General features: G+C 50.0%; 1 protein-coding gene and 1 non-coding gene across 2 annotated transcripts; both read left to right on the top strand.

The window, feature by feature from the left end:
* The first annotated feature begins 43,907 nt into the window (after positions 1-43,907).
* On the top strand, positions 43,908-116,668 carry LOC140455370 (macrophage mannose receptor 1-like). The gene is made up of 11 exons (XM_072550173.1): positions 43,908-44,094; positions 86,171-86,253; positions 89,278-89,367; positions 91,629-91,994; positions 97,472-97,585; positions 100,338-100,694; positions 101,651-101,779; positions 104,269-104,622; positions 106,356-106,457; positions 106,589-106,954; positions 115,137-116,668. Exons 3-11 carry the CDS (start codon positions 89,328-89,330, stop codon positions 115,169-115,171), a joined length of 1,863 nt encoding a protein of 620 aa, XP_072406274.1. The 5' UTR covers positions 43,908-44,094; positions 86,171-86,253; positions 89,278-89,327; the 3' UTR covers positions 115,172-116,668.
* A 13,288-nt stretch (positions 116,669-129,956) lies between these two features.
* Positions 129,957-130,120, top strand: LOC140455721 (U1 spliceosomal RNA). Its single transcript, XR_011952985.1, has one exon. It is a non-coding gene; the product is annotated as a U1 spliceosomal RNA (small nuclear RNA).
* The last annotated feature ends 14,059 nt before the right edge of the window (positions 130,121-144,179 follow it).

Below are 144,179 nucleotides of genomic sequence, written 5' to 3'. Positions count from 1 at the left end.
ATCAGTCCTTGCCTTTCCAAATACATGTACATCCTGTCCCTCAGGATTCCCTCCAACAACTTGCCCACCACCGACGTGAGGCTCACTGGTCTACAGTTCCCTGGCTTCTCCTTACCACCCTTCTTAAACAGTGGCACCACGTTAGCCAACCTCTATTTTTCCAGTACCTCACCTGTGCCTATCGATGATACAAATATTTTAGCAAGACGCTTGCAATTTCTTGCATTTAATCAGCCCACAGATATCACAACATGTTCTCTTTTTTTGTTATTATCTGTTCACGTCTTTGTGGGTGTATTGCCCCATCTCTAGTTGCCCTTGGGCAGGTGGTTTCGAACTGCTGCCTCAGACCTTGCACACCGAGAATGCTGTCAGGAAGAGAGCTCCGAGGTTTTTTGACCCAGCTGTACTCGAGCTGGTTTCTAACCAAAAAAAGAACCGATAGAACCTCGGACGCTGTCAGAGCAGAAATTGCTGGAGAAGCTCAGCAGGTCTGGCAGGTTCTGAGCAAGGGTCACTGCACTCAAGATACTAACTCTGCTTTCTCTCTACAGAAGCTGCCAGAGCTGCTGAGCTTTTCCAGCAGTTTCTGTTTTTGGTTTATTCCGAGGCAGCTCGGGCGTGCAACCAGAATGGGAAGTTTCAAGTTCTGGCGTTCCTGCGTAATCGCTGCCTTTGTCCTTCGAGGTGGTGTCTTTTGGAAGTTTCAAAGTTGCTGTTGAAGAAGCGCCGGTGAATTTCTGCGGTGCACCTTGTAGATGGTACACGCTGCTGCCTCTGAGCCGTGGGGATGCGGTGCCAATCAAGCGGGGGCTGCTTTGTCCTGGATGGTGTCGAGCTTCTTGAGTGTTGATGGGGCTGCCGAGATTAGAGTCGTGCTGGAAAAGCACAGCAGGTCAGGCAGCATCTGAGGAGCAGGCAAATCAATGTTTTGGGCAAAAGCCCTTCATCAGGAATTGATGGGGCTGCCCCCATCCAGGCAGACGGGGAGTATTCCATCATCCCCCTGACCTGTGCCTTGTAGATGGTGGATAGGCTTTGGGGAGTCAGGAGGTGAGTTACTCACCGCAGTGTTCCTAGCCCTCGACCTGCTCTTGTAGCCACAGTGTTTTTGGGAATGGTCAAGTCTGGATGGTTTCAAGAGACCCAATTCACGTGGCTCTCACGACTGAACATGGTTTGCAAGCAGTTAATAATGTGCCGTCTCTGTGATAATGTGCAAAAACCTATTCAGAGACAAGAAAATTTGGAGGCGCTGAGCTGTAGAATCCCAAAGCGTGGAAGCAGGCCATTCAGCCCATCGAGTCTACAACCACCCTCCAAAGAGTATCCCACCCAGACCCACCGCCTACCCTCTCTTGCATTTCCCACGGCTAACCCACCTAGCCTGCACACCCCTGGACACTGTGAGGCAATTTAGCATGGCCAATCCACCCTAACATCTTTGGATTGTGGGAGGAAACCCACGCAGATACGGGGAGAAATGTGCAAACTCCACACAGACAGTCACCTGAGGCTGGAATCGAACCCGGGTCCTGGGCGCTGTGAGGTAGCAGTGCTAACCACTGAGCCACCATGCCACCTATAACCTAACCTGCTCCACTGTTCAAGAAGATCTTAAGGTCTCATCTTTCAGGAGCCTGTGGCAGGCACTGGATGAGTGTGTGCAATTCTGAGCAGGGAGAACGCGAAGGGGTTGGTGGGTCAGCAGAATGGATTGGCAAGAAGGGTTCCAGGGTGAGGACTGCGGGTAGTTGGAGGAGCTGGGAGGGATGGGGAAGACTTGCTCCTTCAGGAGAAAGAAAAAACACGAAGAGGTGATTGGATGAAGGTGTTTGTAGTGATAAGGGTGGGTGGAGGTAGCTGCCCGATTAGATTCCCTACAGTGTGGAAACAGGCCCTTCAGCCCAACATGTCCACCCACACCAACCCTCAACCATCCAGACCCATTCCCCTACCCTAATATTTAACCCTGACTGTGAGCAATTTAGCATGGCCATTCCACCCTAACCTGCGCATCTTTGGACTGTGGGAGGAAACCGGAGCACCCGGAGGAAACCCACACAGACACGGGGAGAACGTGCAAACTCCACACAGACAGTCGCCCGAGGCTGGAATCGAACCTGGGACCCTGGTGCTGTGAGCCGCCGAGCCAACCCTATTGCGGGAACAGTCGAGAAGCAGTAGGCATCGGTTTAAGGTGTTTGGCGAAGGAAGCGAGAGTTGATGGCCTGGTGGACTAATAATCCAGAGACCCAGACAATGCTCTGAGGAGCCAGGTTCGAATCTCACCCCAGAACCTGAACCTGGAATTAAGAATCTAATGACTACTGTTAATCTATTGCCAATTGTCGGGGGAAAACCCCATTTGGTTCACCAATGTCCATTTAGGGAAGGGAAATCTGCCATCCTTACCCAGTCTGGCCTACATACGACTCCAGACCCACAGCGGGTGTAGTTGACTCTCAACCGCCCTCTAGGCCATGAGGGATAGGCAATAAATGCTGGCCTAACCAGGAACACCCTCATCGCATAAATAGATGGAAAAAAGCAAAAAGAACGTTTTTGACATTTGGAGTGGTTGGGAGCTCCAAGTGGAGACAGAATTGACCACGCTTGGAAAGAGGATTGGATGATTGAAATGAAGAGAAAGGAAAGATTGGGGAAGGGGGCACGATGGGGGAAAAGCTAGGCAGAGAGAGCCAGGGTGACTCCCTCTTGCGGACACACAGGAGGGACAGGAATGGCTTCCTTCCCTGCTGGCACCACCCACGAATTCTATGAAGGGTCTCTCATTCTGATTAGATTCCCTACAGTGTGGAAACAGGCCCTTCAGCCCAACCAGTCCACACTGACCCTCCGAAGAGTAATCCACCCGGACTCATTTCCCTCTGCCTAATGTACCGAACACTACGGGCAATTTAGCACGGCCAGTTCACCTGACCTGCACATCTTTGGATTGTGGGAGGAAACCGGAGCACCCGGAGGAAACCCACGCAGACACGGGGGAGAATGTGCAAACTCCACACAGACAGTCACCCGAGGCTGGAATCGAACCTGGGGACCCCAGTGCTGTGAGGCAGCAGTGCTAACAAAATTAATGGGTGAAGGGTGTTTGAATTTTTCACACAGAGCAACAGATATGGTGGCACACGTTGGAGTCTAACCAAGGAGAGTTTACGTCTGAAGCAGCAATTTACTTTCTGGTACCCCCCTGTTAAGTTGTGATGAGTTCAGCCCGGTTCATGCACACAAGCTGTGGATGTTATCGTGAAGGAGCAGGATGTGTCTGGGAGTCAGCCCCCTGTGACTCGTAAACCTGCTCCAGGATCTGAGTGTGAGGAACAAGGTGAACATTCCAGTGCAGCACAATGACAGTAGCACTCTACTTTCAGGTGAGACATTAACCTGAAGAAGGGTTCGCTGCTGGTATACAGTCGTTAGCAACGTGATCGAATACTGTCCACTCGCCTGGACGAGAGCAGTTCCTACAGAGAAAATCAGACAACGCAGCCAGTTTCTCCGGCCTCACATTCAATCCTTCTGTGAAGGGTGGCAGCAGAGTGTACCAGCCACAAGACGCCCTGCAGCAACACCTCCTTTGATGGCACCTTCCAAACCCGCGGCCTTGACCATCTAGGAGGACCAGGGGCAGCAGATACAGGCCAACGTCAGCCCCTGCAAGTCCCCCTCCAAAGCCACTCGCCATTCCGACTTGGAAATATATCGCCGTTCCTTCCCTCAAGTCGAAATCCCAGAACTCCCCAGGAAACGGGTCCATTTGTAAAAAAGATCGACAACGGTGTTCACAATCGTGTGAGATCAGACGTTCTGGAGCAGGAGTAGGTCCGTCAGCTAATTACAGCCGCTCTAAGGTTAAATATGACCATGGCAGATCTAATGGTGTCCTCAGCTCCACACTTAGCACGTCCCTTCACAGTCAGTGAAGAAGCCTTTCAAACTATATTCCCTGCCGCAATGCAAGAGGTGAAGCAGTCCATCTGTGCACAACAGCCATGCGACAATGTTTAGAGTCATGTGGTTGGTTGAGGGATATATCCTGTACAGAATAGGCTTGATCTTCCTGAGATAAATACCATCAGATTTCCCACCTCCACCCAGTGACAGCTCAATCATAAACTCCTTGTCTGAAAAATGGCACATCTGACCCTCCGAATGTACGGTGCTCCCTCAGGACTGATCCTTCCACAGTGCACCACTCCCTCAGTACTGACGCTCTGACAGTGCGGCACTGGCTCAGTACTGACGCTCTGACAGTGCGGCACTCTCTCAGTACTGACCCTCTGACAGTGCAGCACTCCCTCAGTACTGACCCTCTGACAGTGCGGCACTCTCTCAGCACTGACCCTCTGACAGTGCGGCACTCCCTCAGTACTGACCCTCTGACAGTGCGGCACTCTCTCAGCTATGACCCTCTGACAGTGCGGCACTCCCTCAGTACTGACCCTCTGACAGTGCGTCACTCTCTCAGTACTGACCCTCTGACAGTGCGGCACTCCCTCAGTACTGACCCTCTGACAGTGCGGCACTCCCTCAGTATTGACCCTCTGACAGTGCGGCACTCTCTCAGTACTGACCCTCTGACAGTGCGGCACTCCCTCAGCACTGACACTCTGACAGTGCGGCACTCCCTCAGCACTGACCCTCTGACAGTGCGGCACTCCCTCAGCACTGACCCTCTGACAGTGCGGCACTCTCTCAGCACTGACCCTCTGACAGTGCGGCACTCCCTCAGCACTGACACTCTGACAGGGCGGCACTCCCTCAGTACTGACCCTCTGACAGTGCGGCGCTCCCTCAGTGCTGACCCACGGACAGTGCGGCACTCGCTCAGTAGTGGCCTTCTGACAGTGCGGCACTCCCTCAGTACTGACCCTCCGACAGTGCGGCGCTCCCTCAGAACTGACCCTCTGACAGTGCGGCACTCCCTCAGTACTGACCCACTCACAGTGCAGCACTCCCTCAGCACTGACCCTCTGACAGTGCGGCACTCCCTCAGTACTGACCCTCTGACAGTGCGGCACTCTCTCAGCACTGACCCTCTGACAGTGCGGCACTCCCTCAGTCCTGACCCACTGACAGTGCAGCACTCCCTCAGTACTGACCCTCTGACAGTGCAGCACTCCCTCAGTACTGACCCTCTGACAGTGCAGCACTCCCTCAGCACTGACCCTCTGAAGGTGCGACACTCCCTCAGTCCTGACCCACTGACAGTGCAGCACTCCCTCAGTACTGACCCTCTGACAGTGCAGCACTCCCTCAGTACTGACCCTCTGACAGTGCAGCACTCCCTCAGCACTGACACTCTGACAGTGCGGCACTCCCTCAGTGCTGACCCACCGACAGTGCGGCACTCGCTCAGTACTGACCCTCTGACAGTGCTGAACTCTCTCGGTACTGACCCTCCGACAGTGCGCCACTCGCTCAGTAATGACCCACTGACAGTGCGGAACTCGCTCGGTACTGACCCTCTGACAGTGCGGCACTCGCTCAGTACTGACCCTCTGACAGTGCGGCACTCTCTCAGTACTGACCCTCTGACAGTGCAGCACTCCCTCAGTACTGACCCTCTGACAGTGCGGCACTCCCTCAGTACTGACCCTCTGACAGTGCGGCACTTCCTCAGTACTGACCCACTGACAGTGCGGCACTCCCTCAGTACTGACCCTCTGACAGTGCGGCACTCTCTCAGCACTGACCCTCTGACAGTGCGGCACTCTCTCAGTACTGACCCTCTGACAGTGCGGCACTCCCTCAGTACTGACCCTCTGACAGTGCGGCACTCCCTCAGTCCTGACCCACTGACAGTGCAGCACTCCCTCAGTACTGACCCTCTGACAGTGCAGCACTCCCTCAGCACTGACACTCTGACAGTGCGGCACTCCCTCAGTGCTGACCCACCGACAGTGCGGCACTCGCTCAGTACTGACCCTCTGACAGTGCCGAACTCTCTTAGTACTGACCCTCCGACGGTGCGCCACTCGCTCAGTACTGACCCACTGACAGTGCGGAACTCGCTCGGTACTGACCCTCTGACAGTGCGGCACTCGCTCAGTACTGACCCTCTGACAGTGCGGCACTCCCTCAGTGCTGACATACTGACAGTGCGGCACTTTCTCAGTACTCATCCTCTGACAGAGCGGCACTCTCTCAGCGCTGACCCTCTGACAGTGCGGCACTCTCTCAGCACTGACCCTCTGACAGTGCGGCACTCCCTCAGTACTGACCCTCTGGCAGTGCGACACTGTCTCAGCACTGACCCTCTGACAGTGCGGCACTCCCTCAGTACTGACCCTCTGACAGTGCGGCACTCCCTCAGTGCTGACATACTGACAGTGCGGCACTCTCTCAGTACTGATCCTCTGACAGAGCGGCACTCTCTCAGCACTGACCCTCTGATAGTGCGGCACTCTCTCAGCACTGACCCTCTGACAGTGCGGCACTCCCTCAGTACTGACCCTCTGGCAGTGCGACACTGTCTCAGCACTGACCCTCTGACAGTGCGGCACTCCCTCAGTACTGACCCTCTGACAGTGCGGCACTCCCTCAGTACTGACCCTCTGACAGTGCGGCACTCCCTCAGTGCTGACCCACCGACAGTGCGCCACTCGCTCAGTACTGACCCTCTGACAGTGCCGAACTCTCTCGGTACTGACCCTCTGACAGTGCGGCACTCGCTCAGTACTGACCCTCTGACAGTGCGGCACTCCCTCAGTGCTGACATACTGACAGTGCGGCACTCTCTCAGTACTCATCCTCTGACAGAGCGGCAGTCTCTCAGCGCTGACCCTCTGACAGTGCGGCACTCTCTCAGCACTGACCCTCTGACAGTGCGGCACTCCCTCAGTACTGACCCTCTGGCAGTGCGACACTGTCTCAGCACTGACCCTCTGACAGTGCGGCACTCCCTCAGTACTGACCCTCTGACAGTGCGGCACTCCCTCAGTGCTGACATACTGACAGTGCGGCACTCTCTCAGTACTGACCCTCTGACAGTGCGACACTGTCTCAGCACTGACCCTCTGACAGTGCGGCACTCCCTCAGTACTGACCCTCTGACAGTGCAGCACTCCCTCAGCACTGACACTCTGACAGTGCGGCACTCCCTCAGTGCTGACCCACCGACAGTGCGGCACTCCCTCAGTCCTGACCCACTGACAGTGCAGCACTCCCTCAGTACTGACCCTCTGACAGTGCAGCACTCCCTCAGCACTGACACTCTGACAGTGCGGCACTCCCTCAGTGCTGACCCACCGACAGTGCGCCACTCGCTCAGTACTGACCCTCTGACAGTGCCGAACTCTCTCGGTACTGACCCTCTGACAGTGCGGCACTCGCTCAGTACTGACCCTCTGACAGTGCGGCACTCCCTCAGTGCTGACATACTGACAGTGCGGCACTCTCTCAGTACTCATCCTCTGACAGAGCGGCACTCTCTCAGCGCTGACCCTCTGACAGTGCGGCACTCTCTCAGCACTGACCCTCTGACAGTGCGGCACTCCCTCAGTACTGACCCTCTGGCAGTGCGACACTGTCTCAGCACTGACCCTCTGACAGTGCGGCACTCCCTCAGTACTGACCCTCTGACAGTGCGGCACTCCCTCAGTGCTGACATACTGACAGTGCGGCACTCTCTCAGTACTGACCCTCTGACAGTGCGACACTGTCTCAGCACTGACCCTCTGACAGTGCGGCACTCCCTCAGTACTGACCCTCTGACAGTGCGGCACTCCCTCAGTCCTGACCCACTGACAGTGCAGCACTCCCTCAGTACTGACCCTCTGACAGTGCAGCACTCCCTCAGCACTGACACTCTGACAGTGCGGCACTCCCTCAGTGCTGACCCACCGACAGTGCGGCACTCGCTCAGTACTGACCCTCTGACAGTGCCGAACTCTCTTGGTACTGACCCTCCGACGGTGCGCCACTCGCTCAGTACTGACCCACTGACAGTGCGGAACTCGCTCGGTACTGACCCTCTGACAGTGCGGCACTCGCTCAGTACTGACCCTCTGACAGTGCGGCACTCCCTCAGTGCTGACATACTGACAGTGCGGCACTCTCTCCGTACTGATCCTCTGACAGAGCGGCACTCTCTCAGCACTGACCCTCTGATAGTGCGGCACTCTCTCAGCACTGACCCTCTGACAGTGCGGCACTCCCTCAGTACTGACCCTCTGGCAGTGCGACACTGTCTCAGCACTGACCCTCTGACAGTGCGGCACTCCCTCAGTACTGACCCTCTGACAGTGCGGCACTCCCTCAGTGCTGACCCACCGAAAGTGCGCCACTCGCTCAGTACTGACCCTCTGACAGTGCCGAACTCTCTCGGTACTGACCCTCTGACAGTGCGGCACTCGCTCAGTACTGACCCTCTGACAGTGCGGCACTCCCTCAGTGCTGACATACTGACAGTGCGGCACTCTCTCAGTACTCATCCTCTGACAGAGCGGCACTCTCTCAGCGCTGACCCTCTGACAGTGCGGCACTCTCTCAGCACTGACCCTCTGACAGTGCGGCACTCCCTCAGTACTGACCCTCTGGCAGTGCGACACTGTCTCAGCACTGACCCTCTGACAGTGCGGCACTCCCTCAGTACTGACCCTCTGACAGTGCGGCACTCCCTCAGTGCTGACATACTGACAGTGCGGCACTCTCTCAGTACTGACCCTCTGACAGTGCGACACTGTCTCAGCACTGACCCTCTGACAGTGCGGCACTCCCTCAGTACTGACCCTCTGACAGTGCGGCACTCCCTCAGTCCTGACCCACTGACAGTGCAGCACTCCCTCAGTACTGACCCTCTGACAGTGCAGCACTCCCTCAGCACTGACACTCTGACAGTGCGGCACTCCCTCAGTGCTGACCCACCGACAGTGCGGCACTCGCTCAGTACTGACCCTCTGACAGTGCCGAACTCTCTCGGTACTGACCCTCCGACAGTGCGCCACTCGCTCAGTACTGACCCACTGACAGTGCGGAACTCGCTCGGTACTGACCCTCTGACAGTGCGGCACTCTCTCAGTACTGACCCTCTGACAGTGCAGCACTCCCTCAGTACTGACCCTCTGACAGTGCAGCACTCCCTTAGCACTGACACTCTGACAGTGCGGCACTCCCTCAGTACTGACCCTCCGACAGTGCAGCACTCGCTCAGTACTGACCCTCTGACAGTGCGGCACTCCCTCAGTACTGACCCTCTGACAGTGCGGCACTTCCTCAGTACTGACCCACTGACAGTGCGGCACTCTCTCAGTACTGACCCTCTGACAGTGCGGCACTCCCTCAGTACTGACCCTCTGACAGTGCGGCACTCTCTCAGTACTGACCCTCTGACAGTGCGGCACTCCCTCAGTACTGACCCTCTGACAGTGCGGCACTCCCTCAGCACTGACCCTCTGACAGTGCAGCACTCCCTCAGTACTGACCCTCTGACAGTGCGGCACTCCCTCAGCACTGACCCTCTGACAGTGCGGCACTCCTTCAGTCCTGACCCTCCGACAGTGCGCCACTCGCTCAGTACTGACCCTCCGACAGTGCGGCACTTGCTCAGTAGTGACCCGCCAACAGTGCGGCACTCTCTAAGTACTGACCCTCCGACAGTGCGGCACTCTCTCAGTACTGACCCTCTGACAGTGTGGCACTCCCTCAGTACTGACCCTCTGACAGTGCGGCACTCCCTCAGTACTGACCCTCTGACAGTGCGGCACTCCCTCAGTACTGACCCTCTGACAGTGCGGCACTCCCTCAGCACTGACCCTCTGACAGTGAAGCACTCCCTCAGCACTGACCCTCTGACAGTGCGGCACTCCCTCAGTACTGACCCTCTGACAGTGCGGCACTCCCTCAGTACTGACCCTCTGACAGTGCGACACTGTCTCAGCACTGACCCTCTGACAATGCGGCACTCCCTCAGTACTGACCCTCTGACAGTGCGGCACTCCCTCAGTCCTGACCCACTGACAGTGCGGCACTCCCTCAGTACTGACCCTCTGACAGTGCAGCACTCCCTCAGCACTGACACTCTGACAGTGCGGCACTCCCTCAGTGCTGACCCACCGACAGTGCGGCACTCGCTCAGTACTGACCCTCTGACAGTGCCGAACTCTCTTGGTACTGACCCTCCGACGGTGCGCCACTCGCTCAGTACTGACCCACTGACAGTGCGGAACTCGCTCGGTACTGACCCTCTGACAGTGCGGCACTCGCTCAGTACTGACCCTCTGACAGTGCGACACTCCCTCAGTGCTGACATACTGACAGTGCGGCACTCTCTCAGTACTCATCCTCTGACAGAGCGGCACTCTCTCAGCACTGACCCTCTGATAGTGCGGCACTCTCTCAGCACTGACCCTCTGACAGTGCAGCACTCCCTCAGTACTGACCCTCTGGCAGTGCGACACTGTCTCAGCACTGACCCTCTGACAGTGCGGCACTCCCTCAGCACTGACCCTCTGACAGTGCGGCACTCCCTCAGTGCTGACCCACCGACAGTACGCCACTCGCTCAGTACTGACCCACTGACAGTGCCGAGCTCTCTCGGTACTGACCCTCTGACAGTGCGGCACTCGCGCAGTACTGACCCTCTGACAGTGCGGCACTCCCTCAGTGCTGACATACTGACAGTGCGGCACTCTCTCAGTACTGATCCTCTGACAGAGCGGCACTCTCTCAGCGCTGACCCTCTGACAGTGCGGCACTCTCTCAGCACTGACCCTCTGACAGTGCGGCACTCCCTCAGTACTGACCCTCTGACAGTGCGGCACTCCCTCAGTGCTGACATACTGACAGTGCGGCACTCTCTCAGTACTGACCCTCTGACAGTGCGACACTGTCTCAGCACTGACCCTCTGACAGTGCGGCACTCCCTCAGTACTGACCCTCTGACAGTGCGGCACTCCCTCAGTCCTGACCCACTGACAGTGCAGCACTCCCTCAGTACTGACCCTCTGACAGTGCAGCACTCCCTCAGCACTGACACTCTGACAGTGCGGCACTCCCTCAGTGCTGACCCTCTGACAGTGCGGCACTCCCTCAGTACTGACCCTCTGACAGTGCGGCACTCCCTCAGTCCTGACCCTTTCACAGTGTAGCACTCTCTCAGTACTGACCCTCTGACAGTGCGGCACTCCCTCAGTGCTGACATACTGACAGTGCGGCACTCTCTCAGTACTGATCCTCTGACAGAGCGGCAGTCTCTCAGCACTGACCCTCTGACAGTGCGGCACTCTCTCAGCACTGACCCTCTGACAGTGCGGCACTCCCTCAGTACTGACACTCTGGCAGTGCGACACTGTCTCAGCACTGACCCTCTGACAGTGCGGCACTCCCTCAGTACTGACCCTCTGACAGTGCGGCACTCCCTCAGTGCTGACATACTGACAGTGCGGCACTCTCTCAGTACTGACCCTCTGACAGTGCGACACTGTCTCAGCACTGACCCTCTGACAGTGCGGCACTCCCTCAGTACTGACCCTCTGACAGTGCGGCATTCCCTCAGTCCTGACCCACTGACAGTGCAGCACTCCCTCAGTACTGACCCTCTGACAGTGCAGCACTCCCTCAGCACTGACACTCTGACAGTGCGGCACTCCCTCAGTGCTGACCCACCGACAGTGCGGCACTCGCTCAGTACTGACCCTCTGACAGTGCCGAACTCTCTTGGTACTGACCCTCCGACGGTGCGCCACTCGCTCAGTACTGACCCACTGACAGTGCGGAACTCGCTCGGTACTGACCCTCTGACAGTGCGGCACTCGCTCAGTACTGACCCTCTGACAGTGCGGCACTCCCTCAGTGCTGACATACTGACAGTGCGGCACTCTCTCAGTACTGATCCTCTGACAGAGCGGCACTCTCTCAGCAGTGACCCTCTGATAGTGCGGCACTCTCTCAGCACTGACCCTCTGACAGTGCGGCACTCCCTCAATACTGACCCTCTGGCAGTGCGACACTGTCTCAGCACTGACCCTCTGACAGTGCGGCACTCCCTCAGCACTGACCCTCTGACAGTGCGGCACTCCCTCAGTGCTGACCCACCGACAGTGCGCCACTCGCTCAGTACTGACCCTCTGACAGTGCCGAACTCTCTCGGTACTGACCCTCTGACAGTGCAGCACCCGCTCAGCACTGACCCTCTGATAGTGCGGCACTCTCTCAGCACTGACCCTCTGACAGTGCGGCACTCCCTCAGTACTGACCCTCTGGCAGTGCGACACTGTCTCAGCACTGACCCTCTGACAGTGCGGCACTCCCTCAGCACTGACCCTCTGACAGTGCGGCACTCCCTCAGTGCTGACCCACCGACAGTGCGCCACTCGCTCAGTACTGACCCTCTGACAGTGCCGAACTCTCTCGGTACTGACCCTCTGACAGTGCGGCACTCGCTCAGTACTGACCCTCTGACAGTGCGGCACTCCCTCAGTGCTGACATACTGACAGTGCGGCACTCTCTCAGTACTCATCCTCTGACAGAGCGGCACTCTCTCAGCGCTGACCCTCTGACAGTGCGGCACTCTCTCAGCACTGACCCTCTGACAGTGCGGCACTCCCTCAGTACTGACCCTCTGGCAGTGCGACACTGTCTCAGCACTGACCCTCTGACAGTGCGGCACTCCCTCAGTACTGACCCTCTGACAGTGCGGCACTCCCTCAGTGCTGACATACTGACAGTGCGGCACTCTCTCAGTACTGACCCTCTGACAGTGCGACACTGTCTCAGCACTGACCCTCTGACAGTGCGGCACTCCCTCAGTACTGACCCTCTGACAGTGCGGCACTCCCTCAGTCCTGACCCACTGACAGTGCAGCACTCCCTCAGTACTGACCCTCTGACAGTGCAGCACTCCCTCAGCACTGACACTCTGACAGTGCGGCACTCCCTCAGTGCTGACCCACCGACAGTGCGGCACTGGCTCAGTACTGACCCTCTGACAGTGCCGAACTCTCTCGGTACTGACCCTCCGACAGTGCGCCACTCGCTCAGTACTGACCCACTGACAGTGCGGAACTCGCTCGGTACTGACCCTCTGACAGTGCGGCACTCTCTCAGTACTGACCCTCTGACAGTGCAGCACTCCCTCAGTACTGACCCTCTGACAGTGCAGCACTCCCTTAGCACTGACACTCTGACAGTGCGGCACTCCCTCAGTACTGACCCTCCGTCAGTGCAGCACTCGCTCAGTACTGACCCTCTGACAGTGCGGCACTCCCTCAGTACTGACCCTCTGACAGTGCGGCACTTCCTCAGTACTGACCCACTGACAGTGCGGCACTCTCTCAGTACTGACCCTCTGACAGTGCGGCACTCTCTCAGTACTGACCCTCTGACAGTGCGGCACTCTCTCAGTACTGACCCTCTGACAGTGCGGCACTCCCTCAGTACTGACCCTCTGACAGTGCGGCACTCCCTCAGCACTGACCCTCTGACAGTGCAGCACTCCCTCAGTACTGACCCTCTGACAGTGCGGCACTCCCTCAGCACTGACCCTCTGACAGTGCGGCAGTCCTTCAGTCCTGACCCTCCGACAGTGCGCCACTCGCTCAGTACTGACCCTCCGACAGTGCGGCACTTGCTCAGTAGTGACCCGCCAACAGTGCGGCACTCTCTAAGTACTGACCCTCCGACAGTGCGGCACTCTCTCAGTACTGACCCTCTGACAGTGTGGCACTCCCTCAGTACTGACCCTCTGACAGTGCGGCACTCTCTCAGTACTGACCCTCTGACAGTGCGGCACTCCCTCAGTACTGACCCTCTGACAGTGCGGCACTCCCTCAGCACTGACCCTCTGACAGTGAAGCACTCCCTCAGCACTGACCCTCTGACAGTGCGGCACTCCCTCAGTACTGACCCTCTGACAGTGCGGCACTCCCTCAGTACTGACCCTCTGACAGTGCGGCACTCCCTCAGCACTGACCCTCTGACAGTGTGGCACTCCCTCAGTACTGACCCTCTGACAGTGCGGCACTCCCTCAGTACTGACCCTCTGACAGTGCGGCACTCCCTCAGTCCTGACCCTTTGACAGTGTAGCACTCTCTCAGTACTGACCCTCTGACAGTGCGGCACTCCCTCAGTGCTGACATACTGACAGTGCGGCACTCCCTCAGTACTGATCCTCTGACAGAGCGGCACTCTCTCAGCACTGACCCTCTGACAGTGCGGCACTCTCTCAGCACTGATCCTCTGACAGTGCGGCACTCCCTCAGTACTGACCCTCTGGCAGTGCGACACTGTCTCAGCACTGACCCTCTGACAGTGCGGCACTCCCTCAGTACTGACCCTCTGACAGTGCGGCACTCCCTCAGCACTGACCCTCTGACAGTGTGGCACTCCCTCAGTACTGACCCTCTGACAGTGCGGCACTCCCTCAGTATTGACCCTCTGACAGTGCGGCACTCCCTCAGTGCTGACATTCTGACAGTGCGCCACTCGCTCAGTACTGACCCACTGACAGTGCGGAACTCTCTCGGTACTGACCCTCCGACAGTGCGGCACTCGCTCAGTACTGACCCTCTGACAGTGTGGCACTCTCTCAGTACTGACCCTCTGACAGTGCAGCACTCCCTCAGTACTGACCCTCTGACAGTGCAGCACTCCCTCAGTACTGACCCTCTGACAGTGCGGCACTCTCTCAGCACTGACCCTCTGACAGTGCGGCACTCCCTCAGTACTGACCCTCTGACAGTGCGGCACTCCCTCAGCACTGACCCTCTGACAGTGCAGCACTCCCTCCGTACTGACTCTCTGACAGTGCGGCACTCCCTCAGCACTGACCCTCTGACAGTGCGGCACTCTCTCAGCACTGACCCTCTGACAGTGCGGCACTCCCTCAGTACTGACCCTCTGACAGTGCGGCACTCTCTCAGCACTGACCCTCTGACAGTGCGGCACTCCCTCAGTACTGACCCTCTGACAGTGCGGCACTCCCTCAGCACTGACCCTCTGACAGTGCAGCACTCCCTCCGTACTGACTCTCTGACAGTGCGGCACTCCCTCAGCACTGACCCTCTGACAGTGCAGCACTCCCTCAGTACTGACCCTCTGACAGTGCGACACTGTCTCAGCACTGACCCTCTGACAGTGCGGCACTCCCTCAGTACTGACCCTCTGACAGTGCGGCACTCCCTCAGTACTGACCCTCTGACAGTGCAGCACTCCCTCAGCACTGACACTCTGACAGTGCGGCACTCCCTCAGTGCTGACCCACCGACAGTGCGGCACTCGCTCAGTACTGACCCTCTGACAGTGCCGAACTCTCTCGGTACTGACTCTCCGACAGTGCGCCACTCGCTCAGTACTGACCCACTGACAGTGCGGAACTCTCTCGGTACTGACCCTCCGACAGTGCGGCACTTGCTCAGTACTGACCCTCTGACAGTGTGGCACTCTCTCAGTACTGACCCTCTGACAGTGCAGCACTCCCTCAGTACTGACCCTCTGACAGTGCAGCACTCCCTTAGCACTGACACTCTGACAGTGCGGCACACCCTCAGTACTGACCCTCCGACAGTGCAGCACTTGCTCAGTAGTGACCCTCCAACAGTGCGGCACTCTCTAAGTACTGACCCTCCGACAGTGCGGCACTCTCTCAGTACTGACCCTCTGACAGTGCGGCACTCCCTCAGTACTGACCCTCTGACAGTGCGGCACTCTCTCAGTACTGACCCTCTGACAGTGCTGCACTCCCTCAGTACTGACCCTCTGACAGTGCGGCACTCCCTCAGCACTGACCCTCTGACAGTGAAGCACTCCCTCAGCACTGACCCTCTGACAGTGCGGCACACCCTCAGTACTGACCCTCTGACAGTGCGGCACTCTCAGTACTGACCCTCTGACAGTGCAGCACTCCCTTAGTACTGACCCTCTGACAGTGCGGCACTCCCTCAGTACTGACCCTCTGACAGTGCGGAACTCCCTCAGCACTGACCCTCTGACAGTGCGACACTGTCTCAGTTCTGACATTCTGACAGTGCGGCACTCTCTCAGTACTGATCCTCTGACAGAGCGGCACTCCCTCAGTACTGACCCTCTGACAGTGCGGCTCTCCCTCAGCACTGACCCTCTGACAGTGAAGCACTCCCTCAGCACTGACCCTCTGACAGTGCGGCACTCCCTCAGTCCTGACCCTTTGACAGTGCAGCACTCCCTCAGCACTGACCCTCTGACAGTGCGGCACTCCCTCTGTCCTGACCCTTTGACAGTGTAGCACTCCCTCAGCACTGACCCTCTGACAGAGCGGCACTCCCTCAGTACTGACCCTCTGACAGTGCGGCACTCCCTCAGTACTGACCCTCTGACAGTGCGGCACTCCCTCAGTACTGACCCTCTGACAGTGCGGCACTCCCTCAGCACTGACCCTCTGACAGTGCGGCACTCCCTCAGTACTGACCCTCTGACAGTGCGGCACTCCCTCAGTACTGACCCTCTGACAGTGTTGCACTCCCTCAGTACTGACCCTCTGACAGTGCGGCACTCTCTCAGTACTGATCCTCTGACAGAGCGGCACTCCCTCAGTACTGACCCTCTGACAGTGCGGCACTCCCTCAGTACTGACCCTCTGACAGTGTTGCACTCCCTCAGTACTAACCCTCTGACAGTGCAGCACTCCCTCAGTACTGACCCTCTGAGAATTTAGGCGGTTCACTGCTTTTCCCCCACCCGGCACTTGTAACCTGACTGTCAGTTTAGACTGAGCTGTGTCTCAGGGAAGGATTCCTCCCTGCAAGATAAGTTACTCTATTAGGGTGTCAAGTTGTTCAGGAGAGCAGCCGTAACCACTTACCATTCATATAGCGCCTTCAATACCATCCCAAGGTAATTGACAGGTGAGTTACCCGATAACATTGGAACCAGTGGGATAGGGAGATATTGGGACAGATCCCAATAGCTTGGTTACAATTGCTCGTTTTGTGGAGTATGTTGACATCAGGAAAGGGCGGTAGAGAGACAGAGAGATTCAAGCGATTAAAACCGGAGATGCTCAAGGAGCCAGCATTGTCGATATTTCTCAAAGGCAGAGAGTTGCAGACAACGAGGGAGGTGCAACATTGAGCTGAATTGTACAGTGATCCTTGCAGATATGACAGAGAAGAGAAAGTGGATATGGACATGCAGGAACTTTAGGTTTGGGAGGGGTTTGGGGAATAATGTGAGTCTGCAATCCCACCGCTCCCCCCCCCCCCCACCTCCGCATCTGCTTGTTTTAATCACTGCCCCCTGGGAACTGCCTGGTAACTCACCCTTTCCTGTGTGTGTTGTCTGAGCATGGGGGCAGTGGCCTCCTCTACTTAAACAGAAGGTTCATTAGCTGCAGACTGTGATTACTGTCACTGCTAATAAAAGACTGTTTTCAGCACTCATGGTCCCCTGTGTTTGAGTGGGCACTGCAAATCTCAGACGTCCCCAGACAGCCATGAACTCAGGACACTCTCCTGTATTCCTATAAATGAGTACATGTGACAATAAAATCTAATTTTAATTGTGTTTATATGTGAGAGAGAGACAGAGAGAAAGGCAGAGAGAGACAGAGAAATAGAGAGACAGAGAGAGACACAGACGGACAGAGACGACAGTGACAGAGAGAGAGACAGAGAGAGAAACACAAACATACACACTCACACAGGTAGAGACAGAGACAGAGAGAGACAGACAGTGAAAGAGAGAGAGGGAGAGAAAGAGAGCCAGAGACAGTCACAGAGAGATACAGAGAGAGAGAGACAGACAGAAGAGAGAGAGGCAGAGAGAGAGAGTACACACACACACACACACACAGACAGTGACAGAGAGAGAGAGAGACACACACACCGGGAGACACACACACACACACACACACACAGTGACAGAGAGAGAGAGATGGACAGAGAAAGAGACATGCACACATACACACTCACACAGACAGAGACAGAGGCAGAGAGAGAGCGAGAAACAGACAGTGAAAGAGAGAGAGGGGGAGAGAGAGAGAGAGAAAGAGAGAGAGCCACAGACAGACACAGACACAAGAGAGAGACACTCACACACACAGGGAGACATACACACACACACACACACACAGACAGTGACAGCGAGACAGACAGACAGACACAGACACTAGAGAGAGAGAGAGGCAGAGAGAGAGAGAGAGAGACACACACACAGAGTCACACATATACACACACACACACACACACACAGAGTGACAGTGAGAGAGAGAGAGAGAGAGATAGAGACAGAGACAGAAAAAGAGAGAGAGAGAGACAGAAGAATAGAGACAGAGAGAAGGAAAGAGACAGAGAGACAGAGCGTGTGTTGGTCACTGTCTGGGCTTGAGAGAGGCAGGGGGAATAAACTCACAACGCATTCTCCACTCTCTCAGCAACTACCTTTCTTTCTCTGTTTTTTATAACTCGTTTGTTGGATGTGGGTATCGCTGGCTGGGCCCAGTATTTATTACCCGTCCCTATTTGCCCCCTAGAGAAGCTGGGGGAGGGGGGGGGGTGAGCTGCCTTCTTGAACTGCTGCAATCCACCTGCTGTGGGTTGACCCACAATGCCCTGAGGGAGGGAATTCCAGGATTTTGACCCAACGACAGTGAAGGAACGGCGATATATTCCCAAGTCATGATGGTGAGTGGCCTGGAGGGGAATTTGCAGGGGGTGGTGTTGTCATGTATCTGCTGCCCTTGTCCTTCTAGGTGGAAGTGGTCGTAGGTTTGGGAGGTGCTGAAGATCTTTGATGAATTTCTTTTAAGGAGGATTTTATTTTTAATTTGATTTTGGTATTGTCACATGTACCGAGGCACAGTGAAAAGTTTTGTTTTGCATGCGGAGCGGGCTGATCATACCATCAGGGGGATTGTATTCCTCGCTCTGTTCAATGTCATGGTTACAGAGAAGGTGCACAGAGAGCAAGGTCAACATTGGAATTAAAATCTGAGAGGTCCATTCATGAGACCAGTAACAGCGGGGAAGAAGCTGTTCATGAATCTGTTGGTACACGCGTTTAAGCTTTTGTATCTTCTGCCTGATGGAAGAGGTTGGAAGAGATTATTACCGGGGGTGGGGGGGGGGGGGGGGGGGGGGGGGGTAGGGTGGGAGGGGTCTTTGATGATGCTGGCTGCCGTCCTGAGACAGAGAAGATGAGATGGAAGTCAATGGGTGGAAAGTTGGCTTGCCTGATGGACTGGGTTGTGACCGAGAGAAAAGATTTACCGGGATAGACCCAGAAGTATGAGTTCAAGAGCAAGGACTGGCTGCAAGGAAGGTTTGTTGACTTCCTTTTCAGAAAGGACCAAAAGGATGACTTGATTGGGGTGGTTTCAAACGACGAGGCAGCTCGATGCACAGTGGGCTTGAGAGACGAGGTGTCTCCTCGGGTCTGCGCTGTGACCAGACATCCTGGATTCTCATTCAGTGTCCCCGTGTCCTGCCAATTTCTGGAGAAACCATTTAAAAGGTTTGAAGTGTTAGCCTTGTGTCAGATGTAAAACTGGCTCTGAGCAGGGAGTGTTGTGCAACTGTAGTACTGACCCCCCCCCCCATCTCTTGACCAGGAGGGTGAGGTTCCAGTCCCACCTGGTCCATAGTGTGCCGCAACATCTCTGCGTCAGATTGATCGAAAAAACATCTGAAACTAGCTTGGTGTAGGGGCTCTTACAGCGTTCTGGTAGTGTCCCTACCTCAGTGCCAGGAGACAAGGGGTTCAAGACCTTGTGTACTAACTCCGCTCATACTCAATTTAAAAAAAAAGCAAACCTCCCTGCTCCAGCAGTGTCTCATAACATGCCAGAAAAGGCGCAACTAAAAATTATTTCAAAACTTGGGGATCTGGGAGAGGAAATCCCGTCCTTCCCAACAGCGCCATTGCATCATGTAGTTCTACGCAGCCTCTCTTTCCCGCCCCCTTGACCTCAGTGAAGGGATTGCCACTCTCTGTGACAACACAGAAGCCAGGACCAGGCCTCTCCTTCAGGCCTACTCCATCATTCAAAGCCTGAAACGTGTTGGGACCTCCGGTTGTCCTGGAAGTGAGGACTGGCATACTCCGAGCCGTGCACCACAGGCTGAGTGTTGCACAATGGAATTCAGATACTTTTGGACAGAGTCCAGGCATCCACTTTCGAGGGAGAGAGTTTTATTTCAACCCATTACCCTTTGCCCACAGGAACATAACTCTCCCGGCTCCCCTCTTTATCCACCTTTTACTGCAACTCAGTGTTTAGTTGGCGGCAACTGCTTTACCTCGTCACCTTTAACTCCTGGGCATTTTCGCATCCTATTAACAGAACCTGATACTGAGGGATGTACTGGAGCCTGGAGCAGCTGCTGAGGCTGCAGAGATACAAAGGGGAAAGGTCACCTTTAGCCACAGTTCACCGTGGGGCTGGGAACTGTAGAAGCGCCTTGGGCTTTTTTGGCCACGCACATTGTGGAAATCAACAGCGTGTTAAAATTGTACTGAGGCGCCCCGAGACTGCTACATGCTGCAAGCAGACAAGCTAAATCCGACTGGGCTGCCCACAACATTCAACCTGAAATGGTTGTGACATGTATTCATTTACAAAATTCTGTGTTTAAAAATGTATGCATATTTGGAAAACAAAGACGGTGGGTTCGATTCTCGACTCGAAAAACTTAAGCATGTAAATCCCAGCTGACATGACAGTGAATGAGTACTTATACTGGTGTCTTGATGAGTGATTATTCCAGTGCAAGGTCTGCTCTCCCAAGTAGTTGCAAAATGTACCACCTCCACCTATGAAAGACAACCGCGGCCAGTTTCCCTGTCCTGGCTGAAGTTGATCATTGAACAGGCTGGGGCTGTTTTCCCTGGAGCATCGGAGACTGAGGGGTGACCTCTTGGAGGTTTATAAAATCATGAGGGGGGGAGGGCATGGATAGCGAGTGAAAATTGACTAAGGGCCTTCCCATCTTTCAACAGAGGTAGACACCTCAGGAGTACCTCACGGGCTTTAGGATGCTGTGCTAGGTCTGGAGTTGTGAAAGGTGCTATGCGAATGCACGTCTTTCAGCGTTTCAATCTTATAGAGTCATACAACATGGAAACAGACCCTTCGGTCCAACCAATCCATGCTGACCATAATCCTGAACTAAACCAGTCCCACCTGCCTGCTCCTGTCCCATATCCCTCCAAACATTTCCTGTTCATGTACTTCTCTCAGTGTCATTTAAACGCTGCAATTGTACCCGCAACCATCACTTCCTCAGGAAGTTCATTCCACGCACGAATCACCCTCTACGTAAAAACGTTGCACTTCGTTTCTTCTTTAAATCTCTCTCCTTTCACCTTGAAAATATGACCCCCCTCCCAGTCTCGAAATCCCTCATCCTTGGGAAAAGACACCCACCATTAACTGTATTTCCACCCCTCCCGATTTTGTAAGCCTCTGTAAGTTATCTCCTACACTCCAGTGAAAAAAGTCCCAGCCTATCTTTATAACTCAAACCTTTCGTACCCTGCAACATCCTGGTAAATCTCTTCTGAACCCTCTCTCGTTTACTAATATCCTTTCTACAATAGGGTGACCGGACCTGGATACAGAAGTGGCCTTGCCTCTACATGACTTCGCTCCTTGAAAGTGGAGTCGCAGGTAGATAGGATCGTGAAGAAGGCATTTGGTATGCTTTCCTTTATTGGTCAGAGTATTGAGTACAGGTGTTGGGAGGTCATGTTGCGGCTGTACAGGACATTGGTTTGGCCACCTTTGGAATATTGCGTGCAATTCTGGTCTCCTTCCTATCGGAAAGATGTTGTGAAACTTGAAAGGGTTCAGTGAAGATTTACAAGGATGATGCCAGGGTTGGAGGGTTTGAGCTACAGGGAGAGGCTGAACAGGCTGGGGCTGTTTTCCCTGGAGCATCGGAGGCTGAGGGGTGACCTTATAGAGAGGTTTAGAAAATTATGAGGGGCATGGATCGGATAAAGAGACAAAGTCTTTTCCCTGGGGTCAGAGAGTGCAGAACTAGAGGGCATAGGTTTAGGGTGAGAGGGGAAAGATATAAAAGGGACCTAAGGGGCAACTTTTTCGCCCAGAGGGTGGTATGTGTATGGAATGAGCTGCTGGAGGAAGTGGTGGAGGCTGGTACAATTGCAATATTTAAGAGGCATTTGGATGAGTGTATGAAAAGGAAGGGTTTGGAGGGATATGGGCCGGGTGCTGGCAGGTGGGACTAGATTGGGTTGGGATATCTGGTCGGCATGGACGGGTTGGACCGAAGGGTCTGTTTCCGTGCTGTACATCTCTATGACTGTATGACTTCCCAAACCTTTCTTTCATCGTTTGGGCTCATATGGGCACCTCGTTTTACCTCGGGCTAACACCGGGCACAGACCGAGTCTGAAGTTTCTGCGTTGAAGGGTTAATAACGGGACTATCAGCTTCTTCTGTCCCATGAAACTTTAACTCGCTGTCGGAGACAGACTATTGATCAGCTCCACGTTGCATCGATGGAGAGGATGGCTGGGTGGTGGCAGTGGGGGATGTTGGCGGATAGTTCTGCCCTTCAAGGGAGTGAGTGCTGCACTTTCTTGTCAGCACTTTGCTGACTGGAACCCCAAGGACATCGCCCGACGCAGTGAATACTCACTGTCAGCTCAGTGGAATAAAACAGCATCAGTAATGAAATAAAGCCTCCAGGCATCAAACAGCTCACTGCCAAGGTGGGAAGACTTTCTAGGTTTCATGCGAGAAGGATATTACTCAGCTGGAGTGGGTTCGGGAGAGATTTACCAGGGTGTCGCCGGGTACGGAAGGTTTGAGCTTCAAAGGAAGGCCGGGATTTTTTCACTGGACTGCAGGAGGTTGAGGATTTGACCTTGTACAGGTTTATAAAATCAGGAGGGGTACAGATAGGGTTAACTGCAGGTGTCATTTTTTCCCCAGAATGGGGGATTTCAAAACTAGGGGGCACATTTGTTAAGGTGAGAGAAGAAAGATTTTAAAAAAGGCATGAGGGGTAATTTTTTTTTTAAAAAACACAGAGGGTGGTTTGCATTTGGAAAGATTTACCAGGGTTGGTGGGTTTGAGCGACAGGGAGGGGCTGAACAGGCTTGGGGCTGTTTTCCCTGGAGCGTCGGAGGCTGAGGGGTGACCTCTTCCACATCCCGTGGAAGAATTAAAAAGAAAGTCGACGATTAACCAGAGTGTGATGCATTCCATGATCAACCAGCTGGACAGCTGTCTGCTGTCTCTGACAGGATAGCTATATAACAAGTATGTGGTGGGTACAATGCCCAATCACATAATGTTGCTCAGCATGGAATAGAAATTTGCCACTTCTTCTCAGTTGGCACAATTCAGTCCCGAGTTGAGAGTGTGTTGCTGGAAAAGCACAGCTGGTCAGGCAGCATCCGAGGAGAAGGAGAGTCGCCATTTTGGACAAGAACCCTTCATCAGTTCCCCACAACGCGGATACCATTCCACTTCAGATACCCGAAGATCAATGGTAAATCTAACACCTAGAAGGGCAAGGGGTAGCAGATACATGGGGACACCAAGTTTCCCTCCAAGCCACTCACCACCCTGACTTGGAAATATATCGGCCGTTCCTTCACTGTCGCTGGGGTCAAACTCCTGGATCTTCCTCTGAATCGACGTTGCGGATCTATCTATCTCGACCAAGTGGACTGCAGCAGTTTGAGAAGGCATCTAAGCATCACCTTCTCAGGGGGCAACTAGGGACGGTCAATAACGCTGAGCCCAGCCAGCGACCTCCATGTCCTGAGAATTGCGTTTTCATAAACACTGTGGGAGGACTGAGAGCTTCGGCTGCAGATCAGGTTTTATTAAAAGTGAGAATTAAACTCTAGCAGAAAGTCGATACTGGAGATTTCACTGCGGTTTGAGTTCCCTCTTTGTTGTCAAACAAACCAGAAAGCGTAACTTTTAAAAAACAAGAGCCGTAGTGTTGAGAGAAGATGTGAAGAGAGCAGAGTGGAAGTCTGGAATCATAAAGCTAGGGGTGATGGGAGTTAATTGGAAAATTTCCAGCACTGATATGTCTTTGACAGACAAAAGGTATTGTGGAACACAGGACCCAGGGAAGTAGATGGGCTTGATACAGATCAGCCACAAACTCACTGAACAGGGGGCAGTATGACATTCTCCTATCCCTTGCCAGAGGAAGTGGTGGAGGCTGGTACAATTGCCACATTTAAAAGGCATCTGGATGGGTATATGAATAGGAAGGGTTTGGAGGGATATGGGCAGGTTGCTGGCAGGTGGGACTAGATTGGGTTGGGATATCTGGTCAGCATGGACGGGTTGGACTGAAGGGTCTGTTTCCATGTTGTACATCTCTATGACCTGTGCGCTTACAACAACAATAACATGCACTTCGGACTCCAGGCACCAAGGTGAACGGGAGACGCTGAGATTGCTTTTCCCTGATAACTGGGGGGGCACAGAGGAGAGTTGACCGAGGTTTTCAAATCCTGAAAGAGATCTGGACAAGTGTAGGTGGGCAGGATCTGCCCCCAACCCCTGAAACACACTGACCTGAGGAGTTTGGAGCATGATGCCTGAGAGTGGGTGAGAGGCAGGGTGGTTGGCATGCTTGCAATGTACCATGGGTTCAATCCCCACACTGGCTGAGGTTACCATGAAGAACTCTCCTTCTCAACCTCTCACCCCTCATCCTCAGTTTAAACCAACTCCAGCCATCTCTCTACTGAGAGAGCAGACTCATGTCTCATAGAACTATGGAGACATAAGTTTAAAGGTTGCTTCAATTGAAGCATTTGATTGAATCCCCCACTGTCAACATCCTGGGGGTTGCCATTGAACAGAAACTCAACTGGATTCACTACATAAACACAGTGGCTACAAGAGCAGGTCAGAGGTCAGCAAGTAACATACCTCCTGACTCCCCAAAGCCTGTCCACCATCTACAAGGCACAAGTCAGGGGGGTGATGGAATACTCCCCACTTGCCTGGATGGGTGCAGCTCCAACAACACTCAAGAAGCTCGACACCATCCAGGACAAAGCAGCCCCCACTGATTGGCACCACACCCACAAGTATCCACACCCTCCATCCCCAGCACTCAGTAGAAGCAGTGTGTACCACCTACAAAATGCACTGCAGAAATTCACCAATAATCCTTAGACAGCACCTTCCAAACATACCACCACTTCCATCTAGAAGGACAAAGGCAGCAGATACATGGGTACGCCACCCCCTGCAAGTTCCCCTCCAAGCCACTCACCACCCTGATTTGAAAATATATCGGCCGTTCTTTCACTGGGGTCCAAAACCCTGGAATCCCCTCCCTAAGGGCATTGTGGGTCAACCCACAGCAGGTGGACTGCGGCGATTCAAGATGGCAGCTCACCCCCCCACCTTCTCAAGGGGCAATAAGGGAACGGGTAATAAATGCTAGCCTGGCCAGAGACACAACTGAATTTTTAAAAATGGAACCAGACTGTAATCTGAAAAGGAAGAATGTGCAGGGTTAAAGGGGGAGAATGGCATCGAGTGAACTTCTCATTGGGTGGGTTGGTGCACACACGCGTGCACACATACACATGTGCACGCACACACATAAACACAGGGGCTGAATGGCCTCCAACTACAATTCTCTGACTCTCTGCAAAGCATTTCCGACGAAGTAAAAAAGTGCCTTGAGATGCCTGGCGGGAGCAAACTGAACAACATTTAACACCCAGCCAACTTGGGAAGGGCGATCAGGAGAGTGGCCTAAGAAGCAGGTCTGAAGGGAGTGCGTTAAAACAGAAGAGACGGAGAGAGGCAATTGCACTGTTGATGGATGCAAGTGGGCTGCTGGCGCTGGTGGACCGTGGGCTGGGAAGGGAAGGACTGTATAAATCTCAACGGGGGCTGGAAGTGGTCAGGGAAGGCAGAGCTGTTGACAGATCGGGGGAAACGGCACTGACAGGACACAGCCAGTACCCAGAACAGCCCAGCGCTGCTTGTTATCGCAAGACCCCGGAGAGACGGAGGCCCAGATTTATGATAACGCAATTGGAACGATTCAGTTCCCATCACCTTCAGCCCGGCCGTGAATAGTGATGAATCAGCGGCCATTACAAAAGCAATCTTGGCCGTGCAGATGAGCGTATTATTGATTCCCTTCCTCACCCTGGGGAAACCTTGTGAGGCTTGGAGCAGCCTCATCAGGCCTAATTTGAGAATGAATGCATGCCCTGGAGTTAACCCATTCACCACCCAAGCAATGCTCCAATTGTGCCAAATTTCCCTTTTACCCCTCCCCCCCCCCCTCCCCCAGCCCAACTCTAAACCCAGTTTCTGCAGCCCCTTCCACACAACTCAGGTCAAATATTCCAATAAGCCTGGTCTCCTGACCTGAGAAGGAACGTCAACTCTGCTCTGAGACCTGCTGAGTTTCTCCAGCAGTTTCTGCTTTTGCTGCCTGGGGTCAGTACCGCTCTCCTGTGGGTACTGGTGGGGACTGAAGGGGAGGATTCAGCTCATTCGCAGAGTTGTTGCTGGCGCAGAAAGAGGCCGTTTGTACGATCGTGCCGTGGTATTCCCCCACTGCCAATCTCTTGCTTTGCTTCCCCATATTCCTGCACACCGTTTAGAGTCAGACAACAGAGAAACAGACCCTTTAGTCCAACCCGTCCAGGCTGATCAGACATCCTACCCTAATCCAGTCCCATTTGCCAGCACCTGGCCCATATCCCTCTAACCCCTTCCTATTCATACACCCATCCAGATGCCTTTTAAGTGTTGTAATTGTACCAGCCTCCATCACTTCCTCTGACAGCTCATTCCATACATGCACCACCCTCTGCGTGAAAACGTTGCCCCTTAGCTCCCTTTAAGTCTTTCACCTCTCACCCAAAACCTATGCCCCTCTAGTTCTGGTCTCCCCCGCCCCAGTGAAATGGCTTTGTCTATTTACCCTATCCATGTCCCTCATGATTTTATAAACCTCGATAGGGTCACCCCTTCAGCCTCTGACGTTCCAGGGAAAAAAGCCCCAGCCTGTTCAGCCTCTCCCTATAGCTCAAACCCTCCAACCCTGGCAACATCCTTGTCAATCTTTTCTGAACTCTTTCAAGTTTCACAATCTTTCCTCTGGCAGGGAGACCAGAATACTTTTTCTAAATAACCATCCAATGCCCCTCCTGAATGCCTCATTTGAACCTATCTCTACCTCATGTATTGGCAGTGATTTCCAGACCCTAATTACCCCTCGTGCAAATTTTAATTTTTCCTTCCGTTACTTTGATATGTTTGCCCGTCAACTTTAAACCTACCCCCTCTTATTTGTGCTTCTTTTCCAAGCGGATACAGCTTCTCCTGTCTTACAAAACCTCTTGGCTGCTGCAGCTACCTCTACGCCTCACAGAGTCCCTAGAGTGTAGAAACAGGCCAATTGGCCCAATCGAGTCCGAAGGGCAGGCCACCCAGACCCATCCCATTACCCCATTTCCCATGGCTAACCCACCCAGCCTGCACAATGTGGGGGTAATTTAGCACGGCCAATCCACCCTAACCATCCACGGAAACGGGAGCACCCGCAGGATAACCCCACGCTGACGCAGGGACAAACACCACACGGACTGCCTCCCGAGGCTGGGATTGAACCCGGGCACCCGTCGCCGTGAGTCAGCGGTGCCAACCACTGAGCCGACGTGCCGCCCCTTCCATTCCATTTGCCCTGTTTCTCCGTCCCCTTTGCTGATGCAATGCTTCTGGATTAGCCTTTGACCCCTTTCCAAAGACACCATCAAGGTGTCTGAGGAGAAAGCAGGAACATGCCGTTGAGACTGAGGATCAGCCATGATCGTATTGAATGGCAGAGAGCCCCCCCCCCCCCCCCAACAAAGGGGACACATTGCCTGCCCCCTACTCCCAGTTTCGGTGTTACGATCACCTCCTCATTGTGTTTGAACCGGGTTTCCCGACTTCTACAATCTTCTGCGCTGAACATGGAGTTCACCAATTTCAGACTGTGAACTCTGTCCCCATTCTGATTCTGCTTTGAAGCTTGGAGGCAGACAGCACGGAAACAGGCCACCTGGCCCATCCCGGCCATGCCGACCAGGTTTCCTAAACTAAAACTAGTACCTTTTGGCCCATATCCCTCTGAACCCTTTCCGTCGACATACCTGTCCAAATGTTGTACCTGCCTCGACCACTTTCTCTGGCAGCTCGTGTGCGTGAGTAAGCTGCCTGGTCATAGGCCTCCAGTCTGAAAAATGACCTCGGTCACCACCCTGTGTCTCCCACCGTCAAGTTAGCCAACTTTGTATCCAACTGACTCGCCCTCCCTGGGTCCCTTGGCCCGTCACAGTAAAAGGAACGTGCCAACTCGGAGCTCGTTATCTTGCTTTTAGAAGCCTCCCACATGCCAGATGTCCCTTTACCTGCTTCCCCAACCCTCCCAGTCATGTGACAATCTAAATCTTCTTTTGCGATTGCTTCTTTTGGGTAGAGGTGTTCATTTTTCGCCCCACCCCGCCCCGCACCACTGTCTGAAAAAAAAATGCTTGGCCACTTTTCCAGAACTGTCCCCTTTGCCTTGGTCTGTAAAGTCTCTGTCATTTTTATATCTCTCCCACCTTTGACCCCATCCTTGACCTTTCCTTTTGTACTTCCCCCTCCTACCCCCCCATCTTGCATAAAACCCACCTCGTTCACATTTGACTCTGAACAGTTCCCGTTCCGCAGATGCTGCCATGTGGGTGGCATGGTGGCACAGTGGTTAGCACTGCTGCCTCACAGCACTAGAGACCCGGGTTCAATTCCCACCTCAGGCGACTGACTGTGTGGAGTTTGCACGTTCTCCCCGTGTCTGCGTGGGTTTCCTCCGGGTGCTCCGGTTTCCTCCCACAGTCCAAAGATGTGCACTTCAGGTGAATTGGCCATGCTAAATTGCCCGTAGTGTTAGGTAAAGGGGTAAATGTAGGGGAATGGGTGTGTTACACTTCGGCGTGTCGGTATGGACTTGTTGGGCCGAAGGGCCTGTTTCCACACTGTAAGTAATCTAATCTAACCTACTGAGTACTTCAAGCCTTTCCAAGGCCATCTGCCTAATTAATTCATGCTGGTCTATAAGTTGTGCGTGAATCTCCTCCCACTTCTCACCCTGACCTTCATTCGTTTCCACCTTGTATGCTTACTCAACTTTCCCTTTAATGCACTTCAAATATTTGCCTCAACTACTCTTTGTGCTTGTGTTCCATGTCCTCAACCACCTTTGGGTGATTTCCTATACGAGGCGTTAGTGACTAGCTTAGGCCAATAGGCCTTAGCTTTGGACTAACTCACAATTAGAAACATCTCTTCCTATTTACCCTACCAAAACCATCCACATTTTCAAAAGAAAGAAAACTTTGCCGTTATTCAGCATTTCCCATGACCAATGGATGCCATTGGATCAAAACATCAGATTTCCCTTTCCAACATCACTCTGGGTGGAGCTTCAGCACATGAATTGCAATGGAGTTTGACACAATTCAAAGGGTATGGGGAGAAAGTGAGAGCAGGATACTGTGTTGGATGATCAAACCTAACCAGAGAACAGACTCAAAGGACAGAATGGCCTCCACACCTGCTCCCATTCTCTACATTTTTGGGGTGGGGGGGGGGAGCGGTTGAAGAAAAATGGCGCCTTCTCTGGGACAACTTGTGCATTACATTCTGGCTTAACCAATGATACCTACAACCCGTGAAATATTTTTTCAAGAATGTCTCCAGGAATGTTTTAGTCAACACATTGAACTGCACAACCATCTTACTCATAGCACGTTCCCGGGTACAACAAGCGACAGGTAAGCAGGGCAGTGAAGAAGGCGTTCGGTGTGCTCAGCCCATTGAGTACAGGAATTGGGACGTGATGTTGCAACTGTATACTGTCCTCGTTTCCCTGCTAGAGCAGGGATATGATTACATTGGGAAAGGGTGCAGGTTGGATTTACAAGAGTTTGGAAGGTTTGGCTTATAAGGCTGGGACTTATTTTCCACTGAAGCATAGCAGATTAAGCAGTGACTCCACAGACATGATTTGGAGATGCCGGTGTTGGACTGCGGTGTACAAAGTTAAAAATCACACAATATCAGGTTATAGTCCAACAGGTTTAACTACCTGGTGAAGGAGCAGCACTCCAAAAGCTAGTGCTTCCAAATAAACCTGCTGGACTATAACCTTCCGTTGTGTGATTTTGAACTTTATTGACCGTATAGAGGTTTATAAAATCATGAGGAGCGTGAATAGGGTGAACATTAAATGTCTTTTCCCTAAGGTAGGGGAGTCTAAAGGCTAGAGGGCATGGGTTTTAGGTGGGAGGGGAAAGAGTTAAAAGGGACCTGAGTGGCAGCATTTTCATCCAGAGGCTGGTTCGTCGGCTGACTAAACTGCCAGAGACAGAAAAAAACTGCAGATGCTGGAATCCAAGGTAGACAAGCAGGAGGCTGGGAGAACACAGCAAGTCAGGCAGTGTCAGGAGGTGGGGATGTCAATGTTTCAGGAGTAACCCTTCTTCAGGACTGGGGGTGGGGGCGAGGGGGAGCTGCAGATAAAGGCGGTGGTGGGGGCAGGGTGGTGAAGTAGGGGATAAGTGAAGACAGGTAGAGGGTACCACCTGGTTGGTCAATGGAAGGAGTGAATCTGGTTGGTGGCAGGGAGCAGTGGAAGGGATGGGGGAGGGGCTGGGAAGGGAGTCGAGGGATGGGGAGGGAGGTTATTTGAAATTGGAGAACCCGATGTTGAGTCCTCCAGGCAGGAGGCAGCCCAGGCGGAAGATGAGGTGTTGTTCCTCCAACGTTTTGGCAATGGAGGAGGCCAAGGATGGTCATGTTAGAAAGGGCGTGGTTGGGGGAATTGAAATGGGCACTGACTGGGAGGTCCAGTCAGCCCCAGAGGCAGCAGTAACTTCAGGTACAGGTACAATATTTCAAAGACATTTGGATGGGTACATGAATAGGAAAGGTTTAGAGGGATATGGGCCAAACGCTGGCAAACAGGATTAGTTTAGGTTGGGAAACCTGATCGGCATGGACGAGTTGGACCGAAGGGTCTGTTTCTGCACTGTCTGACTCCCATGTTACATTGCAATGTGGATTGAAGGATAAATATCTGTCAGATACTGGGATACATCACACCCCTTCACAAAACAAATCTCTCTGAATCTTCCAGACCTTGCAAGCTCATTTTCCAGTTGAAATGACAATGCCTTCTCTGACAGTACAGTAAATCCTTTGGCACTGCCGCTGGCCCAGAAACCCAGATGTTCAAGTCCAATTCTTGAAGTGGGAACTCAGAACCTCAACACCCTGAGAGCACATGCTATCAATTGAGCTGATATTGAAACGCAGTGGGATCACGCCTCAGTCTTCCAGGGACAAAGAGGCCAGCCCTCCCCCTGTCCCATCTTTTCCTGCAATTGAGAGTCTGCTAACAGCACTGTCAGTCTTTTCTGGCACATTCTCCAGGGCTTCAGTATCCTCTTAATAACACAGAGCTCAGAGCAGTTCACGAGACTCTGAGAGTGGTTTAACTGTGTGGTTCTACAGTGAGTAAGTTCAACAAACCTCCGCTGTGAAAGCTCAACGCTGCTCAGAGCCAAGTGAGACAGACCTCACCTCCAGGATAATTAAGCATTCTCCTTTTCTTTGCTCTGCTAAGTCTTACAGAGACAGGATCTGTCAGCTACATGTTCCTGATTTTGACAGTAAATTTGCCCAGTCAGTGTGAGAAGGAGAGAGAGAGAGAGAGACAGCGAGACAGAGAGAGAGAGAGAGAGAGAGACAGCGAGACAGAGAGAGAGAGAGAGAGAGAGAGACAGGATCTGTCAGCTACATATTCCCCCCTTTTGACAGTAAATTTGCCCAGTCAGTGTGAGAAGGAGAGAGAGAGAGAGAGAGAGACAGGATCTGTCAGCTACATGTTCCTGCTTTGGACAATAAATTTACCCAATCAATGTGAGAAGGGGGAGAGAGAGAGAGAGTTGGAAATTGGGGGAGGGGAAACAGGGGAGGCTAATGTGCTGCGACTGAGCTTTCCTTTTTTAACCTCGCGTTTGTTGCAGTTGTAAGATTTGGGAATGTCGAGACAATGACAAAATAAAACTTGGACCAGAGCGATACTGGGGACAGAAGGGTTAACCGAGCAGGGGCTGTGTTTGCACAGACCAGTTTTTGGAATTCTCACGAGTTCGGAGCTGCTGGGAGGCGGTGATCTCAGCGAGGTGAATTTGGACGATTAAAAGATTCGACAGGGTAGGATAAGAGAGAAAATATTTCATCTGCGTGGGAGGGTCCAGAACTAAAAGCAATGCAAGAACCTGACAATTAGAGCTGGGCAGTCCACTCAGCCAGGATGTGTCTCCTAGCCCCACCATGGCGGAGGTGGGGGTGGGGGGGAAGGTAGTGACTGGTACTTACTCCCTCAAATAAGGCTGGGGACACCATTGACAATGCCCATGCGTTGAGAGATTGACTGCACTCAGCAATGGGGATAGATAGGGGGCAACACTAACCGTAGCTGGTAGGATTAGATTCCTTACAGTGTGGGAACAGGCCCTTCGGCCCAACAAGTCCACACTGACCTTCCGAAGACTAACCCATCCAGACCCATTCCCCATATTTACCCCTGACTAATGCACCTAACTCTATGGACAATTTAGCATGGCCATACAACCCTAACCTTCAGGTCTTTGGATTGTGGGAGGAAACTGGAGCAAACGCATGTAGACACGGGGAGAATGTGCAAACTCCACACAGACAGTCAACCGAGGCTGGAATCGACCCCAGGTCCCTGATGCTGCAGGATACGTGGAAGAGGTTGGAGAGGCACCCAATGACCTTTTGATTATGCTCCCACCTCCAGGGATGTTCCTGTGACCTGGAGGTAGGCTCAAGTGCAGGGCCTGCATAGAGTCAGACCACACAGAAGTAGACCCTTCAGCCCAACCAGTCCATGCTGTCCAGAATCCCAAACTAAACTAGTCCCACCCACCTGTGCGTTTGGTATGCTTGCCTTTATTGGTCAGCGTATGGTCTATAGGAGTTGGGAGGTCGTATTGTGGCTGTACAGGACATTGGTTAGGCCACTGTTGGAATTTTGTGTGTAATTCTGGTCTCCCTGTTGTGAAACTTGAAAGGGTTCAGAAAAGATTTACAAGGATGTTGCCAGGGTTGGAGGGTTTGAGCTACAGGGAGAGGCTGAACAGGCTGGGGCTGTTTTTCCCTGGAGCGTCGGAGGCTGAGGGGTGGCCTTATAGAGGTTTACAAAATCATGAGGGACATAGATGGGGTGAACGGCCAAGGTCTTTTCCCAGGTTGTGGGAGTCGAAAACTAGAGGTTTATGGTGAGAGGGGAAGATTTAAAAAGGACCTAAGGGACAACTTTTTCACGCGAAGGGTGGTGTGTGTGTGTGTGTGTGTGTGTGTGTGCGTGTGTGTGTTTGACATGGACAAGTTGGGCTGAAGGGTCTTTTTCCCTGCTGTATATCTCAATGACACTATGCAGTGTTGAATGGAGGTGTCCATTCAGTACGCAGGCAAAAGTAATCTGATGCCTGAAACTCGATGGAAGAGCAGAGGGCGTTCCCACTGATGATGCCCTGACCACCTTCCCTCAGCATTTCCCCACATAAAGAAACCACGTGGTCATTATTGTCTTGCCATTTGAAGGGAGCGTTCTGTGCACATATTAGCCATGGACTTTCCCGTGTTAAATTAGTGACAGAATTTAACAAACAAAAAGTACTTCATTGGCTGCAGAGTGTTTTCAGTTCCCCTGAGATTGTGGGTGGGGTGGGGTGGGGGGTGGCACGCTATATGAACGCAATCTTTTGTTTTTGTATTGGAAACACCTTAGTCAGTGTGTGACACTGTACTGAAACGTATGACAGTGTAAGTGAACTGAAAATCTTTAACTTTTGCATCGGCCCACCAAGACATCGATAATCTCTATCTGCAGCCAGACTGCTCACTCAGAAACTGTAAGAGAAGGCCAAAGGAAGATTGTATCCTTTCTTTTTCACTGCTCATTATCTTATAGTTTCCTTTCCTTTCTTAAACTGAATGTCAGTAGCAAATGTTTTAGCATCCCGTTTAGGCATAGGAATGGCTCCACTTTGTTGTGCAGTGAGGACAATTATAACATAAGAAGCAGCAGCAGGAGTAGGCCTCAAGCCTGCTCCGCCGATAAGGTCAACATCAAATCTGCTTTCCTTCACTATCCCCCATACCCTTGATGTTTTTTAAAAAATTCATTCACGGGATGAGAGCGTCACTGGCTAGGACAGCATTCCAGTCCATCCCAGAGGGTAGTTACAGTGGGCTTTTTATTATCCATCTCTAATTACCCAGAGGGCAATTGGAGCCACATGTAGGCCAAACCAGGTAAGGATGGCAGTTTCCTTCCCTAAAGGGAATTGGTGAGCCAGATGGGTTTTTCCAACAACGAATTCATGGTCATCATTGATTCCAGATGTTCATTGAATTTAAATTCCAGAATTTGCTATGACAGGATTTGAATCCGTGTCCCCTAGAAATTTACCTGGGCCTCTGGGTTAACAGTCCAGTGATAACAGTACTAGGCCATCGCCTCCTCTCTAATCAGTCTCACTGTAGAATTTACTCAATGATGGAGACTCTGCAGGAACATAGATTTCCAAAGATGCACCACCCTGTGAGTGAAGGAGTTCCTCCTCATCTCAGTCCTGTCTGTTGTGATGGCTGCTCCCTCCCGCAGCCACGGCCAAGTGGTCCGTCACGCTTATGGGAGTTAATCGTTTCCATTCGCACACCAAAAACGTGGCTCTGCGCTCCGCGGGTTATCTTGACTCACCACTGAAAGGGGGAAACAATGAAGGCCGTGGAGCTCGTCCAAACCCCCAAAGGCTACCTGGGCGTGAAAAACCTGTCGCAGAGCATTCTCAGCCTGTACAGGAGTTTCAAACTGTCCCGGGATTTAAGCTTCAGATTTTATGACGCTCTCCAAAAGAAAATGAAATTGAGTTCCAAGATGTGGTGCAAATTCCTTTTGCCGCCCGCTATGGGACATCCCGAGGGGAGGGGGGGTTGGGGGGGGGTGGGGGGGTGGCGGGGAGGGGGTTGTGGAGGGCATAGGCTTTCTCTCCCGCGGCATGATGGGCCCGTTCTGGGCGGCACAGTGCTCAGTGGTTAGCACTGCTGCCTCACTGCACCAGGGACCCAGGTTCGATTCCACCTTTGGGTGACTTACTGTCGGCGTGGGGTTTGCGCGTGATATTTCTTCCGGGTTTCCAGAGGATCTGCAGGTTAGGATGGATTGACCCATGCTAAATTATCCATAGTGTCCAGAGATGTGCAGGCTGGGTGGGTTAGCCGTGGGAAATGCAGGGATGGTGGGGGGGTTGTGTTTGGGTCTGGGTGGGATGTTTTCTGCTGGGTCGGTGTAGACTCGACGGGGCTGAAAGGCCCGTTTCCGGACTTGGGGGACTCTGAGGTTGTCTTCTTTAGCTGCCGTCCCAACATCTGTGTTTTCTCTCCCCTCCCCTCCCCCCTCCACCCCCTCCCCCCCCACTTTTAAGGAAATTCTCCGTGCCTCACGTTCCCACGAGTTGGAGGCAGCCTTGGGGGTGGTGGCGGAAAATCAAGAACACTGCACGGCGAATTGTGGAATTAGGAAGAGTGGGCCAATGGAAAGTTGGCCGGCTATTCAGATGGAAAGGGACCCTTTGCTCCCCGTACCAACTGTGCAGTATAGCCGAGCTAGGATACTTTATCCCAGTGTTATCGAGCACTCAACGCCCTCTTTCCTCCTGCCAGTTCCCCTCCTCCTCACTGCTGCTGAAGGTCTTTTTTTTTAATTCATTCACAGGATGAGGGTGTCGCTGGCTAGGCCCAGCATTTATTGCCCATCCCTAATTGCCCCAGAGGGCAGTTAGGAGTCAACCACATCGCTGTGGGTCTGGAGTCACAAGTAGGCCAGACCAGGTAAGGATGGCAGTTTCCTTCCCTGAAGGACATTAATGAACCAGATGGGGTTTTCCAACAATCGACAATGGTTTTACGGTCATCGTTAGACTCTTAATTCCAGATTTTTATTGAATTCAAATTCCACCATCTACCATGACAGGATTCAAGTTTGGACCTTGGGTGTCTGGATTAACACTCCAGCGATACTACCACTAGGCCATCACTAGGCCCTTATGAGTGTGTGCGGGGGAGTTATGGGTGTGTGTGTGTGTGTGTGTGTGTGTGAGAGTGTCACTGCATGTGAGATTGTGTGTGGCGATGAACATATTGTGCTCCATTCGTTTGGGACAACACTTCCACTCCCTCAGGAGGCTAAGGAAACTGGGCACGTCCAACATGACCCTCAGCAACTTTTACAGATGCACCACAGAAAGCATCCTATGTGGGTGATTTACAGGTTGGCATGGCAACTGCTCTGCCCAGGACTGTAAGAACCTACAGAGTTGCGAACACAGCCCAGTCCATCAGGCAAGCCAACCTTCCATCCGTTGACTCCACCTCCACTTCTCACTGTCACGGGAAGGCAGCCAGCATCATCAAAGACATGTCCCATCACCTCCCCGACACCCCCGCCACCCCCCCCCCCCCCCCCAGTTATAATCTCTTCCAATCTGTTCCGTCAGGTAGAAGGCACAAACGCTTCACACATGCCAACAGATACGATGACACCTTCTTTCTCACAGTTATAGAGTCATAGAGATGTACAGCACAGAAACAGACCCTTCAGTCCAACTTGTCCGTGCCCACCAGATATCCCAACCCAATCTAGTCCCATTTGCCAGCACCTGGCCCATATCCTTCTCAACCCTTCCTATTCATACACCCATCCAGATTCCGCTTCCTCTGGCAGCTTACTCCATACGCGTACCACCTTCTGCATGGAAAATGTTGCCCCTTAAGTTTCTCTTATATCTTTCCCCTCTCACCCTAAACCTATGCCCTCTAGTTCTGGACTCCCCCACCCCAGGGAAAAGTCCTTGTCTATCTGCCCTCATGATTTTATAAACCTCTATAAGATCACCCCTCAGCCTCCGACGCTCCAGGGAAAACAGCCCCAGCCTGTTCAGCCTCTCCCTGTAGCTCAAACCCTCCAACCCTGGCAACATCCTTGTAAATCTTTTCTGAACCAGTTCGAGTTTCACAACATCTTTCCGATAGGAAGGAGACCGGAATTGGACACAATATTCCAACGGTGGCCTAACCAATGTCCTGTACAGCCGCAACATGACCTCCCAACTCCTGTACTCAATACTCTGACCAATAACGGAAAGCATACCAAACGCCTTCTTCACGATCCTATCTACCTGCGACTCCACTTTCAAGGAGCTGCATTCCAAGGTCTCTTTGTTCAGTTATGTGAATGGACCTAACTAATTTTAAATCTAATGTTGATCTCATCCTTTGTGCACCTTCTCTGCAACTGTAACATCGTATTCTCCCCTGCTCTGTTCTTTTACCCTGATGCAGTTTGTATGGTGTGATCTGCCTGTATGGTGCACAAAACAAAACTTCTCACTGTACGCAGGTACATGGGACAACAAGAAATCAAATCAGAATGGTTTCCGGGGAGCAGGACGAATGGGGAAATGTTACATCAAGGTTTGGCTCCAACTGGCTGTGGCTGGGCAACATCTTTCTGAGGGGCTCAGCATCAGCGCCCCTCCTTTCCCTACAACCACTCCCCTTCCCAACCCGGACTATTACCTGGGTTGAGTGGATTGCTCTAGTGTGGAGGAGTCGGAGGTGACTGACCTGTTCCCCATCACTCACTGTCAATGAGGGATACATTTCAGGCCACTGCATCTTGGGATTGCGTGCCTCTCGGCTACACTGGCAATGCCACCTTTGCAAAGGCAGTCTCATGGTCCAGTGTTCTCTGCCGCTCCCAAATGAGTGGCACCCCAGACGTATTTTTTTCGTGAATTACCCCTTCGCTGGCGACAAAGGAGTGGGTTAACTCCTACGTCCTGTTGGTTCGGTTCAGGTCGCGTGGAGTTTTTCGTTTGGAGGGTTTGGTCACCACAAAGCCCGGTCAGGTTTTCTCAACCCATCTTCCCAAACCCCCCCCCCCTCCTCAGTAACCAACCCCGCCCTCCCAACATGGCGCCTCCCACGATTCCCGCCGCACCGTGCCGTTCCCGGAACGTCTCATCGGCTCGCTGGATATTCGCTGGATCCCTGGCGTTCCCTGGCACTGCTCCACCTCGTTCGTAGCCTCAGGACAAGCGCCGTCTCTCCGGAGCTGGGCTGCATGGATGCGAGATCTGGGGGATATCAGTGCCCCACGGCACCAACAGTGAAGGCCACTTAGGTTTACCTTGTGTGTGACCTACCCAACCCCGCCTCCCCCCTCACCTCCCCCCAACCCCACCAGCACCCCCCCCCCATTCAAAGAGGGAGGTAGCCCTACAATATGAGGAGAGCATCCTTTGTCTGATCCTAACTGATTCAACATTGCCTCATAAGCCTGCCCTGCCATCCCAGGATGATGTCTGTTGAACGTTTGTTGCACTCCCTACATAGCAACAGCTCTCTCCCTCAGATAAGGAGACTAAAACCGTAAACAGTGTTCCAGCTATGCTCTCACCAAGGCCTCATACGATTGCAGAAGACATTTGTTCTCCTGGACTTGAATCCTCTCGCTAAGAAGGCCAACATGCCATTTGCCTTGTTGACCATCTGTTGCACCTCCATGATTACGTAGAGTCCTACAGATGGTCTAGAGACCCTTCGGCCCAACTTGTCCATACTGGCCAGATATCCTAACATAATCCACTTCCATTTGCCAGCACACGGCCCATATCCCTCTCAATCTTTCCTATTCATATACCCATCCAGATGCCTTTTAAATGCTGTTATTGTACCAGCCTCCACCACTTCCTCTGGCAGCTCATTCCGTACACGCACCACCCTCTGACAACACTCAGACCTCATTAGGCTCTACCCAACGGAACTGCCACTGTCCTAATGTTAGATATTGCTGGCTGCTGACAGACACACACAGAGACACAAACACAGACACAGGCACACACACACAGACACACACATACACACACACAGACACACACACACATATATACACACACATACACACACAGACACACACACACACCAACGCACACATAGACACACAGACCAACACAAACAGACACACACACGCATGTGCGCACACACACGCACGTGCGTGCACACACACAGCAAAAATGAGATACTGAACAGATAATTTAGTCGCATGCTGTTAGAGGGACAAACATTTGCATAAACGCAGGGGAGAATCATCAGAATGGGGCAATAGGGTCTTTTAGAGATGTACAGCACGGAAATAGACCCTTCGCTCCAACTCATCCATGCTGACCAATATCCCAAGTTAATCTAGTCCCATTTGGCCCAAATCCCTCTAAACCCTTCCTATTCATATACCCATCCAGATGCCTTTTAAATGTTGCAATTGTACCAACCTCCACCACTTCCTCTGTCAGCTCATTCCATACACGTACCACCCTCTGGGTTAAAAAGTTGCCGCTAGGATCCCTTTTAAATCTTTCCCCTCTCACCTTAAACCTGTTTCCTTTAGTGTTGGATTCCCCCTCCCCTGGGGAAAAGACCTTGGCTATTCTCCCCACCCACGCCTCCTTTAGGTACATTTGACAGGATATGGTTTAACATCACAGTCAAAAGATAGCACCCTCAACCCATGTGACCTCAACTTGTTGGAGGTCGCCAATTGTCAGTCAGACAGAGCATGATACCTACCATGACAGCAACCCTGCACCTCCCCCCACCCCTCGTTCAATTGGGAGAACAGAGGACAAATAATCTAATGGTTATGGGGGGGGGGGTAGGCGGAAAGCTGAGTTGAGACCATAACCTTATTGCAGAGTGGAACAAGCTACAGCACCTCGAATGGTCTAATCCTGCATTTAATTCTTGTGTATGTAAGTACGTCAGCAGAAGCACTTCTGACTTGTTCACTGACCACCAGTGTAAAGCGTTGACCCTGACTGAGTGTCGCAGTCTGACCCATCCCGAGGTCCAGGACTATGCGCTGAGGGAAGCACTGAAGCTTGGGGCAGCTGCCGCCAAGGGGCAGTGGGGAAAGACCACCGTCTGAGGTCTGTCTGAAGGTAAATGGGGGTCTGTTCGGTTATCACATCCCCCTGGTGTCTCAATTGCATGCACATATAGAGTTGAAGACTGTGGTGCTGGAAAAGCACAGACGGTCAGGCAGCATCCGAGGAGCAGGAGAATCGACGTTTCGGGGCATACGTTCTTCATCCTAATAGAGTCATAGAGACGCACAGCACGGAAACAGACACTTCGGTCCAACCTGTCCATGCCGACCAGATATCCCAACCCAATCTAGTCCCACCTGCCAGCACCCGGCCCATATCCCTCCAAACCCTTCCTATTCATATACCCATCCAAATGCCTCTTAAATGTTGCAATTGTACCAGCCTCCAACACATCATCTGGCAGCTCATTCCATACACGCACCACCCTCTGTGTGAAAAAGTTGCTCCTTAGGTATCTTTTATATCTTTCCCCTCTCACCTATGCCCTCTAGATCTGGACTCCCCGACCCCAGGGAAAAGACTTTGCCTATTTACCCTAACCATGCCCCTCATAATTTTGTAAACCTCGATAAGATCACCTCTCAGCCTCCGACACTCCAGGGAAAACAGCCCCAGCCTGTTCAACCTCTCTTTATAGCTCAAATCCTCCAACACTGGCAACATCCCCGTAAATCTTTTTTGAACCCTTTCAGGTTTCACAACATCTTTCGTATAGGAAGGAGACCAGAATTGCATGTAATATTCCAACAGTGGCGTAACCAATGTCCTGTACAGCCGCAACATGACCTCCCAACTCCTGTACTCAATACACTGACCAATAAAGGAAAGCATACCAAACGCCTCCTTCACTATCCCATCTACCTGTGACTCTACTTTCAAGGAGCTATGAACCTGCACTCCAAGGTCTCTTTGTTCAGCAACACTCCCTAGGACCTGACCATTAAGTGTATAAGTTCTGCTAATATTTGCTTTCCCAAAATGCAGCACCTCGCATTTATCTGAATTAAACTCCATCTGCCACTTCTCAGCCCATTGGCCCATCTAGTCCAGATCCTGATGTAACCTGAGGTAACCTTCTTCGCTGTCCACTACACCTCCAATTTTGGTGTCATCTGCAAACTTACTAACTGTACCCCTTATGCTCGCGTCCAATTCATTTATATAAATGACAAAAAGTAGAGGACCCAGCACCGATCCTTGTGGCACTCCACGGGTCACAGGCCTCCAGTCTGAAAAACAACCCTCCACCACCACCCTCTGTCTTCTACCTTTGAGCCAGTTCTGTATCCGAATGGCTAGTTCTCCCTGTATTCTATGAGACCTACCCTTGCTAATCAGTCTCCCATGGGGAACCTTGTCGAACGCCTTACTGAAGTCATATAGATCACATCTACTGCTCTGCCCTCATCAACCTTCTTTGTTACTTCTTCAAAAAACTCAATCAAGTTTGTGAGACATGATTTCCCACGCACAAAGCCATGTTGACTATCCCGAATCAGTCCTTGCCTTTCCAAATACATGTACGTCCTGTCCCTCAGGATTCCCTCCAACAACTTGCCCACCACTGAGGTCAGGCTCACCGGTCTATAGTTCCCTGACTTGTCTTTACTGCCCTTCTTAAACAGTGGCACTACATTTGCCAACCTCCAGTCTTCCAGCACCTCACCTGTGACGATCGATGATACAAATATCTCAGCAAGGGGCCCAGCAATCACTTCTCTAGCTTCCCACAGAGCTCTCGGGTACACCTGATCAGGTCCTGGGGATTTATCCACCTTCAACCGTTTCAAGACATCCAGCACTTCCTCTGTAACCTGGACATTTTGCAAGATGTGACCATCTGTTTCCCTACAATCTATATCTTCCATATCCTTTTCCACAGTAAATACTGATGCAAAATATTCATGTAGTATCTCCCCCATTTTCTGTGGCTCCACACAAAGGGCTTATGTTCGAAACGTCGATTCTCCTGCCCCTTGGATGCTGCCTGACCTGTTGTGCTTTTCCAGCACCTCATTCTCGTCTCTGATCTTGAATGTCTGCAGTCCTCACTTTCTCCTGCACATAAATATAACCTTGGACAAGTAAGAAATGCTTTTGGTTTGTTTGTTAGATAGAATCTAACACCAACGTTTGTTTCTCCATACACTACTCTACTGAACCGACCAGTTTTAGTGATGATGTATATAAAGATTTTTTTTTGAATACCATATATATTTAACTTAAAAAAAAACTTGTCTCCCCTAAACAGGAGAGGCTGCAGAAAGACTTGGACAGGCGAGGAGTGTGGGCAAAGAAGTGGCAGATGGAGTACCAAGTGGGAAAGTGTGAGATTATGCCCACTTTGGAAGGAAGAATAGAGGTGTCGGCTATTTTCTAAAGGGTGAAAAGCTTCAGAAATCTGAAGCACAGAGGGACATGGGAGTCCTAGTTCAGGATTCTCTTCAGGGTAACATGCAGGTTAGTTAGCAGTTAGGACAGCAAATGCGATGTTGGCATTCATTTCGAGAGGGCTAGAATACAAGAGCAGGGATGTACTGCTGAGGCTGTATAAGGCTTTGGCCAGACCACAGTTGGAATATTGTGAGCAGTTTTAGGCCCCCTATCTAAGGATGGATGCGCTGGCATGGGACGGGGTCCACAGGTGGTTTCCAACAATGATCCCAGGGATGAAGAGCTTGTCATGTGAGGAGTGGTTGAGGAGTCTGGGTCTGAATTCAATGGAGTTTAGAAGGATTACAGAATACCTGGAGATGTCTGGAGAAGATGAATCTACTAGTGGGAGAGGCTAGGACCTGAGGGCATAGCCTCAGAGTGAAGGGACAACCCTTTAGAACATAGAACATTCCAGCGCAGTACAGGTCCTTCTGCCTATGATGTTGCATTGCCATGTGGAACTAATTTGAAGCCCATCTAACCTATACTAATCCATTCTTGTCCGTATGCCAATCCAATGACCATTTAAATTCCCTAAAGTTGGTGAGTCTACTACTGTTGCAGGCTGTACATTCCACACCCTTACTACTCTCTGAGTAAAGAACCGACCTCTGACATCTGTCCTATATCTATCACCCCTCCATTTAAAGCTATGTCCCCTCGTACTAGCCATCACCATCCGAGGAAAAAGACTCTCACTCTCCACCCTATCTAACGCTCCGATTATCTTATAGATCTCAATTAAGTCACCTCTCAACCTTCTTCACTCTAACGAAAACAGCCTCAAGTCTCTCAGCCTTTCCTCATAAGACCTTCCCTCTAAACCAGGCAACATCCCAGTAAATCTCCTCTGAACCTTTTCCAAAGCTCCCACATCCTTCCTATAATGCGGTGACCAGAACTGTACGCAGCACCCCAAGTGTGGCCGCACCAGAGTTTTGTACAGCTGCAGCATGATCTCGTGGCTCCGAAACTCAATCCCTCTCCCAATAAAAGCGAACACGCCGAACACCTTTAGAATGGAGATGAGGGGGAATTTCTTCAGCTGGGTGGGGGTGGGGGGGGGGGGGGGGGGGGTGAATCTGTGGAACTAATTGCCATAGAAGGCTGTGGAGGCCAAGTCATTGAGTGTCTTTAAGACAGAGATAGGTAGTTTCTTGATTGGTCAAGGGGTCAAAGGTTGTGGTGAGAAGGCAGGAGAATGGGATTGAGAAACATATCAGCCATGATGGGCAGCCAGAACAGACTGGATGGGCCAAATGGCCTAATTCTGCTCCTTTGTCTATGGCTTTTATACTTCCGAGCGGGGAGGTTAAAGGGAGGTTTAAATACAGGTTCAAAAATAATGAGGGGTTTGACGAGATGTAATAAGCGGAAACTGTTTCTGCTGACAACAGACAAAGCGGGAGAATAAGGGGACTCAGACTGAAGACGACCTGAGGCAATTATGACTCAGTGAGCTGTTACCAAGTGCAAATTCAACAGTCACTCTCTCTGTGGGCACCAGGTCATGGCAGAGGGGTGAACGCACTGGAGAGAGCGTGCAGAGGCATTCACCCGAGTGGTTCCAGGTATCTGACACTTCAGCGAAGAGGAGAGATTGAAGAGGTTGGTACTGTTCTCCCTGGGGAGAAGGCAGCTGGGAGAGGAGCTGACTGAGGTTTTCAAAACCACGAGGGAGCTGAATGGAGTGGATTGGGGTTGGAGGGTGGGGTGGGGGTGGAGGGGGAGGTTGGGGGGGGAGCTGATGTTGTTCCCGCTCAGAAAAGGAATGAGAAAGTGAAACAGCGTGGACTTAAAGTAACGTGCAAATGAAGTAACACAGCAAGTGGGTGACCAATGGAGTGCATGGCCTGGCAATGTGACCGAGGCAAGGCCAAGTGAGGCATTGGATAGTAATTGGGATGGGAATGGTATAGGGTAAGGGCAGGAGATTGTCGCTAGGCCAGGGAACCAGCGCAGACACAGTAACAATTTTGGAAATCTGAAAAGCATCCTAAACAGGAATGTTTTACAGGTCCTTGGGAGGGGGGGTGGGGCGGTTTTGTTGTTTGCCCCCTGTCACACAGGGGACGTACTCTGGACACACAGACCCACGAAGAAAAGCAAGGCTGACATTCAGGTTTAGCCCTGGGGGAGGCACTGTGCTGTGCTGATGGGAGCATGAACACTCAAGGCCCTGAATAAGCCAGAAGCCTCCCACAGCCACCATGGTCAGGCTGGTCCTGTCTCATGTTGACAGGTCCCCTCCCCCCCCCCCCTTCATCATGTCCCTGAAAGCCGGGTGGAACCATCTGCATTGCTGATGGACTCTTGCTGTGCAGAGCTGAAACAGTGGCAAAGGTAACTGCACCCTGCAGAGTGCCCCCCCAGGCTATGAGAGCCCATGCAGGGCAGGCAACCACTAGAGGGGCCAAATGGCCTACACCTCTGTCAAATGTGACCAGTGGGGGCAGAGCAAGTCACCCACCTACAACTCCCCAACCTCACCTCCTGGCTCTCTGACCCCATGGACGGTCAAACCCCGGTTCGATCATGTTACCCTTCATTTTTTACTCCTGTTCAGGTTCTTTTTCTTTTAAAAAATCCCCAACAATAGTGCCTATGTTTACCCTTTATTGAGGGGAGGGGGGAACCGATTAACAAACCCTTTAAAAACGCTCTTTCTCAAGGCAACTTTCAAACAAATGTCGATTAGGACGAGTTAACGCTGGAAGTAATGACCCTCCCACCCCCATCACCTCCAAAAAGGACACTGTCAAATTCCGATTTGGAAGGTGGCTTTGAGTTTGCGGGGGGGGTGGTGGCTGGTCTGGGAGGAACTTCTAACGTCTGCAAAACCTGGGGTTTAGAGGGGATCCCCCCCCCCCCCCCTTTCCCCATACTCTGTGACAGCTTGAAGATTGACAGTTCCCGCACTTGGCAGGCAGACACACTGAGAGGCAAGGCACTGACTGACCTGGACGGATCGGCTCAGGAACCGGCCACAGCCTCTTCCTTTCTCTCCTTTAATTTCTTTTTTTGTTTGTTTTCAAACAAAATCGCGACGATTCCAACTCTCAGCGACTGCCAACCTTCTGCCCATCTCCCTTGATGTCCGGGAGAGACAGCTCAAACACGGTCCTTCGCTTCCAGGGCGAGTTCATCAAATGCTTGGGGGAAGGAGAGAGGAGGATTCCAGTTCACAAAGAGAAAGGGGGATAGATTGCATAGGTTTCCAGGAAGAGAGAGAGAGAGAAGGCAGGCACGGTTAATTCACACGTCTCTGTATTCTTCGGTGCAATGCATATTTCCCCCCTTTTGTCTGTGTGCTGGCTGGTATTGGGTATCAACTGAACGGACAAGCAAAACAACAAAATTATATCGACACTCAGGTGCTGGGCAGCAACTCAGTGCTGGCGTTTACTGCTTTTTATATTTGTCCTTTGTCTCTCTCTCTCTCTCTCTCTCTCTCTCTATCTGAGGCTGAACAAATGCATTGCTTGGTTGCTCCCATGGGCATAACTGGGAATGGATTAATGTGCTATTTACTACACTCATCAGCACCAGCCACTACCCCACCCCCTCTCCCCTCCCCTCCCTCATTAAGACGCCTCTTGGTTCCATCAATCAGGAGACTTTTGCAAACGCTGACCTCATCCCTCCCCACCCCCATCCCACCAACCCACACCCCCCCCCCCCCCCCCCCCCCCCCACCCCCGCCGTCCTATTCCCAGTCAGCCAGACGTTTCTATGCAACCAAGGGACACCGGTGTCCTGGTTATAGCAGCAAGAAGAACCCAGACTCTTCCTCCCACCCCCCCCCACTGCCCACCCGGTGCTAGGGAAGGACTGGAAATAGACATCTTCCCCAAACCCCCCTGACCCCCCCCCCAGGGTCCATTGAAGGTACAGCTGGAACCTCTAGCCCAAAGGGGGAGGGTGGGGAAGCAGAGTTAAGGTGATGAGCCACAAAGGCAAAGTTCCAATTAAAGGGTGGAGGGGAAACAGGAGGCCGCTCAGCCCTTCGCCTCCCTGCTGTTCCATGGAATCCTGAGGCCGTGGGAGCAGGCCATTCAGCCCACGCCAGAGAGCATCCCACCTGCTTCATCCCCGTGCGCCCTGTGTTTCCCCACCTAGCCTGCACCTCCCTGGGTAAAGTCAAAAACCGCACAACACCAGGTTATACTCCCAACAGGTTTATTTGGAAGCACTAGCTTTCGGAGCGCCACTCCTTTCAACACCAGCACTTCCAAGTCACGGCATCCCTGGACAATTTAGCATGGCTCACCTACCTCGCCTGTATATAGAGTCATAGAGGCAAAAGTGAGGACTGCAGATGCTGGAAACCAGAGTCAAGATTAGAGTGGCGCTGGAAAAACACAGCAGGTCAGACAGCATCCGAGGAGCAGGAAAACATTCCTGATGAAGGGCTTTTGCCCGAAACGTCGATTTTTCCTGCTCCTCAGATGCTGCCTGAACTGCTGTGCTTTTCCAGCACCACTCTAATCTAGACTATAGAGTCATCGAGCACAGCAGGTCAGACCCAGCATCCGAGGAGCAGGAAAAATCGACGTTTTGTGCAAAAGCCCTTCATCAGGAATGTTTTCCTGCTCCTCGGATGCTGTCTGACCTGCTGTGTTTTTCCAGCGCCACTCTAATCTTGACTCTGATCTCCAGCATCTGCAGCACCCACTTCCGCCTTATAGAGTATTAGAGTCCTAGGGCCCAAACTGGTCCACCCCGACCAAAATGTCCGTCCATCTAACCTACACTATTCCATCTTGTCCATGTGCCGATCCAATGACCATTTAAATGCCCTTAAAGTTGGCGGGTCTACTACTGTTGCAGGCAGTGCGTTCCATGCCTCTACTACTACTCTGAGTGAAGACACAATTTCTGACACCTGTCCTGTATCTATCAGCCCTCAGTTTAAAGCTACATCCCCTTGTGCTAGCCATCACCATCTGAGGAAAAAGGCTCTCACTCTCCACCCTATCTAACTCTCTGATTATCTTATATGACTCATTTAAGTCACCTCTCCACCTTCTTCTCTCTAATGAAAACAGCCTCAAGTCTCTCAGTCTTTCCTCATTAGACTCTCCCTCCATACCAACCTCCTAGTAAATCTCCTCTGAACCCTTTCCAAAACATCCACCTCCTTCCTATAATGCAGTGACCAGAACTGTACACAATACTCCAAGTGCGGCCGCTCCAGAGTTTTGTACAACTGCAGCATGACCATGTGGCTCTGAAACTCCATCCCTTTACCAATAAAAGCTAACACACCATGCACCTTCTTAACAACCCTATCAACCTGGGTGGCAACTTTCAGGGATCTATGTACATGGACACCGAGATCTCTCTGCTCATCTACACTACCAAGAATCTTACCATTAGCACCGTACCCTGCATTCCTGTTGCTCCTTCCAAAGTGAATCGCCTCACACTTTTCCACATTAAACTTCATTTGCCACCTCTCAGCCCAGCTCTGCAGCTTATCTATGTCGCTCTGTAACCTGCAACATCCTTCAGCACTATCCACAACTCCACCAACCTTAGTGTCATCCACAAATTTACTAACACATCCTTCTATGCCCTCATCTAGATCATTATTAAAAGTGATGAACAGCAGTGTATACCTTTTCTTTAGAATCTTCCCAAGTAACTGACCCACCACAGATATTAAGCTGACCAGTCTATAGTTCCCAGGCTTTTCTTTGCAAACCTTCTTGAATAACGACACAACATTCACTACCCTCCAGTCTTCTGGGACCTCACCGTGTCTAATGATGATGCAAAAATGTCAGCCAGGGCCGCTGCAATTTCTTCTCTAGTAGTTTTCTCAGATATAGCTGGTCAAGACTAGGGGGATTTATCCACCTTCATACTTTCTAATACATCAACGGACTGTGGGAGGAAACCCACTCAGCCTGAGAGTAGAATTGATCCCAAGTCTCCGGTGTTGTGAGACAGCAGTGCAGATCACTGAGCCAGAATACTTGCATACTCCCCTTTAACAAACATCAAATACATGTTGTACTGGGGGAGCAGGGAGCAATCCCTGGTTTCCCCTTCCAAAAATGCACCACAGCATTTTAATTATTGCTCAAAAGATTGACAAGGATGTTGCCAGGGTTGGAGGATCTGAGCTACAGGGAGAGGCTGAACAGGCTGGGGCTGTTTTCCCTGGAGTGTCGGAGGCTGAGGGGGTGACCATATAGAGGTTTATAAAATCATGAGGGGCATGGATAGGGTAAATAGTCAAGGTATTTTACCTGGGGTAGGTGAGCCCAGAACTAGAGGGCATAGGTTTAGGGTGAGAGGGGAAAGTCAAAGAAGAGGCCTAAGGGACAACTTTTTCACACAGAGGGTGGTGTGTGTATGGAACGAGCTGCCAGAGGAAGTGATGGAGGTTGGGACAACTGCAACATTTAAAAGGTACCTGGATGGGTAAATGAGTGGGAATGCTCTGGAGGGATATGGGACGATTACAACATTTAAAAGGGTATATGAATAGGAAGGGTTTGGAGGGATATGGGCCGGGTGCTGGCAGGTGGGACTAGATTGGGTTGGGAATATCTGGTCGGCATGGACGGGTTGGGCCAAAGGCTCTGTTTCCGTGCTGTACATCTCTATGAGTCTATGATTCGCCACTGTCTACTGTCACCGGTGACTGGGAGCAGTACGTAGCCTCTTGCCCTGAATCGAGCCCAGAAGAGGTTACCCTGGATCTGACGAGCATTGCCAACCTCTTACCTGTTGGGGGATCCTGCCCCAAGCCAGAAACAGATCCTTCTGCGAAGGAACCCTGTTAATTCTGGCTCTTCGTTCAGCCTGTCGACCCCTTCCCAGGTATCGCTATCCACTTCAGAGTGAAAGGTGGACCTCTCCAATCGAAACTTACGCTGAGCCACACGCTCACAGGAGCCCAAGATCCTGATGCCCAACTCTCTCGCCTATTTTTGGAGGAAGTTGAGCGTTGTTTTCTGAGACAGACCAAAGTCCAAACTCCTTAAGGATGTGGATCGGATGTTATCAGCAGCTATCCGCCCCCGCCCCACCCCCACCCCGGTCTATTTTAAGTTTGCACATTCCACGTAAGGTGATAGCCTCATCTATTTTGACACGTACAATCTTTTTTCCGTTAGCACTGCAACTCCTTGTCACCGGATGTTTATCATGGAATGACAGGCTGCAGCAGGAGGCCATTTGGCCCATCGTGTCTCTGATAGCCCTTTGAGAGAGCTGTGCACTTACTCTCAGGCCTGCATTCCCCCCTCCCCCTCCCCGCCCTGCCAAATCTTGACTTTTCTTGGAATGAGATTGTCCAATTTCCTTTTGAAAGTAACCATCAAATCTGCTTCCCACCATCCTCGGAATGTATGCTTTGGGCCGTAGTCACTTGCTGCCTAAAATACTTAATAATCATAGAGTCATAGAGACGTACAGCATGGAAACAGAGCCTATGGTCCAACCTGTCTATGCCAACCAGATATCCCAACCTAATCTAGTCCGATTTGCCAGCACTTAGCCCATATCCCTCTAAACCCGTCCTATTCATATACCCATCCAGATGCCTTTTAAATATTGCAATTGTACCAGCCTCCACCACTTCCTCTGGCAGCTCATTCCATACACACACCGCCCTCTGTGTGAAAAGGTCTCTTTTATATCTTTCCTCGCTCACCCTAAACTTATGCCCTCTAGTTCTGGACTCACCCACCCCAGGGAAAAGACTTTGTCTATTTACCCTATCCATGCCCCTCATGATTTTATAAACCTCTATAAGGTCACCCCTCAGCCTCCGACGCTCCAGGGAAAACAGCCCCAGCCTGTTCAGCCTCTCCCTGTAGCTCAAATCCTCCAAACCTGGCAACATCCTTGTAAGTCTTTCCTGACCAATGTCCTGGATAGCCACAACAATGACCTCCCAATTCCAATACACAATACCCTGACCAATAAAGGCAAGCATACCAAATGCCTTCTTCACAACCCTAATTACCTGCGACTCTAGTTTCAAGGAGCTCTGAACCTGTACTCCAAGGTCTCTTTGTACTTCTGCTCTATTCATCTCTCAGAGCTTTGAATATCAGAGTTGGGATGTCATCTTGAGGCTGTACAGGGCATTGGTGAGGCCTTGTCTGGAGTGCTGTGTCCAGTTCTGGTCAGCCCTGTCATGGGAAGGATATTATTCAGCTGGAATGGGCTCAGATGAGGTTTACCAGGATGTTCCAAGGATGGAGGGTTTGAGTTAACACAATAAGTTGGGACTTTTCTCACTGGTGGGTAGGAGGTTGAAGGGTGACCTTATAGAGGTTTATAAAATCATGAGGGAGATAGTTAAGGTGAATGCCAGGTGTGTTTTCCCTCGGATGGGTGATTTCAAGACTAGGGGGCATTTTTTGAGGAGAGAGGGGGGAGATTTTAAAAAGACATGAGAGACAATTTTTTTTTTACACAGAGGATGGATCACGTGTGGAATGAACTTCCTGAGGAAGTGGTGGATGCAGGGACAGTTACATAATTTAAAAGACATTTGGCTAAGGACCTGATTGGAAAGGTTTGAAGGAATCCAGGCCAGGAGCAGGCAGTTGGGGCTAGTTTAGTTTGGGATTATGTTTGGCATGGACTGGTCGGACCGAAGGGTCTCCATGCTGTATGACTCTATAACTCTGTCCACAACACTTTTTATTTCATAAGGACGATGTACAGTTGACTTTTAAAAGGTGATGTGACTATTTTCCAAGAACAGCCGGATGTTTTTAATCTGTAGCAGGGAGATCAAACTGAAGAAATTGTATTTGACAAATTTACCAGAGTTCATTGAAGATGTAACAAACAGGTTGGTTAAAGGTTATGCAGTGGATGGAATGTATTTAGCTTTACAAAAGGCATTATGTAAGGTCTCATATAAAATATTCCCATACAAAATAATGATTTGGAGATGCTGGCGTTGGACTGGGGTGGACAAAGTTAAAAATCACACAACATCAGTTTATTGTCCAACAGGTTTATTTGGAAGCACTAGCTTTCAGAGTGCTGCTCCTTCATCAGGTGGTTGTGGAGTATAAGATTGTAGGACACAGAATTTATAGAATTACATTTTATTTTGCTCAAAAGCGGCATGAATCCATGTAAGATTCTGTAAATCCCTTTTTAGATGAGAATCAGTCTGAACATTGAGGCACAGCCAGCCTCACACAGAGCACCTCACATCTTCAATACATTATCTGAGCTGACATGACACCAATTGTTAAAGTTCACTTGAGAATGTAGCTTTAAAAATGTTTTGTGATTTACATATGAAAGAACTGAAACCAACATGGCCATTCTAAAAGATGAGAGACTTAACAAACAATCCAGGTCTTTTTCAGTATATAATTTCAGTTGCATCACACTGTAAACCTTTGCTGTAAATTTTGTATCCTACGATCTTATCATCGACAACCGCCTGATGAAGGAGCAGCGCTCCGAAAGCTAGTGCTTCCAATTAAACCTGTTGGACTATAACCTGGTGTTGTGTGATTTTTTTGTGCCAGGCAGAAGGCCGTATATATTGGTGTCGATAGAGGGACTGGCAGACTAACAGGAGAGACAGTTTGCTTAATTTGTCATCTTCAACTTGATAAACGAACTAACGCAGAGACTCGGAGAACAGTGTTGGGTCCTCATCAATGAACAATCTACATTAATGATTTGAAGAGACAATTTTGCGCATAATAAGTAGGGAAGCAAGTGGTTAGGAGGTGGTAGAGGCTGCAAAAGATGGACAGGTTAAGGCCAATGGAATGCATTGTGGGAAAATGGGAGGTTGTCCACATTTTTGACAAGGAGAATAGAAAAAAAAGTTAAATATCGTTTCAATGGAGACAAACTGTGACATGCCACAGTTAGAGAGGGATCTAGGTGGTCCTTGTACATGAAGGTTTATTCATTGCAGAATGCCTCATAGTGAAAACTTTCCAACAGGCAACAAGATGCTGCTTGGCAGGTGGTGAGTAGGGCACTGCCCGTTAGATCCTTCATGTACATCTGGTCGGTATGCACCCCCACCTCACACTGCCCTCAAAGCAACTGCAGGGGGGGGAAGGGAGCAGTGTCCAGACTGACGGACATCTCCCTCTGGAGTGTGCCTTTGTAAAGGGAGCCTGGAGGGAGATGCAGTGGTTTGGGGCGAGGTTCGTCCCGAGCAGCTCCTTGACTCCATGCTCTCCGGGCTGTTCCCCGGGACACACACCGAGACAAACGTCGCCTGTGCCTGGAGGACCGTCCCCTCGGTGAAAGACACTCTTTGGTCTGTCCGAAACTTGTCGGTCTTCCAGGGCAAGGAGTTGACCCCGACCGAGTGTTGCAGACTGGCCCATCCCAAGGTCCAGGACTACGCACTGAGGGACGCGCTGAAGCTTGGGGCAGCTGCCGCCAAGGGGCAGTGGGGAAAGACCACCGTCTGGGCTCTTTCTGCTGAAGGTAGATGGGGGTCCGTTCAGCTATCGGACCCTCCCGCTGCCTCAAAATGAAGTAAAATGCCTCCTGCATGAGTAAGGAGTGCCTTTGGTATTTTGCACCTGCAGGGAATGTCAGATTCCAATGTTCCTTGGTAGGCAACGACTGTGCAGAACTCTGAATGCAGAGAAAGATTTACTTTATGAATAAACTTTATTTTGGAAAAGTACAAACATCTCGGGTGTGGTAGCTCACTTGGTTTGGAGAAAGCCAGGGGGATTGTTCATTATCTTGCCTTTGATTCCTGAAGCACTGGCAACACGCTCTCCTCTCTGTAGACAGGAGGCCTTTGTGTTCAGGGGTGCACTTGCTGCTGTTGGGTTTCTGAGCTGTCTGCGTCTGGGACAGCTGGTGACCTCAGGCAGCAGCAACTGCTCCCAGTCCTTACAGAAAGAAAACAGTTGTGGTGGGGGGTGCTGTGATGATCAAAACACGGCACACAACAACCGCTTCAGAAACACACAAACAGGCAGGCAGGCAGAGAGAGACACACACACACTCACACACACTCACACACACACACTCACACACACACACCACACACACACACACACACTCACACACACACACCACACACTCTCTCACACACACACATGCACAGATACACACACCACACACACACACACACACACCACACACACACTCTCTCTCACACACACACACAGATACACACACCACACACTCACACACAGATACACACACCACACACTCACACACACACACACTCACACACACACCACACATACACACTCTCTCACACACACACTCACACACACACACCACACACACCACACACACACACTCTCACACACCACACACTCTCACACACCACTACATACTCACACAGATACACACACCACACACACACAGACACACTCACACTCACCACACACTCACACACACAAACATACTCAAACACTCACACACACACTCACACACAGACACACACACACCCCACACACACACACACACTCACACACACATACCACACACACACACACACACACTCACACACACACTCACACACAGATACACACACACCACACACACTCACACATCACACACACACACTCACACACACAGACACACACACACACACATAGATACACACACACCACACACAAACACATGGACACACACACACTCACACACCACACAAACAGACACACACACAGACACACACACTCACACACTCACACTCACACACTCACACACCACACACACAGAAACACACACACACACACACAGACACACACACACTCACACACCACACACACAGACACACACACCAGACACACACACCATACATACAGACACTCACACACACTCACACACCACACACACATATACACACATAGACACGCACACACACTCACACACCACACACACATATACACACACAGACACACACACAGACACACACACTCACACACCACACACCAGACACACTCACACATACAGACACACACAGACACATACACACACCACACACAGACACACACACACACCACACATGCACAGACACACACACACTCACACACCACACACCCACACACAGACACCACACACACAGAGACACAAACACAGTCACACACCACACACACACAGACACTCACACACACAGACACACACTCATTCATACTCACAGGCACACAGACACACACACACACTCACACACACACTAATACACAGACACACCGACACACACACACTCACACATTCACAAATACACACTCACACACCACACACAGACACCGCACACTCAGACTCGCACACACAGACACACACACAGACACACACACTCACACAATCTCACACATCACACACCACACACACTCACACACAGACACATGCACACCACACACAGACACACCCACACACACACTCTCACACACTCACACACTCACACACCACACACACTCTCACACACGCACACACACACACACCACACACACACAGACACACACACAGACACATACACACAGACACAGACACACACACAGACACTCACACACAGAGACAAACACACACACAGACACACACACTGACACAGACACACACACACAGACAGACACTGACATACAGACACACACACACACACACCACACACACACCACACACACAGAGACACATACACACAGACACAGACACACACACAGACACTCACACTGACACAGACACACACACACAGACAGACACTGACACACACAGACCCACACATACACACACACACACTCACTCACTTACACTCCCAGCCTCGGGCGACTACCTGTGCAGAGTTTGCACATTCTCCCTGTGTCTGTGAGGGTTTCCTCCCACAGTCCAAAGATGTGCAGGTTAGGTGAATTGGCCATGCTAAATTACCCCATAGTATCAAGGGATGTGTAGGTTAGATGCATTAGTCAGGGGGTAAACATAGGTTAGGGGAATGGGTCTGGGTGTGTTACTCTTCAGAGGGTCAGTGTGGACTTGTTGGGCCGAAGGGCCTGTTTCCACGCTGTAGGGAATCAAAGTCTTGCCCTTGTTGGTTTCCAACAGGCAGGAGGCTGGACAGGAGGTGGAGAGGTCGACATTTCGGGTCTAACACTTTACCAAACTTTGACCAATCGAATTGCCTCTGGAAGGCAGCACTTTCCATTTATTTTTAAAATCAGAAAAGGTCAGGCTCTAGACTACCTTCTGAATATGTTTTTATTTTAAGAATCCCTGCAGTGCAGAAACAGGCCCTTCAGCCCAACAAGTCCACACACCGACCCCTCCAAAGGGTAACCCACCCAGACCCATGTCTCCTACATTTAACCCTGACTAATGCACCTAACACCCTGTGGGGCAATTCACCCCAACCTGCACATCTTTTGGAATGCAGGAGGAAACCCACACAGAGACGGGGAAAACATGCAGACCCCACACAGTCAGTCACCCGAGGCTGGAACCGAATCGGGGTCCCTGGCGCTGTGAGGCAGCGGTGCTAACCACTGAGCCACCATGCCGCCACTTTTGAGGGAGTCTGGCCTAGCCCATGGCACATGGGATAGCTTGCCCCACGGGAGAACGCCCAATGGGACTGTTCACTCCAAAACTCGTCAGGAACAGTGGTAGCACACAGGAGCTGGGTGTCCCACTGGAAGACGTATTTCCCAGCCTGGTTTGGCCAGCAGCCAACTACATGCAGGCAAATTGACCAGTAAATTGAACAGCAATGATATCACGTTTAATCTGGCCTTCTGATTGAATGCTGCAAGATGAAATCAGCCACTGCAAACCTATTTATTTTGGGTCTGTAACAAACTGGTTTTGACAGGTCGCTGCCAATGTGACGATTTAAAGATGGTCTGTACGCAGAGAGTCACTTGGAAACAGTCGTCTTACGACAAGAAAATAAAACTCTAAGACGTTGTTTTCTGCAGTGGACAGAATAACCTTGAATGCCTCGGTCTTTGAGTGGAAAGGACTGATATTGACTGAGTGTTGCAGACTGGCACATTCCAATGTCCAGGACTATGCTCTGAGGGATGTGCCGAAGCTCAGGCTAACAGCTCAGAGGCACAATACAGAAAGGACATTGACTGAAGCCTTTGAGTCACAGTGCATAAAGGGTTCCAAAAGGAAGGCTGTTGTGAAACTTGAAAGGGTTCAGAAAAGATTTACAAGGATGTTGCCAGGGTTGGAGGGTTTGAGCTACAGGGAGAGGCTGAAAAGGTTGGGGCTGTTTTCCCTGGAGCGTCGGAGGCTGAGGGGATGACCTTATAGAGGTTTATAAAATCATGAGGGGCTTGTATAGGATAAATAGACAAGGTCTGTTCCCTGCGTTAGTGGAGTCCAAAGCTAGAGGGCATGGGTTTAGGGTCAGTGCCAGGGACCTGGGTTCGATTCCAGCCCTGGGCAACTGTCTGTGTGCAGTTTGCACATAAAAGAGACCTAAGGGGCAACTTCTTCACCCAGAGGGTGGTGCGTGTATGGAATGAGCTGCCAGAGGAAGCTGGTGGAGGCTGGTACAATTGCAATATTTAAAAGGAATCTGGATGGGTACATGAAGAGGAAGGGTTTGGAGGGATATGGGTCAAATGGGACTAGGTTGTGTTAGCATACCTAGTGGGCGTGGACGGGTTGGACCGAAGGGTCTGTTTCTGTGCTGTACATCTCTATGACTCTTTGTAAGGAAGACCTGAAGGAACTATGGATGCTGGAAATCAGAAACAAAAACTGAAATTAATGCAAACGCTCAGCAGGTCTGACAGCACCTGTGGAGAGAAATCAGAGTTAACGTTTCGGGTCCGGTGACCCTTCCTCAGAACTGGTGGGAGCTAGGAAGATGTCGGTTTTTAGGGTGGGAGGGGGGAAAGCGGGTAAAGAGCAAATGATTTCTGGGGATGGAGCTCAAAGAGAGAGAAGAACAGTCAGACAGACAAAGGTGTGGGTAACGATCTGGCTGGGAGGGGGACGAGCTGTTAATGGAGACTGGAAGTGGCTAACAATGTGTAGTGTGTCATAGCAGACTGTCTGTGTGATAACAAGAGAACACGAGGACTGCGGATGCTGGAGTTATCAGAGTCGAGAGTGTGGCACTGGAAAAGCACAGCAGGTCAGGCAGCATCCGAGGAGCAGGAGAATCGACGTTTCGGGGCATAAGCCCTTCATCAGGAATCCTGGTGTATGGGGTTTGGGGTAGGGACATGGGAGAGCTTAACGCTAAAGCTGTTGAACTCAATATTGAGGAGAAAGTGAGGACTGCAGATGCTGGAGGTCGGAGCTGAAAAATGTGCTGCTGGAAAAGCGCAGCAGGTCAGGCAGCATCCGAGGAGCAGGAGAATCGACGTTTCGGGCACGAGCCCTTCTCCAGGAATCCTGCAGCTTGTGCTGTGCTGCAGCAAGCCTGAGACCCAGATGTTGGCCATGGGAACAGGGTGGTGCCCCAGAATGTATACGGCGCCAGTCAAACGGACTGCGATTGTTCTGCGATCCTTTGTACACACTGGCCGGGGAAGCGTTGCATTCCGTTGCGCTACCTGTCACATGCGATTTGAAATGTTGTGGAAGAGACATTTGCAAACTTTACAAACGCAACTTACCCTTCCGGATAATTAAGAGAGTCAGATGTGACAGCGACCTGCAAGAGAATCTGGCAAACATTTCACAAAAGGAAGCTTCGCAGAACGATGTGAGCAGAAGCAGAGCGAGAGGGGGGTAGGAGAGGTATGGTGCGCCGAATGGCCTCCTTGCCTATCTGTACCATTCCTCGATTCTTGTACCTGAGGAGGGGGGGGGAACGGCTGTCTCGGTGATGACAGATTTGACTGAATTTTTGAGGTGAGCCTCTGAAGGAGATAATATCCGTCAACCCATTCGGAGATGGCATGACTCACCTCTGGAAGAGGTGGGACTTGGACCCGGGCCTCCTGGTCCAAAGTTGGGGACTGCACCCCAAGAGCCCCCCAGCCTCTGAGGTAAGCCGTGATGTCGCCGCGACCACAGCTGTCATGTGACCTGTTGCCGCTTCGATTGGACACCAGTGCGGGGGCTGGGGGGGGGTGGGTGGGGGGTGGGGTTCTGTGTGTCTCTCACATGCCCTCTTGACCTGTCCCACCTGTCCACCTTCCTCCCCACCTATCCACTCCACCCTCCGCTCTGACCTATCATCATCACCGCCCCAACTTCATCTACCCATTGCCTTCCAGGCCATCCTCTCCGCAACAATCCTGATGAAAGGCCTGTGCCCGAAACGTCGACTCACCTGCTCCTCTGATGCTGCCTGACCGGCTGTGCTTTTCCAGCGCCACACTTTTTGACTCAGACTCCCCAACGTTTGCAGTCCTCACTTTCTCCCGTCCCATTTACCTGCCTCCTTCAGCCTTACTATCAGGGAACTATGGCCCCTCACGATTTTGTTTAACCTTTTAGAGGGCACGATGCCTAGATATCTCAGCGAATAGGGACGCGCGTAGTTTCTAGCAAGCATTGTGAGCCTGAATGATCATCTTAACATACAATGAACGCCTGAGGATCCTGGGATTGTATTTATTAGAGTTTAGAAAGTTGAAGGGAGATCTGGTAGAAACTTACAAGATAACGCATGGCTTCGAAAAGGTGGACGCTGGGAAATTGTTTCCATCAGGCGGGGAGACTAGGACCCTGTGGGCACAACCTTAGAATTAGAGGGGGTCAATTTAGAACAGAACTGAGGAGACATTTCTTCAGCCAGAGAGTGGTGGGCCTGTGGAATTCATTGCCCTGGAGCGCAGTGGAGGCCGGGACGTTAAATGTCTTCAAAGCAAAGATTGGTAAATTCTTGATCTCGCGAGGAATTAAGGGATATGGGGAGAGTGTGAGTAAGTGGCATTGAAATTCCCGTCAGCCATGATTGAATGGCGGAGTGGACTCGATGGGCCGAATGGCCTTACTTCCACTCCTGTTTCTTATGGCCTTCCATCAGTCGTTGGCCTATTTCTTGGGATCACACTTGGGATCACACAGCAAATTCTGTCCTGCTGCGGAATGTTTGATGTTAAGCGCTGAGTGTGGAGCACAGTCTCGAATCGCTGAAGGGGTGTGTTCTGTTTGTTTACATCCAGTCAGTCATTGAGATGTACGGTCAATATACCCTGGCATCACACCGGCACTGAAATTCACACGCCACGTGGCGCGTTTGTGCAGCACCCAAACAGCTTTTTGATTTGACAGCAGCCTATCCCTGCTGGTGGAGAATGTCACGACAGCATGGGAACAACGGGAAACGGCCAGCTGTACGAGTTCCTTAGAGATGCCTCACCTTCACAGGATTTAAGGTGGATTGGCTACTTTTCGGGTCCAAACGTGCAGCCTTTGAGGAAAGGGCGGTACCGCAGTTTGCACTGTGGTGCAGGGTCAGCACCATTTCCCAGTGAGTGGAAGAGCAGCCGACTTTCGGCGGGTTTGCAATGCGAGGGCACTCCCTGTCAGATCCTTCATATATACCCGGCCGGTCCGCGCCATCGCACACTGCCCTTGAAGCGACCGTGGTGGGTACACACTGTTAGACATCACCCTCTGGAGTGGTTTGTGTCGAGGTTCGACCCGAGCAGCTCTGTGACTCTCTGCGCTCTACGGCCTGTTCCCCGGGACACACACCGAGACAAACATCGACCGGAGGACCGTCACCTCGGTGAAAGACGCTCTTTGTTCTGCCCGAAACGTGTCAGTCTTCCAGGGCAAGGAGTTGCCCCCGACCGAGTGTTGCAGACTGGCACACCCCAAGATCCAGGACTACGCGCTGAGGGATTCGCGGAAGCTTGGGGCAACTGCCGCCAAGGTGCAGTGGGGAAAGACCACCGTCTGGGGTCTTCCAGCTGAAGGTAATTGGGGGTCTGTTCAGTTATGGGGCCCTCCTAGTGCCTGAAATATATGTAACTATAGTCTTGTACAAGTGAGAAATGCCTTTGGTTTGTTTGGATAGAGTGAAACCCTAGTATTTGTTTGTTTCCTCATTAGCTGCTGAGCTGCTTCAGCGACTCTGTGTGTATGTGTATAACAATATTTTTATGAATAAAAGTATATTTCTGAAATTAAAAAGAAGTCACTTCCCAATGAATTCGGCCGGCTCACCTCCACAATGGAAGATACTCCAGCAAGCTGTCCAAGCGGAGATCGAAGAATTTGACATGAAAGACAGACGTCAACAACTCCATCGTCGGACGCAAACATTCTGAGGGAGGGTCAGCCCACCCGAACGTTGACGCTGTGATTTCTCTCCACAGATGCTTCCTGACCTGCTGAGCTGTTCCAGCAACTTCTGTTCTTGTTTCTGACGTCCAGCATCAGTCTTTATTGGTTTTTATCACATTGTTAAATTCTGCCTTGATGCAGGATGGACTGTTTCGTGTCTGTCTGCCTCCTGTAATGTGGCTTTGTCAGTGTACCTTTCACCGTCACGAATTAAAATCCAGGAATCTTGCAAGGATCCACTCCCTAGAGCCCATTCCGCTGTTTAATAATGACCACAGCTGATTTGGTTTTGGATGATGAGCTCAGGGGGAATTACCGGATCTCTGCAATGCTCAGGGGTGGAAGTACATTCAGTGCTGAAGGGAACACTGTCAGTTCAATGTTTCACCTCACGATGACGCAAAGGCCCCTTTAGTTAGGGGCTGAAGATGTACCCAGGGTGAGATTAAGCATTTGGGTTTCTCGAATATGTTGTTTATTAGATTGGATTAGATTCCCTACAGGGTGGAAACAGGCCCTTCGGCCCAACAAGTCCCTCCGAAGAGCAACCGTCCCAGACCCGTTCCCCGACGTTCACCCCTGACTAATGCACCTAACACGACAGGCAATTTAGCGTGGTCAGTTCACCTGAGCTGCACATCTTTAGACTGTGGGAGGAAACCGGAGCACCCGCAGGAAACCCACGGGGAGAATGGGAAAACTCTGCACAGACAGTTGCCCGAGGCGGGAATCGAACCCGGGTCCCTGGCAGCTCCGGAGGCAGCAGTGCTAACCACTGAGCCAACGCGCCGTATTCCCTCAGATAGGCTGCGATGTCACTGAGACTTCGGAAGACCTGTGTTAGAGTGCTCCCAAAAACAAAAGGAATCCTCTTCAGAGTTCTGTGGCCACGTGGAATCCAACAGGAAGTGCCATTCAGCAGCTGAGAAACAGCCTGGAGGGTTTCGGGAGACCTCAAGAGCCCCACATTCGAACACGATCCAGTGACTGTAGCGTGTCAGCTGGGGTATCTGCTGGAGCGCCGTCTGCAGGCTCCAGTCTCACTCACTTCCAGACTTTCCACAAAACAGGGGCCAAAGCAGGGAGAGCTGGGAAGGGGGGTCCTGCAGCATGGATACCGATTGCTACAAAACTTATATCTTGAATCCATTCATGGGAATTAGAGCCGGGCCAGCATTTGGTGCCCTATCCCTCGGTGCCCCTTGAGAAGGTGGTGGCGAAACTGCCTTCTCGAACCCTCTGCGGTCCTTGTGGCAAAACGACGCCCACAGTTCCGTTCGGGAGGGACCCGGCGACAGGGAAGGAACAGCGATATGCTTCCAAGTCAGGATGGTGAGCGGCTGGGAGGGGAACTTGCATGTGCTGGAGTACCCGTCCTCATAGAGTCATAGAGATGTACGGCATGGAATCAGACCCTTCGGTCCAACTCACCCATGCTGACCAGATATCCCAACCTAATCTAGTCTCATTTGCTAGCACTTGGCCCATATCCCTCCAAATCCTTCCTATTTATATACCCATCCAGATGCCTTTCAAATGCTGTAATTGTACCAGCCTCCACCACATCCTCTGGCAGCTCATTCCAAAACCGTACCACCCTCTGTGTGAAAAGGTTGTCTCTTTTGTCCCTTTTAAATCTTTCCTCTCTCACCTTAAACCGATGCCCTCGAGTTCAGTCGGTCCCCCACCCAGGGGAAGAGACTCTGTCTCTTTACCCTATCCACGCCCCTCATAATTTTATAAACCTCTATAAGGTCACCCCTCAGCCTCCGACGCTCCAGGGAAAACAGCCCCAGCCTGTTCAGCCTCTCCCTATAGCTCAGATCCTCCAACCCTGGCAACATCCTTGTAAATCTTTTCCAAACCCTTTCAAGTTTCACACCATCCTTCCAATAGGAGGGAGACTAGAATTGCACGCAATATTCCAAAAATGGCCTAACCAGTGTCCTGTACAGCCGCAATATGACCTCCTAACTCCTATCAACAATGCTCTGTCCAATAAAAGAAAGTATACTAAACGCCTTCTTCATTCCTCAGCAAAGGAATTCCTTCATTCCGTCCACGCATCAATGAATTTAATATACGTCGTGACATCAAACAATTCTTCCGTCGCCTCCGCCTCCGAGCTTACTTTCACAATCAGGACTCCCGCCCACCTTCCGAGGACCCCTTCGCCCACCTCCAACAAACTGCATCCACCTGGACACCCCGCGCTGGCCTATTACCTGCCCTCGACCTCTTCATTTCCAACTGCCGCCAGGACATTAACCGCCTCAACCTGTCTACCTCCCTCCCCCACTCCAACCTCTCACCCTCACAACGCGCAGCCCTCCAATCCCTCTGCTCCAATCCCAACCTCACCATCAAGCCAGCGGATAAAGGGGGCGCAGTGGTAGTCTGGCGCATTGACCTCTACACCGCTGAAGCCAAACGCCAACTCAAGGACACCTCTTCCTACTGCCCCCTCGACCATGACCCCACCCCCGATCACCAAATCATCATCTCCCAGACCATACAGAACCTCATCACCTCAGGAGATCTCCCACCCACAGCTTCCAACCTCATAGTCCGGGAACCCCGCACTGCCCGGTTCTACCTCCTTCCCAAGATCCACAAGCCTGACCACCCTGGCCAACCCATTGTCTCAGCATGCTCCTGCCCCACTGAACTCATCTCTACCTACCTCGACACTGTCCTATCCCCCCTAGTCCAGGAACTCCCCACATACGTTTGAGACACCACCCACGCCCTCCACCTCCTCCAAGACTTCCGTTTCCCCGGCCCCCAACGCCTCATCTTCACCATGGATATCCAATCCCTCTACACCTCCATCCACCATGACCAGGGCCTCCAAGCCCTCCATTTTTTCCTCTCCAGACGTCCCCAACAGTACCCTTCCACCAACACTCTCATTTGTTTGGCCGAACTGGTCCTCACCCTTAACAATTTCACCTTTGAATCCTCCCACTTCCTCCAGACCAAAGGGGTAGCCATGGGCACACGAGTGGGCCCCAGCTATGCCTGTCTCTTTGTTGGCTATGTAGAGCAGTTGATCTTCCGTAATTACACCGGCACCACTCCCCACCTCTTCCTCCGCTACATTGATGACTGCATTGGCGCCACCTCGTGCTCCCGCGAGGAGGTTGAGCAATTCATCAACTTCACCAACACATTCCACCCTGACCCTAAATTCAGCTGGACCATCTTTGACACCTCCGTCCCCTTCCTGGACCTCTCCATCTCCATTAATGACGACCAACTTGACACTGACATTTTTTACAAACCCACTGACTCCCACAGCTACCTGGATTACACCTCTTCCCACCCTACCTCTTGCAAAAATGCCATCCCGTATTCCCAATTCCTCCACCGTATCTGCTCCCAGGAGGACCAGTTCCACCACAAAACACACCAGATGGCCTCCTTCTTTAGAGACCGCAATTTCCCTTCCCACGTGGTTAAAGATGCCCTCCAACGCATCTCGTCCACATCCCGCACCTCCGCCCTCAGATCCCACCCCTCCAACTGTAACAAGGACAGAACGCCCCTGGTGCTCACCTTCCACCCTACCAACCTTCGCATAAACCAAATCATCTGCTGACATTTCCACCACCTCCAAACAGACCCCACCACCAGGGATATATTTCCCTCCCCACCCCTATCCACCCTCCGCAAAGACCCTTCCCTCCTGGTCAGGTCCACGCCCCCCTACAACCCACCCTCCCGTCCTGGCACCTTTCCCTGTCACCGCAGGAACTGTAAAACCTGCGCCCACACCTCCTCCCTCACCTCCATCCAAGGCCTTAAAGGAGCCTTCCACACCCATCAAAGTTTTACTTGCACATCCACTAATATCATTTATTGTATCCGTTACTCCCGATGCGGTCTCCTCTACATTGGGGAGACTGGGCGCCTCCTAGCAGAGCGCTTTAGGGAACACCTCTGGGACACCCGCACCAATCAACCACACCGCCCTGTGGCCCAACATTTCAACTCCCCTTCCCACTCTGCCGAGGACATGGAGGTCCTGGGCCTCCTTCACCGCCGCTCCCTCACCACCAGACGCCTGGAGGAAGAACGCCTCATCTTCCGCCTCGGAACACTTCAACCCCAGGGCATCAATGTGGACTTCAACAGTTTCCTCATTTCCCCTTCCCCCACCTCACTCTAGTTCCAAAATTCCAGCTCAACACTGTCCCCATGACTTGTCCGGACTTGTCCGACCTGCCTATCTCCTTTTCCACCTATCCACTCTACCCTCTCCTCCCTGACCTATCACCTCCATCCCCTCCCCCACTCACCCATTGTACTCTATGCTACTTTCTCCCCACCCCCACCCTCCTCTAGCTTATCTCTCCACGCTTCAGGCTCACTGCCTTTATTCCTTATGAAAGGCCGGGTCCCTGGCGCTGTGAGGCAGCAGTGCTAACCACTGAGCCACCATGCCACCCCCACCATAGGCCCAATCAATGGGGGAAGACAATGACCTTGCAGTATTATCCAGAGACACGGGGTACATTTTGGGGATGTGGGTCCCAATCTCACCTCAGTGGAATTTGAAATCATTCAGGAATTTCGGAGTCAGGTAAGCAATGGGACTGGCACCTGCCTTTCAGGTCTTACATTCCCATAGCACCTTCCAAGCCTGTGCAGGGAAACCTAGGATGATATCACATACAGAGACCCGAGTCACCTTGCACTTGCGACAGGGAATAAACATCACCCTGACCACGGTGACAGAGCTTTCCCGTCAACCTGAGAGAGCCCATGACTCAACACCTCCTCTGACAGCTGGTACCTTGGACTGGGGTGGCACTTCCTCTGTACACTGCCAGCTTGGATCTGGAGTGGGAATTGAACCAGTCACCCTCTGCTGCCAAAGGGTCCCCCCTACATAGCCCTGGGAGGAAGGAACGAACTCTGCCTGCCAACCAGGCCATGGCTCAAAGCCTTCTCAACTCTGAGTTGCCAGGTTCCTGTCGTGATGATGCTGTGGCTTTAGGTTTTGTTTTTGAAGAAAGTTCGTGAGGCAGACCAAGCGGAGTGCCAAACCCATTAGAGTAAACAGCTTGTGAGGCTGTGGGGTTTATTTTAAAAAGTGTAACAATAGAAGCAGCCTGGTGGGGTGTGGCCAGCACTCACAGAACCAGACTTTCTCAGGTTATTTTTTGGAGATTTTGGGATTAGTTTTGAGCAGCTGCTGTTCCTCTCTCTCGGGTATCACTAAAAACTGGGCACTTCTCTCCGCTGCTGGGTTACCTGGGAGACAAACCTATTTTCCAGAATTTGCCTTTTTTTTGCCAGTGGGTGTGTTTATGGCATTTTACTATATTAGACCAGTTAATTAGTAATAGTTACTGTACCTATTATTCGGTTAAGTTTTCCGATCAAGTCATTCTAAATGCATCTTTCTTCTGTTGTGTTTTAACAACAGTGTTTGAATAATGGCGTCCTGCTTAACATCGAAACGTTTGACCAACCAAAACGTATCTGGAGCACAGCATCCTGTAGCTCCGGTTTCCTCCCACAGTCCCAATGTGCACGTTAGGGTGGATTGGCCCCTGCTAAACTGCCCCGTAGTGTCCAGGGATGGGCAGGCTGGGTGGGTCAGGCATAGGAAATGTGGGGTTACAGAGATGGGGTAGGGGAGCAGGTCTGGGTGAGAGTGTCTGTGTGGACTCAATGGGTCGAACAGCCTGCTTCCATCTGCAGGGATTCTACGATACTCTCTCAGGCAGCACATCCCAGACCCTAACCACTTGCCGCATGAAAAGGTTTTATTTCTGACATCTGTTTTAACGCAGAGGGTGGTACGTGTATGGAATGAGCTGCCAGAGGGTGTGGTGGAGGCTGGTACAGTTACAGCGTTTAAAAGGCATCTGGATGGGTATATGAACAGGAAGGGTTTGGAGGGATATGGGCCAAGTGCTGGCAAATGGGATTAGATTAGGTTAGGATATCTGATCGGCATGGACGGGTTGAGCTGAAGGGTCTGTTTCAGTGCTGTACATCCCTATAACTCTATCACCTCCTATACCAAGCTCATACGCTGTGTCCTGTAATTCACAAGTTTCTAGCCAGTGGGGGCTTAGTGATTCCTGATGAAGGGCTTTTGCCCAAAACGTCAATTCTCCTGCTCCTCCGAGGCTGCCTAACCCTGCTGTGCTTTTCCAGCACCACTCTAGTCATGTCCACTTCTGCTTGGTCCTTTTTGGACCTACCTGGGGGGCGAATCCCTCACAAATTTGAAGTCCAATGCTCCTGTGAGAGTCCCCTCCAGACCGTTCACCCTCCTGACCTTTCAGCATGGAAACAGGCCCTTCGGGCCCAACCTGTCCATCCCACCCAGGTTTCCCAAACTGAACCGGACTGGCGTTTGGTCCATGTCCCTTTTAAAAAGTTGGCAATGTGTCATTGGTGGGGTCAACCTCTCTGTGTCCTATCTGCTGGACTGTGGCGGTAAAAGGGTAGGCAGCTCACCACCACCACCGCCATCAGCCCCTCAAGGGGCAAGTAGGGACAGACAACCGATGATGGGCTGGCCCACGGCATCAGAATGATGCGCAAGGAACAGAACTCCAACCGGAGAGCAGGTGCGTGAGAGAGGATGAGGAAGAATTGCAAAGACAGAGTCAAGGAGTGGAGAGAGCCAGCCCCTTGGATGGATCCGGTCCCAGACTCCTGCCCCCACCTTGCTGTGAAATCCCAGGCTGTGGGAGACGGAGGAGACAGCAGACTGTGTGTCTCCAGCTACAAACACATTGACAGCTCACTTTAAAAACAGCTGCTGTAGCCCCTCCGCCCCACGCACTCTCTGTGCCAACAACCCTGCCAACCACCAGCTGTTGGCAGAGCTCCAATAGGGAGGGATGGTGGGGGTCATGTTACACACACATACATACATACACACACACACACATACAGAGACACAGACACACACACACACACAGATAGACAGACATACACACACACACACACTCACACAGACACACACAAACAGAAACACACACATACAGAGACACAGACACACACACACTCACACACAAACAGAAACACACACATACAGACACACACACACTCACACAGACACACACAAACAGAAACACACACATATACACACACACATACAGAGACACAGACACACACACAGATAGACAGACATACACACACACACACTCACACAGACACACACAAACAGAAACATACAAAGACACAGACACACACACACACATACAGAGACACAGACACACACACACACACACAGATAGACAGACATACACACACACACACTCACACAGACACACACAAACAGAAACACACACATACAGAGACACAGACACACACACACACACAGATAGACAGACATACACACACTCACACAGACACACACAAACAGAAACATACAAAGACACAGACACACACACACTCACACAGACACACACAAACAGAAACACACACATATACACACACACATACAGAGACACAGACACACACACACACACAGATAGACAGACATACACACACACACTCTCACACAGACATACACAAACAGAAACACATACACACTTACACACACATACAGAGAGACACACACACTCACACAGACACACACAAACAGAAACACACACACACATACACACACACGCACAGACACACACATACACATTCACATGCGCAGACACACACAAACTCATTTGCACTCTCACAAACACAGACACACAGTCACAAAGACGCATACGCGCACAAACATACATACACTCACTCACACAAGCTCTCTCACACATAGTCACAAACACACACACACACTCACACACATACGCACACACAAGCACACACAAGCACATACACACTCACACACACTCACGCACGCTCGCGCACACAGACTCATACACACACACACTCACTCATTCATTTGACTCTCTCATACACACATACACACAGTAACAAAGACACACACACAGACACACACACTCATTCACACACTCTCACACACACAGACACACAGTCACAAAGACACACACACAGACACACACACTCTCATTCACACACTCTCACACACACACAGACACACAGTCACAAAGACACACACACACTCACACACACAGACACTCATTCACACACTCTCACACACACAGACACTTACTCACACACTCTCACACACACAGTCATAAAGAAACACACACATGCTCACAGACATACACACACTGACGCGCAGACACTCACTCACACACACATTCACACTCCCATACAGACCCACTCACACACATACACGCGCGCGCACTCACAGACACACACATGCTCACACACAGACATATACACACTCACACATACACACGGACACGCACTCACTCACACACACACACAAACACACAGACACAAAGACACACACTTAGACGCACACAGAAATACACACATACAGACACACAGACACATGGGTTTAGGGGTGGTTGAGGCCCTCGGTGGGGGGAGGGGGGCGGTGGGTTTGGGCTGGTTGGGGGGGGTGTGGGTATAGGAGGCAGGACTGCTGCTGACAGCAGGTGACTCCCCCACCCACCTTCCCACCAACACCTTCCTGCACACTGACAATGCACTGCCGTGGGGCAGTGGGGGCTCTCTCTTGAAAATACTCCGTATTCCTCCTTGAGTTGCTGGTGAGCAAACAGGGCAGCCTCAACCCAACTGCACTCTTCCTCCATCTCTCCCTCTCTCTGTCTCTGTCTCTCTCTGTCTCTGTCTCTGTCTCTGTCTCTCTCTCTCACTCTCTCTCTCTCTCTATCTCTCTGTCTCTCTCACTCTCTCTATCTGGGAGTTTACATAAAAGCGAGGTGCTGCATTTTGGGAAGGCAAATCTTAGCAGGACTTATACACTTAATGGTAAGGTCCTAGGGAGTGTTGCTGAACAAAGAGACCTTGGAGTGCAGGTTCATAGCTCCTTGAAAGTGGAGTTGCAGGTAGATAGGATAGTGAAGGATGCATTTGGTATGCTTTCCTTTATTGGTCAGAGTATTGTGTACAGCAGTTGGGAGGTTATGTTGCAGCTGTACAGGACATTGGTTAGGCCACAGTTGGAATATCGCGTGCAATTCTGGTCTCCTTCCTATCGGAAAGATGTTGTGAAACTTGAAAGGGTTCAGAAAAGATTTACAAGGATGTTGCCATGGTTGGAGGGTCTGAGCTACAGGGAGAGGCTGAACAGGCTGGGGCTGTTTTCCCTGGAGTGTCGGAGGCTGAGGAGTGACCTTATAGAGGTTTATAAAATCATGAGGGACATGGATAGGATAAATAGGCAAAGTCTTTTCCCTGGGGTCGGGGAGTCCAGAACTAGAGGGCATAGGTTTAGGGTGAGAGGGGAAAGATATAAAATGGACCTAAGGGGCAACGTTTTCACACAGAGGGTGGTACGTGTTTGGAATGAGCTGCCAGAGGAAGTGGTGGAGGCTGGTACAATTGCAACATTTAAGAGGCATCTGGATGGGTATATGAATAGGAAGGGTTTGGAGGGATATGGGCCGGATGCTGCCAGGTGGGACTAGATTGGGTTGGGATATCTGGTCGGCATAGATGGGTTGGGCCGAAGGGTCTGTTTCCATGCTGTACATCTCTATGACTCTATCCGATTGAAACATGCCAGGTTCTGCGAGGGTGGGTGTTAAGGAGATGTTTCCACTAGTGGGGGGGTATCTCAAAGTGGGCATGGAGGGGGGGAGGAGGTGGTGCAGAGTTTCAGAAGAAGGGGACTTTCATTTCAAAAAGTGAGATGTCAAGGAATCTATTCCCTGAGGAATTAGTGAGCATCTTGAGTTCTCGACCCCAGAGAGTTGTGGAGGCTAGGTCACTGAAAATATTTAAAGAGGAAATAGATAGATTTGTGAAGCAGCAACGAGGTGAGAGCTGTGAGGAACGGGTACGGATGAGGAGTTGGGTCCTGGGGCAAAGGACCCCCTGATCTTATTATTCCTGATGAAGGACTCCAGCCCAAAACGTTGATTCTCCTGCTCCTCGGATGCTGCCTGACCTGCTGTGCTTTTCCAGCAACACACCCTCGACTCTGATCTCTCCAGCGCCTGCAGTCCTCACTTTCTCCATGACTTTATTAAACAGACTAGAGGGGCTGAATGGCCTACTCGTATTTCTGATGGTCATCCATTATTTGATGTCAGAGAAGTGCTCTGGTAATTAGGGGGGAGTGATAGTGAGGACATTAGGGTTAGAGAGTTGGGGTTAAGTAGAGGCTGTGCTGTCCGCACTTATGTGAAAACAAATCTCTCCTCAAGTTATGTAAATGATTTGGATGTGAGCATAAGATTGGAGGGGTAGTGGACAGCGAAGAAGGTTACCTCAGATTACGATGGGCTTTGACCAGATGGGCCAATGGGCTGAGAAGTGGCAGATGGAGTTTAATTCAAATAAATGTAAGGTGCTGCATTTTGGGAAAGCAAATCAGAGCAGGACTTATACACTTAATGATAAGGTCCTAGAGAATGTTGCTGAACAAAGAGACCTTGGAGTGCAGGTTCATAGCTCCTTGAAAGTGGAGTCACAGGTAGATAGGATAGTGAAGAAGGTGTTTGGTATGCTTTCCTTTATTGGTCAGAGTATTGAGTACAGGAGTTGGGAGGTCATGTTGCAGCTGTACAGGACATTGGTTAGGCCACTGTTGGAATATTGCGTGCAAATGAAGGATGTTGTGAAACTTGAAAGGATTCAGAAAAGATTTACAAGGATGTTGCCAGGGTTGGAGGATCTGAGCTGTAGGGAGAGGCTGAAAAGGCTGGGGCTGTTTTCCCTGGAGCGTCAGAGGCTGAGGGGTGACCTTATCGAAGTTTATAAAATCATGAGGGGCATGGATAGGGTAAATAGACAAAGTCTCTTCCCTGGGGTGGGGGAGTCCAGAACTAGAGGGCAAAGGTTTAGGGTGAGAGGGGAAAGATATAAAAGGGATCTAAGGGTCAACATTTTCACGCAGAGGGTGGTACGGGTATGGAATGAGCTGCCAGAGGAAGTGGTGGAGGCTGGCACAATTACAACATTTAAGAGGCATTTGGATGGGTATATGAATAGGAAGGGTTTGGAGGGATATGGGCCGGGTGCTGGCAGGTGGGACTAGATTGGGTTGGGACATCTGGTCGGCGTGGATGGGTTGGACCGAAGGGTCTGTTTCCGTGCTGTACATCTCTGTGACTCTGTGTAGGACAGTGAGGTGTGTCCAAAGTTTTGATGCTGGGATAGGTCTGAAAAGGGGAGTTGGGGGGGGGGGGGGGGGGGGGGGGGGCTACCACCTGATTTAAACTGATCACACAAAGTGAGAATCTCATCCCAACCAGGTGTGACTTTGAGTAAAATACTAGATCCAAAAATCTTTGCTGAAAGTCAAAGTCATATGGCATGGAAACAAACCCTTCGGTCCAACCTGTCTATGCCATCCGTAATCCCAAACTAAACTCGTCCCACTTTCCTGATCCTGACCCATATCCCTTCCTGTTCATGGACTTACCTAAATGTCTTTTAAACATTGTATCTGCACCCGCGTCCATCACTTCCTCAGGAAGCTCATTCCACCACACGAACCAAACGTTGACCATCGTGTCCTTTTTAAACCCTCCATCTCTCATGTTAAGAATGTGCCCCCGGCCTAGAAATCCCCCTTGAGAAGAACAAAAAATACTCCTTGTCATTCATGTTATCCATGTCCCTCGCGATTTTATAAACCTCTACGAGGTCACCCCTCAGCCTCTTGCACTCCAGGGAAAACAGCCCCAGGCTTTCCAATTCACTTTTTTTTTAATAAGCCCTTTGTTCAGTAGCTACAACAACAACAACGCACAGTTTATGTAACACCCTTGACAGTGGGGTACAGACAAGGCCCAAGGCACTGCGCAGGAATGCCAACGGGTTATCAGGAGCCATGAGGACAGGGGAATGAAACAGTGACCCCAAGTTGATTCTGCCCATCGAGCCCGGAGTGGAAGAGCTGCCTGGAGCTCCCAGTCTTCAAAGGCTGACGGCCGTACATTTTAATGGGGTTGGAAGCGAAAGGGACAGATGTTGTTCCACAGTTGACTGCAATTTTCAAACGAGGTAGTTTCACTACAGAACACACCAAATGGCCTCCTTCTTCAGAGACCGCAATTTCCCTTCCCACGTGGTTAAAGATGCCCTCCAACGCGTCTCATCCACATCCCGCACCTCCGCCCTCAGACTCCACCCTTCCAACCGTAACAAGGACAGGACGCCCCTGGTGCTCACCTTCCACCCTACCAACCTTTGCATAAACCAAATCATCCGCCGACATTTCCGCCACCTCCAAACAGACTCCACCACCAGGGATATATTTCCCTCCCCATCCCTTTCCGCCTTCCGCAAAGACCGTTCCCTCCGTGACTACCTGGTCAGGTCCACGCCCCCCTACAACTCACCCTCCCATCTTGGCACCTTCCCCTGCCACCGCAGGAACTGTAAAACCTGTGCCCACACCTCCTCCCTCACCTCTATCCAAGGCCCTAAAGGAGCCTTCCACATCCATCAAAGTTTTACTTGCACATCCACCAATATCATTTATTGTATCCGTTGCTCCCGATGCAGTCTCCTCTACATTGGGGAGACTGGGCGCCTCCGAGCAGAGCGCTTTAGGGAACATCTCCGGGACACCCGCACCAATCAACCAAACCGCCCCGTGGCCCAACATTTCAACTCCCCCTCCCACTCTGCCGAGGACATGGAGGTCCTGGACCTCCTTCACCGCCGCTCCCTCACCACCAGACGCCTGGAGGAAGAACGCCTCATCTTCCGCCTCGGAACACTTCAACCCCAGGGCATCAATGTGGACTTCAACAGTTTCCTCATTTCCCCTTCCCCCACCTCACCCTAGTTCTAAACTTCCAGCTCAGTAACTGTCCCCATGACTTGTCCGGACTTGTCCTACCTGCCTATCTCCTTTTCCATCTATCTACCCCACCCTCCCCCTTGACCTATCACCTTCATCCCCTCCTCCACTCACCCATTGTACTCTATGCTACTTTATCCCCACCCCCACCCTCCTCTAGCTTCTCTCTCCATGCTTCAGGCTCACTGCCTTTATTCCTGATGAAGGGCTTTTGCCCGAAACGTCGATTTCGAAGCTCCTCGGATGCTGCCTGAACTGCTGTGCTCTTCCAGCACCACTAATCCAGAATGCAATTTTCAAACACCCAGTTCAGTCCAGTAAGGATTCATAAGAGTGGACTCCAGGGAATTAAGTAACGAAATGATCAGGAAAGTAACAGCAGGGGGCAGTATGGGAGAGTTCCCACACAGGGTGGAGGGGCAGAAGGGCCTCCTTCCCTTCTTGCAGAGTTGCACTGGTCAGGGACGAGGGAGAACGACACTGTGCCTGGACCTGCAGTGAAATGGACTGGGCTTGTCATAATGGATAAGTGACGCCATCTAGTGCCCACAGTCATTTATTACATGAGTCCAAGAGGCGCGGTAACTTTAGAATAACCATTGCCCATAATCCCAGCGGGCAAACACCTTTCTGCCCTTATTCTCTACTTCTCCGTCCATCAGTTTGATCATATTTGTGTAGTAAAATGTCCTAAAACTTGATACAAAACCTGGCTGAATGGGTACGTTGTAAGGAGTCCTGAAGAAGAGGAAATATACAATTCTGGTCTCCCTGCTATCGGAAAGACACAGTGATATTTGAATGATTTGGATAATTTAAAGGGTTCAAAAAAGATTTATAAGGATTGTTGGAGGGTCTGAGCTATAGGGAGAGGCTGAATAGGCTGTGTGTTTGCCCTGGAGCGTCCTAAGCTGAGGGTTATAGAGGTTTATAAAATCATGGAGGGGTATGAACAGGGGAAATAGACAAGATTTGGAGGTGCCGGTGTTGGACTGGGGTGTACAAAGTTGAAACTTACACAACACCAGGTTATAGTCCAACAGATGTATTTGGAAGCACTAGCTTTCCGAGCGCTGGTCACACAATCACCTGATGAAGGAGCAGCGCTCCGAAAGCTAGTGCTTCCAATTACACCTGTTGGACTATAACCTAGTGTTGTGTGATTAGACAAGGTCTTTTCCCTCGGGTACGGAGTGCAGAACTAGATGGCATAGATTTTAGGTGAGAGGGGAACGATTTAAAAGGGACTTGAGGGGCAACTTTTTCACCCAGAGGGTGGTACGTGTATGGAATGAGCTGCCAGAGGAAGTGGTGGAGGCTGGTACAATGACAGTTGGATGGCAATGTGCATAGGAAGGGTTTAGAGGGACATGGGCCAAACGGGACTAGATTATGTTGGGATATCGGGTCAGCATGGTTGCGTTGGACCGAAGGGTCTGTATCCCGTCCTGTACAGCTCTAGGGCTTTTTCCCAGGCTCGAAATGTTAACTCAGTTTCTCTCCCCCCAAATGATTCAGTCCTGCCAAGTTTCTCGAGCTCATTTTGGCTTTTATTGAAGCTTTAAGGAGTCTTCAAGTGTGTCTGTGTGTGTGTGTGAGTGTGTGTGTCTGTGTGTGTGTGTCTTTGTGTGTAAGTGAGTGTGTGTGTGTAAATGAGTGTGTCTGTGTGAATCTGTGTGTGTGTAAGTGAGTGTGTCTGTGTGAATCTGTGTGTCTGTGTGTAAGTGAGTGTGTCTGTGTGAGTCTATATGTGTGAGTGTCTCTGTGTGTGTGTCTGTGTGTGTGTGTGTCTCTGTGTGTGTAAGTGAGTGTGTCCGTGTGAATCTGTGTGTGAGTGTGTGTGTCTGTGTGAGTCTGTGTGTGTGTCTAAGTGAGTGTGTCTGTGTGCGTGTCTCTGTGTGCATATAAGTGTGTGTGTCTGTGTGAGTGTGTGTGTGTAAGTGAGTGTGTGTCTGTGTGTGTGTGTGTGTGTAAGTGAGTGTATGAGTGATTGTGTGTGTGTCTGTGTGTGTGTATGTGTGAGTGTTTGTGAGTGTGTGTGTGAGAGTGTGTATGAGTGTGTGTGTGAGTGTGTGTGTGTAAGTGATTGCGTGTCTGTGTGTGTGTGCGTGTGTTTGTGAGTGTGTGTCTGTGTAAGTGTGTGAGAGTGTGTATGAGTGTGTGTGTGTGTGATTGTGTGTGTGTTTGTTTGTGTGTGTATGTGATTCAGTGTGTGTGTGTGTGTGTGAGCAATTGTGTGAATGTTTGTGTGTGTTAGAGTGAGTGTGTGTGTGAGTGTGAGAGAGAGACGGAGGAAAATAAGCAGCAAAGTGTAGGTTGTGAACTCCAGTGTTTTATAGTCCTGGCTTAAAGGGAGACCGTTATGATAATAGGAGCAGCTTTAGGCCATTCAGCCCATCGAGTCTGCTCTGCCATTCGATCGTGGCTGATATTTCTCTCAGCCCCCTTCTCCTGCCTTCTCCCCGAAACCTTTGATCCTCTGACTAATCAAGAACGAATCTATCTCTGTCTGAAAGACACTTCAATGACTCGGCCTCCGCAGCCTTGTGTGGGAATGACTTCCACAGATTCACCCCCCCTCTGGATCGGAGAAAGCTTTCCTCATCTCAATTCTGAAGGCTTGTCCTTTCACTAGTTCCGGCTGTGCCCTCGGGTCCTGGTCTCTGTGACCAGTGGGAACACCTTCTCCATGCCCACTGTGTCCAGGCCGCTCAGTGTTCTGTAAGATTCTATCAGATCCCTCCCAGGTGGCCTACAAGGGGCAGAATTAAAATGGGGGAGGTGATCGGGGCTAGGACTTGAAGATCTCAGATGGCGGTGGGGCTGGAGGGGGAACGACACGCGTTAGAGAAGGACATGGTCACGGAAGGCAATCGGAAATATTTAATTGAGGCACTGCCGAACGGGGGAGTGGTGGGGCGAGGTGAGGGGCTTGGTGAGAGTTAGGACAAGTGTGGTGGGGATCGCACCTCGGTGGAATTGGTGAGACCGACTTCATGCATCGCGTTGGGCAGCCGTCAGGGGTGGGCCGAATAGCCTCTTTCTGCTCTGTACCATTCTCTGATGCCGCAGTTCTGGGAGGGCCGGGGGAGGGGGTCACTCCGTAACTGCACAGTCCCAGGTCGACGCTGCACATTCGGCGGGAAATCTTCCGCCAAGCGACATCGGCTGAGAGGGTTCCAGGGAATGTGGGAACATTCAGCAGCTCAGACAGCAGCCGTGCAGAGAGACTAAGACCCACCTGAATGTCAGTCAGGTCTTGGGGATGAAACTTCAGGGGGGAGGCAGGCAGGGAGGATGGCACAAGAGCAACTGCACAGAGCTAGGGCTTTTTAAAAATGTCTTTATTTTGTGGGACATGGGTGTCACTGGCTGGGCCCAGCATTTATTACCCACCCCTAGTTGCCCCCTTGAGAAGGTGGGGGTGAGCTGCCATCTTGAACCGCTGTGGTCCATCTGCTGTGGGTTGACCCACAATGCCCTGAGGGAGGGGATTCCAGGGTTTTGACCCAGCGACAGTGAAGGTACGGCCGATATATTTCCAAGTCAGGGTGGTGAGTGGCCTGGAGGGGAACTTGCAGGGGCTGGTGTTCCCACGTATCTGCTGCCCTTGATGGAAGGGATCGTGGGTTTGGAAGGTGCTGTCTGTTGATCTTTGGTGAATTTCTGCAGCGCATCTTGCAGATATCACACACTACTGTTACTGAGCATTGGTGGGGGAGGGAGTGGATACTTGTGGATGTGGTGCCAATCAAGCAGGGGCTGCTTTGTCCTGGATGGTGTCGAGCTTCTTGAGTGTTGTTGGAGCTGCCCCCATCCAGGGCAAGTGGGGAGTATTCCATCACACTCCTGACTTGTGCCTTGTCGATGGTGGGACAGACTTTGGGGAGTCAGGAGGTGAGTTACTCACCGCAGTATTCCTAGCCTCTGACCTGCTCTTGTAGCTGCTGTGTTTATGTGGTAAGTCCAGTTGAGTTTCTGATAACCCCGAGGATGTTGGTAGTGGGGAATTAAGTCATGGTAACACCATTGAATGCCATGGTGCGGTCGTTAAATTGTCTGTTATTTGTGATGGCCACAGTTATAGGTTCAGGTACATAATTTTTCTAAATTTGCATCACATTTATCAGTGTGGTTAAGAGGACGTTTAGCACACTTGCCTTCATTGCTCAGACCACTGAGTTGGGACGTCATGTTGAGGTTGTACAGGACATTGGTGAGGCCCCTTCTAGAGCACCGTGTCCAGTTCGGGTCACCCTGTTACAGGAAGGATATTATTAAACTCAGTAGAGATTTACCAGGATGTTACTGGGAATGGAGGATTTGGAGGTTGAGGGGTGACCTTACCGAGGTTTACAAAATCACGAGGTGTGTCGGCAAGATGAATGACAAGGGTATTTTCCTGAAGGTGGGTAATTTCAAAACTGGGGGCATATTTTTAAGGCAAGAGGAGAAACATCTTTAAAAATGACATGAGGGGCAACATTTTTACACATAGAGTGGTTCGTTTGCGGAATGAACTTCCAGAAGAAGTGGGTGTAGCTGCAATTTTTAAAAGGCATTTGGGTAAGGGCATGAACGGGAAAGGTTTGGAGGGATATAGCCCAAGCACAGACAGGGGGGGACTTAGTTTAGTTTGGAAAATGGTGGCCATGCACTGGTTGGAGCGACGGGTCTGTTTCCATGTTGGATGACTCTACGAGATAGAGACAGATGGGAATCAACCTTGGTGGATGGAATATAATGTGAGGGAAATGTGAGGTTGTGCACTCTGGCAGGAAGAAAAGAGGAGTTGAATATTATTTAAATGGAGAAAGACTGCAGAAAGTTGCAGGACAGAGGGTTCTGGGGGTCCTTGTGCTCACATCACAGGAAGTTAGTGTGCAAGTTCAGCAGGGGAAAGGAAAGGCAAATGAAATATTGACCTTTATTTCCAAGAGATTAGAGCATAAAAATAGGGAAGTCTTGCACAAACTATGAATTAGGCTACACTCGGAACAGTTTCGTGCCCCTGATCTGAACAAAGATGGACTGGCATTGGAGGCAGACCAGGGAAGATTCCCGAGGGTGATCCCAGGTATGGAGGGACCTTTTTATGAGGAGAGGTTGAGCAGGTTGGGCCTGTATTCATTGGAGTTTGGGAGAATTAAAGGGGTAGCCATGGGTACCCGTATGGGCCCCAGCTATGCCTGTCTCTTTGTTGGCTACGTAGAACAGACCATCTTCCGTAATTACACCGGCACCACTCCCCACCTCTTCCTCCGTTACATTGATGACTGCATCGGCGTCACCTCGTGCTCCCGCGAGGAGGTTGAGCAATTCATCAACTTCACCAACACATTCCACCCTGACCTTAAATTTACCTGGACCATCTCTGACACCTCCCTCCCCTTCCTGGACCTCTCCATCTCCATTAATGACGACCGACTTGACACCAACATTTTTTACAAACCCACTGACTCCCACAGCTACCTGGATTACACCTCTTCCCATCCTACCTCTTGCAAAAATGCCATCCCGTATTCCCAATTCCTCCGCCTCCGCCGTATCTGCTCCCAGGAGGACCAGTTCCACCACAGAACACACCAGATGGCCTCCTTCTTTAGAGACTGCAATTTCCCTTCCCACGTGGTTAAAGATGCCCTCCAACGCATCTCATCCACATCCCGCACCTCCGCCCTCAGACCCCACCCCTCCAACTGTAACAAGGACAGAACGTCCCTGGTGCTCACCTTCCACCCTACCAACCTTCGCATAAACCAAATCATCCGCCGACATTTCCACCACCTCCAAATGGACCCCACCACCAGGGATATATTTCCCTCCCCACCCCTATCCACCCTCCGCAAAGACCGTTCCCTCTGTTCCCTCCTGGTCAGGTCCAAGCCCACTACAACCCACCCTCCCGTCCTGGCACTTTCCCCTGTCACCGCAGGAACTGTAAAACCTGCGCCCACACTTCCTCCCTCACCTCCATCCAAGGCCCCAAAGGAGCCTTCCACATCCATCAAAGTTTCACCTGCCCATCCACCAATATCATTTATTGTATCCGTTGCTCCCGATGCAGTCTCCTCTACATTGGGGAGACTGGACGCCTCCTAGCGGAGCACTTCAGGGAACATCTCCAGGACATCTGCACCAACTGAACCCACCGCCCTGTGGCCCAACATTTCAACTCCCCCTCCCACTCTGCCGAGGACATGGAGGTCCTGGGCCTCCTTCACCGCCGCTCCCTCACCACCAGACGCCTGGAGGAAGAACGCCTCATCTTCTGCCTCGGAACACTTCAACCCCAGGGCATCAATGTGGACTTCAACAGTTTCCTCATTTCCCCTTCCCCCACCTCATCCTAGTTCCAAACTTCCAGCTCAGCACTGTCCCCATGACTTATCCTACCTGCCTATCTTCTTTTCCACCTATCCACTCCACCCTCCCCCCCCGACCTATCACCTTCATCCCCTCCTCCCCTCACCTATTGTACTCTATGCTACTTTCTCCCCACCTCTACCCTCCTCTCACTTATCTCTCCACCCTTCAGGCCCTCTGCCTTTATTCCTGATGAAGGGCTTTTGCCCGAAACGTCGATTTTCCTGCTCCTCGGATGCTGCCTGACTTGCTGTGCTTTTCCAGCACCACTCTCATCTAGACTCTGATTTCCAGCATCTGCAATCCTTGTTTTTAACCGAAGAATTAAAGGTGACCTTACTCAAACATCGTAATTTCTTCGTGGACTTGACGGGGTAGATGAGGAATGATTGTTTCCCCTTGTGGACCAGAGGGTATCATCTCAGGATACGGGGTTGTCCGTTTAAGACAGGGACGAGGAAGAAGTTCACCTCCCAGAGAGTTGTGGAATTTTTTACCGTAGACGGCTGAGGAGGATGGGTCATCAAGAACGTTGAAGGCTGCGATAGATTTTTAAGCAGTGAGGGAATCAAAGCTTTGGGAAGAATAACAGGAAGGCAGAGTACTGGGTCAATGGAAAGATTCTTGGTAGTGCGGATGCGCAGAGAGATCTTGGAGTCCATGTACATAGATCCCTGAAAGTTGCCACCCAGGTGGATAGTGCTGTTAAGAAGGTATACTGTGTATTTGGTTTTCTTGGTGGAGGGATTGAGTTCCAGAGCCATAATGCCAGGCCGCAACTATACAAAACGCTAATGCAGCCTCACTTGGAATATTGTGTACAGTTCTAGTCGCTCCATTACAGGAGGATATGGAAGCATTGGAAAAGGTGCAGAGGAGATTTACCAGGATGTTGCCTGGTTTGGAGGGAAGCTCTTATGAGGAAAGTCTGAGAGATTTTGGTCGGTTCTCACTGGAGAGAAGAAGGCTAAGGGGGGATTTAATAGAGACATACAAGATGATCAGAGGATTAGATAGGGTCGACAGTGAAAGTCTTTTTCCCAGGATGATGACGTCAGCGTGTACGAGGGGGCATAACTACAGATTGACGGGTGATAGATCGAAGACAGATGTCAGAGGCAGGTTCTTTACGCAGAGAGTGGTGAGGGCATGGAATGCCCTGCCTGCCAATGTAGTCAACTCAGCCACATTAGGGAGATTTAAACAATCCTTAGATAAGCTCATGGATGATGATGGGATAGTGTAGTGGGAATGAGCTGAGAATAGTTCACAGGTCGGTGCAACATCGAGGGCCGAAGGGCCTGTTCTGCGCTGTGTTGTTCTATGTTCTCGGGCAAAGGCAGGAGAGTGGAGTTGAGGATTATCAGAAACAAAAACAGAAGTTGCTGGAAAAGCTCAGCAGGTCTGGCAGCAGCCGAGAAGGGAAACCAGAGTTAAGGTTTTGCGTCCGGGGTCCCTTCCTTGAGGACCATCAGGGCAGCTGGTTGGTTGGTGGAGCAGGCTCGATGGGCTGAATGGCCTGCCTCAACTCCTACAGCTCCTGACGGGCTGGCCCAGGAAAGGCTTGGAAGCACTGGCTGCCTCTGACACCCAGAACTGTCGCTGGACACCAACTCGCATTCATATAGCCCCCTATTAACACGGTAACCAATCCCGATGCACAGGGGTGTTATCAAACAAAATTGGCCATGGAGCCCCATCAGGAGACATTAGGCCAGATCAAAGCAACAAAGAAATAGGAGCAGGAGGAGAAAACTCGGCCCAACTGCTCAGCTGTTGAACATAGCTGGTCCCCTGTCAATGTTAATAAACTACCTCCAACACCAAAGGCTGTTGTTCCACTAGTTAGCCGAATGTGTGTTACCTTATCAGACACCTTCTGAAAATCCAGAATATGTTACACCCACTGCTTTCCCCTTGGTCCACCCTCCTTGCTATCTCCTCAAAGAATTCCAGGCTTGATTCACATCAGCTTCCCCCGCACCGCATGGTCCTGCTGTATACCCTGAGACCGTAACTGGAGTGAGGTTAGCGTGCATGGCTTTCTGACTCAGAGACAAATGGGCTACTCGCCTTGTAGTGGATGGGAAAAGAACACAAGATGGCAGGGTGGGGAGTCAGCATCAAGCCGATGTCTAAACTATGGCCGTTGTGAGGACGCAGCAGCGAGGTGGGTGCCTCCTCCCCCATTGGCCAACACAATTCGCCATGATAACTGGATCAGCCCGTCGGCCAGGGCTGGTCCCTGAACTTGTCCTGAGGAATGTTGCCCATTGCTTCAGCACTGGGTGAACTTCCGCCAATGTCCCGGCACAGCGTCTTACTTCACAGTCCCTTCGCCGAAGATAAGCAACTTGACCCGCTCCCAGAGGAGGAGGAGGAGGAGGAGGTGCTGAGCGAAATCCGGAATCTTCCATTGGATATTTTCAGGGAGCGGCTGAAATTGTATCGAAGCTGCGTGCTTTCAGTGTCAGTATATCGAAAGGGACAGAAGGACACAGGGAGCTATAGATAGATGGCCTTGAGCATTGCTGGCATAGGGGAGGAGAGAGAAACAACAGTGAGAATTATAATTCTACAGTTTTACACACAGTTAACATGGGAAGAGGACATTCAGCCCCTCAACACTGCTTTGTTTTATTGACTTGAATTGAATTGAATTTACTGTCCCGTGTACCGAGGCACAGTGAAAAGCTTTGTCCTGTGAGCAATACAGGCAGATCACAGAGTTAAGTAGCGTAGATAGTAAATAATAGGTCAACAGTGGCAAAAACAAAACACAGGTACAGGCGAATGTTAAGTGTTTGTGAGTCCATTCAGTATTCTAACAACAGGAGGGTAGAAACTGTTTCGAAACTGGCTAGTGTGTGTGTGTGTGTGTGTTCAGGCTTCTGTACCTTCTCCCCGATGGTAGAGGTTGTAGAAAAACATTGCCAGGGTGGGATGGATCTTTGAGAATGCTGGCGGCCTTTCCTTGACAGCGGGCCTGGGAGATGGATTCTATAGATGGGATTTTGGCCTTTGTGATTGTCCGGGCCGAGTTCACCACTCTCTGCAACCATCTCCGATCTTGGATGGTACAGTTGCCGTACCAGGTAGTGATACATCCAGACAGACACAGGCTGAGGGCACCCCCAGCGTTATGATATAATAGAATAGAGCATTGTCACGTATACTCCAGTACACAAGTACTGGAGTATAGTGATAAGTTTTTGCTATGGCTGCCTTTAATGGCACCATCTTAGGTACAAATCTTGAATGCAAAAGATGAATAAAAGGAAAAGCAGGAGCATTGCTTACAGTGGTGCAGGCTTGATGGACCGAATGGTCTTCCTCTGTCCTCAAAACCTCATCCAAACTCCTTTCGAAATTCCAGGTTAAAACCAGATTCTTAGGTTTTTTTTAGAATACTTACAGTGTGGAAACAGGCCCTTCGGCCCAACAAGTCCACACCGACCACCGAAGCGCAACCCACCCAGACCCATTCCCCTACATTTACCCCTTCATCCAACACTACAGGCAATTTAGCACGGCCAATCCACCTAACCTGCACATCTTTGGATTGTGGGAGGAAACCGGAGCACCCGGAGGAAACCCACGCAGACACAGAGAGAATGTGCAAACTGCACACAGGCAGTCGACTGAGGCAGGAATTGAACTCAGGTCTCAGGCGCTGTGAGGCAGCAGTGCTAACCACTGTGCCACCCAATGCCACAGACTCCCCGGCGGGGAATTGAAACCCTTTGTGTTACCCTTTCCTTGTGATGTAACCTCTTGCAGTCTGGGCACCATTCTTGTCAACCTGCTGAGACCACAGTATCTCAATCCCACGGTGAGGCGCATCGCTTCAGCTGGGGGTCTAACCTGGGCCTTGACCTTCCATGGGGCAGCCTCAGACTCTGCAGCCTTTGGTCGCTGGCTTGGAGTAATCTTTGGGATTCCTCCCGACGTTCAGGCAGTGTCGCCCTGTGCGTGAATCGATCCTTTCCCGTCTCCTGTTCTCTCCTCGTTCCTGAAGAAGGGCTCATGCCCGAAACGTCGATTCTCCTGCGCCTTGGACGCTGCCTGACCTGCTGTGCTTTTCCAGCAACACATTTTCGGCACAACAGTCAACCAGCTGTGGCTATCCCGAAGGTGGCCAACTGATGATTAGGGGGAAGGTTGTGAAATGGGGACCCGTGGGGGGGTGGGGAGGCAATCTGAGAGGTTCACCAGCTTTGAAGAAGCAATAGGATATCCTTTTAGATAAATAAGAGAGATAGAGCAGGCAGGGCATCCTACAATGTAATATAAAGGGTTAACGCTCAAACATGTAAATAAGTTAGAGGGCACCCGGAAGTGTAAGGTAAAGGGTTAATCCACAAACATATAAATAAGTTAGAGGGCACCTGGAGGTGTAGGGTAAAGGGTTAATCCACAAACATATAAATAGGAGAGAGGGCACCTGGAAGTGTAGGGTAAAGGGTTAACATGCAAACACGTAAATAAGTTAGGGAGTGTCTGATAGTGTAAAGTAAGGGTTAACACTCAAACATGTAAAGAAAAGACAGGACGCCTGGAAATGTAGTGAAAAGGGTTAATACTCGAATGTGTAAATCACCTTCTACCTGTGTTAAAAGTGACGGACAAGGTCAGTGGTAACTGACCCTGAAGAGAGACAATCCAATGTACAGACTGGTGTTAAGCCTAAGGGTGTAAATTGTTAGGAGCGTGTTAAATAAAGATGTCATCTTACCAACAGCCTAGATCAGCGGTTCCTCTGGTTTCCAGCTCAAGCTGATCTCTAAAAGAACCACGACCATGACACCACCCTGTCTCATTTTAACTTCAGGGTGGAAACCTCAGCAGCTGTGTTGCCATTGAGGAGGGGGAGTGTCTGGGTGGACTAGGGTGGTCTCGCGGTCTGTCCTAGATAGGCCACCTCCAGCCACCCATAATGCTCCCCTCCACCTGCTGGGGGCTGGGTGCTGCCTGGAAATTCCCTGTGGGCCTCTGAAGAAACGAGGCCTTGACACGATCAGTCAGCTATCCCCGCGGGGGGGAGGGGGGGGGGGGGAGGAATAAATGACACCAGAATTGGCTGGAGCTGAGCAATCGCCATGCCCTGGTGCAAATCTACACCCAATTACCTCTATTGGTGGGGGAGGGGCCTAAAGATTTAGGCCTGTGTGGGACTCGGGGTAGCAAAAAGTCACCTTTTCTGAGGAAGGATGGTCTTTTTCTTGAGGAAATGCGGCGAAGGTTGAAACCAGGCTGATTCCAGGGGATGGTGGGGCTGACGTAGAAGGAGAGATTGACAGGGTTAGGATTCTTTTCACTGAAGTTCAGACAAGTGAGGGGGAATCTCATAGAGAATTATAAAATTCTAACAGGACTAGACCGGGTGGATTTGGGAAGGATGCTCCTGATAGTAGGTGCATCCAGAGCGAGGCGTCACTGTCTGAGGATTTGGGGTGGACCAATTAGGACAGTGATGAGGACACGCTTCCTCACCCAGAGAGCGGTGGCCCTGGGGAGTTCACTACCACAGGAAGGAGTTGATGCCAAAACTTTGGATGGATTCAAGAGGCAGCTAGGCATGGCACTCGGGGGCGAATGGGTTCAAAGGTTATGGGGAGAAAGCAGGATTAGGTTATTGATTTGGATGGTCAGCCATGACCGTGATGAATGGGCGGAGCGGGCTCGAAGGGCTGAATGGCTTCCTCCTGCTCCTATCTCTATGTGCAAGTTGTCTCAGTCAGGGCAGCTGCTGGAGGTTATCAGGAATTTGTAGCTCCTCGGGTGCAGCTTGTGCTGTTCTTGGCTTCTCCCACAGGCCAGAGCAACACGGTGTGCTGGAACACTGCTGACACAGTGTCTACCAGACGCGTTTCAAAGTCGCAAAGGGAGCCAGGGGACCGGCCGGATTGCAGCCTTTTCTCACAGCATCGCTCCCGGCTCACCCTCCCTCCCTCCCTCCCTCCCTCCCTCTCTATCTGCGTCCCGTCGCAGGCTGAGATCCGGGAGTGCGCCATTGAGCCAGCCCATGGGATCTTGCCCGGGTCGCAGATGGAGTTGGCATGCCAGCGCCAAACTGAGGCAGCAAGGTGAGGCGTAGGACGGACCAAGGATGGACCTCTCGCGGTCAAGACAATTGAGGTCAGTGGAGACACTCTTGGATTGGTACTTGGATGAACATTCCCAAGAACATTCTGGAGAAGTGGTAACCCCCGGAAAGACTGACCCTTTTCTTTCCCCTCCCCCCCACTGTAGTCTCACCTTTGGCAATTGCTCGTCATCTCTGCCGAACGCCTGAGTGGGATTTGGTTAAAAGCGGACTTTGCTTGCAATGAAAGGTAAGTGTTGGAGATTACTCTTGGACTAAAACGGCCTCTGCCAGATCACGTGCCTCATATAATTCGGGGTGTAGAGATCCGATGTAGGTCAAGTACCTTTTTAAAAACAGGATGTGGGTGTCGCTGGCTAGTTCAGCATCTATTTCCATTGCTCACCACCCCCCCCCCCCACCTTGTAGTCAAAAGAGACCAATCGTTAAAGTCCACTCAAACATAGATCATTACACCACAGTACAGGCCCTTCGGCCCTCAATGTTACGCTGACCTGTGGCACCAATCAGAAGCCCATCTTAACTACACTACTCCATTCTCGTCCGTATGCCTATCCTGACGACCATTTAAATACCCTTAAAGTTGGCAAGTTTACTACTGTTGCAGGTAGTGCGTTCCACGCCCCTACTACTCTCTGAGTAAAACAAATCAGCCAGAATAAAACATGTGCTCAGAAACATTCCTGGAGTAAACGTGTTGAAAGGACACAGGAGGCAGTTTGACGGTAAAGGAGGCCATTTGGCCCAGCGTGCTCTGTGCTGGCTCTTTGCAACAGCCCTCTCCCACTGCCACCTAACCGGCCCCAGCTAACAGACCCACTCCCAGATAAAGGGAAATCCAGAGAAATTTAAGTCAAAGTTCAGTTCACTCAAAACGACTTCTCACAAATTGTTTGACGTACGCTGAGACACTTGGCCTGTGGGCAATCTCTCGCTTTTGGCTGGTGGACTGATGTCAGGGATATTCAGAAATACACACTGCCTTACAGGATCAGAGGACTGTTTTGAAAAAAAAATGGTTTTGGAGTCAGGAAAGCTGGTGGAACTTCACATCCAGGGTGCAGATTTCCAACTCAGCAGTGCGAAATTCCAAATGCATGTGCAAAGAGCATGCATATGGTTCATTACTAATGTGCAATTATTAATCTTCATTCCAGTCGCAACTGTACGACGTAAAGGTCCACTGGTGTTTCAGATTGAAATTCTTCAACAATAACTTAGATTTAAACAGTACCTTTAACACAATAAAATTGAGGTGCTTCCCAGGAGCGTTATAGAGTACTATATGTAGACTCTATTGTATATGCTATTCCATATTATTGAATCTTCTATGTAGTCAATGACATGAAATTGTATGTTGGATGACCAAATGTCAAAGAATGTAGATTTACAGATGGATTCATAGAGCGCAGAAAAGGTCTTTCGGCTCAGGAGTGCATGTTCATAGTTTCTTGAAAGTGGAGTACCAGGTAGACAGGGTGGTGAAGACAGCAGTTAGTTCACTTGCCTTTATTGGTCAGGGCATTGAGTACAGGAGTTGGGAGGTCATGTTGCGGCTGTACAGGACATTGGTTAGGCCGCTGTTGGAATACTGTGTGCAATGCTGGTCTCCTTCCTACAGGAAAGATGTTGTGAAACTTGAAAGGGTTCAGAAAAGTTTTACAAGGATATTGCCAGGGTTGGAGGGGTTGAGCTACAGGGAGAGGCTGAATAGGCCGGGGCTGTTTTCCCTGGAGCGTCGGAGGCTGAGGGGTGACCTTACAGAGGTGTATAAAATCATGAGGGGCATGGATAGGTCTTTTCCCTGGGGTGGGGGGGGGGGGGGGGGGGGTGGGAGTCCAGAACTGGAGAGCATAGGTTTAAGGCGAGAGGGGAAAGATTTAAAAGTGACCTAAGGGGCAACTTTTTCACACAGAGGGTGGTGCGTGTATGGAATGAGCTGCCAGGGGAAGTGATGGAGGATGGTACAATTACAGCATTTGAAAGGCATCTGGATGGGTATATGAATAGGAAGGGTTTGGAGGGATATGGGCCGGGTGCTGGCAGGTGGAACTAGATTAAGTTGGAATATCTGGTCGGCGTGAGGTCTGTTTCTGTGCTATACATCTCCATGACTCTATGAGTCTGCACCAACGTAACAAAGGTGCATCAATCCCAATTTCCTGCACTTGTCCCACATCCTTGAATGTTATGGTAGCTGAAGTACTCATCCAAATATCTTCAAAAGTTTTCAAGCAGTGTATTAAAGGAGGAATATTAAATGGAGAGGTGGAGATTTCTCGGGACGGTGTTCCAGAGCTCAGCGGTGGGGCAATATTTATCTTTGGATAAATGGTGAGGAGTCCCTGAATCAGGCTTACTCAAGAGGCTGGCGTTAGACGGAGTTTTGCAGGGCCGAAGGGGGTCACGGAGTTGGGCGGGCTGGGGAGAGGGGAGGTCTTCGAGAGGTTTGAGAGCAAGGACGGCAATGTTAAAATCGAGAATGCTGCTTGCTCTGGGTACCAATGGAGCCCATTGGCCACAAGGTGTCAGGGAGTGGCACTTGCCGTGAGTTAAGAGCAGTCAGCAGTGGTTCAGATGAGCTCAAGCTGTAGGCGGGTGGAAATGGGGGAGACCACCCAGGGGTGAAAGGGAGCCGTCACGTCTAGAGGCAACAAAGATGCAGTCGAGGGACTTTCAGGGGACGGGTTGAGACAGGGATGAGTTGGGCGATGCCACAGCCAGCAGAGGGTTGGGGTTGGAATAAGTGATCTTCGTGACTGCGCGATCAAAGATTTACCCCAGAGTCAAATATGACACTGGAGGGTTGCCAACAGGGCTAGTTTAGTTTCAGACTGTTTCAAGGGAGAGGGAGAGAGTCAGCAGTAAGGGAATAGAGTTTGGATTGAAAGCAGTGGGTTTTAATCTTCAATAGGAAGACGTCATTGCTCACTCAATAGTGGGTGTCAGACTGGCAGTCCTTGGTAGAGCTTGCAAAGGATAATCTGCCCCTGCCCCTTGTTTAGTTATGGGTGGCATTTGAGTTTCCCGTCTCTTGTATGCTAGCATGTCGAATTCCGTGTTGTACCGAGGATATATTTCAGTAAAGTTCTTCCGGAGTTTATTGCTGGGATTTGACCAGAGTTCAGAATTTGTTGCCTGCTGCACCCGGCACCCCCCCAACAGCCCACCACCCCTCCCCCAAATACTTACTTCTGCTTGCAATGGAGTCCCCTTGGACTAGTCTTTGTGGTTGGCTTGTTCTGTTTTTCAGTTGCCACTGTACGGGTCTGAGTATCTGGGCCAGTTTTAGCCGCTGAAAGCATGACCGGATTACGGTTGCTCCTCATGTTCTTGGCCGAAGGTAAGCCCGCTCGCTCGTTTCTCATCAATTTTGTCTGCCTATGAGGACAGTAAGAGCCTGCTTTAAAATTGACCCTGCCCATGTTGTTTCCCAACTTAATGCTGTTCACGAAATACTGACTGCACGAGAAGCATGGCATTCCAACCGGAACTCCATCACAAACACATTGACTTGGGTACTATTTACTACCCCCTGAGTAAAAGAACAGGAAGTGACATCACCACAGGAAATTGCATCACCACAGGAAATGATGTCATCAGTCCAAGGAAACCCAAACACAAATAGAGAGCAGGCCATGCCATCAGTGCTTCATGCGGAGGGTCATTGATGATAATACCGAGTATAGTGACGAAACATCTGAAAACGAACCTTCCAGCTTGGCGAGCAAACCTACACCCACTGACCGTACATTTCTTTAACTTTGTGAGTCTCGCTCTGATAATGTCCTTTTCTGCTCACACACTCATGTGCCTGCTCACGCACTGAGCCCCTGAGCTTTCTCTGCTATTCCTCCTTTTCCCTCCCTTCCTCTTAGACTTTCTCCCCACCCTCCACTCCCATTCTGCCCTCTTTAGTAATCATTGGATAAGTTGGGTCGAAGGGTCGGTTTCTGTGCTGCACATCAGTATGACTCCAAAGACTCTGGTCTGCCCTGGCTCCCATTCTGAACTTGCACTGAAGTTTAGGGCCCTCCCTAGTGGGAAGAGTTGGTCAGTGCAGGTAATTTCATAACTGCACTGACTGCTTTCAGCCACCAGATGGAGGAGGGTTAAACTTTCAGAAGTTATTTTGCAGACTTGTATTCTTTTTATGTTTTAAAGTTTATTTTATACTCAAGATGATTTTACTGATGAGTGTTGGCATTTACAACTGCAAACCATTCCAACGTAAAAAATATTTTAAAGCTGTTTGCTGCTGATCCCCAAGTACCCGACTGTGCGGCATTCCTTTTATGGTTTATTTTGCAAATTTATTTTAGTGAGGAACATACAGTGCTGAAAATGCACAGTGCAGTGTTTCAGGCCTTGCATGGTTTTTGTCAGCGGGGAACGGCCAAAGGAACCTCATGCCGGATGAACACTGATTTCCGAGAGGGACCTGCAACGCATTTGAAGTCATTTCCCGCAAAGTTGTGATGGTCAGGATTGGGGACACAACTTTAAATGAGGACTTATATCAACAGGATAATGACAGAAGCTGTAGACACAGTGGGCGATAGGCAAAAGTGAGGACTGCAGATGCTGGAAACCAGAGTTTAGATCAGAGTCTGGTGCTGGGAAAGCACAGCAGGTCAGGCAGCATCCGAGGAGCAGGAAAATCAACGTTTCGGGCAAAAGCCCTTCATCAGGAATAGAGGCACGGAGCCTCTGGGGTGGAGAGTTAAATGGGGGGGGGGGGGGAGGGGGGGGTGTGGTGGGGCTGGGGAGAAGGTAGCTGAGAGTACAATAGGTGAATGGGGGTGGGTATGGAGGTGGTGGGTCAGAGAGAAGGGTGGGGGAAGGTAGCAAAGAGTACAATAGGTGAATGGGGGTGGGGATGGAAGTAGGGTGGAGCGGATCAGTGGGAAGGGAGATTGGCAGGTAGGACAGGTCATGAGCTGCATATACAACCGATCGCTGCTGTGGTCTCTGCATTACTCTAGGTTTGCAGAGTTTTCCCAGATAAGTTAGATCAGCAGAAGAACTGCTGATTTTGAGATTTGGGGAGGGAAGGCTTTTGAGGATCAGAGCACAAGGTTCAGTAGCCAGAGCAACACAGGAGAATGATGTGTTGTCTTTTATTCCACGTAGGAAGAGGAGGAGGCCACTCAGCTCCTCAAACCTGTCGTGTGATTCAGTCACTGAGGAATTCGGTAGCTCAATAGCTAGCACTGCTGCCTCACAGCGCCAGGACCCAGGTTCGATTCCATCCTCAGACGACTGACTGTGTGGAGTTTGCACACTCTCCCCGTGTCTGCGTGGGTTTCCTCCGGGTGCTCCGGTTTCCTCCCACAGTCCAAAGATGTGCAGGTTAGGGTGGATTGGCCGTGCTAAATTACCCATGGTATTAGGTGCATTAGTCAGAGGGGAATGGGTCTGGGTTGGTTCCTCTTCGGCGGGTCGGTGTGGACTGGTTGGGCCGAAGGGCCTGTTTCCACACTGTAGGGGAATCTAACCTTAACAAAAAAACCCTAAACACCACATGGTTAGACACGCGAGGATCAGCAGAAAATCGATTCCCCCACCTGCGTTAAAAATAACCCACGCTCCCGTCCTTTCAAGGTCTCTCCCAGATCACATACTCCGGGAAAGAGTATCACTTGATTGAGGAGCCGAGGAGCTGGTCCGAGGCCTGGGATTATTGCCGGAGTGAGTATACCGATCTGGCCAGTGTGCTGAGCCCAGCAGAAGGAACAGTCCTCGATTACCTGCCAGTGCCGGAGGAAGGCACCTGGATCGGCCTGTACAATGACCAGCAGTTCCCCGACGGCTGGAAATGGACCACGGGAGAGCAGTTCAGCTACTCCAACTGGGCGGACTCCTACCCCGGGGAATTCAGCAGCAGCTTCCCCGTCTGCGTTTACTTGAGGCAGGGCCAGTGGTTCGACCTGGAGTGCAGCGTCCCGTTGGCCTCCATCTGTTACACAGGTACTAGCTCTGTTATAGAGTTGTAGAGTCATAGAGATGTACAGCATGGAGACAGACCCTTTGGTCCAACCCGTCCATGCCGACCAGATATCCCAACCCAATCTAGTCCCACCTGCCAGCACCCGGCCCATATCCCTCCAAACCCTTCCTATTCATATACCCATCCAAATGCCTTTTAAATATTGCAATTGTACCAGCCTCCACCACATCCTCTGGCAGCTCATTCCATACACGTACCACCCTCTGTGTGAAAAAGTTGCCCCTTAGGTCTCTTTTATATCTTTCCCCTCTCACCCTAAACCTATACCCTCTAGTTCTGGACTCCCCAACCCCAGGGAAAAGACTTTGCCTATTTACCCTAACCATGCCCCTCATAATTTTGTAAACCTCTATGAGGTCACCCCCTCAGCCTCCAACACTCCAAGGAAAACAGCCCCAACCTGTTCAGCCTCTCCCTGTAGCTCAACCCCTCCAACCCCGGCAACATCCTTGTAAATCTTTTCTGAACCCTTTCAAGTTTCACAACATCCTTCCCATAGGAAGGAGACCAGAATTGCATGGGAATATTCCAAAAGCAGTCTCACCAATGTCTTGTACAGCTGCAACATGACCTTGCACTCAATGCTCTGACCAATAATTACAGAAGAAACACAACTATGAGAAACACAACAGTGAGTGAGCTCCACTGGTTTGTGAGGCAGAGTGATGCCGAACAGTGTGGGTGCAGTTCCTATAGTGGCTGAGGAGTGCCAGATGGAGATTAATTTGGATAAAGGTGAGGTATTGTACTTGGGTAAAACAAAGAGGGGCAGCATTTATACAAATAATAAGAGGGCCCTGGATGGTGTTGTAGAACAGAGAGACCCAGGGGTTCATAGAACATAGAACATAGAACAATACAGCACAGAACAGGCCCTTCGGCCCACGATGTTGTGCCGAACTTCTATCCTAGATTAAGCACCCATCCATGTACCTATCCAAATGCCGCTTAAAGGTCGCCAATGAATCTGACTCTACCACTCCCACGGGCAGCGCATTCCATGCCCCCACCACTCTCTGGGTGAAGAACCCACCCCTGACATCTCCCCTATACCTTCCACCCTTCACCTTAAACTTATGTCCCCTTGTAACACACTGTTGTACCCGGGGAAAAAGTTTCTGACTGTCTACTCTATCTATTCCTCTGATCATCTTATAAACCTCTATCAAGTCACCCCTCATCCTTCGCCGTTCCAACGAGAAAAGGCCGAGAACTCTCAACCTATCCTCGTACGACCTACTCTCCATTCCAGGCAACATCCTGGTAAATCTTCTCTGCACCCTCTCCAAAGCTTCCACATCTTTCCTAAAGTGAGGTGACCAGAACTGCACACAGTACTCCAAATGTGGCCTAACCAAAGTCCTGTACAGCTGCAACATCACCTCACGACTCTTGAATTCAATCCCTCTGCTAATGAACGATAATACTCCATAGGCCTTCTTACAAACTCTATCCACCTGAGTGGCAACCTTCAAAGATCTATGTACATAGACCCCAAGATCCCTCTGTTCCTCCACCTGACCAAGAACCCTACCATTAACCCTGTATTCCGCATTCTTATTTGTTCTTCCAAAATGGACAACTTCACACTTGGCAGGGTTGAACTCCATCTGCCACTCCTCAGCCCAGCTCTGCATCATATCTAAGTCCCTCTGCAGCCGACAACAGCCCTCCTCACTGTCCACGACTCCACCTATCTTTGTATCATCTGCAAATTTACTGACCCACCCTTCGACTCCCTCATCTAAGTCATTAATAAAAATTACAAACAGCAGAGGACCCAGAACTGATCCCTGCGGAACTCCACTTGTAACTGGACTCCATGCTGAATATTTACCATCTACTACCACTCTCTGACTTCGACCGGTTAGCCAGTTTTCTATCCAATTGGCCAAATTTCCCTCTATCCCATGCCTCCTGACTTTCCGCATAAGCCTACCATGGGGAACCTTATCAAATGCCTTACTAAAATCCATGTACACTACATCCACTGCTCTACCCTCATCCACATGCTTGGTCACCTCCTCGAAGAATTCAATAAGACTTGTAAGGCAAGACCTACCCTTCACAAATCCGTGCTGGCTGTCCCTAATCAAGCAGTGCCGTTCCAGATACTCGTAAATCCTATCCCTCAGTACCCTTTCCATTACTTTGCCTACCACAGAAGTAAGACTAACTGGCCTGTAATTCCCAGGGTTATCCCTATTCCCTTTTTTGAACAGGGGCACAACATTCGCTACTCTCCAGTCCCCTGGTACCACCCCCATTGCCAGTGAAGACGAGAAGATCATTGCCAACGGTACTGCAATTTCCTCTCTTGCTTCCCACATAATCCTAGGATATATCCCGTCAGGCCCGGGGGACTTGTCTATCCTCAAGTTGTTCAAAATGTCCAACACATCTTCCTTCCTAACAGATATCTCTTCTAGCTTATCAGTCCGTTTCACACTCTCCTCTTCAGATACATAAGTCTTTGAAGTTTGCGTCACATATAGACAGGGTGGTTAAGAAGGCACTTAGCACCTTTACCTTCATTGCTCAGTCCTCTGAGTACAGGAGTTAGGACTTTAAGTCAAGATTGTACAGGAGGTTGGTGAGGCCTGGAATACTGCATCCAGTTCTGATCACCCTGTTATAAGAAGGATATTATTAAACTGGAGAGAAACTAGGAGAAAGTGAGGACTGCAGATGCTGGAGACCAGAGTTGACAAAATGTGGTGCTGGAAAAACACAGCAGGCCAGGCAGCATCCGAGGAGCAGGAGAATTGACGTTTCGGGCATAAGCCCTTCTTCAGGAATGATTCCTGAGGAAGGGCTTATGCCCGAAACGTCGATTCTCCTGCTCCTCGGATGCTGCCTGGCCTGCTGTGTTTTTCCAGCACCACATTTTTCAACCCTTAAGCTGGAGAGGGTTCAGAAGAGATTTACCAGGATGTTGCCAGGTATAGAGCGTTTACATTGTAAGGAGAGGCTGGATAGGCTGGGACTTTGCTCGCTGGAGCGTGGGAAGTTGAGGGCTGACCTTATAGAGGTTTATAAGACCATGAGGGATATACATCAGGTGATTGGCAAGGCTCTTTTCCCTAAAGTGGGGGAGATCAAAACAAGGGGAGCATTTTTCTGAGGTGATAGGAGAAAGATTTGAAAAGAGCATGTGGGGTAACATTTTTTTGCACAGAGAGTGGTTCGTGTGTGGAATGAACTTCCCGAGGAGGCGGGTACAGTTATAACATTTAGAAGGCATTGAGCAGGAAAGGTTTGAAGGGATATGGGTCAGGAGCAGGCAGGTGGGACGAGTTTAGTTTGGGAACATGGTGGGTGTGGACTGGTTGGACCGAAGGGTCTGTGTCCGTGCTGTGTGGCTCTGTAATTGCAGAAGGCGTAACCATTGTCCATTCACTCTCTCTGTCCAAAGCCCTGAACCTAGCATCCAGGTGAAGGAGTGTTCCTACTCATCCTACTCATCAACAAGACCAAACGCAAGGCCTCCTCTCTGTCCGTCCCTCTCTGCTTGACGTTTTCAGAAACCGCCGTGCTCTCGCTCTAACCTCCCCACCCCTGGGCCTACTGTGGAGTTCCTACACACACTGGAGAATTACTACCCCATCCTCCGCCGAGGGCAGTTGGAGGGGCTGTGGGCCACCACCAATCAGGAGAAGGAAATGCCCCAGGCCACGCCCCGTTCAGAAATAGGTTTTCCATGTTGGAAAAAAGTCCCGAACGATGGGTTTCTCTGGGGATTGCAACCAGAGTCCTCATCTGACAATACAATCTGTTTTGCTGCACCGTATGTTTTGCTGTGGGTGTCTCTGTGGGATGATAGAACAGTTGATGGTCATTTGTTAAATGATACATCATCTTGTTAAGTGTTTCAATAAACCGTTCATTTTTGTTGCATTTTAGCTATAAATAGAATAAAGTGTGTTTTGATTAAACTTAATGGTGGACTAGTTGAAACACATAGGTTCATAAAGCACAGAAACAGAACTTTCGGCCCAACCAGTCCACGCCAACCATAATCCCAAACTAAACGAGTCCCACCTACCTGCTCCTGGCCCCTTTTCCCTCCAAACTTTTCCTGTTCATGTACTTATCCAATGTCTTTTAAATGTTGTAACTGTCCCCACACGCGAACCACCCTCTATGTAAAACATTTGTCCCTCATGCCTTTTTTAACCTTTCAAATGTGCCCCCCAAGTCTTGAAATCTCCCCATGCCATTAGTAAGCTTGCAGATGACACTAAAGTCGGTGGAGTAGTGGACAGTGTGGAAGAATGTTACAGGTTGCAGGGGGACTTGGATAAACTGCAGAATTGGGCTAAGAGGTGGCAAATGGAGTTCAATGCAGCTAAATGTGAGGTGATGCACTTTGGGAAGAATAACAGGAAAGCAGAATACTGGGTCAATGGAAAGATTCTTGGTCGTGTGGATCTTGGAGTCCATGTACATAGATCCCTGACAGTTGCCACCCAGGTTGACAGTACTGTAAAGAAGGCATACGGTGAATTAGGTTTTATTGGTAGATGGATTGAGTTCCGGAGCCGTAATGTCATGCTGCAACTGTACAAAACGCTAATGCGGCCGCACTTGGAATATTGTGTACAGTTCTGATTGTCCCATTACAGGGAGGATGTGGAAGCATTGGAAAAGGTGCAGAGGAGATTTACCAGGATGTTTCCTAGTCTGGAGGGAAGCTGTATTGAGGAAAGGCTGAGAGACTTGGGTCTGTTCTCATTGGAAAGAAGAAGGCTAAGGGGGGATTTAATAGAGACATACAGGATGATCAGAGGGTTAGTTAGATGATCAGTGAGAGTCCTTTTCCTAGGATGATGACGTCAGCTTGTACGAGGGGGCATATTGACTGGTGATAGTTTTAAGCCAGATGTCAGAGGCAGGTTCTCTACTCAGACAGTGGTAAGGGTGTGGAATGCCCTACCTGCCAATGTAGTCAACTCAGCCACATTAGGGAGATTTAAACAATCCTTGGATAAGCACATGGATGATGATGGGATAGTGTAAGGGGATGGGCTTAGATTAGTTCACAGGTCAGTACAACATCGAGGGCTCATTGTGCGCTGTAACATTCTATGTTCTATCCCAGAGAAACGACATCCACCGGTAACACTAACTGTAGCCCTCGTTATTTAATAAGCTTCTCTAAAATCACCTCCCAACTTCCTGCATTCCAGTGAGCAAAGTCGCTGTCTATGCAGCTTTTCTTTATAACTCAAACCTTCCATCCATCTGGGACACAGTGAATTACACCTGTCTTTTAAAAATATATAAAAGTTAGGGTGTGGGCTATCTCCGTAATGTACAATGAGTGGGGTATCTGGTCTGGTCCACAGCTGTAGGCAATATCACTCAAAGCTTTGATCTCAATGAAGAACGATTGCTGGATGGATCATTTTGACCTGCAATGCTTGTATTTTAACAGATCTGAAAAAGCCTGGGTATGCCATTCCTATTGAGAGCAAAGAGTCCTCTGAAGCAAGCAGCCAGAAGATGGCAAATGCATTTGATGTCATAAATAAAAGGCACTTTAAACAAAGTAAGCAATATTTCCAGTCAACACTAAACTCTGTGATTCGCCTGCGATCGTTTCTGTTCTCGGTTGAATTGTTGACTGGGGGGAGGGGAAGATATTCAGGCTTTAGAAGGGGCACATCAGGGGTCTTTGTGAAACGAGAGAATCAGGAATGGGAGTCGGCCATTTGACCTCTTGAGCTGCTCCTGCCATCCCACAAGATTAACTCCACTTTGACTTTACGTTGTTTCCCCCCCCACCACGCTCCTCGCCCCCCCCCCCCACCACAGACACTCCAGTTGATCAAAAACTGGTTTAACTCAGTCTTATTTAGATTTCGACTTTTTTGTCATGTCTGGACAGTGCAGGACAACAGTGAAGAGTGTTCAACGTTGTCACGCACAGCGCCATCTTAGGTGCAGGCACCTGGGCACACAAACTTACCATTGAGGTAGAGAGACAAATAAGGAACAAACTTAAAAGTAAAACATTACAGTCCCTCTCAGTACAGTGTAAAAAGTATAAAGAGATAAAGTTAAAAGTTCAAACACTGCAGCTCACAAGAATGGTCCCAGGAATGAAAAGCTTAATATATGAGGAATGTTTGAGGACCGTGGCCCATTACTCGACGGAGTTTAGTAGGATGAGGGGTGATCGAATAGAAACATACGGAATACTGAATGGCCTGGACAGAGTAGATATTGGGAAGATGTTTTCATCGGTGGGAGAGACTCTGACCCAAGGGCACAGCCTTCGAGTAAAGGGAAGACCTGTTAGAATGGAGATAAGGAGAAACTTCTTCAGCCAGAGAGTGGGCAATCTACGGAATTCATTACCACAGAAGGCTGGGCAGGCCAGGACATTGAGTATATTTAAGGCTGAGATAGATATGCTCTTGATTGTCAAGGGGATCAAGGGTTATGGGGAGAAAGTGGGAGAATAGGGTTGAGAAACCCATCAGCCCTGACTGAATGGCAGAGGAGACTCAATGGGCTGAATGGCCTAATTTCTGCTCCAATGTCTTACGGTCTTTCTACAAGTGTTAGTCATCTTACTAACTTAGCCGTGAGGTAGGAAGAGGGATTGGAAAAGTTAGCCCTAGTCTCCTGAGAAAGGTGAAGCCTGTGATGTTCTCATTTAAAAGGTCGGAAGTGGGTACTGTCATTCCTGATGAAGGGCTTTTGCCCGAAATGTTGATTTTTCCTGCTTTTCCAATACCACTCTAACCATGTTCTCAAATGACAGGTCTAGCATATGAGGAACGGCTGAGGATACTGGGATTGTTTTCGTTGGAGTTTAGAAGATTAAGGGGAGACTTAATAGAGACGTACAAAATAATACATGGCTTGGAAAGGATGGACGCTAGGAAATTGTTTCCGTTAGACAAGGAGACTAGGACCCGTGGACACAGCCTTAGAATTACAGGGGGTAAATTCAGAACAGAAATGCGGAGACATTTCTTCAGCCAGAGAGTGGTGGGCCTGTGGAATTCATTGCCACGGAGTGCAGTGGAAGCCGGGACGCTAAATGTCTTCAAGGCCGAGATTGATAGATTCTTGTTGTCTAGAGGAATTAAGGGCTACGGGGAGAATGTGGGTAAGTGGAGCTGAAATGCGCATCAGCCATGATTAAATGGCGGAGTGGACTCGATGGGCCGAATGGCCTTACTTCCACTCCTATGTCTTATGGTCTTATGGTCTTATTTAAGCCAATCAAGCTGAGGCCCCAGTCAGTAGCTGGGGAGAAATGACTGCCTTTGGTGCAAGGGACAATAGGCTGGTCGTCCAAACCTCAAAACCATTGGCAAATTAACTACAGGGTGATTGAGAAGAGTGTTTCTCACCCACAGACTTGCTCAGAAACATCACCCAAAAAAGTGCTGAGTGCTGATTGCATTAATAATTGGGAAAGAGTGATCTAGTTCTGGACTCCCCAACCCCAGGGAAAAGACTTTGTCTCTTTACTCTAACCATGCCCCTCATAATTTTGTAAACCTCTATAAGGTCATCCCTCAGCCTCCGATGCTCCAGGGAAAACAGCCCCAGCCTGTTCAGCCTCTCCCTATAGCTCAAATCCTCCAACCCTGGCAACATCCTTGTAAATCTTTTCTGAACCCTTTCAAGTTTCAAACATCTTTCCGATAGGAAGGTGACCAGAACTGCACACAATATTCCAAAGGTGGCCAAACCAATGTCCTCCCAATATGACCTCCCAACTCTTGTACTTAATGGTCTGACCAATAAAGGCAAGCATACCGAACGCCTTCTTCACTATCATGGAGGAGAAGGGAGATTTTTGGGGCCTGGGCATTAAGGAAAAAACGGGTCTACAGGATTAGGCCTGACTGCTCCCTCAAGGAGTCAGTACTGAATGAGTCTCCCTCAGCACAATCTTAGGCAAGCTCATCCGTGGTTTCATTAGGCGCCAAATTATAATGATGGTTGCCGTGGAGCCAGAGGGATTGTGGGATGGTCAGTTTGCATGTTGCTGTGATCTGAAAGGATCTGACCTGGAAGGTGGGAGCACATTCAATGGGAACTTTCGAAAGGGGTTTGGGGAACTCACTGGCATAGAGGGAGAGACGGGATGAGTGAGAGAGAGAGAGAGAGAGAGAGAGAGAGCCGGGCCAGTGGGAGAGGAACAAGGCGGAGTGGGACTCACTGGGAAGTCTTTTGAAAGAGGCCAGCATTAGGCCGAAGGGCCGGGCATATGCGATTCTGTGAAATCCCGACCCTGGAACAACCCCAAGGTAAAAGCAGTGAGGTATTCCTTTCAGCTCGGTTCCAGCCCATCGTCAGCGAGGACAGGGTCTACTTCCTCATCGAGGATGAGAAGAGCTGGACGAAGGCCTGGAACCACTGCCGGAGCCAGTACACCAACCTGGTGAGCGTGAGGAACGCCGAGGATGCCAGGTTCATTGCCTCGCTGCCTCACGAGCCCCAATGGATCGGGCTGTACAACGACGGGCTGTCCGGATGGATGTGGTCCAACGGAGACAAGATCGGCTACACCAAGTGGGCGCTCTGGCACCCCTACAGCTTCAATAGCACCCTGCCCATGTGCGGCGCCATGCTGGACGGTGAATGGCACGAAGCCGACTGCGATTTCCCATTTGCCTTCATCTGCTACAAAGGTAACCCCATACACTCTGTCCGCAGTGCGACTTCGGCTCCCTACAGTGTGGACACAGACCCTTCGGCCCATCACCCAGCCTCCGAAGAGTAACCCACCCAGACCCATTCCCTCTACATTGCCCCCTGACTCGTGCACCTAACACTACAGGCAATTTAGCGCAGCCTAATCCACCTTAACCTGTGCACCTTTGGATTGTGGGAGGAAACCCACGCAGACGCCGTGGGGAGAATGTACAAACTCCACACAGACAGTTGCCTGAGGCGGGAATTGAACTCGGGTCCTTGGCGCCGTGCGGCAGCAGTGCCAACCACTGAGCCACTGTCCCACCCTGAGATTCAAGGAGGCAGCTCACCGCCACCTTCTCGAGGGGCCACTTGGGTGGGAGGATGACAGGTGCTGGTCAAACCATCGGTGCCCACAGGTCAAACTCACCAAAAGGAGGGTTACGTGGAACATGAACCCTGGCACAGGCCTGTTGGCATGACTGTCTGCTCCTGTGCGTTGTATGATTGGCGCACTCCAGAATTAGCTTCTGAATTTAGAATCCCTACAGTGTGGAAACAGGCCCTTCGGCCCTCCGAAGGGTAACCCATCCGGACCCATTCCCCGACCCTATATTTACCCCTGACTAATGCACCCAACCTACACATCCCCTGAACACTACGGGGCAATTTAGCACAGGCCAACCCACCCTGACCAGCACATCTTCGGACTGTGGGAGCAAACCCATGCAGAGACGGGGGCGGGGGGGGGGGGGGGGGGGGAGGGGGGGGGGGGGGAGAACGTACAAACTCCATCCAAGACACAGTCGCACCCCCCCGCCCCCCCCCCCCCCCCACCCCCGAGTCTGGCATCGAACGTGAGGCAGCAGCGTGAACCCACTCAGCCCCGAAGTTGAGCCGTGGGGGAATTTCCACCGCCCGGAGCTCATCCGCATTTCCTCTGCCCCCGCAGACCTGAAAGCACAGTCGGAAGCCAGGCCCGGAAAAGTCAGACATCCCGGGAAACTGAGACCGCCCGGGAGCGGTGAGGTGCTGTCTGTGCCCAAGAAGGTGGCCGCCAGTGGTGCCTCCGTGAATGTAGGTAGGGACACCTGGAGCGCTCGGGCGGACCTCGCTTCTCGCCGGGAGTGGGGGGGAGGGTGGTAGGGGGGGAGGGTGGTGGGGGTGGTGGGGGGGTGGACGCGGCCACAGTTACAGAGTTTGAAACATTTGGATAGGTGCCGTGAAGAGGAAAGGGGGTACGGGGCCAGGAAGCAGGCGGGGCAGGATGAGTTTAGTCTGGGATAGTAGACTGGGTGGACCGAAGGGTCTGTGTCCGTGCTGTACGGCTCTCCCGCATCTACGACTCAATGGCTACAGTCCGATTGCACCCCCCAAGTCCCACACTCTCGCCTATTCCCCTCCCAGCCCTCGGAATTGCACTGGCGCCATTGCTTGAGGGCACCTGATTTCCCCCTCTGCGGTGTAGCCCCCCCCTCACTCACTCACTCACTCCCTCACTCCATCCCTCCCTCACTCCTTCACTCCCTCACTGAGCTCATCTGCTGGTGAAACCCTCATGGCTCCAGCTCGATGGGCTCATCCATTGGACTATTTAACCTCCGTCAAGTCCAACTCGGCTGCGAGCCTCCTAATCCATGACCGATTCCTGTTTCCTCATTCCTCCCCCGTGCTGCTGAGCTCTGCTTCTCAAAATTCTCATTCTCATTTCTCAGTCTGTGCCTGACCCGGTCACTTATTTCCTAAACCTCCGCACCTTCCCACCTTAAGACCAACCTCTCTGTCTGAGACGTCAGACCATCCATGCCGAATTCGGCTATGCAATGCTCCTACAAAGTGCCCTGAATTGTTTTACCAAAGGAGCTCAATAAATGTCGTTTCGGATCATCAGTCAGGCTTGCTGGATGCTGTTCACATTAGCTTAATAATCAAGAAAAACCTAGAATCCCTACGGTGTGGAAACAGACCCTTCAGCCCAACGGGTCCACAGTGACTCTCCAAAGAGTATCCCACCCAAACCCATTCCCCTACATTTACCCCAGACTAATGCACCAAACCTGCACATCCCTGAACACACTGTGCAATTTAACATGGCCCTAACCTGTGCATCTTTGAAGTGGGGGAGGAAACCCACACAGACACGGGGGAGAATGTGCAAACTCCACACAGACAGTCGCCCCAAGGCTGGAATCGAACCTGGGTCCCTATCACTGTGAGGCAGCAGGGCTAACCACTGAGCCACCGTGCTGCCCCAATTTAAGAACCCAATGATGACCAAGAATCCATTGTCAGGAAAAGCCCATCTGGTTCACCAATGTGCTTCAGGGAAAGAAACTGCCATCCTTACCTGGTCTGGCCTACATGTGACTCCAGACCCAGAGCCACGGGGTTGACTCTTGACTGGAATTAGGAATGGGCAGTAAATTCTAGCCTGACCAGTGACGTCTATGTCCCATGAATGATTTTTTTAAAAAAGTACTGGCTATATAAATGCTGTAGCTAAAAGCAAGGGTCAGAGGTCAGGAATCCTGCATTTCCTGACTCCCAAAGCCTGTCCACCATCTACAGGGCACAAGTCATAGAATCATAGAATCCCTCTGGAAACAGGCCATTTGGCCTGACAAGTCCACACTGACCCTCCAAAGAGTATCCCACCCAGACCCATTCCCTTATCCTATTACTCTACATTTACCCCCTAGCTAACCTACACCTCCCTGAACACTACGGGGCAATTTAGCATGGCCAATTCACCCTAAGCTGCACATCTTTGGAGTCAGCATGTGATGGAATACTCCCCACTTGCTTGGATGGGGGCAGCTCCAACAACACTCAAGATGCCCAACACCATCCAGGACAAAGCAGACCCCCCCCCCCCCCCCCACGCCCCCACTTGATGGGCACCACATCCACAAGCATCCACTCCCTCCACCACCGATGCTCAGTAGCAGCAGTGTGTACTATCTACAAGATGTACTGGAGCAATTCACCAAAACTGCTGAGACAGCACCTTCTGGTTATGCCGAATTTGGCTATGCAATGCTCCTACAAAGTGTCCTGAATTGTTTTACCAAAGGAGCTCAACTGGAAGGACAAGGGCAGTGGATACGTGGGAACACCACCCCCCCCCACCGTGCAAATTCCCCTCCAAGCCACTCACCGACCCGATGTGGAAATGTATCGGCTGCTGATCCTGGAATTCCCTCCCTAACATCATGTTGACATGGACTGCAGTGGTTCAAGAAGGAAGCTCACCACCACTTTCTCAGGGACAGCTGAGGGATGGGCAATAAACGCTGGGCAAATCCCATCAACGAATCCCAGCATGACACCTTTTCTGCCACACGTTCATTAGGACCGCCAGATTCCTCTGTACCTGCAGCACCCTTGCCTTTACATTGTTGCAACAAGCAGCCATCTTCCTCTGTTGTTCATCTCAGGTGGGATGGACGGGAGGGAAGAGGGGGGGAGGCGTGTGCGTTGGGAAGGCCTACTGTCGGTGGTGGGGGCGGGGGCAGAGTATTCTGAAGCAAATGGAAACCACAGTCTTGTGTGACTCCCATTCCCCAACAGGAGCCAGCTCCAAGAGGACGTACCACAAGATCCACCTGGAGAAGACCTGGTCAGATGCCCGGGACTACTGCATGCTCCATCACACGGGGCTCCTGAGCATTCGCAACAAACAGGAGAACACGGTCGCCAGCAGGCTCTACGAGGAGATCAAGCTGGGCTGGTGCGGCCTGTACAACGACCAGAGGACCAACAGCGGCTGGAAGTGGGCAAACGGCGACCCGGTCGGCTACACCAACTGGAAGCCGGGGAACCCTTACCGCTACAACATCATGGCCCCCGTCTGCGTCTACATCCAGGAGGGCAGGTGGAGTGACGCCCCCTGTCGCTTCCTGTTCCCCTTCGTGTGCTACACGGGTAAGGGGCGCCCGCAGATTGGTTGCCACGTCGCCAGAAGGCCATTTGGCCCGTCATTGCCCATGCCAGCCCTAGAGTCGTACAGCACAAAAAACTGATTGGTCCAACTTGTCCACGCCGACCACATATCGCAAACGAACCTCCTCCCGTATGCCCATAATTCCTCTACGTCTACGTCTACCATTAAATGACATAAATGTACACTGCTCAAAGCCATTTGGATATGGCTGCTTGCAGGGAACGTTTTGGTTTGTGTGACCAGCCTGGGCCGAAGGACCTGTCTCCGTGCTGTAGGACTCTGACTCTAAGTCCCCAACTTACCTGTCTTTTGGAACCAGAAAAGACCGATCAAGTTCCAGTACTTAACAAGAACCACGGTTTATTACAAACAACTGTATCCTAGTCATGAGTGGAATTGTAGATTCCCTCCTCAATGGAAGCAGGCCATTCGGCCCGTCGAATCCACACCCACCCTCAAAAGGGAGATCCTACTCAATCCCTGTAACCTCCATTTCTCATGGCCAATCCACCCCCTGTACATCTCTGGACTGCAGAAGGAAACCCACACGGACACAGGGAGGATGTGCAAACTCCACACAAACAGTTGCCCGAGGCTGGAATTAAACCCGGGTCACTTGCGCTGTGAGGCAGCTATGCGAACCACTGAGCCACCGTGCTACGTGAAACAGCTATGAATTGTCAAGCATATGGCAGTACATGTTAAAGCTTTAATGACCTTTTAAAACCTCCTGCACCCGCAGGTTGGCCGCAATGTCGACGGAAGGCCATTTGGCCCGTCATTGCCCATGCCAGCCCTCAAGTCATACAAGACGGAAAACTGATTTGGTCCAACTTGTCCTCGCTGATCACACGTCCCAAATCAAACACTTCCAAACCCATATGGAGGTTTTACAAATACATATACATAAGAGCATATATAAAAACACACATACCCCTCATACACACACACACATAAACACAGGGGAACTAAAGACATCAGTTTATGAGTAGATGGGGGAAAACAAAATCAGTCGACAGGGTCCGTTGAGATGTTCCTTTACTCGCCAAGACCTTCTAATCTTCAATCTCCTTTCCTCAGGTTCTTAAGGCACCAGGTAATTGGTACATTAACTACAAAGTCTCTTGATTACTGGTTAAAGACAACCATTGGTGGGGATAAATATGGAGCTTGCTTCAGGCTTCAGATGTTTGTAATGGAGAGAGAGAGAGAGAGAGAGAGAGAGAGAGAACCTGCTTTTACAGCACTCCACAAGGTTACCTGTCCAGGAAATGAATCAGAGAGTTGTTGCCAGGCTGGTGACCTTTGAATACACAGCTGGTCACAATCACACAAACCAATCAGCTACCTGTTGCCGGCCAAATCACATTTTGGACACATCCCCTTGTGTTGAGCTGATGACGAACATTTACCCCTCCCCCCTATTGCTTGAACAAAGCAGCTGTGCAAAAACCACACAAAATGAGCTTTGTTCACGCAAATGCAGCAATTCCTCCTATCACCCTTTGGTTTTGAAATAACCTTTTGATTTTGTTTTTTGCATTTCAAGTCCACAGTCAAGAGTGCAGGGCAGTAAAGGACTGACACCAAATGGTGGTCTATAATTTGGGAGGGGGGTTCTTGGAGGACAACAAATAGACAGACAGACGAAGGGCAACTATTTTGTTTTCCATGCAAGCGGCACTTTGAATAAAAATCTCCTCTGTGTCCTCAGAGACTTCTGAAGACCCCTCGGAAGTAGTCACCGAGAAACCGGTTGTCATCAGTGGTAACTGGAAACAGCCACACAAGGGCTCGGAAAAGGACTTGGCCGCAGGTAGGTCCGTCCGAAAGGACACCTCTTCCAGCCCACATGGTGGGGACCTGGTACGCATCCCCCTCCCCCCCCCTTCAGCCGAGCGTTGGAGTCGGACTAAGGCAGGCTGTCTTTCTGACCTCTGTCTTCAGACGGCGCCCAGGACCTGCCCCAGCCCAAGCGGAACTACGTCCTCGTCAACAAAGAGAAGACGTGGAGCGAGGCGCAGGAGTATTGTCGGGCCCAGCACATGGACCTGGTCAGCGTGCAGCACATGACAGAGAACAGCAAAGTGGCCAAGCTGCTGAAGGTAGACCTGGCTGCGTGGATCGGTCTGTTCAACCAACACCAGTCTGAGTACGGCTGGATGTGGACTAACGGGGAGCCTGCCACCTTCTTCCATTGGGACCCCTTCTACCCCATGGAGTTCACCACCATGGCCGTCTGCGTTATTCTAGTCAACGAACACTGGAAGGACGTGCCCTGCGATTACAAGTTCGCTTTCATCTGTTACTCCGGTAAGCCGCGGGCGTGGCTGCTGCTGGGCGCGAGGTCGTAAAGGAGATGGGAGCAAGTGAGGGCGGGAGAGGTCAGAGTTGAAAAGCGTGGGGTGGGCTGCTGGAAAAGCACAGCGGGCCTGGCAGCATCCGAGGAGCAGGAGAGCTGATCTTCATCAGCCCTTCATCAGGAATGTGTGGGGGAAGGGGGCTGAGACATAAATAGCAGGGGGGGAAGGTGGTGTTGGAGCTGGGGGGGGTGGAGGTAGCTGGGAAGGCGATAGGTAGATGCAGGCGAGCGGGTTGACGGTGATAGGTCAGTGGGGAAGGTGGAGCGGTTAGGTGGGAAGGAAGATGGACAGGTAGGACAGTTGAAGAGGGCAGGGCTGAGCCAGAGGGTTGGATCTGGGATGAGGTGGGGGAGGGGGGGGGAACAGGAAAAGAGTCAGAAAGAGATAGGAACAGGAGTCGGCCATTCGGCCCCTTAAACTTGCTTCCGGCGTTCCAGCGGATCATGGCTGATCCGATGCTCCTCGAGTCTGATTCCCTTCCCTTTTCCCAGTCTCCCTCGATTCCCCTCCTGATCTATCTATCTCAGCCTGAAACAGAAGCAAGGGCTGTCCCCCACCACCCACCGCCCCCCACAACTCACTCTGTGGTGAGGAGTTCCAACGACTCTGATTGTAGCACAATGGCTCAGTGGTTATTACTGCTGCCTCACGGCACCAGGGACCCAGGTTCGATTCCGGCCTCGGGCGACCTTCTGTGTGGAGTTTGCATCTTCTCCCCGTGTCTGCGTGGGCACCCTCCCCAGCACCAGGGACCCAGGTTCGATTCCGGCCTCGGGCGACCTTCTGTGTGGAGTTTGCATCTTCTCCCCGTGTCTGCGTGGGCACCCTCCCCAGCACCAGGGACCCAGGTTCGATTCCGGCCTCGGGTGACCCTCTGTGTGGAGTTTGCACGTTCTCCCCTCTGTCTGCGTGGGTTTCCTCCCACAATCCAAAGATGTGCACGTTAGAGTGAATGGGCCCATGCTACATTGCTCATAATGTGCAGACTAGGTGGGTTAGCCATGGGAGATACAGGGATTGGATGGGATGCTGTTCAGAGGGTCAGTATGGGCTGAATGGCCTGCTCCCACACTGCAGGGATTTTACGATGACAAGAAGAAATTCCTGCTCATCCCAGTCTTAAATTGGTGCTCCCTTTATTCTGAGTCTCTTTTCCTCGACTCTCCCATGGGGGAAACATTCTCTCAGCATTGACCCTGTCAAAGCCCTTAAAAATCCCGTATGTTTCACTCCTCTCATTCTCCTGAACTGCAGGGAGTAGCATCCCAACTTGTTTAACATTTGCTCAGTGGTTAGCACTGCTGTCTCACTGCACCAGGGTCCCGGGTTTGATTCCAGCCTCGGGTGACTGTCTGTGTGGAGTTTGCACATTCTCCCCGTGTCTGCGTGGGTTTCCGGGTGCTCCGGTTTCCTCCCACAGTCCAAAGATGTGTAGGTCAGGGTGGATTGGCCGTGCTAAATTGCCCGTAGTATTAGGTGCATTAGTCAGAGGGGAAATGGGTCTGGGTGGGTTACTCTTCGGCGGGTCGGTGTGGACTGGTTGGACTGAAGGGCCTGTTTCCACACTGTAGGGAATCTAAGTCTAAATCAAACATCCTCCGTACCAGGGAATCATCATAGCGAATCTTCTCTAACCTGCCTCCAGTGAAATAATATCCTTTCCTTAAATAAAGGGACCAAAACTGTGCTCCAGATGTGGTCTCACCAGCACCTTGTACAGTTGCAGTTAAGTCTTCCCTCCTCTTCTACTCCAACCTTCTTGAAACAAAGGCCAATATTGTTGAGTCATGGAGGCGAACAGTGTGGAAACAGGCCCTTCGGCCCAACTTGTCCATTCGCCCAGTTTTCACAATTAAACTTGCCCCATTTACCTGCATTTTGCCCACATCCCTCCATAACTATCCCATCCATTTCCTTGTCCCAATGTTTCTAAGTGACCAATTTGTACCTGCCTCCCCCACTATCTCTGGCAGCCAGACCCTCATCACCCTCTGTGTGAAAAGAATTCCCCCTCTGGACCCTTTTGTATCTCTCTCCTCTCATCTTAAACCTATGCCCTGTAACTTTAGACTCTCATACCTTGGCTTACCTACCTTATCTATGCCCCTCATGGCTTTATAAACCTCGATAAGTTCACGCTTCAGTCTCCTGTGCTCCAGGGAAAAAAGTCCCAGTCTATCCGACCTCTCCTGATAACTTGAACCTTCCAGTCCAGGTAGCATCCTAGTAAGCCTCTTCTGCTGCTTTCGAGTTTAATAATATCCTTTCCATAGCAGGGCACCAGAACTGAACACCGTACTCCAAGTGCAGCCTCACCAACGTCTTGTACAACTGCAGTAAGGTGTCCCAACTCCTGTGCTCAATGTTCTGACCAATGAAAGCAAGCATGCTGAAAGCCTTCTTCACCGCCCTGTCTACCCGAGACTCCACTTTCAAGGAGCTATGAACCTGTACCCCTAGATCTCTTTGTTCTAGAACACTTCCCAGGGCCCATTGACTGTTTACGTCCTGCCCCGGTTTGACCCCACCAATGTTTCATCAGAATTAAACTCCAGCCGCCATTCCTCAGCCTACTTGTCCACTTGGGCAAAAGGTGAGGACTGCAGATGCTGGGAACCAGAGTTTACATCAGAGTGGTGCTGGAAAAGCACAGCAAGTCAGGCAGCATCCGAGGTGCAGGAAAATCCACGTTTCGGGCAAAAGCCCTTCATCAGGAATAGACTATTCCTGATGAAGGGCTTTTGCCCGAAACGTCGATTTTAGAACATAGAACGTAGAACATAGAAAAAATACAGCGCAGTACAGGCCCTTTGGCCCTTGATGTTGCGCCGATCCAAGCCCACCTAACCTACACTAGCCCACTATCCTCCATATGCCTATCCAATGCCCGTTTAAATGCCCATAAAGAGGGAGAGTCCACCACTGCTACTGGCAGGGAATTCCATGAACTCACGACTCGCTGAGTAAAGAATCTACCCCTAACATCTGTCCTATACCTACCACCCCTTAATTTAAAGCTATGCCCCCTCGTAATAGCTGTCTCCATACGTGGATAAAGGTTTTCCTGCGCCTCAGATGCTGCCTGACCTGCTGTGCTTTTCCAGCACCACTCTGATGTAAACACTACTTGTCCAGTTGAACAAGATCTCTCTGTATTCCCAAATGACCTTCTCCACTATACCACTGAGCTTGATGTGATCCTCAAACCTACTGACTCTACCTCCTAAATTCTCATCCAAAACGTTTATATAAATGATGAATAGCAATGGACCCAGCACTGATCTCTGCGGCACACTGCTGGTCACCTGCCTGCAGTTTGTAACGCAGCCCACTACCGCCACCCTCTGTCTCCTGCCTTCAAGCCAGTTTTATGTCCAATTGGGCTAGCCCTCCCTGGATTCTGTGAGACTTAACCTTACTCAACAATCTGTCGCCTTCCTGATGGTCCGCGCGCTAACTTCCTGTGTCTGGTTCACGAGTCCCTTTGTGTCACAGCTCTCTGCTGAGTTCTCTGCATAAATAGTGTTCTGTTCTTTGGTTCTCCCTTCCAAGGTGCACTTCACATTTTCCCACATTAAAAACTTCACTGGCAGCATCCTGCTTGGTTATTGAGATTTTGCCAGTCAGACGTGAAACGTTTCTCTCTGCCAGACCTGCACTTCTCCAGCACTGTCTCTTCTTATCAATGCAGACCTTCTTGTCATTTTTCTTTCCCCTTGAATGAGTATGTCCTGACTCTGCACGAATCTATATACTAAGAAGCCTTTATTGCCCATTGTATCCTACCTATTTTTTGTTAAATTCATCTATATTTCTAACCAGCCTTTGTCACAACATGGGTTGCAAATTTATCCTGTGGTTCTTCAGCTATAACATGGAAGGGAATTTCTGTGAGTCCTCATCAAATGGGAAACCTCCTACCGGCCCCATCCCCTCACTCCCTTTTGCCCTTGTCGGTGTCTTTTAACATAGTATTGATTAGCGTGTTACAGAGGACTATAAACAGAGTCAAGGCTATAAAGCTGGTTCCAGATCGGGGGAGGTGGTGGCCCAGTGGTATTAATGCTGCACTGTTAGCACCCGGGAATACTTTGAGGACACAGGTTCAAGTCCCACCATGGCAGGTGGTTGAATTTGGATACAACAAAACCAAAGTAAGAGTCTAATGTTGACCACAAATGGCGGGGGGAAGAATCTAGCTGGTTCACTAACATCTTTAGGGAAGGAACTTACATGTGACTCCAGACCCACAGCAACATGGTTGACCTGGTGATTCCTACCTCATACAAACCAACCACACCCCCTTCCCCAAAGTCTGTGGCTGGCCAGTTTCCTGGGGTCTTCAAATTCAAAGCTATGGGTGTACCAACAGCAGACAGAAGGAGCCAATGGTACCCCCTTGCCCCTCTCCCTCATGGAACTGGCCTTCATCCCTTGGAAGAATTCAAAGAGAGCACTGAAAGAAGGTTATCTAAGATTGCAAAGAGATCTTGGTCAACTGGGTCAATGGGCTGGGCTGAGGAGTGGCAGGTAGGGTTTAATTTGAATAAATGTGAGGTACTGTATTTTAGTAGAACAAACACAGACAAGACTTAGAGTCATAGTCATAGAATCATAGAGAAGTATGTCATGGAAACAGACCCTTCGGTCCAACCCATCCATGCCGACCAGATATCCCAACCCAATCTAGTCCCACCTGGCAGCACCCGGCCCATATCCCTCCAAACCCTTCCTTTTCATATACCCGTCCAGATGCCTTTTAAATGTTGCAATTGTACCAGCCTCCACCACTTCCTCTGGCAGTTCATTCCATACACGCACCACCCTCTGTGTGAAAATGTTGCCCCTTAGGTCTCTTTTATATCTTTCCCCTCTCACATATGCCATTTAGTTTTGGACTCCCCAACCCCAGAGAAAAGACTTTATCTACTTATCCTATCCATGCCCCTCATGATTTTATAAACCTCTATAAGGTCACCCCTCAGCCTCCGACGCTCCAGGGAAAACAGCCCCAGCCTGTTCAGCCTCTCCCTGTAGCTCAAACCCTCCAACCCTGGCAACATCCTTGTAAATCTTTTCTGAACCCTTTCAAGTTTCACAACATCTTTTCGATAGGAAGGAGACCAGAACTTCACGCAATATTCCAACAGTGGCCAAACTAATGTCCTGTTACAGCTGCATCATGACCTCCCAACTCCTGTACTCAATACTCTGACCAATAAAGGAAAGCATACCAAACACTATCCTATCTACTTGCGACTCCACTTTCAAGGAGCTATGAACCTGCACTCTAAGGTCTCTTTGTTCAGCAACACTCCCTAGGACCTGACCATTAGGTGTATAAGTCCTGCTAAGGTTTGCTTTCCCAAAATGCAGCACATTACATTTATCTAAATTAAACTCCATCTGCCATTTCTCAGCCCATTGGCCCATCTGGTCCAGATCCTGTTGTAATCTGAGATAACCCTCTTCGCTGTCCACTACACCACCAATTTTGGTGTCATCTGCAAACTTACTAACTGTGTACCTCTTATGCTCGCATCCAAATCATTTATATGAATGATGAAAAGTAGTGGGCCCAGCACCGATCCTTGTGGCACTCCACTGGTCACAGGTTTCCAGTCTTAAAAACAACCCTCCACCATCACTCTCTGGTTTCTGCCTTTGAGCCAGTTCTATATCCAAATGGATAGTTCTCCCTGTGTTCCATGAGGTCTAACCTTGCTAATCAGTCTCCCATGGGGAACCTTGTCGAACCTCTTACTGAAGTCCGTGTAGATCACATCTACACTCTGTTCTCATCAAACCTCCTTGTTACTGAGACATGATTTCCCATGCACAAAGCCATGTTGACTATCCCGAATCAGTCCTTGCCTTTCCAAATATATGTACATCCTGCTCCTAAGGATTCCCTCCAACAACTTGCCCACCACCGAGGTCAGGCTCACTGGTCTATAGTTCCCTGGCTTGTCCTTACCACCTTTTGTAAACAGTGGCACCATGCTAGCCAACCTCCAGTCTTCCAGCACCTCACCTGAGAGCTATCGGTGATACAGATATCTCAGCAAGAGGCCCAGCAATCACCTCCGTAGCTTTCCACAGAATTCTGGGTACACCTGATCAGGTCTTGGGGGTTTATCCACTTTTCAACACATCCAGCACTTCCTCCTCTGTAATATGGACATATTTCAATGTCATCATCTATTTCCTTACATTCTATATCTTCCATGTTCTTTTCCACAATAAATACTGATGCGAAATACTCGTTGAATAGCTCCCCCATCTCCTGCAGCTCCACACAAAGGCCACCTTGCTGATCTTTGAGGGGCCCTATCCTCTACCTAGTTACACTTTTGTCCTTAATGTATTTGTAAAAACCCTTTGGATTTTCCTTAATTCTATTTGCCAAAGTTATCTCATGTCCCCTGTTTGCCTCCAGATTTCCCTCTTAAGTGTACTCCTACTGCCTTTATACTCTTCTAAAGATTCACTCGATCTATCCTGTCTATACCTGACATATGCTTACCTCTTTTTTTTAATCAAACCGTCAATTTCTTTAGCCATCCAGCATTCCCTACACCAACCAGCCTTTCCTTTGATCCTGACAGGAATATACAGTCTCTGGACTCTCATTATCTCATTTCTGAAGGCTTCCCATTTTCCAGCCATCCCTTTTACCTTTTGAAAGATCTTGCCTAATCGTGTCAAAGTTAGCCTTTCACCAAATTAGAACTTTAACTTTTAGATCTGGTCTATCCTTTTCCATCACTATTTTAAAACTAATAGAATTACGGTTGCTCTTTCTTTTAAAACTGCTGTTGTTTTGACTTTGTTTTCTCCAAAGTTCCAAAACAATGCAACAACATGAAGAATAGTAATTGCTGCTCCGGGAATTCGAGGAAATCACCTCCAACGCCTAAAGTACCTCAAAAAAAGGAGCAGCCTGTTCCTGCCAGAAATTTTTCCTGTCTTCCATCTGTACAATTACAGATTGGGTCTTGGCCAGTGCCATAAAACAGAGAGGGATGTAGAGGTTCAGGAGTATAAGTCTTTGAAGTTTGCATCGCATGCAGAGAAAGTGGTTAAGCAGGTGTTTAGCACACTTGCCTTCATTACTCAGACCTTTGAGTCCAGGAGTTGGGACGTTATGTTGAGGTTGTGCAGGATTTTGGTGAGGTCTCTTCAGGAGTACTGTGTCCAGTTCTGGTCGCCCTGTGACAGGAAGGATCTCATTAAGCTGGAGAGGGTTCAGAAGAGATTTACCAGGGTTTCACGGCGAATGGAGGGTTTGAGTTATGTGGAGGCTGGATAGACTGTGACTTCTTTCACTGGAGCATGGGAGGTTGAGAGGTGACCTCCCATGTAGTGGTTTATGAAATCTTGGATAAGGTGTCTTTTCCCTAAGGTGGGGGATTTCAAGGCTAGGAGGCATATTTTAAGGTGAGAGGGGAAAGATTTACAAAAGACATGAGAGGCAATTTTTTCTTTTTACATAGAAATTGGTTCGTGTGTGGAATGAACTTCCAGAGAAAGTGGTGGATGTGAGTACAGTTATTTTTAAAAGACATTGAGTTAAGTACATGAACAGGAAAGATTTGGAGGGATATGGGCCAAGCGCAGGCTGGTGGGGCTAGTTTAGTTTGGGGTTATGGTCGGCATGGGCTGGTTGGGCCGAAGGGTCTGTTTCCATGCTGTATGACTCTATAACAAAAACTAATCTCTCTCCCCTCATGACAGAGGCGGCATCCAATGGATCTCTCTGTCAGGTCTGGAGTGCCGTAGAAATGCATGTTAGTCTCCCAGGTGGCTTATTTATTTCGCGCTAAAAAGAAACAGAGATCTGAAAACAGAAACAGAAATGGCTGGAGAAACTCAGCAGGTCTGGCAGCGTCTGTGGAGAGAGAGAGAGAGAAAGCAGAGGTAGCGTTTGGAGTCCTGGGACCCTTCTCTTTGGCACTGGCAGCAGCTGGTGTTCAGAAGAAGGTTTGCTGGACCCGAATACTAGTGACCCTCTGCTTTTAATCTCTTGCCAGACCTGCTCAGGGATTTTCCCAGCCTCTGCGTTTCCGCCCGCGTGCGCGTTCTGTGGGATGTGTTTGCACTCAGACTTCGCCTTTCTGCTCCGATTTCAGAAGATCCCCTAGCCAGCACGCCCTCAAGTGGCTGAGTGAGCTGAGCGAGCTGGGACCGTCCTTGGAAAGCACCCTCCTGCGTTTTGAGAAGAGATCTGCGGCTGGCTCTCCGACCCCAGCGCGCCATCCCGTGCCCTCCTCAGCCGCCTCAACTTGCCCTCGACAATTCCGAAACGGGACTCACGCCGGTGGAGTCGGATTCCCGCGGCTTTTGCAGCTGGGGTTCGTGGTCAAACGATGGGTGAGGTCAACCCTCTGGCAGCGTTTCTGCTTTTACAGAGAGTTAGGCTGGAGCAGGAACAGGCCATCTAGTCAGTGCTGGTCTTTTCCCCTCACGTGAACCTCCCCCTCCCCATCGATTGACTGCCCCTCTAAGCCCTGGGGAAGGTTGAGACTGCAGACTCGTTCTCATTACGTCCCCGGTTGCTGTTAGCTGTGGGACTTCCAGCAGCTTACCCCACATCTTTTGAATTCTCTCTCCCTGTCGGGCACTGACCCATCTTCCCCATTGCCGTCTGGTGTCATTCGGAGAGTCTTACAGCGCAGAAGCGGCCCTTCGGCCTATTTGGTCTGCGCCAAACCACTTGCACTAGGCCCCCATCCCAGCACTTGGCCTGTGGCCTTGAGTGCTATGACATGTTTGAGCGCTCGTCCTCGTCGTTTATGAGGGCATCTCAATCTCTCTGCCATTCCCTACATTCAATGGGCGGAGAGGGGAGGGGGCGAGGAGTGCTTTTCGATTCTCACCTCAGAGGTAACAGTGACGATCCTGTGGCCCCTGCTTCAAGTCTCTTGCAAGTGAAGCGTTTTCATGCATTTCATCCCATTGAACCCCCCCCCCACCATTGATTTTGCTTTGAAGCTGCCTATTAGGGCAGCCCTCACTCCTCCCTGGGTCAGAGAGTGGAAGCCTGGTCATTCTCTCTTGCCGTGGTGTCATCCTTCCAACCCATTTTTTTTTACTGCGGGGTTTAGAACCAACACCACACAGTGTCTCAGTGATTAGCACTGCTGCCTCACTGCGCCAGGGACCTGGGTTCAATTCCAGCCTCGGGCGACTGTCTGTGTGGCGTTTGCGTGGGTTTCCCCCGGGTGCTCCGGTTTCCTCCCACAGTCAGGTAAGGTTTAGGTGGATTGGCCGTGCTAAATTGCCCATCATGGGTGAGTTAGCTGTGGGAGTTGCAGGGTTACAGGGATAGTGTCGAGGCGGGTTGGCTACTCTTTGATGGGTCACTGCCGACTCGATGGGCCAAATGGCCTCTTTCCGCACAGTAGGAATTCTACACCAAGGCATTGTTGGATTCCTCTCTCTCTGTTGGGAAATTGTGCTGGACGCCCAACAACGACGGACACCTAAGGGTCACCAAAGTGTCCGTTCAGTGCTCCAGGCGGTGATATTCATAAAATCACCAGCCTCACAACTGACCCCACTGCTCATGTTGGACACGACCCCCTCTCAAGATGCAGTAACAATGTGGATGGTGTTTATTTTCCATTAGCAGGAGGTTGCCCATTGAGACAAAATAAAGATGCTTTAGGACTAATGCAAATATTTAATTGGTGTTTGAATTTCAGCGCTGGTGTGATGTGAGGTTCTTCGGCCCTGGTGGATGATGTCGAGTGTTAAGTCACTTCAGCTGTATGCAATATGCAGAACACTGACCAGCCCATGTCTACAAATCTCAGGAGTCTAATGGTCAATTGGACAGTACTTTTGGGTCATAGAGTCATGAACAATAACTAGAATTAGGCTCATAATTTAAGATTGTCTGTTGGGTTGTTAGTGTGGCTCACTTATTCTTGCTGGGCGCGACACACAGTCATACGCAGTGTCGTGATGTGGAGGCAGGCAGGCAGCCAAATCCCCGTTCCTGTAAAAACTGAAGGAACTGCAAACTGTCGGAGAAATTAGCCCAATATAGCAGAGACCACACAAGCCAGATTGGGTGAAGTTGACAAGCTGTTTAGTACAAGCGATCTGGCTGGAAGAGAAGCTGACTAGGCTGACACTGGTACAGGGAAATCAAGGGTTCTCTCCCCTGGGCTGAGGGTGAAGCCAGGTTTTATAGGAATCTTGTACAATGAGGTTAGTTAAAAAAGGAGAAAGATACAATGTATTTGGAAATTAAGTAATCCAGTTACCTGTCCTGGGAGCGAGGTATTCTGGTGCCTCTCTGTCTGACCAGTCCTTTGTATTGCTGTGTCATCAGACTGTCCTCAGGGTTTGGGACAGCTGTGTTGACTGGGACCAGGAAGCTTATTGTTAGTGTGTTTTGGGAGGTGTATTCCCTTGTCTGCGAGTGACGATGGTTCTGTCTGGTTTCACTTGTCAGCCTGTTTGGTCAATGCTGAGACATCCTGGGTGTTTCCGGTATAGTTTGGCCAAGTTTGATTTCCCTATGTTCTGTATAGTATTTGGAGCACTGCACGCAGTTTAGATTAGATTCCCTACAGTGTAGAAACAAGCCCTTCATCCCAACCAGCCCACACCGACCCTCTGAAGAGTATCCCACCCAGACCCATTTCCCTCTGATTAATACACCTAACACTACGGGCAATTTAACACGGCCAATTCGCATGACCTGCACGTCTTTGGATGGTGGGAGGAAGCTGGAGCACCCAGAGGAAACCCACGCAGACACGGGGAGAATGTGCAAACTCCACACACAGTCGCCCACAGACTGGAATCGAACCTGGGACTCTGAGGCAGCAGTGCTAACCACTGAGCCACCGTGCCGCCCCAATACTTAACGATTTATTAATAATTCACTCTCTTTAGCAGGGCAAAATTTAACAGGCTAATCTAATTAGTGTTGAAAATCCCAATCCTCTTCAATTCTAGCCCTCCTGCTCTCACAAAGATAGACAGACAAAGCAGACATATTTAAGGCATAATTTCTTTAAAAAATCATTCACAGGATGTGGGTGTTGCTGGCTCGGCCTGCATTTATTGCCCATCCCTAATTGCCCAATTTAAAGTCAACCATATTGTTGTGGGTCTAAAGTCATCTGTAGGCCTGACCAGGTAAGGATGGCAGTTCTTTTTTCCTTCAAGGACTCTAATGAACCAGATAGTTTTCCCAACAATGGATTCATAAATTCCCGGATATTTATTGAATTCAAATTCCACCTAGTGCCCCAGCAGGATTTGAATCCAGGTCCCCGAGAATAGTGTCTGATTTAACAGTTCAACGATAATACCACTTGGCCATCGCCTCCCAATCAAAAAGACTAAAATAAAAGAGATGTTACTGGTCAGCTCACTTAAGCAGACTCCGTGATCCATAACATCACAGGCATATGGGAATGTATCCTGCTTGGTTTCTGAAGATTCCGATGCATACAAGTAGATTCTAGGAACGTTTGTTTCATACATCTAACTGAGATTCCATTTGCTGACCTTTCAATAAGTGGAGGGCAACCAGGGAGCAGCCTGGTTGTGCATTTGCAGACACAATCCTTCTGACCCAAACCCAAAACCTAGTTCAAAATTTGATTTCCCATTGTTAGACTTGTTGTTTCCCTATGAGGTCCCAGTTAACACTCAACATCTGCCGTCTGTTTGAGCAAACTGCATTTCCAGATCCAAAATGTTTAGGATGCTCTTTAAACAAGAGATGACCTGCAATTAACTCCCAGAATTGGCCGCATACGCAAGTACTGTTTGCCCTTTCTTTTTTTTCCCAACAAACTGCTGCTCACAGGTCCAAAGGTCATTTTCGGGTCTCAGCTCACAGTTCACAGCCACACACCAAAAATGACTTTTAAGAAAATGAAAACTAAACGAGAGGACTAACAGCAGGAACCTCCCCTCTGCAGGGAAAAAAGGACCAAGTCGATCTTCTTTTAATTGAACAAAGCTCCAGGGGCCACAATAATTCACCGGTGTGTTCTCTATGGCATCATTTCCACCAAATGGAAGCAACTATCTCGGCACTTTTGATCCTGAAACTGATTCTCAGCTGGTGTGCGTCAAACATCTAGTCATTCAATAGACAATAGGTGCAGGAGTAGGCCATTCTGCCCTTCGAGCCTGCACCACCATTCAATATGATCATGGCTGATCATCCTCAATCAGTATCATGTTCCTGCCTTATCTCCATAACCCTTGATTCCAATATCCTTGAGAGATCTATCTAACTCTTTCTTAAATGAATTCAGAGACTGGGCCTCCACTGTCCTCTGGGGAAGAGCATTCCACACAGCCACCAATGTCTGGGTGAAGAAGTTTCCCCTCATCTCTGTCCTAAATGGTCTACCCCGTATTTTTAAGCTGTGTCCTCTGGTTCGGGACTCACCCATCAGCGGAAACATGTTTCCTGCCTCCAGAGTGTCCAATCCTTTAATAATCTTATATGTCTCAATCAGATCCCCTCTCAGTCTTCTAAACTCAAGGGTATACAAGCCCAGTCGCTCCAGTCTTTCAGTGTAAGGTAGTCCCGCCATTCCAGGAATTGACCTTGTGAACCTACGCTGCACTCCCTCAATAGCCAGAAAGTCTTTCCTCAAATTTAGAGACCAGAACTGCACACAATACTCCAGGTGTGGTCTCACCAGGGCCCCGTACAGCTGCAGAAGAACCTCTTTGCTTCTATACTCAATCCCTCTTGTTATGAAGACCAGTATGCTATTAGCCTTCTTCACGACATGCTGCACCTGCATGCTTACCTTCATTGACTGGTGTACAAGAACACCCTGATCTCTTTGTACTGCCCCTTTACCTAAATTGATTCCATTTAGGTAGTAATCTGCCTTCCAGTTCTTGCCACCAAAGTGGATAACCAGACATTTATCCACATTAAACTGCATCTGTCATGCATCTGACCACTCACCTGTCCAGGTCACCCTGTAATCTCCTAATATCCTCCTCACATTTCACCCTGCCACCCAGCTTAGTATCATCAGCAAATTTGCTAATGTTATTACTAATACCATCTTCTATATCATTAACATATATTGTAAAAAGCTGCGGTCCCAGCACTGATCCCAGCGGTACCCCACTGGTCACTGCCTGCCATTCCGAAATGGAGCCGTTTATCACTACTTTTTGTTTCCTATCAGCCAACCAACTTTCAATCCAAGTTAGCACTTTGCCCCCAATACCATGCACCCTAATTTTGCTCACTAACCTCCTATGTGGGACTTTATCAAAAGCTGTCTGAAAGTCCAGGTACACTACATCTACTGGATCTCCCTCATCCATCTTCAGAGTTACACCCTCAAAAAATTCCAGAAGATTAGTCAAGCATGATTTCCCCTTCATAAATCCATGCTGACTCTGACCTATCCTGTTACTACTATCCAGATGTGCCGTAATTTCATCCTTTATAATAGACTCCAGCACCTTTCCCACCACTGAGGTCAGACTAACTGGTCTAAAATTTCCTGCTTTTTCTCTCCCACCTTTCTTAAAAAGTGGTACAACATTAGCCACCCTCCAATCCACAGGAACTGATCCCAAATCTATTGAACTGTGGAAAATAATCACCAACGCATCCACATTTTCTCGAGCCACCTCCTTCAGTACCCTGGGATGTAGACCATCAGGCCCCGGGGACTTATCAACCTTCAGACCTAACAGTCTCTCCAACACCAATTCCTGGCAAATATAAATTCCCTTAAGTTCAGGTCCTTCAGCCACTGTTACCACAGGGAGATTGCTTGTGTCTTCCCCAGTGAACACAGATCTGAAGTACCAATTCAATTCTTCTGCCATTTCTTTGTTCCCCGTAATATATTCCCCTGTTTCTGTCTTCAAGGGCCCAATTTTAGTCTTCTGTGGATGTGTGTCACTCTGATCGCTGACATTTTCCACACCGCCAACCAATCCTGTAAATATCGTTCAACAAAGTTGTCAGAAGCAGGCTGAACTGTACCGAACCTTCTTTTGTAAGGAAATGGGCAGAATATAAAATGACTGGGGTGTTATATAAACACTGGGCAGTGGGGGGATTGTTATAAAATGACTGGGGGGTGACATATAAACACTGGGCGGTGGGGGTTGTTATAAAATGACTGGGGGGGTGTTATATAAACACTGGGTTGGAGGTGTTGTTATAAAATGACTGGGGGGTGACATATAAACACTGGGTTGGGGGTGTTGTTATAAAATGACTGGGGTAGTGTTACATAAACACAGGGCTGGGGGTATTGTGATAAAATGACTGGGGTAGTGTTATATAAACACTGGGCTGGGGGGTGTTGTTATAAAATGACTTAGGGAGTTATATAAACACTGGGCTGGGGGGTGTTGTTATAAAATGACTTAGGGAGTTATATAAACACTGGGCTGGGGGGTGTTGTTATAAAATGACTTAGGGAGTTATATAAACACTGGGCTGTAGGTGTTGTTAAACAATGATTGGGTGGGTGCGTGTTATGTAAACACTAGGCTGGGGGTGTTGTTATAAAATGACTGGGGTGTTATATAAACACTAGGCTGGGGGTGTTGTTATAAAATGACTGGGGTGTTATATAAACACTGGGCTGGGGGTGTTGTTAAACAATGATTGGGTGGATGCGTGTTATGTAAACACTAGGCTCGGGATGTTGCTATAAAATGACTGGGGTGTGACATATAAACACTGGGCTGGGGGTGTTACATAAAGACTGGGCTGGAGGGTGTTGTTATAAAATGACTGGGGGGTGACATACAAACACTGGACTGGGGGGTTGTTATACAATGACTTAGGGAGTTATATAAACACTGGGCTGGGAGGTGTTGTTATAAAATGACTGGGGTGTGTTACATAAACACTGGGCTGGGGGGGTTGTTATAAAATGACCGGGGTATGTTATACAAACACTGGGCTGGTGTGTTGTTATAGAATGACTGGGGGCATTATATAAACACTGGACTGGGGTGTTATTATAAATTGACTGTGTTGTTATCAAATGACTAGGGGGTGTTAGATAAACATGGGCTGGGGGGTTGTTTTAAAATGAGTGGGGTGTGTTATATAAACACTGGGCTGGGGATGTTGTTATAAAATGACGGGGGTGTTACATAAACACTGGACTGGGGGGTGTTGTTATAAAATGACTGGGGTGTGTTACATAAACACTGGGCTGGAGGGAGATGGATAAGACTGCAGAGCCTCGGCCTGGCCTACGAGTCCTGGCTGGAGGAGTCAGCCTGAGATCTGCTCCTCATCCCAGGGAGACCCTGGGCTGGAATGGAGTTGTGCCCAGCTCACTTTGGCATTGCTGTCACTGCCAACAAACCCCTCCTCCTTTGCCCCCCACTCTCCAGGCTTTAAAGAAAACAGAGGGGGATTACTAACTCCCACAACCTTAGGCAGGAACTGGGGGAAGTAGGTTTGGCGGCTGCTGTTTGAGGACAAATTCACATCTGTCATGTGGGAATTGTTGAAAGGTCAGTTGATTAGTGTTCAGAGCCAGCATGTTCCTGTGAAAATAAAGGATAAGAATGGCATGATTCAGGAAATTTGGACGACAAGAGAAATTGAGAGCTCAGTCAAATCGAAAAAGAGGTATATGTTAGGTTAAGGATACTGAAGACAGACAGAGAAGCAAAAAAAAGAACGGGAAAGGACAGGAATTAGGAGAGCTAACGGGGGCGGGGGCATGGAATATCTTTGGCAAGCAAGATTAAGGAAAATCCCAATGCATTTCATACACACATATGGAGCAAGAGGATATCTAAGGGAAGAGTAGGTCCACTCATGTGCAAAGGAGGAAGTTTATGCGTGGAGCTGGAGGAAATGGCTGAGGCCCTTAATGAAGACTTTGCATCGTTATTCACAAAGCAGAAGGACATGGTGGATGGTGAGTTTCGGGAGAGGTATGTTGGTATTCCAGGGCAATGCTGAAGACGTTTCTGGAAAATTGTAGGAAATCTTTGTATCCTCTTTGCGGGTAGTGGACTGTCCCTTTGAAATAAAGTAACAGCTGTTCTGGAACACTGGAAGCAACATTGGCCTACTGAAGGGCATGCTGGGAAAACTGGCCAACTGAACAGTGTGCTTAGAATTGGATCAGGCCAGACATACAGATACACAAACTGGTCGCCTTGATTGATTATGTTAATAGGTGCTAATGAAACTATGGAACTGAGATATTAAATAAAGAGGTTGCAACATTCACTTGGATTAAACCAGGCAGGTACACTAGCCGTTCACCTTGATTGACGATTGAATGGGTGTTGACAGGACAATGTTGCAAGGTTCGGGTGGAACAATAGATCTGAACAAACAGGAGGCTGGAAGAACACAGCAAGCCAGGCAGCATCAGGAGGGGGAGAAGTCAACTTTTTGGGTATTAAGGGGTATTTTGGGTATGAACCCTTCTTCAGGACTGAGAGTGTTTTGAGACAGCTTGGCACCTCGGGTCGACTCAATTAAATAGGAGAAATTACAATATCCAAAACTGTCGTTTGTAGCATCCTTCCTGAGACAGAAACTCAATTAACATCAAATTAATAAATGATTCTCGATTGCATTGTTACATTAAACTACTGCGAAGCCACTGGACAGATAGTTCTCATTTAAGCATGTTTGGGCAGCACAGTTTGGGGACAATGTCGCTGTAGAATTAGGGAACAGTATTTTCGAGAACGCTTGCTTACCTCTGCGATTCTCGCAGGGATCATTTTGTACACCTTGTTCTGCACATGTGCCAGTGTCAGCTGCTGTCAGAGCGTGTGAGTGGGACAGTACTACACATTGATCAGCTTCATCACAAATATTAATGACATGAATGTTCATTGCTGTCCCTCTGAGACAAGAATATTCATGTATAATTCCGACAAGACTATATGACACACAGAGTCATAGAGACGTACAGCATGGAAACAGATCCTTCGGTCCAACTAGTCCATGCCGACCAGATATCCCAACCCAATCTAGTCCCACCTGACAGCACCCAGCCCATATCCCTCCAAACCCTTCCTATTCATATACCCATCCAGATGCCTTTTAAAATGTTGCAATTGTCCCAGCCTCCACCACTTCCTCTGGCAGCTCATTCCATACACACACCACCCTCTGGGTGAAAAAGTTGCCCCTTAGGTCCCTTTTAAATTGAATTGAATTTATTGTCACCTGTACCAAGGCACAGCCAAAAGCTTTGTCTTGCGAGCAGTACAGGCAGATCACAGAGTTAAGTAGCGTAGATAAGTAAAAATAGGGAAACAACAACAAAAACAAAAACACAGGTCCAGGTGAATGTTAAGAGTTTGTGATTCCCTTCAGTATTCTACCAACAGAAGGGTAGAAACTGTTTTGAAACCGGCTGGTGTGTAGAAGTTGTAGAAACACATTCCCAGGGTGGGATGGATCTTTGAGAATGCTGGCGGCCTTTCCTTGACAGCGGGCCTGGGAGATGGATTCGATAGATGGGAGGTTGGCCTTTGTGATTGTCCGAGTAGAGGGGGTTATATCTTTCCCCTCTCACCCTAAACCTCTGCCCTCTACTTCTATATTCCCCACCCCAGGGAAAAGAACTTGTCTGTTTATCCTATCTGTGCTCCTCATGACTTTATAAACCTCTATAAGGTCACCCCTCAGCCTCCGACGCTCCAGGGAAAACAGCCCCAGCCTGATCAGCCTCTCCCTATAGCTCAAACCCTCCAATCCTGGCAACATCCTTGTAAATCTTTTCTGAACCCTTGCAAGTTTCACAAAACCTACCATTTGCCTTTCTAATTTCTACTTGTATATCACACAATGTACTTCTAGATTATCCTTTTTGCTTCCAAAAAATGGAGGGGCATAGTGACACGAATGTTAGCAAGCAGCGTCCTGGTGATGGAATTGCATGTGGGGAACACAAAAGAAAGGTTATAACACTGGGAGAGAAGGTACTTGTTATAAAGCGTTTTGAGCGTAAGGAGGGAACATGTGATACAGCTCACTTCACAGGAATGAAGGACTCTACCATTAGAGGCAACGCTGAAAAGATTAAAACAAGCTGTATTGCTGGACCAAGTCTGAGTGCCAGGAAATCTGTGAGTTCAAGGCCAAAGGAACTTGAGAAGCTGAAGGGGTTTTTAAATGTTTGGATAGAAGATCAAACAAAAAAGCAATTCTGGAACCACCTTTCTCACTGTAAAAGAGAAAGTCTATCCATTTACAAAGATCGAAAGCGCTCCTAAAAATCAGAGAGCGTTGTGTTGGCCGAGCAAAGCAGGTTGGTTTGGAAGAAGTGGAAAGTGAGGACATTGAAGAGCTGCTTGAGTCCCACTGTGAAGACCACTCTGCAGCTGATCGACAACAGCTTTATACTGAGGGAGAAGTGGAAGCTGAAGGTGTAGAAGATGAAGTCCAGGGTGCAGCAAGATGAGAGCTTTCCACTTCTCCTTTAGTCTTCGATCCTGAGGGAAATTGAGAGGCAGTTGGAGCTGTTAGACGACAATGACTACAACACAGAATGCAGGAGGATAACAGGTTGTTCAATAAGGGATTGTCTGGCACCCTTGAACAACTTCTTCAAGACAGAAGAGAAAGGGAAAACCAGCAAAACCTTTTTAAATTAACCCCCAAGAAACAGCCTGAAGACAATCAACCACAACCATCCACTTAGAGTCATAGAGTCATAGAGATGGACAGCACGGAAACAGACCCTTCGGTCCAACCCGTCCATGCTGACCCAGATATCGCAACCCAATCTAGTCCCACCTACCAGCACCCAGCCCATATCCCTCCAAACCCTTCCTATTCATACAGGTAAATACAATGACTGCAGATGCTGGAAACCAGATTCTGGATTAGAGTGGTGCTGAAAAACAAAGCAGTCCAGGCAGCATCCGAGGAGCAGGAACGTCGGGCTTTTGCCCGAAATGTCGATTTTCCTGCTCCTCGGATGCTGCCTGAACTGCTGTGCTTTTCCAACCCCACCCCTTCCTATTCATATATCCATCCAGATGCCTTTTAAATGTTGCAATTGTACCAGCCTCCACCACTTCCTCATTCCACACGCGTACCGCCCTCTGGGTGAAAAAGTTGCCCCAAAGGTCTCTTTTATATCTTTCCCTTCTCACCCTAAACCTATACCCTCTATTTCTGGACTCCCCAGCCCCAGGGAAAAGACTTTGACCATTTATCCTATCCATGCCCCTCATGATTTTATAAACCTTTATAAGGTCACCCCTCAGCCTCTGACGCTCCTGGGAAAACAGCCCCAGCCTGTTCAGCCTCTCCCTCCAGCTCAAACCCTCCAACCCTTCTGCAAACTCAACTGCACCGGACGCTGAGAGGATGATGATGACCCGCGTCCCTGCATTAACAATAGCTTTCAAAGTAATGTGTTAAATTTACTTTTGTTTCATTAATAAATATGACTTAAAGTTGCCTTCAGGCTGTGCTGTACTTTGTGGAGATGTTTGGGTGATTTTTGAGCGAGCGTGAGTGATATTTTTTGCATGTCTGCTCTGACCCCACTTTTCCCATAGGCCCCATTATTTCCCAGAAGCAATTTTCTATGAAGCGAGCTTTCGCTGGAATGCAAGGACGGCATTGTAGGAGAACTACCTCTACTTGGAAATGACCTGGATAAGTAGACTTTAAAAAGCCACGTAACTCACTGAAACCTCACACACTCCAGAAGAAAACATCAGCATCAAGAAGCAGGGAGATCAGGAGCAGGAAGGACAGCCTCAACTCAAGTTTGACCAGCTTCAGTTGGAGTAATATTGGACCCTCCTAGTGCTGTAATGCAGGTCAACATCATCTTGTGTGTGTAAGGATTGCCTTTGGTTTATTGGGATCGAGTCAGACTCAAATGTTTGTTTGTTAACTTGATATGCTACTGTACAGGACTGAACTGCATTTGTGACAATGTATATGTACAAAGACTTTTTAATGAATAAAATGCATTTTTGAAATATAAAAAATCTTGTGCTCCTAAAGCAGATTGTAAACCAGTGTGAGGCATTTAGTAACTGTAAAGGTATTTGGAGAATTAGAGGGAAAAATGTTCCATATATACTACTCTGTTCTGGCTCACAGCTGCTCCTCATGTATCCAAGCCTCCAGCCCACTCTGTACTGCCTCACAGCTGCTCCTCACGTACCCAGGCCTCCAGCCCACTCTGTTCTGCCTCACAGCTGCTCCTCACGTATCCAGGCCTCCAGCCCACTCTGTTCTGCATCACAGCTGCTCCTCACGTATCCAGGCCTCCAGCCCACTCTGTACTGCCTCACAGCTGCTCCTCACGTATCCAGGCCTCCAGCCCACTCTGTTCTGCCTCACAGCTGCTCCTCACGTATCCAGGCCTCCAGCCCACTCTGTTCTGCCTCACAGCTGCTGCTCACGTATCCAGGCCTCCAGCCCACTCTGTTCTGCCTCACAGCTGCTCCTCACGTATCCAGGCCTCCAGCCCACTCTGTACTGCCTCACAGCTGCTCCTCACGTATCCAGGCCTCCAGCCCACTCTGTACTGCCTCACAGCTGCTCCTCACGTCTCCAGGCCTCCAGCCCACTCTGTACTGCCTCACAGCTGCTCCTCACAGCTGCTCTTTTCCCTCCCCAACAATTTCCGCTTTCCACAAAGACCATTCCCTCCGTGACTACCTGGTCAGGTCCACGCCCCCCGACAATCCACCCTCCCATTCTGGCACCTTCCCCTGCCATCACAGGAATTGTAAAACCTGCGCCCACACCTCCTCCCTCACCTCCATCCAAGGCCCCAAAGGAGCCTTCCACATTCATCAAAGTTTTACCTGCACATCCACCAATGTCATTTATTGTAACTGTTGCTCCTGATGCGGTCTCCCCCACATTGGGGAGACTGGACGCCTCCTCGCAGAGCACTATAGGGAACATCTCCAGGACACCCGCACCAATCAATCACACCGCCCTGTGGCCCAACATTTCAACTCCCCCTCTCACTCTGCCGGGGACATGCAGGTCCTGGGCCTTCTCCACCACCACTCCCTCACCCCCAGCCTCCACTGCCCCCCCCCCACCCCCCTCCGATGCCTGGAGGAAGAACGCCTCATCTTCCACCTTGGAACGTTTCAACCCCAGGGCATCAATGTGGACTTCACCAGTTTCCACATTTCCCCTTCCCCCACCTCACTCCAGTTCCAACCTTCCAGCTAAGCACCGTCCCCATGACCTGTCCTACCTGCCAATCTTCCTTCCCACCTACCCACTCCACCCTCCCCTCTGACCTATCACCTCCATCCCCACCCCCATTCACCGATTGTACTCTTTGCTAACTTCCCCCACCCTTTCCCTGACCTACCTCCCCACCCCCAGCCCCATTCACCTATTCTACTCTATGCTACTTTCTCCCCACCCCGACCCCCCTCATTTATCGCTCCACTCTGCAAGCTTCCTGCCTCTGTTCCTGATGAAGGGCTTTTGCCCGAAACGTCGATTTTCCTGCTCCTAGGATGCTGCCTGACCTGCTGTGCTTTTCCAGCACCACTCTAATTTAGACTCTGGTTTCCAGCATCTGCAATCCTTGTTTTGACCTCGTTGATTTTGACCTTTGTCCACCCTCGTCCAACACCGGCCCCTCCAAATCATGTTATTGAGGAAGTTTGGCTCCGAGGGTCGGCTCAGTCAAAGGGAAATTACAATATCCAACACTGTCTTTTGGAAGAGTCTTCCCAAGATAGAAAATCAATTAACATCAAGTAAATGACTTATGCTAATTACATTCTTACAACAAACCGCTGCTGAGCCACAATACTTGGAAATGACCCAGATAACACGATAAAAGAAGCAACTCAGGTCAGAGGGGTCCCTCACACACTCCAGAGAGAACATCAGCACCAAGAATCAGAAACCTTGGGAGCAGGAAGAACAGCCTGATCTTCAGTTTGATCCACTATAATCGGGGTAGTACAAACCTCTTTATCACCCTCTGAAAATGTAATCTTGCACAAACAAAAGATGCCTTTTGATTGTTTGTTGATGAGAGTAAAACTCCTATGTTTATTAATAAAAGCAAATTACTGCGGATGCTGGAATCTGAAACCAAAAGAGAAAATGCTGGAAAATCTCAGCAGGTCTGGCAGCATCTGGAAGGAGAGAAAAGAGTTGATATTTCGAGTCTAACTGACCCTTTGTCAAAGCTAAAAAAAAAGAAATAGGATGGTATTTATACTCGGCTGAGAGAAGGTATTTGTACAAGGCTGGAAGTAAGCGAGTAAATCAGAGACATATAAAAATGATATTTACATTTGAATCACGGGCCTGTTTCTTTAACACCAGAGGGTGTTAAAGAATGTGTATCCAGAAAAGGTGGTGCTCTCAGTTTAATGTCACATCCAAACAACATAGAGAAATATTTCCTTGTCCCTGGAATCCTTAATCTTAACCGTGAGGTCTCCTGAAGGAATTGATTTACATGGTGGAACACAGAGGGTGGGAGATTGCAAAGCTGCAGTTTCACAAAAGAAGATTTGTTCAGTTTGTAGGGAGTAGGAAAAAGTGATGACAAAATATCTTTCAAGTTTCACCAGCAAAGCTTAAAAATTGCTTTTATTCGCGTTCACCTTACATTACGTAAACAGTGTTTGATAACAGAGTGCTTCAGGTGTCTGAGAAATTTCTGGGGCTTTGTTTTGGTGAAAGAGGAGTCAGTCTGAAGGGGGCGGGGCAAAGGGGGCGGAGCTTTATCGTTTCAGAAAGAAATGCAAATTAGTGCAGCTTCTCAGGGCGCCCAGTGAGTGTAGTATTCAGTGAAACATGAGCTTTTTCCGGGTGTTCTTTGATCCAGGTGAGAAATTGCGCTGTTGTGCAGACAGGGAACCTCAGGCAGGTGAATTTTCGATTTCCGAAAATGCAGTTAGTGTGAGTGTAAGAGCCATGGGTTGTTGTTGGGTTTGAGCGAGTGCGAGTATTAAGCATACTTACCTGGCAGGGGAGATACCATGATCACCAAGGTGGTTCTCCCAGGACGAGGCTATCCCATTGCACTTCGGGTGTGCTGACGCCTGCGATGTCCCCAAATGCGGGATACTCGACTGCAAAATTTGTGGTAGTGGGGGACTGCGTTCGCGCTCTCCCCTGATTTACAAACAAAAAACAGAACATTCAGCAGAGGGCGCTCATATGAGATTCATACGGCTTCCTATGTACCGCGCATCGATATGGACAGATATGCTACACGTCTTACACCATCCTCTCTTATATTCAACTGAGATGAGACAGATGGAGTTTAATTTAGATGACTATGAGTTGTTGCATTTTAGTAAGGCAAATCAGGGCAGGACTTTTTCAGTTAATAGTGGGGCCCTGGGGAGTGTTGCTGAAAAAAGCAACCTCGGGTCATGGGGCACAGTTCCTGTAAAGTGGAATCACAGGTAAACAGGGTAATGATGAAGGTGTTTGGCACACGCCCCATTATTGGTCAGTGCATTGAGTATAAGAGTTGGGAGGTCATGTTGAGGTTGTACAGGACATTGGTTAGGCCACTTTTGGAATACTGCCTTCAATATGGTCTCCCAGCTATAGGAAGGATGTTATTGAACTTGAAAGAGTTCAGAAAATATTTACAAGGACGTGGCCAGGGTTGGAGGATTTGAGCAACAGGGAGAGGCTGAATAGGCCGGGGCTGTCTTCCCTGGAGTGTCGGGGGCTGAGGGGTGACCTTATACAGGTTTATAAAATCATGAGGGGCATGGTTAGGGTAAATAGACAAGGTCTTTTCTCTGGGGTTGGGGAGTCCAGAATTAGGGGCAATCAGTTTTGGGTGAGAGGGGAAAAATTTAAAAGGGACTTAAGGAACAACTTTTCACACAGAGGTTGGTGCGTGTATAGAATGAGCTGCCAGAGGAAGTGGTGGAGGCTGGTACGATTACAGCATTTAAAAGGCAACAGGATTGACATATGAATAAAAAGGGTTTAGAGGGTTACGGGCCAAGTGCTGACAAATGGGACTAGATTAGGTTGCGATATCTGGTTGGCATGGACGGGTTGGACTGAAGGGTCTGTTTCCGTACTGTACATCTCTATGGTCAGTCTGGAGAAGTTGGACCGAAGGGTCTGTTTCTGTACTGTATAACTCCACAAGCAAGTTAGATAAAGGAGAGTCAGAGAAAGTGATCCATTTGGATTTCCAGAAGGCCTTTAACAGTCAACCACATTGCTGTGGGTTGGGAATCAGTTGTAGGTTGCACCATACTGAGGATAACAGATCTCCTTGCTAAGATTGACAGTGGTAACTGGGTCACCATTGGCCTCGCTGCTTTGCCCCATATGTTTTATTGAATTCAAATTTCGCTGTCTCCTGCCTCAGAACAGCAGCCTCCCCACCTCCTTCCCCCAGGGGAACAAGCTCCTTCCCTTCCTAGTGGAGAGTCAGGACAGTTTGGTCACCATGGTAACCATGAAACTATTTGTGAATGCTTTGACCATGCAGGAAGCTGTTCAGGGGTCAACATTATAACTCTGTTACATCACTTCCTCTGGCGGCTCATCCATACACACTCCACCATCTGTGTGAAAACGTTACCCCCTCAGGTCCCTTATAAACCTTTCACCTCTCACCGTAAACCTATTCCCTCTGGTTTTAGACTCCCCTACCCTGGGGGGAAAAATACCCTTGGCTATTCACCTTATAGAGTCATAGAGATAGACAGCACGGAAGAAGACCCTTCAGTCCAACCCGTCCATGCCGACCAGATATCCCAACCCAATCTAGTCCCACCTGCCAGCACTTGGCCCATATCCCTCCAAACCCTTCCTATTCATATACCCATCCAAATGCCTTTTAAACATTGCAATTGTACCAGCCTCCACCACTTCCTCTGGCAGCTCATTCCATACACGTACCACCCTCTGGGTGAAAAAGTTGCCCCTCAGGTCTCTTTTATAATTTCACTGGTTTTTAATTTTCCCAGATGCGCTCCGATGTCCAACGGTACGTGAATTCAAACAGCAAAAGTAGTAACTGTGCAGGTACACTGTGGTGTCCATTTCTCTCTCTCTCTCTCTCTCTGTCTCTCTCCTGCACTGACCTCACCAAATGCTTCCTTTGTCTGTACCTCTCACTTTTTAAAACTGCTGTTGTTTTGACTTCTTTATTTTTGCCAAAGTTCCAGAACAATGCAACAGCAAATGAAACAGTAACTGCTGCTCCTGCAATTTGAGGAAATCACCTCCAACATCTAAAATACCCCAAAATAAGGAGCGGCTGTGACAGCCAGAAATGTTTCCCGTCCTCCATCTTGGATTACCCAGAATCCTTAGGTGAATGCCTCTCATGATTTTACAAACCTCTGTAAGGTCGCTCCTCAGCCTCTGATGCTCAATGTTGATAGCTCTCTGCTGTGAAGAATTGCACGGATACACTTCCCTCTGTGAGGAGAAATTCCTCCTCATTTAGTGGGTGATCCTTTGAAATGTTGCCCTCTGGGACCTAGACATTCCCACAAGGGGAAGCAATCTTTGTATCCACCCTGCTGAGCTCCTGAAGAATCTGACACGTTTCAATAATGGTCACCTGTCATTCTTCTAAACTCCGATGGGGGCAGGAACAATGTAACCAACCCAGTGAACTGCCTGGACCGCCTCCATTACCAATATAGTATTTGTTTAGCTACGGGGGGTGGGGGACAAAACTGTTCACACTATTCCAGCTGCGGGCTGGTGCCTTCAGTAATTTTAGAAAAAGCCTCCCAACATTTCCACTCCATTGCCCTTTGAAATAGAGGCCTACAGTAACCCGTGCTTTGCTCGTGTCCTGAGGACTCACTCTGTGGTATGATGACATGGAGGAGCCGGTGTTGGACTGGGGTGGACAAAGTTAAAAACCACACAACGCCAAGTTCTAGCCCGACAGGTTTATTTCGGAGTGCCGCTCATTCATCAGATAACTGTGGAGCAGGACCCTGCTCCCACTTGTTACCCGATGAAGGAGCGGCACTCCACAAGCTCACACTTCCAACTGAACCTGTTGGACTATAATGTGGTGTTGTGTGATTTTTAACTCTGTGGAATGAGAGACAGTAGTGTGCCTTACATTTCACACCCTGAGTGGACTATAACCTGTCGAGGGACTTCACATTTCTCTGACACTGAGTAACCTGAACCCTGAAGGTGGCTGCACAGATGGATAGAGTGGTCAAGAAGGCATACGGTATCTTTGCCTTCATCAGGCAGGGTATTGAGTATAAGAGCTGGCAGGTCATGGTAAAATTGTACACGACGTTGGTTCAACCGCATATAGAATACCATGTACAGTTCTGGTCACCACATTACCAAAAGGATGTGGACGCTTTGGAGAGGGCGCAGGGAAGGCTAACGAGGATGTTCCCTGGGATGGAAGGTGCACGCTATGAAGAGAAGTTGAGTAGGTTCGGATTGTTATCATTCGAGAAAAGGAGGTCGAGGGGGAACCTGATTGAGGTCGACAAAATCATGAAGGGTATAGACAAGGGTGGTCAGAGATAAGTTTTTTTGCCAGGCTGAGGGATTCAAAAATGAGAGGTCACGCATTCAAGGTTGTGAGGTGAAAAGTTTAAGGGGGATACACGCAGAAAGTACTTTACACAGAGGGTGGTGGGTGCCTGGAATGCATTGCTAGCAGAGGTGGGAGAGGCAGGCATCTGGACAGATGCATGAGTAGGTGGGGAGCAGAGGGATGCAGATGATCAGGAATTGGGCGATAGGTTTAGACAGTGGATTTGGATCGGCTCAGGCTTGGAGGGCCGAAGGGCCTGTTCCTAGGCTGTAAATTTTCTTTGTTGTTTTTTATTTTTTAACAGAGAAAGAGGCTAACTAAGGCAGACAGGGCAAACATTGGCCTGAAATGTGGATTTTAATGAGTGTCCTAAGGAAAGAAAAAGAGAGATAGAGCTCGAGCTAGAGATAGAGGTCATGTTGAGGTGGGAAGGGTCTTTGATTGGGTTGACTGCTTTCCCGTGGCAGTGGGATGTACAGATGGAGTAAATGGATGGAAGGCTGGTTTGTGGGATGGACTGGGCTGGGCCGTGTTCATGACTCTCTGTAGTTTCTCATGGTCCTGGGCAGAGTAGTTGCTATACCTCGCTGTGTCCAGGACGCTTTCTACGGTGCACCTATAAAACATTGGGAAGAGTCCTTGTGGACACGCCGGATTTCCTGACCTCCTGAAGAAGGAGAGATGTTTTTGACTGTCACGTGGGTTGTGGGTGGCCCAGGACAGATTGTTGGTGATCGTCACTCTCAGGAACTTGATGCTTTTGGCCACCTCCACCTCAGCTCCATCGATGCAGACAGGAATGTGCCTTCCACTCCACTTCCTGAAGACAATGACCAGCTCCTTCATTTTGCTAACGTTGATGGGGAGATTGTTGTCTTTACCCATGATGCTGAGCACTCTACCTCCTGTATTCAGTCTCTCTGTTGTTTGAGATCTGACCTACGATGTTGGTGTTGTCAGCAAACTTGAAGATGGAGTTGCGGCGGAATTTGGCCACACCGTTGTGAGTGTATAAGGAGAACTGACTCAAAGGTAGAAGGCAGGGGGTGATGGTGGAGGGTTGTTTTTCAGACTGGAGGCCTGTGACCGGTGGTGTGCCACAAGAATCGGTGCTGGGTCCTCTACTTTTTGTCATTTACATAAATGATTTGGATGCGAGCATAAGAGGTACAGTTAGTAAGTTTGCAGATGACACCAAACTTGGAGGTGTAGTGAATAGCGAAGAGGGTTACCTCAGATTACAACAGGATCTTGACCAGATGGGCCAATGGGCTGAGAATTGGCAACTGGAGCTTAATTCAGATAAATGTGAGGTGCTGCATTTTGGGAAAGCAAATCTTAGAAGGACTTATACACTTAATGATAAGGTCTTAGGGAATGTTGCTGAACAGAGAGACCTTGAAGTGCAGGTTTATAGCTCCTTGAAAGTGGAGTCGCAGGTTGATAGGATAGTGAAGAAGGCATTTGGTATGTTTTCCTTTATTGGTCAGAGTATTGAGTACAGGAGTTGGGAGGTCATATTGCGGACATTGTACAGGACATTAGTTAGGCCACTGTTGGAATATTGCGTGCAATTCTCGTCATCCAAGGGTTTATAAATTCATGAGGAGACATGGACAGGGTGAATAGACTTTAGTCTTTTCCCTGGGTTGGGGAGATCCAGAACTAGAGGGCATAGGTTTAGGGTGAGAGGGGAAAGCATAAAAGGGACCTAAGGGGCAATGTTTTCACACAGAGGGTGGTACGGGTATGGAATGAGCTGCCAGAGGAAGTGGTGGAAGCTGGTACAATTGCAACATTTAAAAGCATCTGGATGGGTATATGAATAGGAAGGGTTTGGAGGGATATGGGCCGGGTGCTGGCAGGTGGGACTAGATTGGGTTGGGATATCTGGTCGGCATGGACGGGTTGGACCAAAGGGTCTGTTTCCATGCTGTACGTCTCTATGACTCTATGACTCTATACCATTAAAATTTGCTTTATTCCAATTGAAAACTTTAATTTTTATGGGAAGGCTTATCCTTTTCCTTAACTGTTTTATAACAAATCGAATTGTGATCACGAGACCCAAAGTGTTGCCTTTCCACCACTTCAGTCACTTGCTCTGTTTTATTACCCATGAGAAGGTCAAGGTTTGCTCCTTCTCTCATAGGAATGTTTACATATTGATAAAGAAACTTTTCTTGAACACATTTAATAAATTCTTCACTATCCAAACCTTTAACACTATGGTAGCTGCAGTCAATGTTTGGAAAATTAAAAACACCTATTATTACAATCTTATTTTCTTACATATATTTGAGATCGCTCTGTATATTTGTTCCTCAATTTCCCTCTGACTATTGGGAGGTCTATAGCACAGTTACATCAAGGTGATCATTTCCTGTTCATTTCCAATTTCAACCCACATATTTTCACTGGACGATTTTTCATAAATATCCTAAGTAAAGCAGTAATGTTTTCCATAATCAAAAATGCTACTTCCTCCTCCTCTTTTACATCCGTTTCTATCCCTCCTGTCGCATCAGAAACCTAGAACACTGAGCTGCCAGTCCTGTCCATCTCTCAGCCATGGTTCTGTAATAGCTGTGATCTCCCACCCCATGCCTTGAGTTCATCAGCCTCACCTCGAAGACATTCAAATAAGTGCAGTTCAATTCTCCAGAGTGACTTTGTTCTCTGACACGTTCGTTTCAGATTCAAAACTATTCTTATCCATCTCTCGATTTACTCTGCTACTTAGGATTCTGCTGACCCAAACACCACACCCACCCCACACACACACGGTGGCTCAGTGGTTAGCACAGCTACATCCCAGCACAATGGTCCCAGGTTCAATTCCAGCCTCGGGCAACTGTCTGTGTGGAGTTTGCACATTCTCCCCGTGTCTGCGTGAGGTTCCTCCGGGTGCTCCGGTTTACTCCCACAGTCCAAAGATGTGCAGGTCAGGTGGATTGGCCGTGCTAAATTGCCCCATAGTGCTCGGTGCATTAGTCAGAGAGAAATGGGTCTGGGTGGGTTACTCTTCGGAGGGTCAGTGTGGACTGGTTGGACCGAAGGGCCTGTTTCCACACTGTAGGGAATCTAATCTAATCTAATCGAATTAGCCGATTTCCCCGCTAGGATACTGGTCCCTTTCCATCCTTTTTGAGCAGGTCCATTTCTACCCCAGAGGAGATCCCAATGATACACAAATCCCTGAATCCCTGAACATGACACCAGCTCCTCAGCTATGAAGTTATCTTCTTTATCCTCACATTTTTTCCCTCATTCAAGCTTGGCAGCGGGAGTAAACCAGAGATGACTACTCTTGTGGTCATGCCTTTTAATCTTCTGCCTAACCTCTTATATTCACTCTGTAAAGCCTTCATCTTTTCCCTAACTATGTCATTCCTACCAATGCGTACAATATCTTTCAGTTTCTCATTCTCCCCTTTAACAGGATGTTTCAAATGCCCTGGGAAATCTTTAATGCTGGCAGCGAAAAAAAACATCCTATCTTAGATTCACGCTCACTGCCACAGAATCTCCCGTGTCCTTCACAGGAAAGTCACCTATACCAATTATTCTTCTAAATGTTGTCAAACCCTGCCTAACAGAGTTAAAAATCACACAACACCAGGTTATTGTCCAATGGGTTTATTTGGAAGCACTAGCTTTCGGAGCGCTGCTCCTTCATCAGATGGTTGTGGAGAATAAGATTGTGTCTTACGATCTTATTCTCCACAACCACCTGATGAAGGAGCAGGGCTCCAAAAGCTAGTGCTTCCAATTAAACCTGTTGGACAATAAACTGGTGTTGGGTGATTTTTTAAATTGTCCACCCCAGTCCAACACCAGTGTCTCCGAATCCTGCCTAACATGAGATTCATTCTTCGTGCCCGACATCTGACTGCTTCTGCTATATCCCTCTGAGAGACTATTCTTTTCAACAATCCCCAAGAGTTGCCTCTTTGAGAAGATGGGGGTGAGCTGCCATCTTGAACCGCTGTGGTCCACCTGCTGTGAGTTTACCCACAATGCCCTTAGGGAGGGGATTCCAGGACTTTGACCCAGTGACAGTGAAGGAACGGCGATATATTCCCAAGCCAGGATTGGAGGGGAACCCACGGGTGATGGTGTTCCCATGTAACTGCTGCCCTTGTCCTTCAAGGAGGAAGTGGTTGTGGGTTTGGAGGGTGCTCTTTAGGAGCCTTGGCGAATTTCTGCCTTACATCTTGTCGATGCTACATATTGCTGCTGCTAAGCATCGACGGTGGAGCGAGTGAGTGTTTGGGGTGTGATGCCAATCAAACCTGGTTGGTGACAAGGGAGTCAGGAGGTGTTGCCCCCTACAGAGTTCCCAGTTTTTGATCTGTTCTTGTAGCAACAGCATTTATGTGCTTGTTCCAGTTACATTTCCCATTGATGCTGATGTTCCAAGGGTGTTGATAGTAGGTGATTGTGTTAATGGTGGTGTCTTTGGATGCCCATAGAATCCCTACCGTGTGGAAACAGGCCATTTGACCCGACAGGTCCATACCGACCCTGCCAAGAGGAGGATTCCACACAGACCCAACTCTGAAAACCTGCATGACTAAACCACCAAACACACACATCCCTGAATACCATGGGACAACTTAGCATGGTCAATCCACCTTAACCTGCACACCTTTGGACTGTGGGAGGAAACTGGAGCAAACCCACACATCGATGGGGAGAACATGCAAACTCCACACAGACAGTCACCTGAGGCTGGATTTGAGCCCTGGTCCCAGGCACTGTGAGGCAGCAGTGCTAACCACTGAGCCCCCGTGCCACCCATATCATGGAGAGCTGGCTAAATGCACTCTGTTTTTGGAGATGGCCATTGCCCAGCATTTGTGTAGCACCAACTTTACTTGCTCCTTATTAATTCCGAGCCTAAATGTTGTCCAGGTCCAGCTGCATGTGAACGTGGAGTGAGGAATGCAATGGTACTGAACACTCTACAGTCATCAGCAAATATCTCCCACAACTCCTGTTCAAGCTTTGCATTGTAATGCAGTGAATGGATCACCTTCTTGGTTTACTCATTTCACAATTAGTTTTGAAATCTTGGATGTGTTCGAATTTGTAGCCGGACTTCAAGGTGGTGCGGACTTAACTGGTGTAATCATCGTTGTGGTCACAGTGCTTGTTGCATTGGCAATCAGTCTTGCCCTTGTCATTTATCGACAAAGCAGTGGTAAGTATTTCCAATCATATTTCTTCTTATCACTAAGAATGACATTGAGCTGCATTACACTAACAGCACGGAAACAAGCTATTTGGCCCGACAGATTCACGGTCTCTGTCAAGCCCACACCATCTCTATTTACTCAGGAGACTAAGGAAATTCAGCACATCCATCAAGACTATTAATGATTTCTATTGATGCCCCACTTAAAGCATTCCATCTGGATCCACTACAACGTGGTTGGGAACAGCTCTTCCCAGGGTCACAAGGAACTACAGAGAGTCATGAACACAGCCCTGTCGCTCACACAAACCAACATTCCATCCACTGACTCCATCTACACTTCCCACTGCCTCAGGAAAGCAACCAACATGGTTAAAGACCACCCCCCCGCTGGATTTACTCTCTTCCATTGGGCAGAGGGTCGAAGAGTTTGTAGAATCCATGCAGTATGGAAACAGGCCATTCAGCCCAATGAGTCCATACTGACCCTCTGGAGAACATCCCACCCAGACGAATCCCACGCAAACACTGGGAGAATGTGAAAACTCCACACAGACAGTCGCCCGAGGTTGGGATCGAACCCAGGTCCCTGGCACGGTGAGCCAGTGGTGCTAACTACTGAGCCACTGTACAAATAGATTGAAGGGCACCTTCTTCCCTGCTGTTATCAAGCTCTTGAACGGACCTCTCAAGTATTAAGTCTGATCTCTGCCTCTGCACCTTCTCTGCGGCTATGACATTGCACTGTGTTGTGCTACCTTGATGCACTTTGCGAGGGAACGATCTGCCGGTAGAGCATCCAAAACAACACTTTTCACTGTGTTGTGGTACATGAGAGAGCACTAAATCAAATCAATCAAGCCTCCTCCTTCCCCAAGTTCACCTCACCCAATCAACACATCCTTCTATTCTTTTCTCACTCATATATTCATCCAACTCACGAGCCTGTTCCTGCTTTTCCCTTTGATCCCTTTGGTCCCAAGTGCTATATCCAATTCCTTCCTGAGATCATGCAGTGTTTTGACCTCGACTGCTTTCTGTGCCGCTAAATTCCAAAGACTCCCCACTCTCTGGGAGAAGACATTTCTCCACATCTGAGCCCTTTTGGGTGGCATAGTGGCTCAGTGGTTAGCACTGCTGTCTCACAGCACCAGGGGCCCGGGTTCGATTCCAGCCTCGGGAGACTGTCTGTGTAGAGTTTGCACATTCTCCCCCGTGTCTGTGTGAGTTTCCTCTGGGTGCTCCGGTTTCCTCCCACAGTCCAAAGGTGTGCAAGTCAGGTGAATTGGCCATTCAAATTGCCCACAGTGTTAGGTGCAACAGTCAGGGGGAGTGGGTCTGGGTGGGTTACTCTTTGGAGGTTGGGTGTGGACTTGTTGAGCCGAAGGGCCTGTTTCCACACTGCAGGGAATCTAATCTTAAATGGTTTGCCCCATATCCTTAGTCTGTCACCCCGGGTCCTGGGCTCACCGGTCATTGGAAACATCCTTCTTGTATTTGCCCTGTCCAGTCCTGTTAGAATTCCATAGGCTTCTATGAGATGCCAACCCACCTTGTTCTCCTGAGCTCCGGCAGATATATTCCGAGCTGACTCAACCTCTTCTCGTGCATTAGTCCCGGCGTGCCAGGAATCCATCTGGTAAACCTGAGTTGCATTCCCTCTGTCGGGAATCATTCAGAGAAGGAGCTAGTGAGTGTGACTCTCCCACCACACATCAGGTGGATTGCAGAGTGACAACATCTGAATTATTACTGCACCGATGTAGGCCACTTGGTCCATCCTGCCTGCCCTGGTTCTATTCCCTAGTGCCACTCTCCTGCCTTTTCACCATATCCCTGCACCCATTCCTACCCAAATAATCCTCCAGTGCCCCTCTTCAATGCCTCAATCACTCACATTACTCTTGAATTCTTCATCGGGATTCATTGTTGATCGTCTTCCATCAAAGAGCTCTCATTTTAAACTCCCACCGTCAGAAATGTTTGGGGTGTCTCAGTGGTTAGCACTGCTGCCTCACAGCAGTAGGGAGCTGGGTTCAATTCCATCCTTGGGCGACTGCTTGTGTGGAGTTTGCATGTTCTCCCTGTGTCTGTGTGGGTTTCCTCCCACAGTTCAAAGATGTACTGGTTAGGTGTATTGACCGTACTAAATTGCCCATAGCCTGTGGGCTAGGTGGATTACCGATGTGAAATGCAGGGTTATAGGGATTTGGGGGAGGTCTGAGTGGGATACTCTTTGACAGGTCAGTGTGGAGTCGATGGGCCAAATGGCCTGCTTCCATACTGTCGGGATTCTAATCATCTCCCGTCACCACCCTTGAAAGGCATTGATCAAGTTACCTTCTCCTTTCCTGAAGAAACTAGCCTGATATTTATAACCTTTCACCCGATATTTTTGCAGACAAATGGCGTGTTGATGAACGTTCAGAAAGTATTTCACAAACTCTTTGATCGCTGCGTAAATTAATGACCATTTTGCCTTATTTTGCAGCTTTGCAACAAGAAACAGTCAGAGAGGTGAGTCCACACCATTCCCATAAACAACTTTTTATTTTTAGGGAAATAAATCCAGGGACTATTACACAAACAGTGAACATCCCTCCAGCCAAAGAGGGAAGTCACAGCAAGAGGTGTACTTTTTCCCTGGGATTGTGGCAGGGGTTTGGATTTTTAAGATAAGAGAAAGATTTAAGATCGATGTGAGGGGTAATTTTATTTTACACAGTCCATGTGTGGAATGATCTTCCAGAGGATACAGTTACAAAGATTTAAAAGACATTTGGATGCAGACATGAATAGGAAAGATTTGGAGGGATATGGGCCAGGAGCAGGCAGGTGGGACTAGTTTACGTTCAGCATGGACCAGTTGGACCGAAGGGTCTGTTTCCGTGCTGTAGGACTCAGCGACTCTGGGAAAGAGGGATAGGGAATTGGCGGATCAGATCTGTGACGGTTCGTCAGAGGCGAACCCATGGAAGTCTCGCAGACGTGGATCGCTGGCCTTGGATTTTGTTCCCAAGCGGTGAGCACAGGAATGGGACAATTCCTTGATCTGGGAAAACCGGCACTGGGAGGATCAGTTTCTCAGCCCTTGGAGGGGGGGCGGGGGGTGGGGGTGGGGGTGGGGGGCGCGGGTGCCCTGGCAAGTGGGCCGGGCGATCCGAGATCTAGGATCTGGGCTGTGAATGTGGGCGGGAGCTGAAGGGCTCCTGATAAAGGACTTATGTCCGAAACGTGGGTTTTCCTGCTCCTTGGATGCTGCCTGACCTGCTGTGCTTTTCCAGCACCACACTCTCGACTCTGAGAACTCCAGCATCTGCAGTTCTCACTTTCTCCTAGGATCCAAAGGCTTGGCTTTCCTCTCTCATCCAGTCGGGGAGATGGGCATCACTGGCTGAAGCAGCATCCATTGGCCGTCCCTACATGCCCTCGAGAAGGTGACAGTGAGCTGCTGCCTGGTACTGCAACAGTCCTTCAATAGTCGGGTACCATCAATAGCAATGTATCTTAAACAGTTGTGGACCATTCACGGTGGCTCTATTTTCATTCATTCTTGATGTATCAGCATCAGTGCCAAGGTTAATGTGTATTATTTATCCCCCATTGCCCTTGAGAAGGAGTGGGTAAGGGTGCTGTCTTGATCTGATGTGGTTTGGGGGCGCAATACTTTCAGGAAGGGAGTTGCAGGATTAAGTTCCACTTCAGGAGAGAGTGAGGCTTGGAGGGATGTTCCCGTTTTGAGATGTTCCCGTGGATCTCCTGCCGTTGCTCTCAGAGAGGTCAAGGGATTTGTAGGAGCGGTTGAATATATTTTTTAATTCACCCACGGGACGAGGGAGCCGCTGGCTAGGCCAGTATTTATTGCCCATCCCTAATCACCCAGAGAAGAGTCAACCGCATTGACGTGGGCCTGGAGTCACACGTAGGCCAGATCAGGTAAGGATGGCAGATCTCCTGCCCTAAAGGGCCAGGTTGGTTTTTCCCGACAACGGATTCCTGGTCGACATTTGATTCTTAATTCCAGGTTCTTTATTGAATTCAAATTCAACCATCTGCCATGACAGGATTTGAACCTAGATCCCCAGAACATTACTTGGCTGTTTGGATTAACAATCCAGCAATAATACCACTGGGCCATTGTCTCATCAAAGAATGACCTTTGGTGAGTTGCTACTACACAACTTGTAGACAATACCCACAGCTGGCACTGTGCGTCAATCCTGAAGAGAGTGAATGTCTAAGGCAGTGGCTGGTTGGCCATCAAGCTGGATGCTTTGCGTTGGGTGGCCTCAAATTTCTTGACTGTTGCTGGAATTGAACTCTTTTAGCCAACTGGAGAGCTTTTCCATCCCAGCCCTGGCTTGTACTTTCTACAACGTTGGCAGACTTTGTAGGGGTCGCACATGGGTTCGCACATGGGGACCCTACTGTCTTGAGGCACAGGTAGACCCAGACTTCCAGATTTGGACTTCATTTACCCACCTCTCAGAAACTGAACCGGAAATGGTATCGCCCACCGTCACAGACCAAGACACAAGTGGGACAGATACCGGTGCTTCACCGGAGACTTACTGATGATGTTGGGGGTTGGGGATTCCTGATGAAGGACTCCTGCCCGAAATGTCGATTTTCCTGCTTCTCGGATGCTGCCTGACCTGCTGTGCTTTTCCAGCACCACTCTAATCTTGACTCTGATCTCCAGCATCTGCAGTCCTCACTTTCGCCTCACTGATGATGTTAACGAGCATGGTGACAAAACGTCTCAGAACACACCTCGCAGCTCAGAGAGCAAACGTACAGCCTGATTCACAACCTGAGCTACAACTCGTCTCCAAAATCTCATGTCTTATGGAATTAAGTATGATCAATTCTGTTCTGAGCTCATAGTAAATTGACTCCAAATATGATTTATGGGTTTAGATTGAGTTATTAAAAACTGGAAGAATTAAGCTTATGACATTGCGGATGTTTGTAAAATTAATTGCAAGAATATTTGGTCAGCCTGTTGTGTTACCAAGCTGTTAGCTATCCTTAAGTTAACTTGGTTACCTGATCGATTGCAGGTTACCAGCAACACCAATGTGGACTGACATGCCATGAGCCAACAATTCTGTTTTTAATTTCACCTATTTTCGAGTCAACCTGCTCAGAGATGTTATTCCACATCTCTGGAGCAGGTGGGATTTGAACCCAAGCCTCCTGGTCTGGGGATATGAACACTACCACTGCACCACAAGAGGCCCTCACCCGACACTTCTACAGTATGGTATAATTGTTCATCCCTGTAAAGGGGAAGAAACTCACAACTCAATGCAACCTTCAGTCTAATCTGAAACTATCAAACAAGACATGCAAATGCAGATTAAAATATTCGATATTTAAAATAGATACACATATGTAATTTTATAAACACATATTTATGTCCAGTCATAGAGTCATGGAGATGTACAGCACAAAAACAGACC

The sequence above is a fragment of the Chiloscyllium punctatum genome, chromosome 30 (assembly GCF_047496795.1).
Source record: "Chiloscyllium punctatum isolate Juve2018m chromosome 30, sChiPun1.3, whole genome shotgun sequence".
Lineage (NCBI taxonomy): Eukaryota > Metazoa > Chordata > Chondrichthyes > Orectolobiformes > Hemiscylliidae > Chiloscyllium > Chiloscyllium punctatum.
The sequence above is the reverse complement of the archived record's forward strand: the minus strand, read 5'-3'. Positions and strand labels throughout refer to the sequence as shown.

Excerpts from the sequence above, each read along its gene's own strand:
- LOC140455370 (XM_072550173.1), top strand. The coding sequence starts at position 89,328 with ATGACCGGATTACGGTTGCTCCTCATGTTCTTGGCCGAAG. Across the intron at positions 89,368-91,628 it reads CCTCATGTTCTTGGCCGAAG|GTCTCTCCCAGATCACATAC; the intron begins GTAAGCCCGCTC and ends CGTCCTTTCAAG. Across the intron at positions 100,695-101,650 it reads TGCCTTCATCTGCTACAAAG|ACCTGAAAGCACAGTCGGAA; the intron begins GTAACCCCATAC and ends CTGCCCCCGCAG.